This window comes from Megalops cyprinoides, chromosome 2 (genome assembly GCF_013368585.1).
Source record: "Megalops cyprinoides isolate fMegCyp1 chromosome 2, fMegCyp1.pri, whole genome shotgun sequence".
NCBI classification, from domain to species: domain Eukaryota; kingdom Metazoa; phylum Chordata; class Actinopteri; order Elopiformes; family Megalopidae; genus Megalops; species Megalops cyprinoides.
Window position 1 is genome coordinate 42,901,002 of NC_050584.1, and position 143,154 is coordinate 43,044,155.

General features: G+C 41.3%; 7 protein-coding genes across 12 annotated transcripts; 5 read left to right on the forward strand and 2 right to left on the reverse strand.

The window, feature by feature from the left end:
• Positions 1-6,833: 6,833 nt before the first annotated feature.
• Positions 6,834-11,305, forward strand: rx1 (retinal homeobox gene 1). The gene is made up of 3 exons (XM_036522671.1): positions 6,834-7,125; positions 10,230-10,480; positions 10,862-11,305. The coding sequence occupies exons 1-3, from the start codon at positions 6,834-6,836 to the stop codon at positions 11,303-11,305; spliced, it is 987 nt and encodes a 328-aa protein (XP_036378564.1).
• Positions 11,306-21,064: 9,759 nt separating this feature from the next.
• Positions 21,065-31,166, forward strand: LOC118772558 (calcium homeostasis endoplasmic reticulum protein). 2 transcript variants are annotated; one of them, XM_036520999.1, is made up of 19 exons: positions 21,065-21,219; positions 21,875-22,048; positions 22,639-22,677; positions 23,846-24,009; positions 24,300-24,437; positions 24,549-24,700; positions 24,865-24,976; positions 25,172-25,261; positions 25,676-25,886; positions 26,552-26,733; positions 27,066-27,495; positions 28,553-28,794; positions 29,017-29,150; positions 29,279-29,365; positions 29,458-29,604; positions 29,796-29,906; positions 30,054-30,148; positions 30,297-30,482; positions 30,779-31,166. In XM_036520999.1, exons 1-19 carry the CDS (start codon positions 21,195-21,197, stop codon positions 30,814-30,816), a joined length of 2,757 nt encoding a protein of 918 aa, XP_036376892.1. In that variant the 5' UTR covers positions 21,065-21,194; the 3' UTR covers positions 30,817-31,166. The 2 variants fall into 2 exon arrangements, with proteins under 2 accessions (XP_036376892.1, XP_036376893.1); XM_036521000.1 differs by lacking the exon at positions 22,639-22,677.
• Positions 31,167-31,856: 690 nt separating this feature from the next.
• Positions 31,857-35,460, reverse strand: c2h19orf44 (chromosome 2 C19orf44 homolog). Its single transcript, XM_036519224.1, has 8 exons — positions 35,119-35,460; positions 34,219-34,848; positions 33,510-33,864; positions 33,339-33,418; positions 32,763-33,249; positions 32,590-32,679; positions 32,149-32,315; positions 31,857-31,979 (listed from the first exon to the last, which is right to left on the reverse strand). The coding sequence occupies exons 1-8, from the start codon at positions 35,275-35,277 to the stop codon at positions 31,890-31,892; spliced, it is 2,058 nt and encodes a 685-aa protein (XP_036375117.1). The 5' UTR covers positions 35,278-35,460; the 3' UTR covers positions 31,857-31,889.
• Positions 35,461-36,423: 963 nt separating this feature from the next.
• Positions 36,424-41,477, forward strand: calr3a (calreticulin 3a). The gene is made up of 9 exons (XM_036520768.1): positions 36,424-36,604; positions 37,672-37,773; positions 38,089-38,292; positions 38,480-38,574; positions 38,696-38,905; positions 39,388-39,501; positions 39,784-39,927; positions 40,038-40,130; positions 41,119-41,477. Exons 1-9 carry the CDS (start codon positions 36,514-36,516, stop codon positions 41,335-41,337), a joined length of 1,272 nt encoding a protein of 423 aa, XP_036376661.1. The 5' UTR covers positions 36,424-36,513; the 3' UTR covers positions 41,338-41,477.
• Positions 41,478-43,484: 2,007 nt separating this feature from the next.
• rad23ab (RAD23 homolog A, nucleotide excision repair protein b) lies at positions 43,485-49,339 on the forward strand. The gene is made up of 10 exons (XM_036522086.1): positions 43,485-43,698; positions 45,444-45,525; positions 45,619-45,698; positions 45,891-46,294; positions 46,550-46,596; positions 46,696-46,823; positions 47,227-47,338; positions 47,738-47,898; positions 48,347-48,493; positions 48,679-49,339. Exons 1-10 carry the CDS (start codon positions 43,630-43,632, stop codon positions 48,790-48,792), a joined length of 1,344 nt encoding a protein of 447 aa, XP_036377979.1. The 5' UTR covers positions 43,485-43,629; the 3' UTR covers positions 48,793-49,339.
• A 3,251-nt stretch (positions 49,340-52,590) lies between these two features.
• eps15l1a (epidermal growth factor receptor pathway substrate 15-like 1a) lies at positions 52,591-88,618 on the forward strand. 4 transcript variants are annotated; one of them, XM_036517386.1, is made up of 26 exons: positions 52,591-52,636; positions 58,320-58,361; positions 59,247-59,336; positions 59,586-59,633; positions 59,746-59,841; positions 59,968-60,033; positions 60,412-60,537; positions 60,664-60,723; positions 61,878-62,120; positions 63,178-63,335; positions 63,499-63,655; positions 64,789-64,851; positions 66,198-66,283; positions 67,458-67,530; positions 68,465-68,626; positions 68,803-69,000; positions 71,751-71,915; positions 73,298-73,403; positions 74,351-74,401; positions 75,211-75,350; positions 75,482-75,542; positions 77,098-77,180; positions 77,768-77,858; positions 81,718-81,876; positions 84,618-84,634; positions 86,147-88,618. In XM_036517386.1, the coding sequence occupies exons 1-26, from the start codon at positions 52,610-52,612 to the stop codon at positions 86,291-86,293; spliced, it is 2,715 nt and encodes a 904-aa protein (XP_036373279.1). In that variant the 5' UTR covers positions 52,591-52,609; the 3' UTR covers positions 86,294-88,618. The 4 variants fall into 4 exon arrangements, with proteins under 4 accessions (XP_036373279.1, XP_036373286.1, XP_036373271.1 ...); XM_036517393.1 differs by having other exon boundaries at positions 81,718-81,923; positions 86,147-86,260; XM_036517378.1 differs by lacking the exon at positions 84,618-84,634 and having other exon boundaries at positions 81,718-81,923.
• A 5,041-nt stretch (positions 88,619-93,659) lies between these two features.
• Positions 93,660-96,490, reverse strand: klf2a (Kruppel-like factor 2a). Of its 2 annotated transcripts, none has more exons than XM_036521137.1 (3): positions 96,044-96,490; positions 94,847-95,795; positions 93,660-94,635 (listed from the first exon to the last, which is right to left on the reverse strand). In XM_036521137.1, the coding sequence occupies exons 1-3, from the start codon at positions 96,119-96,121 to the stop codon at positions 94,460-94,462; spliced, it is 1,203 nt and encodes a 400-aa protein (XP_036377030.1). In that variant the 5' UTR covers positions 96,122-96,490; the 3' UTR covers positions 93,660-94,459. The 2 variants fall into 2 exon arrangements, with proteins under 2 accessions (XP_036377030.1, XP_036377029.1); XM_036521136.1 differs by having other exon boundaries at positions 94,847-95,798.
• Between the last annotated feature and the right edge of the window lie 46,664 nt (positions 96,491-143,154).

Consider the following 143,154-nt stretch of genomic DNA (forward strand, 5'->3'; position numbering starts at 1 on the left):
CCTGTGCTGGGTGCTAAACTCAGAGACATAAATTCAGTGGCCATAATTCGTCATATTTATTACTCGCATTCTCATAAATAACTCATGCCCCATTATTTCAGAATATGTGGTGTATATTGCATCAGTTGTCAGATGGGTTTAGTTGGGTCTGGGTACATTTCATTTGGAGTGCAAAGCAGTTTAGATTTTACTATGGCAGCATTTACCTTTACTTATAGTTTTGCTTATGACAACTTGAAATGAAACTAAAATGTGCAAGCTATGGCAAAAAGTAACATTTAATTTTAATGCCCAAATGTGTTGTGCTTTGAATACTTGACCACCACTGTGATCACAGTCTCTGTCATGGCAATATTCTGTAAATAATGTTCCTTTTTTCCGTTCCTTCCTATCAAGCCTGCTAAAAAGAATGTCCAGAGCTTCTTAAACTTATCTTTAGATATCTCTGAGGTCAGAGAAAATCTCTGGAGAACTCCTTAGCCTCATTAAAGGTAGGGCTGATCTCTGTGATACTGACCTCTTCCGGTTCAACCAAGACCAAGTGTCCTGCAGGCAGTACAGAACATCTTAAAGCTACCACTCCACCTGAAATACAGACAGTCAGATGAATGCAGAGAAAGGGACAAATCAAATCAAATGTTGGAAATACATATAAAACAAAATATTGTCAGTTTCTACTAACAGATGCTGGTTGACTCGTGTAATGAAGCTTTATGGATTATGTGCAAATGAAACTCTTTTGTCACAAGTGCTAAATGGCACTGCATAAAGCCATCTAGCTCATTTAATCCATCTAGCCATGTGGATTTGAACTGATGCAGGAGAATCCGTAATAGGCAATGTATACTTGCAGGAACTATCAGTTAAAGCCAATTTACAAAAGCAGGGTTAAATCCTTAATGAGCTGTTAAACTGGCCTGAGATCATTCTTCTTGAATTGATTATGTCACTAATTATTTTGTTTTAGATCTTTATTTGAGAGCCTTTGTTATTAATGTCTTCCACGTTTTATTTTTTTGTTTTCATGTAGATGATGCTCACTATTTCACAAAAATTATTCCCTTTGGCAAATCTCCTTGTATTTGAAAATATTACTGATTTCCACGTCATATTTTTGTTACAGAGTTGATACCAGTACTATATTACTTACTTCTTAAATGTATAAATAATAATATCTGCTCTGCCTTCAGCAACTGCAGAACTGATGTGAAAGAATGTTACATCTGCATTCGCCACCGTTTTCAAAGGACTGAAAAACTTTAGTGCATCTATGTCAAGGTCCGTCTATTGTTTTTTATTGTTCGGCTGTCTGTACGTTTATCTGTTATTTTAACATTATTTGCGACATTGTCTTCTTTCTGGCTGTATTTTATCTAAAGAACCTCAACAATTGCGATTGTCTACGTCAACATGTTCGCTTTACGTTCGTCACGGTAACATTAATTTATAATGTGTCAATAACGTTGTTCTATGCGATTTTACCTAACACGTTAATACTGTGTTTGTTGTCCTGATAAAATATAGTAACGTTCCAATATACTCCCAAGTGCACTTAAAATAAAAACAAGATATTCTTACAAGCTTCATTCAAGTTTGCAGCTTACCTGTTCATTAATGTGAAGATGTAATGACTAGCTTGCGATCTTTTCTAGCTGATGCTAGCTGTCTCTACGTAGCTGTTTTGCTACAAATGTAGACTAGGGATACAGACCAGCAATTCACTTTATATTGTACATCTATTTAATCCCTTGTTGAGCAGTTGTATTTAATGTTGTATTTCAGTTCACACCTTGTTCATCAGCTGGACGGTTCTTGACCCAGGAATAAATCAGTAAACTGATGTTAAGGAGTTATCTGTCTGCCAGACTGCAGCACGTCAGCGAACACGCCGCAGGAAAAATATCTTTAAGAAATAAGGTTTAAAGTTTATGTATTATTTGTGATAATTACAACATATAAAATTCAAGGCTTCAAAAGATTTGCATTTAAATTGTAGTTCCTTGAAGGTAAATGTTTTGTGATAACTTTAAACCCCTTCACATTCATTATGTGCGGTGTTCCCCAAGGTCATACCTTGCCAGACTGTTGTTGCATTTTGAACATTAAAATAAAACTTTTTATACATGCATAACTACCCCGGCTTTTGTACCTGTAACACTGTTCTACCTGAACAGTAGTAGTTCAAGTCAAGACAGTTCAGTCAGCTTAATCCATTGAGTTAGGGCCAGGACAAGTTGAAACCCTTTGGCTAACCGAAACTGAAAAACCCAAAGCAAATAGTACTTCACCCCATGATTCAAGAAGATGCATTATGCCACAAGGTACACCATTAATGAAGAATGGCATCAAAACGTGGAAACAGATACAGATTCCAAACTCTTAAAATTTCATTCAAAACTTAGTTAAATTTGTTGACTCAATAAACACTGAAATGTACTGGTAATGTCTGACACTTTCCCCCTCATGGGTCTTGTCTTCACAAAATCCAGGTTCAATATTTTGAGGGTTTTTTTTTTTTTTTTTGCTTATAAAGCACTTGCCACTCCAAGACGATGATTCTGATTCTGTTTGAAGTTAAAATGAAATGATACATCAGATTTTTTACATTATAAATACAGGAGCACAGCCTTGAAATTTTTGTTGAGGGTTCAGGTGAGACTGTCTGAAGGTTTGATGTAGGCCTAGTTTTTTTTTGTGAATCAATGTATATGTTTTCTAGCAGCATTTAGTCCCCAACAGTGCTGCACAACCACATTATCATATCATATCAGTATCAGTCATCCTTGGGCTTTTATTTGGCCAATCACTCACATCTTTTTGAATATTCAGCACAGAACTGTTGGATCTTAATTATTTTGTTCAATTGAAGTTCATACTTTGAGTGCTTCTTTCACTGTTGTGCAAACAAGTTTCAAAACACAGCAGGTTTAAATTAATTTAAAAATAATTTAAATTAAATTAAATTTTAAAAATTCAACTGCCTCACCATAAGGGCACTAGGAGAGGGAAATGAGAAAAATCAGCATTTTTCACTAGCAAGTAGTCAGCTGGAATACAGTGATTCCCTCCCTCTACATACTTGTATTCCTGTATCTTTAAGATTTAAAATAGAATTGTGATCAGTGCCGTATGGAATAATCAGGTCAGGTTAGTTAAACATAAACTCAAATTTCAACAGCTGTTCATATGAATGTGTGTGTGTGTGTGTGTGTGTGTGTGTGTGTGTGTGTGGCTGTGGTGTCAACGTTTATCCTTTACCAGCTGAACTTTATTTTCTTATCTGAGGAGGAAGAAAATGCTACCAAAATATCAAACGGAAGAATATACAGTAGGGCAGGTGAATTCCAATTGATAGAAATATACTCACCAATGCAAATCTAAACATTGGTTTTTACATTCACACGCGCACAAAAACTAGTTATTTCTGCAGTTTTTTTCTTTTTTGAATATACTCTTTCACTGGAATAATGAAGGGATTAGCGAAAACTTTCAGTAGAACGCCTTTGTCTTTAAAACAATAGATTTTTGAAAGAAAGTCTTGTCCCGGCTTCATTAGCTCCGGCCTCCTCCTGTGGGGTGAATGCAAGCTACATTTAGAGCAATTACTTGACCAGAAAACAACTGTCAATCATTCTTAAAGGGGAAGGATTCCAATTAATAAACCTCTTTAATCCTTTCGTTTTATGTCCATTCTTCGGCGTACCTCTGTCGTCTACACGTCTTAGAAAGAGATTCAACAAAAAGGAAAACGTATTCTTTTTATGTAAATTTCATCGGCATTATATATGTTTATTCGTAGTCCACGCCAAACGTCAACAAAAAAATGCAATGACAGATACGGGACCGAGTAGAAGTTTACTTAGCTGAGTACTCGCGTGTGGAAAGCTTCGACAGTTTCGGTCGCGTGTTGTGGGAAAACAGGTGGAATATTGACGCTGCTCCAACTTCACTGGCAGAGCAAGTAGTCTCTTGAAAGGTAATTCTCATTTTAGTTCCTTCCCTTGCTTTTTAAAACAAAATGCGGATTCCGTTTTTACGGTTATATTGCTGTTTTTTAAATATTGATTCATTAATTATTGTTTTATGATTTTGTCTTTGGTTGGCAAGCAGATATTGCAAGCAACTATTAGTATAAAATTCTAATATGGAAGCTATACTTCTGTGATATGGAGGCAGTAACAATATATGTTTACTGCGGCGGCCTTATTCTTATATTAATAGTAATGATAGGTCTGCTAATGTCGAATTATAAATGATAAATAAGGTGTCAAAATTCATGTTAGGATGCTTAGGGATACTCATTAATGTAATATAAAAATACACTGTACGTTATATGTTACACTAATCTTTGAAAAAATGACATTTCAGTGCGTGCCGTGCCTAAATCAAACGCAGTAATAATATATCGCTAAATGAAATTTAGCGGTTAGCAGTTTATCTTTACTCTTTTTGTATAATTCCACAAATAGTGTATTAGTTATGCTTTACATGTAGTTTCCTCTTCACAGCTAGAAGAGTTGGGCATTGGGAGAAAAGTAAGTATAGTAAGTAAGATAGTAAGTAAACGAGAAGTGCCCCACATCACAAATATTTCTAAGTACTTAAATCTGATATGGTTTATTATTAAATAGATCTGAAAATTCAACAGATCAGCTGCATATTTTTCTGCATTAACATTAAACATGGAAATTTCAAATGACTAGTTGACAAATTGATCGTTCTCAGCCTTGAAAATGTTTAATAATGTAGTCATAAATGCATATCATAGCTTAATCTGAGTCACTAGTTGGCCTATTTTCAAAATAATTCATTTTATAATTGCATTTACATCTTGAACTTGAAAGTGGCCTGTCACTTCATGTTAATTGAGTCAAATTTGGATATGTCTTGTCAATTCAAGCAATTTTCGACTCATTCCAGTATGAAGTACAATTATGTATGTGAAAATAAAAAGGGAACCAGTTGATGTGGATGATTGCTACAAAGAAGGTAGTAGCACAAGTGTTGTATAGATGGAATATCAACACTCTGTAATACACTTGGCATTTTCTGAATTTATTTCCCAAAATTGTCAAAACTAATGAGAAAAATTGCTTGTAAAGTCCTCTTCAGCATTTTAGAAGATGTTGTGCAAATTAGACATGTGGGATATGGGATACATTTCCTGCTAACAAACTCATTTTAAAGGGATAAAAATTATTTGCCTATATATCTAAATAGTCCCTTTGAAGTTAGGTTTTTGAGTTATTATTTTGAGTTATTATCCACTCATCATATCACTTTCCAAATTAAAATCAGTATGTTTAAATGTAATTTCTGTTTATCTATTATACCCTTTGTATATTCTATATGTTTTTTGTTTTATCCTTGTCTGTTATACCCTTCCCGAACAGTATTATAATCATTATTACTGTTATAGCACTATTACCATGAATGTCAATGATAGAAAGGTTACTTACTATTATTGCAGTTGATTTAAATTATTTATGTTGTTTTTATTTTAAATACAGCCATTTGTAAGAAATACAACAAAAATTATGTTTCTATTCAAAAACATATATTTCTCTTGGCCAATGAAAATGTGAAGTTAAGAAAATTATGTTCCTCTAAAAATTAAAATTAGCCTCACTTAAAAAAAGGTAATTTATCATATCTATCAGCCAAAATTCATTGACTTAACTATCTTTTCTAAACTTCACTGGTCAGGAATTCAGGGTCAAAATGAAGGGTGTTTCTGAAGTGAGCTATTATTAGTCTGCATGCCCTCATTGTGCACACAGTGAGTGAATGTTAAGGCTGGACTTTAACAGAACCATGGTAAAGACTATTGAGTCATACCTGTGTTCACCATGCTGAAATGCTAAGGCAGAATCAGACAAGCATGTACCCGTGAAGCGGGGCACAGGCAGACAGAGTGAATCCTGGGAAATGGCTCTGTCCCTCACCAAATCCGTGGCAGATACAGGTGTATAACAGAGTAATACAGTTTATTGAAACTACCGTTTCTGTTATTAATGAACTCTGGTGAAAAAGTGATAATTGACATGTACTTACATACATAATTGAGCAATCTGAACTACATTCTGCTCCTCCAGAGGAAAAAGCAAGCCCACCCTACCACAGAGCTTTTTGCAGTAAAAAGCTGGATCACTAAAATTGAACTAAAATAAGAGAGGTTGTACACCAACTCTTTCAGTGGAAGATGACTAGGTGAGAAGTAACATTTTCCTTCAAGTTATAAACAGTAAAATTACCACCGGGCACAGGCCATACCATTGATATTCTCCTAAAAAGTTTTCTACATGGTTTTTGGTGTTTTTAACTCAAGTGACAATTTTTTTTCAAATTTGGTTTTGCATTTCTCTTTTCACCATATCAAAAAGTTTTGGCTCGCTTGTCTGACAAACTAGAGGGTAAGATTTTTGGCTTGTGGTTTGAAATGCTTAGTTCTGGCACTATTTATACTATAATTTGTATGAGACATCAAGTAGGCAGAGGGATGCATATGGAATTGGAGTTTTGGATTCTTTTTTCATTGTTTTGACAAACTGTTTGATTGTTGAAAACAAATGAAGGTGAACCTAAGATTTGATGTAAATTTTTTTTTGCAGGTGAAAAGATTGGAGGTTTACTTGCTGAGAAAGAAGAATCACGGCCAGCAACATCGTTTCAATAAAAGCTGGTTTCTGAGCCCGGGATTTCCATTCTTGCTTTACTTATTGAAACCTTTTCTCACAATATATGTGAAGACTTGCTCCTTGGACCTACTTTTGGTGACCTGTACATTGAGTAATTTTTCTCTGCTGGAGGAGTGGGTGAGCCTGAACGTTCGAATGCATTTGTCACTGGATACCATGAGCATGGTGGACGACAGTTGCCTCTCGCCAAGTAACTTCCATGAAATGGTGAAAGGAGGGGGGGCATCAGTTGGCGGTCGTGTTCACAGCATCGACGTCATCCTGGGCTTCAGTAAGGACCAGGACCCCCTACTCAACCCTGCGGGTGCTGCCGGAACCCAAAAAGCAGATGTGGAGAGCTTGGGTGACCCTGGAAAGCAGGATCCCTTACACCCCTATGGACACCTCCCCACTCTGAGAGACAGCACAGAGCAGCCTGCCTTTCATGGTGAGCAAATTCATCCACAGACACTGTGTCACTGTACTGTGGGGTCTCCCCTGTGGAGCCACAAAAGTGCTGTCAAACTTGTTAGTTGTCAAGAATTCATTTTTTATAGGAACACAATCAAATATTTGATAAAATATACTAAGGAAGAAATATCTATGACTGTGCCTCATAATCAACAGAGATGGGCTGAATATTGGAACTCTGTTGATGTCTGTTAACTGTATGGTAGGTTCCACTGATGAGCTATGACAACTTTTTTGTATTTGTTACAACGCACGGTCAATGTCTATAGCTGATGATGGATTCCACAGGAGAATAATAAGACTGATGAAGCTGTGTCATGTAACAGTGGCCACATGTTATTGTAACTCTTAATTTTTACCCTTTCATCATTCTGTAGCACCCAAGAAGGATAATTTTCATGCTTTAATTTTTCGATAAGCGCTGTATTTGTTCAGAAATTGGACTGAGATCTGGTCAGCTCATTTATAGATTTAAAAAAAATAAAAAATCATAAGTAATGGGGTCATGAGTGGCTAAAGGTGTTTGCTTTGGGTGCAGACCGAGCCCTAGGGTCTGGGTTTGTTGGGTCATTTGCTGACAGTGTGCAGGATCCCACAGCAGTGGAATAAATGGGCTTAATTGCACTGGCGATAGGGGTGAGTAGATGGCATCATGGTGGGCTCGTTTCACTGCTTTCAGGCACCCTGTGTCTTTTAGTCACCTGCAAGTTGCCTGGGTGACATCAGCAGAATAGCATCTATCCTCCAATGAGCCCCCACTTTACTGTGGTGTGCTGTGTGTCTTGTAGTGCAATAAAAATCTTTTGGCAACGTGCAAATGTATCAAAGTATTGCATTTGTCTTGCTTCAGTACTACTGCGTGAGTGCAGACGTTGTCACAATGAGACCACTCCATTATATACAATTGGAAATTCCAAAATGAGAGAATTACTATTACACAAAGTGGAAAAAAGCATTATTAAATTAACAGTTCAAACACCATTCTGACATCACCTATGGCATTCCCCTCATCTTCTTTGGAGACATGAGATTGTACAGACGTGCACTTTTGCACAATGAATTTCTCCTAAAGTACAATTTCTTGTTCTGAATATTAATCCATGTTTTTTAGGACATCCAAAAGAGTTCCATTGAGGTATGGGGCTTATGCAATTAATTTTGAATTAATTCCATGTATCAGGGAGATGGATAGCTATAACCACTTATTTTGGCAATGTTTTGTGGAAGATCAAGGTGAACAAAAACCATGCACATTGGAAATGGCTTATTTGTGTACCTGCTGAGTACTTAGCCTCTGTGATCTTTAGGATGTGAAATGGATGTGTCTGTTTTGATTTCCCTTCCTCTCGTCACTACATCAATGTTCTTTTCAACAAAGAAACATTCTCTGACTGTAAACATTCTGCACTGGTCTGCAGGGGCCAGGGGTATTCTGGTAGGTTGAGAGACAGTGAGGCAGACCGTGACCCTGAACCAACCTCTCCATTGTGCTGGTGTCACACCCTGCTGGAGCACAGTGGCCCCCAGACTTCCAGGGGGCTCTGCCGCTGTCTGTTAATGAGAGGGGGATCAGCAGGTCTTCAGAAGCCTGCTCCCCTTAGTTAATTGAACGTTCCCTTATTCCATTGCCTTTTCTCAGGACCAGTTGAATGAGGGATATTGAGCTTCACTGTTTTTCCTAGATGTTGGAGGCACAGTTGCCCCACAAACATGAATTTGCAAACAGTGTGTAGGGTCTAGCCCCTGGTGATGCTCAACCATCCCTGATGGTGGTTTGCATTCAGAACCCTGTAATCACATTGGAGGATAACCCAAATGGTACTTAGTGCTCAAATGGGTGGCCTTCATGGAGCATGCTAATACATCCTACAAGTATAATTTATCTGGCTAATTTGTCTTATATCTAGACTTAAAAGAATTCAAACTGAGTATTCTATGACTAATCATGGGGTACCCTGAACATCAAGCAACATGTTCCTCAACAGGATAGTGTGGGTATAATTCTCCTGTCAATATGTGACCATTATAGAGATTTTCATATCAGTTTGATTTTATTTCAGAGGGGACCAATGAAAAGCTGCACTAAATTCCCCCTCAGAAGACAGAATATTTGCTCATAAGTCTGTATGTCACCTCTATTGTTGTGGATGCCTATGCAGGTTCATTGACCTGATGGTAATCTTTGTGCGTAAATTAATTGAATTACCTTTGAGCTGCTTCAATTAAGCCTAATGTGTGACGTGTTTACACTGCTAATTTCCCAGAAATATTAACCCGGTTTTGCTGGCCTGCTACAGAATCCTGCAGACACGAATGAAGCCTTTAGGTAGATTAAAGCTGAGACCACATGGAAACTATCAGCAGACTTAACAGGCTGCATCTGTTTCCTGCAGGATTAGTGTGAGGGAAACTTGCAGTGAAAGCCACGCTGACACGTTGTGAACGAGTGTTTTCCTGTGGTCCTCACTGAATCCCACTGTCACGGGTTCAGTTTGTAACTCATCACCACTAAGAGATGCAAGGCTGAATGTAAAAGGTGATAAACTTAAACCTGGCTGAAATAATCAAACTGCTGGTGAAGCACACAAGTTGCTTGATATTGCCACACTGGCAGGTGACTGTTTTGTTACTAAAGGGTGAAGATGTAGCAATACAAAAATGGTCTTGTCTCAATTGATAATGATATTCATTTAAAACAATGTATTAAGTCTTTGCACGATGTGCCACCAGACTATATACCTATATACCTGACTTTATGCACTAGGTGTTCGTATTTATGGTCAGCAGAAGGCCAAATCGTTTGATACTTAATCCTTCAGTACCGAAAATTTTTTGTGATGTAGAGGATTACTAATAGGAATGATGCTAGCACATTAAGCCAATATAAGAATTTTAAGTAATGAGGTCCTCAGGACCTCATTACTAGGTAATGAGGTCCTTGAATGAGGTCCACAGACTGAAGGTATAACTTTAGGATAATAACTCCCAGAGGTTCAGAATATTACAAAAATATGACTACATTTATTTAACCACATCCATTCTGACTCTGAGTTCTCTCCTCTACCCCTGTTCACCTCTCAGACTCTGGTCTATTCTCCAACAAATGCGAGGGAGAACTGAACGAGCTGCGAAAGAGCGTTGAGAGTGACGGGAAATCGCCTGACCCCCTGGACGAGGAGCAGCCCAAGAAAAAGCACCGCCGCAACCGCACCACCTTCACCACCTACCAGCTTCATGAGCTGGAGCGCGCCTTCGAGAAGTCCCACTACCCAGATGTCTACAGCCGCGAGGAGCTGGCCATGAAGGTCAACCTCCCGGAGGTCCGGGTACAGGTAGGAGCGCTGCCCTTTTTCAGTGATTTGACAAGCTTACAATATGTTCAAGTATGGATACCGAAATATGTGGGTTAAGATATGCCCTTCATACCTGTTATGAATGAAAGGCTTTGGTTTGTTAATGAAGACCTGAATGCTCTACATTTGAGTTCCAAGACCTCTATGTGAAAGCTGGAGAGGTGTCTGGGTGCTGTCAGGTCACTCAGTGGGTTTCTGAGACACATTGTGAGCTACTGTGACTTTTCTCTCCACTAGAATGGTTTCAACTATTCTCAACTCACGTGCTACAAAATGGGTGTCAGCTCTTACCAAAAAAATTCACCTAGTCCAATTTGATTAAGGTGTTGTTTCTCATTCCTCCTCTCTTTCGTTCTCCAGGTGTGGTTCCAGAACCGTCGTGCCAAGTGGAGGCGTCAGGAGAAGATGGATGCCAGCTCCATGAAGCTGCATGACTCCCCCATGCTGTCCTTCAACCGGCCGCCCATGCACACCAATGTGGGCCCAATGACTAACTCCCTGCCCCTCGACCCCTGGCTGACCTCCCCCTTATCCAGCGCTACACCAGTCCACAGTATCCCTGGGTTCATGGGTCCGGCACAGGGCCTGCAGCCTGGCTACTCCAGTCACAGCTTCCTCAACACCCCTCCAGCCATGGCACAGAGCATGCAGCCCATGGCACCTCCCCCTTACCAGTGTCCCGCAGCCTTCACTGACAAATACCCGCTGGAGGACGTGGACCAGCGCAGCTCCAGCATCGCCTCCCTGAGAATGAAGGCCAAGGAGCACATTCAGTCCATGGATAAAACCTGGCAGCCCATGTGACAAACAGGACCACAACAGGTCTACTTTGAAACTTCATTCCTGTTCATTCATGGTTTGGTTTCTGTTTTGGTTTGTTGAAATTGTTACTACAAATAGAGGACAGGAAGCACTACATAAGTCATTGTGACATTTTTTTTTCTTCAACAGTGACATTTTGTCCATATTCAGTCCCATAACTTGGTGCAGCTGGCCTAATGACAACCTGGTTGATTTTGGAATGGTGAGGCTTTAGAATTTTTGATGTCCCCCCTGAAGTGTGGCTTTTGAAGTTGGATATTCATGTTGGACTCTCAGATCAGATTATCTCCTGCCCTGTGTAACTAAACAACATCATATCTATGGTCAGGAAGAACGTAAACAATTATCTGCAACAAGGGCTGCTTCATACAGATATCTGGGGTATGACTGGAAAAGCCGAATGATTAAAGAAAATATATTGACATTGTCTTTTTATATATATATGTTGTTCAAAAGAAACTCTTTGAAGAGAAGAAAAGAAATCTGTGAATCCTGTTAACATCAATCTCCATATTGACCTGAAGAAACTGGAATAAGAGGGTACCACTTGATACCTCTAGGTTCTCTAGTCTTGTTCACTGGCCATGTTAGAGCTCCACTTGAGTCAGAATGTCCCAAAGACAGTTGGTGTTGTCAATTTTAATAGGTAGCAGGAATAATACTTCAGAACACTCCAGTTACTGACACAGGTGCACTGACAGATTGCTTTGTTTGTGTGTGGTTGGTTGGGAACCACCGTGCATAGACTTGACAAAAAGAGGTAACTGTATATTTAAGTGTTTCCCCCAGTTCCTTAAAAGAAGCTAACGTGAAAAAACAGTAACAACATTGATTTGCATTACGTCTCAGCATTAGAAAAGTCTTAAACGTGTTTTAATATTCACATTTTAGCACCAACAATTTAATTTTAATGTTTCAATGTGTACAGACATTAAAAGTGACAAGTTATGTTGCAGATGTTGCAGAGTATGTAGTGGGAGGATTTTGGTCTACATGCTGAGGGTCATATTTCCCACTGATTTTTTTCCTTAACATTAATGACATAATTAACATATGCACCTTCTGCATTGTCTCATTTCTGTCTGTTATCTGTGAGACCACAGAGTCTTTTTTTGAGATTCAGGCAGGGAGAGGCAAACATGTTACACTAGATCGTTACACTTGTAATGAAAGGCAATGGACATGTTGACTGCCGCTTTAAAAAAGTACTTAAGTGTAACAATACAGAACCTGAACTTAAATAAATCACTTCTAAGTCCACTTCTCATAACTAGGGGCATTTGGGATTTCCAAGATGATTAGTAATTAAATTAACAGCATTTAACACCTTTGTTTTTCATCTTTAATCTAACATGTGTTGTGTAAAGGCAGTTTAATCCCAGGGGTGACATTTCCTGGACATGTCTGGTGGAGCCTGGTAAAGAGAATGCACGAGACAGTCTGTCCGACCCATTAATGTGGACAGACGTGAACAGCTCTTAACACCCAATTAACTGCTTTAAAAGCGATTAACTCCTGCTCCTAATTGATCTGAGTGACAGCTGCCCCAAGAAAACTTCAGGCTGTGTTCGGACATGGACATTACCACATTACCTGCATTGAGCTATGAGACAGCGAAACCAAGTGGACATGCTCCTGCCTTTCAAAAAAAAAAAAAAAACAGCTCCTAAGGAGTTGGGAAGTGAAGATGGATGTTGACGTCATGATACGAGTTGATATGAGCCATGACCACTTATGTTTGAACTACTGGACAATTCTACTTATCTGTTCACCAACCACCTGCCAATATTTATACAACCCCCATCCAGCATTTCTGGGTGTTTAAAGATAATATGCCAGGGGTTCACATTTGGTCCTCACACCTTGACATCTTTACCTGAATTACTTCAGAAATTGTCCAGTTGTTAAAATGGATCATATGTAAGCAAGCTGTGTAAAGTGCACTGGATAAGCGCACTGGTCACTGCTAAGCAAGCAAGCAAATTATCAAACAAAGACATAATGGTAATAGTAGTAGTAGAAAAATCCCAATGTGGAAATGTTGTGAAGAAACAGTGTGAGGGTGCAAGGGGCTGGCCATCCTCTATCTGTGGGTGCTGTTGATGTTGTCATAGCACTAGCTCACACAAGAGCTGGACTTTAATGAATCCTTCTCACATAAGAATAGGGCTTTACTGAATGCCCCTCAAAACGGAAACAGAACTTTACTGAAACCTCCTCACGCAGGCACGGGGCTTTACTTAAGGAGCCCTCACCCCGAAAGATGGCTCCACTGAAAGCCCCTCACGTGGGCACAGGGATTTAATGAAGGGGTCTCTCACACAGGAACATGACTTCACTGAAGGGAGCTGGGAGACTGACTACAAGAAGCCGCTGAAATAACCTTGTTCTGCCTCAGTGACTGTTGGAGAAAGAAAATCTGTTTGCAGCTTGGCCGCCCGTCACTGCATGTACGTGCAGAGTAGCAGAAGGAGAACTGACTGATGTGTCACCCCACTAAGTTTGTTCATTGTTCTGCACAACTGATCCAGCCCCCTCTACTTTGTCAAAAGTTCTTGAGGAAAAACGGTCACATAGTGGACTAATGGGCAGCAGCACTAAAACACTGACCCTGAACAACATCAGCAACAAAAGATACATTTCATATTTTACATAAAGAATGTTTTGTAAATGTTTATCAGCACAGATACAGTGCTTATTTACCATTGTTGAAGACATCTGGAAAGTTACATCCCAGTTATTGGCATTTTTATGATAGACAATCAAGATATCAGTTAAGATGTCACAAAAAGAGTAAAAAACTAAAAACTGTTTTTGCATATGTGCAAGTCATATGCTAAAGTCTACGTTTTAGGTTTATAATTAAAATCTGATTAAAATGTGGTTTTGTCATCTAAAGTGTTATTGAGACCTTTCTCAGATGAGAATGTTATTAGTCCAGTTAGTGACATTACACTGAATTTCAACAAAAGCCAATTGCTGGAATCTCATAGATCATAGAACTTGGAGAACATTAGAACTTGGAGGAGATAAATTCCTTCACACAGAAGTGCAATTTTCGTAACTAACCTTTGGAAGGAAACTCAGTCTTTGCTGCCCAGGACTAGCAAATGAACTGATTGAGAGTTGTTTGTTGCTTTTATTAAAGATTGGATGTTAGAGCTGGGGAAACGTTTTTGATAAAAGATGAGCTCTCACAGCTCAATGGCACAAACATTGTCAGAGTCAATGGAATGAGCCTTCGGAGCATATTTATACTGTGTTAGTATTCTCAGCAATCATAAGTACATGTATCAAGCAATCATAAGTACAAGTATCAAGGTAATTTAAATAAGCTCTCTTCAGCATATGAGCTTGCTGTGTTTAAGGGGTTCTTCAACAGCCAGCAATTAGATCTATTCAGCTGAGCTGGTTATCAGATTATACCACAATATCATATTTTGGTTTAGAAATTTTGTGAATCTGTTGGGATAAACACAGTGACCCAGTGCTGATCAAGGAGGAAAATGATTTCCTAAGATGTAATGCTGAAATATAATGTGGATTAAATTTTTCTAAATTGAATTTTAAATTTGGAGTCACAGTTTATTCACTATTGTTATTTTGAGGTTTGGGCATTATTTCTGTGTTCTTGTGCTGACACACAATGTTTATAAGAATGCTATAAATCACTGCTGGTGTTCTGTACCCTGACAATCATATATAACACTTATTACTAAACCTTGCCCAGCTTGGTGAAAGTTTATCCTTGTGATTGGTAAACACAGAGTGAATCTGTGAGATAGCCACTCTGGACTGACTGATTTTCCCATTTGAGAGTGGTATATTACAAGGAGAACTCATTTGATACTGGACTAAGAATAAGCCAAAGTATAGGTATTTTTCCAATTGCGAAATGCACTAGAAACCTGGAGAATTCATTTGTGATTCATATCTTAAAATGTACAGGTAAAAGTTTATCCCTGTATAGTCATCATTTTTGTTCCATATTCCTGTTATTTTTAGTTATTTTGCTGTTTCATTTGATTGAATTTGTATGAGATGTTGAATTCCATGTTCTGCAAAAAGTTGGAATATTCTTTAAATAAACGGATATAGTTTGCTAGAGTTTAACTCTGTAGACTCTTCTCTGTGTGCGCGATGCAAATAAATGTCCTCCTTTGAGAGGCATACACAGAGACACACAGACAGGATGGGCTGGCTCCTTTGGCCCCTCCCTTCCCCTCTCCTCTTCCCGGGCTGGTGTGGCACCCTGCCAGCCTGTTAGGAAGATGAGGCTCCAATCAATCAGACCGCCCCAGGGGGAGCCCAGGCCACAGGGCTCCATGCTCCCTAATTGCCCCCAGGCGCTGCCGCTGCAGCACATGTTCCAAACGGGCCGGTCCCGCCGAGTTCGCATTAGTAGCGTGTGAACCACACTCCCGGACAGATGGGACACTGGGAAGACCTCTTATCGAGGGCCATCTGGGTCCAGAGCATGAATTGTGTGGGACACGTTTCAAAATGAGATTTGTGAAGTGTGTTCTAATTTGGTCCACCACGTGCTTTAATTTTAACAGCAGGTATTGTCTATTGATGTCCTGATATAGGCCATCCAAACTTAGTTCACAAAGCTGTTGGCAGTATTTGAAATGTAATGGGGATGGCTTAAAAACCAGAGCTATCAGAGTTTAGAGTAACTGACTTGACCCTTTCAGAACCACAGACTCTTTTCATATACTATACTGCATATTGATTGTTGAATAGTCACTGACTCAGCATCACAGAGATGTTGTGTTTTGTGGGTGAATCAGTGTGAGGTGAGATGACCAGAAATCTCTTCAATGGTGCGCAACTTTAATGTTAAATATTGTCCATTTATTTCTGTTATGTTATGTCTGCACCAGAAAGATCAGGTTGGACAAGTTATGTTTCTCCTTGAAAACAGAAGTACTTTTATAAGGAAGGTCACCAAACAGCTAAACTAAAAAACTGCTCTCTAGGCTCAGGCTCTGAACATGCTCATCCCTGTGATAAAAATCTGAACTGTTTTTTTGTAGGTTATCCCTTCTGTGGGGCAGGCACCACAGATGAATGCAGAGACAAACAAACAAGCCTGAATGAGATGACATTGTGATGAAGCTGCTCAGGAAGTTCAGGGGAAAGTAGGAACCATTGTGAGGGAGAAAGAGGGGTGGGAGCCGGGGCGGGATGGCTGCTCATCAGAGTTAATGATGTGGAAAATCCCCCAATTAGAGCCTTTTCCTGCAGGCCAGGATGAGTTCAGTACGGGGTCCTCTGACAGCTCAGGGATTAGTGCCCGGGCCAGGACTGTGCACTGACTGCTGGACACATTGGCACAGCGTGGCCGGGGCCGGGGTAGGCATGCGTTGAGCTCGAGTGCCACAGAAAAACAGTGAGGGAGGAAAGGCATTGTAAAAGCATGGGAAAAGAGCAGTGAGATCAACACCAAAGCTTTTGTTGGGCTTGCTATGGGAAATCTTACAATCTGCTCACATTTTGTATTTGCATGTTAAATCTGGACCCAATGACTAAGACTGTGGTTCAGACAAATGAAGTTTAGACCAGTGGCATGCATTTATATGGTATTCTGTGCCCTGCTGCAAAGAGGGGCAGTTTACATTCTAACACTCTTTAGAGGTGCTTATCACATGACACAGGACAGTACATTACCAATCAGAACTGTCACCCTTCCCCATTACATATTGCAAGTATCAAATTAATTGATTACTAAGATAAAAATTACATGTTAAAGTGAAACTCCCTGGACTCTTGATGAGTCCAAGTCCTCCACTTAAGCGGCAGCTGTTTGTTCCCTGATGAAATGAAGTTGATGTTTCAGTCATAGTCTTATGTAGAAAATAAGTTTTAAAGTTACTGTTACATTTAGAGTTAATATTGCATTCAGTCAAAACTAAAATGACATGATTTTGGGGACATTTAGCACCCAGTCAAATGGACTCTCCTCCAAAAATATTTCAAAATACTGTACACCCAGTCTCTATCTCTGAATTGTTCCATGTCCCAGTGCATCCTCAACAAAAAAGAATGGTGGGAACCCTGCAAGCCCCAGATCTATACATAAACTGGTAATTAATCCTTGGCCTTGGCTCCTGAGCAGATTAAAGCCTGGCATCACAGTACCTTCTCATTCTGTTTCTGTAGTGAGGTGACTATTCATCCAGGAGGGCCACCGCAGGAATGTGACTGGCTTCTGTACTCACTGGACGTTGCATCTGCTATCTAATGGCCCAGCATTACAGTAACAATACCAAAACAAGCCTTAAGAAAGTCTTAAGAAATGAAAAATGATGAGAGGGTATTCATACTCAGCTTTATGAACAGACAGTCAGTTGTTATCATTGAACAATTAATGAAATGTAGGAGGTGTGGAGGCGGACATTTGCTTTGTGTTGCTGCCACATTCCCCGAAACTGCCTGACTGAGCAGAGAGAATCCTCTACTCCATACTTTTTGTGTTATTACAGTTATGTAAAACAAAGGAGGATCTTGCTGCAGAGTGTGCTAAAAACAGTAAATGGGGGGAAAAGAGGGGGGAAAACAAAGGTGACTGATTAATTAAAAGGTGATTAATTAGTAGCAATCAAAAGGAAAAAAATGGCTTACTCCACAAATCACTCACGAGCACTCACAGACTTGTGGATTCATTAAGAACAATTAAGTCTCTAACGACTAATTAATAGCATAATCTATTATTTTGCTCCCCTCTCTCTGGCCTCTAATGGGGCCCAGGCTGGAGTTAACAGGCTGATTGGGAGGACGCGTTCCCCAGTGGGGATAATAAGGGAAAGGAGCGGAATTAATTGGGTTTGATTAAGAAAGCTTTTCAATGGGACATAGCTTTTTCGCATGACATAATTGGAGGTCAGTGAAGGGGGGGTGGCGGTTTGTTGGCTGGCGCCAGTTTTTTATGTCCATCTTTTTGTGTGTGTGCTGGTGGGGAAAAAAAAAAAAACGACATGATGTCTCTCTGGTGTAATAAACCTGCACTGACTGACACTCTCAGCAAAATAAACAGAACTGTGTGTCAGAACTGTCACTCCTGCCACCCCTCTTTTCTCCGAATGACATTTCAGACCCTTTGCATGTCTGTAGTTAACCCCTGATATCATTGATGAAATATAGAAAGGGTCTATGACAGAGGCAGATTCAGGCTGCAGTGGATGGAACTGATACACCCGATATAATCAGTCTGTGGGTTCAGTTTGTATAATCTGGTTACTCTATAATCTAGAATGGGGGAAGGAATTGCAGTCAACAATTCATTCACCGCTGCCAATATAAAGGTTCTCAAAACAGGATCTTTGTGATGTGACCCGTGAGTTGACCCTACACATAAAGTGATTACCAGACATTCAATCTTACACACAGGGGTTCCTCTGATTTCATTTCTACATGAATAAACAGTGGAAATATGCAGCAGAGATGTTTTATGCAATGTTACTGTCACACATTGAACTGTCAACAACATGTAGTTAAACAGGGTCAAAACGCCCTCTATGTATGGCAGTTTGGAAGTGCAGTTTAGGAAATATGATGGGGTCTTCCCACAGTGGATTAAGTTAAGCGTTTAGATACGGTGTAAAGTTGGTTAAATTTGCTGCTTTTCCATGTTTATCGCATCTTAGAAAACATTTTTCCACTACAGTTTCTTTGGTTAACCTTTTTTTATCATAACATTACAGCACGTCATAAGTACAGTTAACTTTTAATATATATACATGTGCCAAGATATTAAGGTATAAAGCATTGTAATTAAGCACTATTAAAAAACATTTGATACACTGCTACTTATTAATTATGACTCGTTTAAAGCTGTTAGTAAACCATATTGACCAGGTAGGAAATGAGTGTATACTTCTAATTTTAAGGTATGAAAATATTTAAAAACATTTTATAAACTACTCCTTGTGTATTCAGATTTGTTGCAATATTTTAATGTGAAATTGTAAACAATGACATATGAAATTAAATACAATTTACTCACCTCCTGCCTGGCAAGTTGACATTTTACTACAGTTATTGCCCATATACTATCTTCTTATTAACTTTTCATGTCATATTTAAGAAAGAACTAAGAACATAATTATTAATTAATTGAATGAATAATTAATTATTAATTATTCATTCAACATTATGTAACCATTAAGTGTGACCAAGACTTGAATGCTGAGGGAGATCAACTAGGTATTACAATGATTGAAGGTATAAATAACCTGGAAATTATGACATGAATTTTTGGATGCAAAAAACCTCCAGTGTCAGCTAACTGCCTGTTTCAAAGTTTACAGAATCTATAAAAAGGATGCATTGCTTCAAAAATTGAAACAAGTCTGATAACTCTGAGTATTTTTATAAGTGTTTAAAACTCCAAATAATCATGTAACAGCTCTGTGAAAATGAATGGTGGAATTTCCAGAGAATAAGACACAGTTGTCCAATTTCTCAATTATTATTTCTGTTAGAACTTTAGATAATACCTTTATGAATCAATGTAGATGTATTTCAAGGGGTCAGTGCATTTAAAAAATGGTTTCAGATATCTCAGCTGGCTGATAAAATGCCATGCTCATGTACAACAAAAATATTTAATGTAAATCAGCTATTTACTGCATGACACCGTGAAACTGGAAGACGTGAAACTGTGACTCATCAGTCATTTACGGGCTTCCTATAAAAGACGCAACCACTTCTCTGAAGGAAAAAATAAAAAGGAAATTTAATTTGTGGAGTGAATTGATTCATTAATTGTAGAGTTTTCATTATACAGACCAAAAACAGGTTATGAAGAACAGTCATCCTAATCAATCTCATTAGATGTTCTCATAAAGATAGTAAACAAACAGGAGTAAATATTTTTATGACACAGTGAGAATCAAACCTCATTATACAAAGAGATACATTCTATGCAATAAACATCAAAGAGGTTCAGATAACTTTGACTTTAAAATCTCAGATGTTATCTTAATCTTATAGTACTAGAATCATATCAGTAATACTGACGGTAAATAGAATGTTTCGCTCATGTATTTTTAAAAAGGTATCCATCCCTACACATACAGGTGACAACGAAGGTTTAAAGGCACATTTTTTGTATTGTTGTATTATTTTTGGAAATTATGTGAAGACAGTGTATGTTCATTGCTTCAGTTTTTCCCCTGCAGACCAAGAGCTGAGAAATGGCATTGACTAGCCTGTCCCAGTTTGTAGCCAATCTCAAACTTTATCTTAAATAGTACTAGAATCACATCTATAATGAAGACAATAAGTGAAATATTTCACTTGAATGTGTTTTTGGAAAGACAGGTGCCTCCTTATTGAAATGCAGCGTTTACGTAAGTAAAATGCCTATATAACAGGATGTTTTTAGTGTGGTCTTGATTACACAATGCCTCCTCTGGTAGATATTTTTATGAAATAGAAAAACCATTAGGAATCAATACTCCTAGGTCAATACTCATAACAATCATCTTTTTTCATTTCTGAAAACATTTAATATTCAAAATACCTTTAATGACCAATACAGCATTTCGTCGGATAGACCCTTCATCCCTGACATCAGCAGAGACGCGGCCTCGCATTCATACCAATCTAACTGTTGACGGAAGAATTCGTGCTCCGCCACAGTGCTGTCACGTACAGGTGGCGCTGTAAGTTTTGGGACCGATTTCTAGTATTGTTGGACGCAGATGAAATATATACCAAGACAATTCAGTTCCGGTGTATAGCGACGGGAATGTTCTGGGTCTTTTGAACAGATAGAAAACCATTGACCATATATATATGTTTTGTTGAAATTGAGCGAGTTAGCTGGTAGCAGTTCTGTTGAGAATTCGTGGCATATAACGCCATGGATATGCCACCGCCTCCGGAGGGTTAGTACCTGGTTAATAAAAAATACAGACATGTTGGTGTTTGGGGGTGGGCTTGTTTGCATTGCGCGGGCCTGCATATTAGCGACCTACAGAACTAACTAGACTTGCTAGCTGGCAACTAACTAGAGAAGCTGTATGCGTTTGTCTTTACAGTCACGGGTATCAGCTGCTTAGCAAGCATTTAGGGAGCTAATTAGTTAGCTACGTCGTGGGTATCGGTAACCACGTGAAGACCTGCCGATTTATTTGGGAATGCATTTAGTAGATAGTAGCATGTAGCTAGTTAAGTAGTTATCAGTTATCATTTAAACACATACCTAGGTAGCTAAGTTGTGATTTTAACGTGATACAAACTAGACAGGTCAAAATTTTAAGACTCACACTCATCATATACATAGCTACATAGCTGTAGTAGCTCGCAAAGCTGCTTGACTGGTGCACGGGTAAAAATAAGTTGACATGTGCAGTCCTGAGTTTAGCAGTGTTGCTGATGAATTGTAAACATATGCTACTTCATCTTCTGTGTTACATAATACGTCTTATAACCATGTATACACTGGTAATCACTAAACGAGATACTCTTGGAAGAGCTGAATGAAATGGTGCTCGTTAGTCATCATTACCTTGTGTCATTGCTTCTGTGTTTTCTTCGCAGACCAAGAGCTGAGGAATGTCATTGACAAGCTGGCCCAGTTTGTGGCCCGCAATGGGCCTGAATTTGAGAAGATGACAATGGAGAAGCAGAAGGAAAATCCCAAATTTTCCTTCCTATTTGGCGGCGAGTTTTTCAACTACTACAAGTACAAGTTAGCCATTGAACAGCAACAGCGTACGTAGCTATAACTCAACTCCTGTTCACAGTTTTGTTTACTTTCAAAAATATTCTGGTGCTTGAGTGTTACATGACAGATTGTGTCCTCTGAGCTCACCGATGACTTCATAAAAATACTTTTACATTCGAACTACCTGTTTAGAGTTCATAGAGCTGTACAGTAGATTTTTTTGTTGTCTAGGACTTGTTGAGCTGTAGAAAATGGACAACATGGGAATCCATTTATTCAGTATAGCTGTGTTAAAGCCTATTGCAATTTCTCAATACACCATAATTCATTTTAGCGCCTTTTGAGGTTTCCTCTACCATTTTGAGATTAACAAAATCAAAGTGGGTATCTAGTTGACAGACTTTGCCTTTATCTCGAATGTATTGTGATCTGTTGTTTTGTTGTCAGCTGGTCAACTGTTGCTTACTGAGGACTGTTGGCAGTGACAGTTGAAACATAACTGATGAGGGATTTCAGACACCCTTCGCACAGACTGTAAAACTGAGTTATCCTAACTATACTTTTCCGTCGCAGTTTTTCTCTGAATCAAACAACTTGCGGCATATTCTGTTTTAAAGGTGTCCTTCTTTCCTTATAGATTCTACTACACACGAATGTGAGGAGTATAAGTTGGAAGGTATTTACTAGAATGTTACCAAGCTGTTTTGTTTTTACAGAAGGGAATCCAGACATGCTCATTTTCTTCAATATTCATTCAGTGTTTTTTTTAAGTGCCATCAGAGCCTGAAAGCTTGGTTTTTCCTTCTGTTTGATATGAGCTTTATGTTTTGTCTTGATTCTCTCAGAACTTTGATTTTTTTAGGTGAATGAGGAGGGGGGAAAAGAATCCTTCTATGCACAGAACATTTATAGGTCCATAAACATAATAGGCATGTTTAGCTGTCTGAACTGAGCAGTACGGACATGCCAAAGATAAGGGGCAGCTTTATCAAGGGTACCATGCTAGCATTCCCAGGGGAATACGTTGTTTTGAAATCTACCATCATAGTCATCACAATAAATAACTTTACTGTTAACTATCCTGAAATGTTTGCCGAGTGTAATAACAGCAGTATCTCTTACTGGCTGCTGTAGTTCATAAGCTGTTTGAAGATTTTGTAGTACTGTCAGTTAGTTGGCCTGGACCTTCACCATCTGCAGAACATATACAAAGCAATTAAATGTAGTTATTTCTGTTGGACTGTCATTTCTAGATTGTGGATGGGACTGTAAATCCAGTTAGGGAATAATTTGTTTCACTTTGCTTTATTTTGATGATCCATGATTTTTTTTTGTCTTTGCTTGCGATTTGTTTTTTGGAATTAAGATGCTGTGTTTTGCTGTTTTGCTGTTTTTTCCACATGCTCTTCCTGAGGCAGATTTTGCAGCTTTTTATTTCCCTTTTCAGCATACATTAAAGTGTGACTTTTCGACTGTTTGAACATAAAGAGGACGTTAGAACGCCGCATGCATGAATCTGTTTGCATGTGGAAAAACTTTCATTTTCCGTGGCTAGCATTGCTTTCCCTTGTGGACCCCTTATTTAAGTTGCGCTGCCGCTGAAGCAAGTTTCGCTTGACAGCCAGTGCAAGAGTGAATTAGTACTTATTACAACGTTAAAGCGTCGTATGCAAAAGAGGACAACAGCTGCTGTAAAACCCTGGGTAGATTATGAGATGGGGTAGTGAGGTCCTTTGCTTTCACAAGGAAATTTCCCTTGCTCTGGCAGGTAAGGCGTCCCTCAGTGTCTGTATTGTTAGATGGCCGGACTGCTGAGTCATTTTACCTTGCTTATTTTTTTGCAGTAATGTGTAAGCAGCCAGGGCAGGAGCCCCCAGATGGCCCTCTTCCGATGGCCATGATGCCACCGCCCCCCATCCCTCCAGCCACGCCCTCAGTGGATGAGCTCATCCAGCAGAGCCAGTGGAACCTGCAGCAGCAGGAACAGCACCTGCACAATCTCAGACAGGTGTGTGGTGGCATATACATGCCAGTGAGGTTTGACCCAGATCTGGCGCAGTCCTGGCTTCCTTCTTATTAAAGGTTTTCAGTAATGTTTTCAAGGAAGACAGAAATGGCATTATTGTATAAAGAAATGGATGTAGGAGTATTTGGTCAAACATGCAACATCCAGAGATTATAATACTACCTACACATGAAAGCTCATGAGTATTGTAATTTCATCTTAGTGGGCTTGTTGATATGATGCAAGTTCTTCCTGATGTAAAGACAGGTTATGTTGGTTTGTGGTGAGTTTAGGAGCAGGTGACGGCCGCCATTGCCCTGGCCATGGAGCAACAGACACAGAAGCTGCTGGTGGAGACTCAGCTAGACATGGCAGAGTTTGACAGCCTACTTCAACCCATCATTGACACATGCACAAAAGATGCCATCTCGGTAAGTGATTGATGTTAGATGTTATATGGTATGTTATTAATAACGTTATGTGTATTTCTTGTTTTGAGCTCTGGGCTACTAATCATGACGTTTCCATGTTTGTCTGCTCAGGCTGGCAAAAACTGGATGTTCAACAACGCCAAGTCACCCCAGCACTGCGAGCTGATGACCAGGCACCTCCGTAACCGCATCACTGCAGATGGGGCTCACTTTGAGCTCCGCCTGCACCTCATCTATCTCACCAATGACGTCCTCCATCACTGGTATGACCTCAAGGGCTGTCCATCAAAGCCCAGAGTGGTTATTTGCTCGTGGGAAGTGGTTTGCCATAACCCTTCTAATTTGTTCCTGCCCTTCAGCTGAAATGTTTGCATTTTTGAACAGGAGAGAGTCTGCATTCTTGTAACAGTCTGTGATCTTGTTTCAGCCAGAGGAAGCAGCAGAGGGACCTGCTTGCTGCACTGCAGAAGGTGGTCGTGCCCATTTACTGCACAAGCTTCCTGGCTGTAGAGGAGGACAAGCAGCAGAAAATAGCCAGGGTGTGTTTGAGTGCTGGTATTCTCTCTCTCTCTCTCTCCCTCTCCCTCTGGTATATGCCTCTTTCCTCTTTTTGATGAATGAATAGATTCCGTCAGGTGTGGCATGAATTTAATCTCAGTGTAATGACGCAGTCACTGTGAGGATGCTATTAAATCATGACCTGTTCTCTTGTGTCTCGGCACTGCTTACTCCAGTTGCTCCAGCTGTGGGAGAAGAATGGCTACTTTGATGAGGTGACGATCCAGCAGCTGCAGAGTCCAGCCCTGGGCCTAGGCCAGTACCAGGTGAGGCCCAACGATGAGAGCAGACTAAAGATTGTCAGGATCACTTGAAGGGCAGCTTTGTGTAACCCTGTGTTGTGTAGCGAGTCAGTCATGAGCCATTCTCAGCGGTTGGGAATGGCTTACTCTGCAGGCAAAAATAAATTGACGACACTTGATAGGTTTGCATTTCTTCATTTGGGAGATGCTATCATTTTGCGAAGTACAAAGGTGCATTCATTGATAGAGAGCGAGGTAAAAGTTGCCTTTGTTTCAGTGTACACACTTTCTGTGCGTATAGCTTTTTTTTGTAGCTGCTTTGGGGTGAGCAGCTTTAGCTTGCTGTTCTCAAAGCAGCGGTCCGCTGTCACCACGCTGTTCTCGCACTCGTTGGTGCAACTGCGGTCACGCTAAAGCCCCGGGACCTCTCCTCCCCAGGCTTCACTGATCACGGAGTACGCAGCTGTGGTGCAGCCCATACAGCTGGCCTTCCAGCAGCAGATCCAGACCCTCAAGTCCCAGCACGAGGAGTTTGTCGCCAACCTGAAGCAGCAGCACACTGCAGCGGCAGCAGTGGCTGGGCAGCTGCCTCCAGGAGACGGTGAGGTGAAGCCTCCTCCACAGGGGACTGCAGTGACCTCACAGCCTGGTGAGACATGCGCGCGGACAGACAGTCATGTGCACACGTGCATGCTTCAGGCACTGCACATTATTTGTGGTTTGACCTCACACGGCACACCTGGAATGTAGAGTACAGCGGTAGGAAGGATCCTATCTGTCCGTGATGGATTTCTTTCTCGCGTGCAGTTGAGTTTCGAATGAGGATAAAATGGACATTTGTGTTTTTAAACTTCTTGTTCTTGATCGAGAAATTTCCTTTGCTAAATCTTTCAAACATGGAACAAAACGTAGTTGAAGTGCTCAGTAATTTCTGTATAATCCTTTATTTAAAAACATAAAAACTCACGTAAAATATATGATATCACCATTCAGATTGTTGCTGCAGTCAGTTTCCTTAACTTACTAAGTTAAACAAAAAATCTTAATTGTTTTCAAGCTTCTCCATGATAATTAACCCAATGATAACGGATAATTACACAGCTGTCTTTCATTCATCAGCCTTTCATTAGTTTTTTAATCCCTATAGGTGATTGATTGATATTTATATCAGTATTTCCTGTAAGCGGAGTGCACTGTATTTTACTTATGTACTTTTAAATTATTGAATGTTATTGTTGCTATGGCAGCTGAAATTACACAACAACTTTCTGCCAGTTATTCAATGCTAACGCCTGTATTTCCTGGTGTGTGTAGGAGAAGTGAAGCCGCCCATGGCTGTGCCACCCCCAGGAGACTATGATGGGACCCAGGCCAGACCTCCAGATCCCCTTTCTGCTGCTGCCACCCCCAGTGGCCCCAGTGACTCCATCCCAGCCAACAAGCCTGGCTGGTTTGACCCCCAGCATAACATCTCTGCATGGGCCCCTCAGCAGCCGGTAAGCAGCTCTCCTGGGGCACCATCTCCCTCTGCACTGACACAGAGAAGGTGTTACTGAATACACTGCCATTTCAGCCTAAATCTGTCACCACCAAGATCACCTCTTGAATGGTGTAATTTAGGGCAGATCTCTCCTAAAAAGCCAGATGATGTTACATGTTCGGCTCTCCTGTGTAAAAACTCTACCTCAGCGGCTTACTGTGTGTTAGGAAGAGGGTGTGTGGAAACTGCTAATTAATGTGGTAAAACCGATTAAGCATGGTTAGAGGTCATAGGTCGTAGAAGGGGCTGTGACTCGTTGCTTAAATTTCCGCACCTGCCCCCCCCCAGCCCCCTCCTTTCGACCCGACGCAGGCCCCCCCGCCGTGCCCCCCCTGGAACAGCCACGAGGGCATGTGGAACGAGCAGCGCGACCCCAGCTGGAGCGGCCCGCGGGAGAGCGGCCCCTGGAGCGGCCAGCCCGAGCCGCCGCCAGCCTGGAGCGGCCAGTACGAGCAGCCGCCCTGGAGCAGCCAGCCCGAGCAGCCGCCCTGGGGTCAGAGGGAGCCTCCCTTTCGAATGCAGCGCCCCCCGCACTTCCGAGGCCCATTCCCCCCGCACCAGCAGCCCCCTCCGTTTAACCAGCCCCCCCATCCGCCGCATAACTTTGGCCGCTTCCCGCCACGCTTCATGCAGGACGATTTCCCCCCGCGCCATCACTTTGAGCGGCCCCCCTACCCGCCTCATCGCTTTGACTACCCGCAGGGGGACTTCCCAGGAGGTAAGGAGACGCACCCCGCTCACCACCGTCTGTTCGAAGCCGCATTTCCACCGGCCCACCCGAGCTGTCGGCACGGGACACTTTAGGCAAGTGGGAGGGTTATCCATAGTGAGCTGACTTGCGCCAGTAGTATGTTTGTGAACCCCAAACACCCCAAGGGGAGGCAAGCTGTTGAAGCCATGTTTATCCTGGAAAATGTCCTATACCCAAAACTGGAAACATGGTAAAATGTTTCTGTTAACACATCTAGAAGAGTTCACTTTAGGCAATAAACTAACTCTTAATATGCATATAACCGTATTGTTGGCTTTGTTGTTCATGTTGAAGTCTCCCCTAAGCAGGAAGAACAGACACATATTGCATCAAGCTTTCATCCTCTATTATGAGCAGAAGAAAAGCACAAATCTGCTGCGCAGTCTCTCTCATGTACTTATAAAGGTAACATAGACAGGGTAGAGGTGATACAAAAGGCAGCACTTGAGCGGTTTGTGAGGCTGGATCAGTTGAGTTCCAAACCGCCATATTAGACTGTATTCCAGTGACACATGCAGCTCTGGTGGGTCAGAGGAAAATCTGCTTTTGTTGTTCAGCTCATTTGTATTATTTGTCTTGCGATAACTACAGCTACACAGCTGTGATTGTCGTTTTTTTGTATTGTGATTACTGTTGCTTTACAGGTATGCCTGTAAAGTATTTTTGCAGTCTTTACTTTCAGCTTTCTGTGGTGTGACAGCATGACATTGCGGAAGATGATCAGTGTTCCACATGGATGGACTGAGCTGCAGCCAACAATGAAAGTGGCTTCAGCTATAATTTAAGGAGAAGCTGACTTTTCAGTTTCCATTTTTATCCCGTTGTACCTCATTTTACATTTTGCTGTAATTGCTCTACCATTGCTTTATGCATTTTCCATGCAAAATGATACGGCTGTATCCATTTACAGCTCTGAAAGGTGCATGGGTGATGTTTTCATTGTTGCATAAGCATGCAGTACTTCCTGTCTGCAGCTTACAGTATGTGCTTACGTTTGTGTCCTTCTGTACCCTCTCTTGCACAGAGCTCGGGCCTCCTCCACACCACCACCCCAGCCAGAGGATTCCCCCTCCGGGAATGTCAGAACACCCACCCTGGGGGGGCAATCAGCACCCTGACTTTGGCCCCCCGCCCCACGGCTTTAATGGCCAGTCTCCCCACATGAGACGTCAAGCCCCCTCCCACGTCAACCAGGATGACCCCAGCCTGGTGCCCAATGTCCCGTACTTTGACCTGCCCGCTGGACTTATGGCTCCCTTGGTGAAGGTGAGTAAGCCAGTAAACTCAGATCTTCTGAGTACACTCAAGATGCTACTGAGGTTTCTGCTGTCACTGTAGGGGGGCAGTGATGGGAGAAACTTGTTACTTTGAGTGGAGGGGGCAGTAACTGACCTTGCCTTGCGTTTGAACACAAATGGAACAATCACAGTGCTCTTTGAAGCTCATGTGCTCCGTTTCCCTGTCTCCCCGCATCTTCACATGGACCAGCTGGAAGACCATGATTACAAGCCCTTGGATCCTAAAGACATCCGCCTGCCACCCCCTATGCCCCCCAGCGACAGGCTCCTGGCAGCTGTGGAGGCCTTCTACAGCCCCCCGTCCCATGACCGGCCCAGGAACAGGTAGGTCTCACCCACAGGGCTTGGCTGCCGTTGACTTCCCAGCCCTCAGCAATAGGCACCAGTTTTGTGTTCTCGCGTTGGAAGCAGGTTATGTAGTGGACGTCTGATTTTGCCTGTGTTGTTGTCAGTGAGGGCTGGGAGCAGAATGGCCTGTATGAGTTCTTCCGAGCAAAGATGAGAGCCAGGAGGAAAAAGGGGCAGGAGAAGCGCAGCAGGTGAGGCGGCCGAGGCGTCCCCGTGGAGTGGCGTGTTGGTGTATTCTGCATGAGAAGCCCTGAGCGGTGACACCCCTCTGTCCCCCCCGCAGCGCCCGAGGAAGCCGCTCGCGCAGTCGCTCTCGCAGCAGAGGCAGGTCCTCGTCCCGCTCCAGCTCCAGGTCCTCCAAGTCGTCGCGCTCCTCCTCCCGATCCGGTTCCCGCTCCAGGTCTCGCTCCTACTCCAGATCTCGCTCCAGGTACAGCCGCTACAGGATAAATGGAATTCGGGATTGTAAAACGTTTGATTTTTTTTTTTTTTTTTTTTTTTTTTTTTTTTTTTTCCCTCATTCAGTCTCGTTTTTACATTCAGTAAGCTTGTTTTCAGGGCGTTTCAGTGGTGTCCCTGCTTTGATGAAGCTGTGATTACAGAGCACCGTGTTTCTTCCAGAAGCAGGAGCGGCTCCCGCTCGTCCCGCAGTCACTCTCGCTCCCGCTCCCGATCCAGATCCCGATCCCCGGACAAGAGGCGTCGCACCAAGTCCCGCAGCCCCACTCCCCCGTAAGTCTCTCTGGAACCAATGCAGACACCGGTAGCTAAAAAAAAAATTGATTTTCTTTATTTCTTATTACAAGCTGATGACAGACTTGCGTGGTAAATAGTGATGGGTGCTTTTTTTACTGAGTGTATTTTGGAATTGTCCCACAGGTCTACTTCTGGGCTTGGTGCTGCTGCCTCCACCCTGCCCCCGGACCTTAGGCTGGGAGAGGAGAATAAGGGCCATCAGATGCTAATGAAAATGGGTACGTTTCCCACATCTGTTAACTTTTGTGCTCTGGAAAGGTGCAGTGTATATTTCAAATTGATACTGCATTAGTGTTGTCAGTGAAACTAATTGTAGTGTGTAGCTCTCTCTTCCTGCACTGTAAGATTCTGTGTTTGTCTGTAAAGGATGGAGTGGCTCAGGGGGGCTTGGAGCCAAGGAACAGGGCATCCAGGATCCTATTAAAGGGGGGGACATTCGGGACAAGTGGGACCAGTACAAAGGAGTAGGGGTATCACTGGATGACCCTTACGAGAACTACCGTCGGAACAAGAGTTACAATTTTGTTGCCCGTATGAAGGCCAGGGAAGAAGGTATGCGCTTCCACACTTTTTTCTTGAGCTTCAATTCATGTAATGTTTTTGTTGCTGTTTTTAATACCCCACCGTTTGTCAGAGAATAATTTCCTTTTCCCATATTGGCTGAAATGGAATTTGATTCCGTCTGGAGAATGTCTACTGTTAAGCATTCTAAATGTTTATGTGCTATGCTAAGTGAATTAATTAAATGCCATTTTCTACTCATTTAAAACCATCACACTGTGATTGACATTGAAAAGTTAGTCACTTTCACTGAAAAGAGTTTTTTTTCCCCCTCCATAACACTGTAGTGAACCGGGAGCCCCAGGAGCCTTCAACTACAGAGTGATGTGGAAAGCTGCGATTTCAGAATCCCCAGAATCCATCAGCAGGTGGAATCCTGCTCAAACAGTTTTTATAGTCAACACTTGGGCCCCATCAATATTTTTGCCTCTGTTATATCTGATGACAAATGTATCTGTGACAACCAAAATAACAAGGGTCCTACAAACTGAAAGGTGGAATGTTTTGTAGTCTAGATACATTTTTTTCTAAGAAAAAAAGAAAAAGAAAAATCTGTTATTCATATTCAAGACATCTAGTCAGATTGTGTACTGGAAATAATGTAGAGTACAGTGATTTGTTTTTTTTAAACTTACAAACAGTAAGAATCATTTTCCACAGTAATTTGTGTTTCACCACCCAACCAACATATTGATGAATAAAGGATTTTAAAGACATGGAGCCGTGTTTTATTTAGTGTGATAAATAGGAAGGACTGAAGAGGTGAGACTGTGAAACTATCCAATGTCACTTGTAAAGTAAAAGATATTTCATAAGCAGTCAAATTTGTGTAGTCTTACTACATGCTAAACCTAAGAGCTCTAAAAGGACCCCTGGTTTATGAGTTGGCTGTAGTTAAGAATGCTCTCAAGTTCCTCATGCGTTTAATGAATTTATTCTGATTTATTTTGAAAATGCTTAGAAAACAGAACTGAAAATCAGACATGTTGGAAGAAAGTTAGAATTTTATTTTGTAAAACAAGGCGATTCCCTTTGATACAGCACCTGATGCCAAGCTCAAACATTAACACTGCATGGCAGCAAGACTCCTATTCATTTGTTATAAGGGCACCATTGTCTTGTAAGGTATTTCCTTGATTGAGTCTAGGTTATATTTACACTATTTCCACTTACTATTATTTTTTATAAAAAAATAAAGTACATTTATAAATAAGTACAAAACCTAGTTTTTATGTATTTGCATACAAACACATGCACACAGATTAATGCTTATGTACAATATAAAATTGGCTACACACATTTTAAAATAAAATTCAATATGTAGTGTTCATTCACTTCACTGCAAGGAGACATGTCCCTCCTATTTGCCCATCTCTCAAGCGTTTCTGGTGCTCCAGGTCAGAGGTAGTGATACTCTCTCATCTCCTGCAGCACCTCCTCCAGAGCCTCTTCCATTGTCAGCTTGGAAGACTTGTGGCTGCGTATGAACTGGGAAAACAAAATTGACAAAGTTTTCTTCAACAACACATGTAATTCATAAGTCTGTCATCGGAAAGTCTGAAGAATTAAAAAAGGCTCACTTTGCACAAATGAAGTGATTATAACACCTGTCAATGAGCAATTTCATGAGATCAGTGGCAGATCGGGGAAGCATTACCTCCTTGGTGTCCTCCAAGGTTGTGTAATGGTAGTTTGCAGGTCCAAGGGACTCAAGCAGTGAACTGTGAAGGTGCCTGCTGGTTTCCATGATCTGTCTGGTCAGGGCCAGCTGCTGCCTCAACATGTCATTGAGCGCAAACACTGCAGGACTGTAGGCAGTGAGAGCTGAGAGAAAGAAGAATCCTTCAAATCACATGGTCCTTGTACAAAGAATACACAAAAAAGAAGAGTTTCAAAAGAAGACTCTCTACTGCCACCACAGCAAAGCAGGCCACAGAGAGAATGTATGTCTTCCCCACTTGGGGCTGCACTGAAATTCACTCACTCAAGAGGTTAAAATGACATGCTGATTAAATGTTAACAAATCTAAACTGGTGTAAATGCAGCTTTGCAGAACAGACTGAATGATTACGTTGCTCTTTAGAGAGTTCAGTTTTACCTTCCACTGCCTCAGCGCTGACAACATGACTTGCAATTGGAGTGGGATCCACGTGAGACATTCCGATTGGAGGACCAAGGGCAGCCATACCTTCAAAGTGAGCAATGCTGTTAAAAATGAGGGGAATGAGTATCAAAATGAAAGTAGAAAAGCATAAATATCACATAACAAACCTGTGGACCAGGTGTAGGACAGCCCGTCCCTCTGAGTCTGCACAGCGGCCTCTCTTCGAGTCCTGCGCCTCTCCCGGGGCGGAGTGATGGTGTTGGAAGCAGAGGTAGACGACCTTGAGTGTGAACCCCGTCTGCTGCTGCGTGATTCGTTAGAACTGGCGGACTCTGACCGGGTGGAGTAGGATACTGATCTCTCGGTTCCACTTCGCCTCTCTGAAGGGTCAGAGACGTCATCTCTCCCGGAGTCGTAGTCCTGTACCTCACTGGATGTGGATGCATCCTTGTTCCTTTGTCCAAGTCGCTCAGAGATCTCACTGGCACTCTGGTCCGTCTCAGTCTTTATCTCGCTCTCAAAGTCACTCTCATATTCTGCTTTGACTTCTGATGCCACAATCTCTTCCTCACTCAAAATGTCCTCAGCAAGGACCACGTTCAAGCTGTGTGACAAAGACCTTGTCTGCTTGACTGAGTCTACTTTACTTTTTGTCTGTAAAACATGAAACATTGTTATTTGTACAGGTCCTAGGCTGTGCATACAGGACTACAAAAACACAACAGAATATATATTTTTTTTACCTTCTTTTGTACTGATTTCTCAATTGCTCTAGAAGTGTCCGGGACTAAGTCATCCAAACTCAAAATATTAATCTTGAACTCTGTAGAGGAGAAAGAATTTGACTCAAACAACAGCAAAGAAACCCATACGTCCTAGAATGTTCTGCTTACTCCAGGGCCGACATGTCTCACCATCAGATGCCTCGCTCTTCTCACTGATGGTGTTGTCAGAGGGCGGGGCATCTACGAAGAGCTCTGCCAGCGAGCGGACTTCACTATGCGCCGACACCGAAGAGAGGGAGGGCCTCAGGAACTTGGCCCTGGGGGACACTGTCCTTCCGGGAGAGGGGATAGTTGGAGGTGATGGGGTAGGAGAAAAGGCCATGGAAGCACTTTTCACAGAAAAGGAGGGGCTAGACTGGGCCTGGGCTCGGAAGCCACCACGCCTGGGAGGGGAGGGCGATTTAGATTTGGCACTGGAAGGTGTCCTTCTACCAGTGTGGAGTGGAGGTGATGGAAGGAACTTCTGCCTGCTTTTGACAAATGACTACAATAGAAAACATCAACACAGACACAGAATATAGTATGAATTCCACAATGTCAAAATATGAGACACAATATAAATACTGTCAACTACACAATCATTTTTTTTTATTTAGAAGTCTGTAAATAGTTTTTGTTTTGCAAAAATAAGTTGTCAGATTTAACTTAAATGCAACAACAGCCAATCTACACAGAAACCTCATCTTTGCTGCTGTGCAAAAATTCAACTTTCAATGATTTCAACACATATCTTAGTATAAAGTGCATTTACACAGACTGCTTAACACAAAGAAGTATCTACTGTGGAATTCTGAAACTGCAGAACAACTAAGGAGTAGTTAAAACAGCATTTAGATACCTTTCTGACAGGACCAGGGCTGTCCTGAGAATAGACCCCTCTCTCCTTATGCAAGCTCTCATCTGATGATTCAAGGGGGTCCTCCAGGAGCTTCTTCATATCCTCCTCATCACTGTCCAGGCTCACGCCCTTTCCGACAGACTTAAATTGAGAAGCCCTGTAGCCGTCAGCCTTTACGGGCTCTGGGTTCTGCTGCTGCATAAGTGGCGTGCTCTTTTTCTTCAGAAAACGGCTTCCTTTCATGCTGAGCTCACTGCTAGACCGAGTGGACAGGGGCGTCTCATCCGGGGCTGGCAGTTCTGTGCCCTGGCCTTCCTTGGCCTGCTTGCGGCTCCTGAAGCGATCTTCAATCAGCGCCAGTCTGCTCAATGCTGCACTCTGTGAGCTGCGCTGGGAGGAGCTCACAATTCTGGACTCTTCCTTCTGAACATTTACCTTTGATGGTGCTGGTGACTGGCTGCTTGTCACAGGCACTTTCTTAAGAAACCTACTCCCCTCGCCACCCTTCTTCCTTTCTGGGGGACTTTCCAGGATGGGTCTTCCCTCAGCAGTGCCAGCCCCGCCTTTATCATACTCATTCTCTTTGTCGTCTGATGAGAGGTCACTCAGGTCCTGGAAGATTTGTCTGGCCTGTAAAGCATTGTTCTTCTTGGTCAGGGTGTCCATATGGATACATAATTCACATATTTTAAATTGTTCCTTCACAAGCATCGAACCTACCACTGATGACTGCTTTATTAACATGTAAATCACATCGGTTACCATCTACATCATTTTTAGGTGTAATAAATGTGAAATAGTTGACTATCGCATGTTTTTACCCAAAACCAGCGGTTTTAATGTTATCAACAAACTGCCTACTGAAATTCTCTATTTGTGTCGCTTCCCCGTAGGAAATACCTGGAGTTCATCCCTTTTACTGTCCTCCAATATTGAAACTCTCCGCCCTGAGAGCTGTGCCTGCGCCCTCTCCAGCGCCGAACTCCTCGCCTCGCTTCGACTCCACATCGTCAACCCACTTCTTTGGAAAACAATCAAAGAATTCAACACGAAACACATTTCAAACAATTACATTTTCGACTGCAGCTAACTAGCTATCAAGTGCCTACTTGTAACTGTTCAAGTAGCCACAAATCTGCAAGCTACCAGAAAGCTAGCCAGCTGTGCATATAGCAAGTTAGTGTAGCTGACTCTTTACAAAAAGCTGGTCTAAAGAAATCTTGTCTGACGAAGCTAGATTTCATACACACCACCTGGCTTTGCTGGGGAATCAAAACAACAAAGTTTCATCAGAAATATGTCGCTAGTAAGATAGACATATACCTCCCTCAGACACAGCAACAATCAGTAAATGGCGAACGACGCCACAGCGTCCCTGTATCCATGGCGTCGGCGTCATTACATCATTATATCGCGTCGGCATCCAGTGAGTACGTGATGCTGATTTAATATTAATGACATGTTGGTTTGGTATATTGAATGAGGTGAATTATCGAGAATATTTATCATGTGACTGTTGCCATGTTGTGATTGAAAGTAATGCGAGTCATCTTTAGAATACGAATTGCTCAGACAAGAGAAAAAATCAAACCAAAGTCACAACAGGCCTGCACAAGAATACATGCTACTACCTTTTGGTACCAGTAAAAGCCAGGCTGAGAGGACAACATGTACTGTAGTAACAACAGTATAAGACTGTGGCCGTATGATATGTGGCCCTGTTCCTACAACCTTGGCACAGCCTTCATTTCAGCTGTAAAAATTAACCTACCAAACCCCTCCTTTAACATCAATTAAACATTGCAAATAGGAACGTAATACTTTAAATTTGGGGAAGAGGGGGGGTCTGTAAATAATAATTTAATAATCGACCACAGCTATGGCCTTAGCATTTACAAAGTCCATCTATGTGTGCACAAGCTGGCAACCTAGCTATAAAATAACTTTCTTTTACAATAAATACATTATTTGAACTGCAGGACGTGTCCACATATTAAAAACACTGTCACACATCTCTTCTTTTTATATTATGACTATGCTCACAGCACAGACAACTCAACGTAGTACGCTTGTTCTCCAATCTCCACCGTCTCGCTGTAAATGTAATCGGAGCACTTCCTAGGAAGAACTCGTGGTCTCCTTTCATTGGTGAAGTGCTAGTCCAATGAGCTGCAGCCATCTGTTCAGGAATAGAAATAAAAAATTCGCACATTGCCACCTTGCTTCCTCGCTTTGAAAATCGGGGTAGTAGCCGGGGGTTAGAAGAGACAGCCTGAACATCAAAAGAGCGCAAATATGCAAGTAGCTCGAATACTATTTGCGGTATTTTTAGCAGGATTCACTGTCGATGCAGCCATTTACTTTAAAGAACAATTTCTTGACGGGGGTAAGTAGCTTTTTTAGTTTTTTTTTTTTATGATTAACTATATAGCTGTCTGAAATGTTACCTAGCTAGGTTTTGTTAGCGACTAGCGCTAGTAATAATTTCATGTACTGTCCGCCATGCATTCAGCCCCTTCAAATTATTTTCAGTTGCAATCTAAATTCACAGTGCATACTGTAAATGATAATTACATATTAGATAGTTCTGTATTGTTGCAATCCATGAGATAAAGGCCAAACAGTCGCTATAATGTGCTGTGTGCGTATTATCTTAACTAGGAGGTCTGTTGTCAAATCATGTTTTGATAATTATCTAGTAACTACGTTCTTTGCTTGTATTGTGGTTTTAAGCAGCTGTATGCTATATTGTTTCGAAATCTTGAGCAGGAAATTGGAGAGATTTTCGGGGACAGACATGGGGCGTAGGTTTTCGTTTCAGCACTGAAAACGTGAAAAACTTATAATAGTGTTCAATTTGTGAAACCTGTATGTTTACAGCGAGTTAGTTCATCTTCCATTTTATCTGGAAATATATTCTGAACTGTGTACAGGAGAGCTTGGGTCTCATTTACAACGTAAATAAAAGCTAAATTGTTCAAATGTAATCAATGGAGAAAAGTTGAGTACTTTTGGTTGAACGCATGTATTTAATCTGGGGGGGAAAGGCCACTCAAGCCTGTCTCTTGTCACGTTATTAACTAGGTATATTCATTCATCATATTATGAAGGAATACAGACTGTGTACGTCATACCTAATTTTGTTTCTGTTATGTTTATTTCATTCCGTGCATGTTGAAATTCGTCACCAATATGTATCTTAAGCTTTGCAAACCTCTGTCATTGTAGTATATGTTCAAGAGAAATGCTCACTCTGTAATGGTTATAGCCGTTATGTACTTTCGGTTTTGCTTTCAAAACTTGGTACGAATACGGTTCTCCTGCAGGGTTTTTAATTTAAGTAGTGTTGTCTTAATTTGGCCCTTGATTTCCTTACATCTTTCCTACAGCCATGTACTCCTGTGTACCTTTGGACAGAATGACGTTGTGAAATTCATGATCATTTGTTTCCAGATGCATGGAAGAGTCGCTGGGTGGAATCAAAACACAAGTCTGACTATGGACAGTGGAAACTAAGTGCTGGGAAGTTCTATGGGGATGCTGAGAAAGACAAAGGTGAGGAAACCACATTATAAAGGACTCGAACTAAACTATAAGTTATCCAATTTTATATTTTCATTGGCATGGAGATGGACAATAATCCCAGTTACATTATTGTTAAATTATATTTTAGTTCATCATCAGTTCATCAGTCAAATTGCTTGCAAATTACACCACAGATAGTGCAATAAGTCTATGCAAATGAGAACCAGGAAAGAACCCAATGAAAACTCCACCATTCCAAGATAGTAACCACTCTGAAGAAGTCTGATAATGTGCAATGTAACTTTGTGAAGGCAGAGTTTCATTGTTCATTGTTTGTGTCCACAGGTCTCCAAACCAGTCAGGATGCCCGGTTCTATGCTGTCTCCTCCCGCTTTGAGCCTTTCAGTAATGAAGGCAAACCGCTTGTGATCCAGTTCACTGTGAAACATGAGCAGAAGATTGACTGCGGTGGTGGATATGTAAAGGTCTTCCCTGCCGACTTGGATCAGGCCAATATGCATGGAGACTCACAGTACTACATCATGTTTGGTAAGTGTCCCAGCATAGAAAAAAGTGTTCTTGATGGCAGAAAAAGTTATTAGTTGGGGTGCTCCTTTTGGGAATGTAATTAAGAACGACCTTGTAAGCACAAATGAAACAATCATGTCAATTGACTCAGGAGTCCTTTTATTAATAGTAATAAGGTTTGTTATCATATCCCAACTGTTTCGCTCAGGGCCTGATATCTGTGGCTACAGCACAAAGAAGGTTCATGTCATCTTCAACTACAAAGGCAAAAACCATCTCATCAAGAAAGAAATCAAGTGCAAGGCAAGTTTTTAAGTGATGTAATATAGCTATATTTATAATGTATGTAATGTACATTTTTTTGATAACTGGTTTGAACCTTGGATTTGTTCTGATCTTTGGGACTCTGATCTGTTTTCCCTAGGATGATGAGATGACGCACCTTTACACTCTCATCCTGAGGCCTGATCAGACCTATGAGGTAAAAATCAATAATGAGAAGGTAGAGTCTGGCACCCTGGAGGAAGACTGGGACTTCCTTCCTCCAAAACGGATCAAAGACCCAGAGGCAAAAAAGCCAGAGGACTGGGAGGACCGTGCCAAAATTGATGACCCTGAGGACACAAAACCTGAGGTGAGCACTGCCACTGTTTTTCTAAAAACTTTTGTAGCAGGGGAAAACATGCAGCTTGGCATGTGTGCTCCTTACCAGATTAAGAAAAGCAACATTTCTTCAACCTTGGGCTTTAATTACTTTTAATTGCAAGCACGTTTTTGGATTATTGTAGTTTTCTGTTGCAGTCTAAAATGAAATGCCCAGAACTGAAATGCATCTGTGTTTTAAGTAAGAATACAAATTCTGAGAGTTTATACCACAAATCCTGTCTTACAAATAAAATGCAAATAGTGGTGAAACCTGACTCTGTGACGAATATGGGCCTAAACTTTTGATTCTGTAGTAGACTCAATCCATGCCTTGTGAAAGTAGTGTAGGTTTTATATTGTGTGCTGATGTACCCCAAACTTTTTGTAGTGTAGTCTGTAATGCTAATGAAGGGGCCTGTTGTGGTTCCCACCCTGATGGTTTGTCACAAGTGGCCAATCCCATTGTTTCAGGACTGGGACAAGCCTGAGAACATTCCGGATCCTGATGCCAAGAAGCCTGACGATTGGGATGAGGAAATGGATGGTGAATGGGAGCCACCCATGATCCCCAATCCAGAGTACAAGGTAAGGAGTGGAAACTATTTCAGTCTTGGCGCCAATAGGAGGTAAATGTTCATTTCTAGCCCTGAACATATGCTGTTACACTTTAAGTACCTATCCTCTGTATTTTCAATTCATGTGTGAACCCTTAGCTATTGAAGCTTTGTTGTAAGTGCACCATAGTATTACTGTTATTCTGAACAGGGCACATTGAAAGGTTGCATTATAAATGAGCAGTTCTCCCGCATAAAAATTGAATACTATGTTGTGCCTGTGGTTGACAACTGGCATACTTTTTCTTTGCAGGGAGAGTGGAAACCCAAACAGATCGACAACCCTAACTACAAAGGCGCTTGGGTCCATCCTGAAATTGATAACCCCGAGTACACACCTGATGACTCCATTTACAAGTTTGACAACATTGGAGTGATAGGACTGGATCTGTGGCAAGTGAGTTCAGCTTGCACGGAAATGAGAATGTTGCTGGAATGAATGTGTGGCGTGAAGTGACAGTCAGGGGCTAGTGATGCTGGTTGTTAATATTATTTGTATGTCTGTAGGTGAAGACTGGCACCATCTTTGACAACTTCCTTATTACTGATGATGAAAAGGCAGCAGAAGAGTTTGGATCAGAGACCTGGGGAGCTACTAAGGTATGGTCTTTCACAAGCAGAGTTTCTGTATGTTGTTTTAAGTCATGTTGATGCTAGTGTGACATTCAACAAAAACTTAAACCTGGGAAAGCATTGCACTCATGAACATGATAGGGTTAATTATGCCTATCAGTGTCAATCATGAACCCCACGCTAAGGTATTTCAAGGATGTTGTCCTTGCTTTGACTTAACTACCCATTTCTTAAGGTGAAAGGACTGATCCACTTTAGATTTACATACATCCTTTCCTCTGCACTGCTATTGATGTAGCAGGGCTCCACATGAAAAAAAACATACATGGCAGTTTTAGCAACACTTTGAGCTCTTTGTACCTCAATTGTAACATTAAGGTTGCTGTTACAAATAAAATTAAGAGGGTTTTTATTTGTGAGTTTTCCACATTTAACCCACAAATAAAATGATTCCTTTGGTTGTTACCTAGCCAATAAGCTCCTTGCATCATATCACTTCTACAGCCATCTAGCGTACTGCTAAAACTACAAATCCCAGTTGTGCATAAGCATTAACATACAGGTGGGACTGACAAAACATTGACACTACCTGCATCCAGAAGGAACTGTGGTTGTTGCTCCTGCTTTTAACTAGACAGTGTGCGAATTTGGCCACATTAAGAGCAGAAAGGGTGACTGGCAAGTGTATATACGTCCTGTGTCAATGAGACTTAAAGTGCCGAATGATGAGAGGAAAAACTACTTTCTAATAAAATTTTATTCATACTCAGAAGAATTTAGAAAAAAAAAGCAAATATTTGCAAAAGTCTTAGATCAGATAACACTGGTAGGGTGGAAGGTTTGGTGAGAATAAGGGTAAATAGGTTGGATTTGGGAACAAAAAAACATGTGAAGTAGTTATTAAAACATGGGGTAAACAAATGAGGAAAAAGCATATCAAACATACTTCCGAAATGAACAGAAAAAGAGACATTTCTATGTGATCTTCATCTTTTTTTCTGCTCTTGTGTTACAGGAACCGGAGAAGAAAATGAAGGAGAAACAGGAGGAGGAGGAGAGGAAACAGAGAGAGGAGGAGAAGAGTAAGAAGGATGAAGATGCAGAGGATGAGGAGGATGAAGGGGATGATGAGGAAGATGATGAAGAAGAGGAGGACGATACAACAGATGAAGCCAGCCCAACAGAAGACGAAGAAGAAGACATTCCACCAAAAGATGTAAAAGATGAACTATAAAATAGCCCAGACAGATGGTGCTTCTACCCCATTCTCTCTAGCCCAGGGGAACAACTGCTGTGCATCTTGAGTATTGCCATTTGGACTTGGCCTCTTCCTGTGGCAGGTTTTTTTCTTTTGTGTGGGTGGGGGTATAGTGAAGGTGGTCTTTTATTTTTTTACGTTCCTATGTTGGGGGTGGGAGGGTGGGAGAAACTGGGTTGAAGTCATTTGTCCCTTTTTTTTTTTTTAAGTACTGGCCTGCTCCCCTGAGGCCATGTGCAGAGATTTGTCCTACAGTTCGAAGAGCCAGTGCTGCTGTTTCTGCCTCTCTCTACTTCTCCTCACCATAGCCATCATCAATAAACTGCCTTGGTTTAGAGCTGAGGCTGCACTGTGTTCCCCCAGCCCTTCATCGTCATCAGTGTATGTTTTACAAAAAACTGCTGTTGGCACTTTTTCAGAATTATCTTCTGTTAACAGTTGAGTGTAGATTTAAAGTTCATTGACTTGCAAATGTTTATCCTTTTTTTCTCCATGTCACAGTCCTGTTTTATTAAATGAGCTGGTAGGGCTTAAAATGTCCAGTTCACTGCAGCAGTTCCCAAGGAGTGTTTTTACTGACATGAAAAATTCAAGGGTTTTAATAAAGATGTTGAAGAATCACAGCTTTGACTCATGTAACACTGTGTCACTGAGTCTAAGGCACTGGTTCTATATGAATCATTCCTTCCAGTTTTGTATATATTGATTTCCATTGTAATTCAAAAATGATTTTAAATTTAAAATGTTAAAATTGTTTTTCTTTATTTTTTTCCTTGAGATTATGTTCTCCTTTATACATATTACTTTAGACATCTGGAAAGATGCCATGGCTGTGAATGTCTTTTGGGTTATGGGATGGATATGATTTACTTTTGCACATCATGTGGGGTTATTGTTTGCATTGTCTGTAAATTTTTTATAAATTTTCATTCCTTGATCAGGGCTGATTCATTTTTGTGAGCAGTGCATTGTTTTCATCTAATTTAAACCATGCTTTGTCATGGGAGAATCCGAAGTTTGAATATTCAACTGCTAGAAGGAGGTGAACACTGAACAGCATCCCAACTTCGACATTGAATGCCAATTATACCCTCTCTGAATCAGAACACGGTTAGTAAAATACACTATATGGACAAAAGTATTCGGACGCTCAACCATTACATTGTAATGACATTGTATTCATATACTTTAATATGGAGTTGGCCCCCCTTTTGCAGCTATAACAGCTTCCACTCTTCTTGGAAGGCTTTCCACAAGATTTTGGAGTGTTTCTGTGGGAATTTGTGCCCATTCGTTCTGTAGAGCATTTATGAGGTTCGGCACTGATGTTGGACGAGAAGGCCTGGCTCGCAATCTCCGTTCCAGTTCATCCCAAAGGTGGTCGATGGGGTTGAGGTCAGGGCTCTGTGCGGGCCAGTCAAGTTCTTCCACACCGAACTCATCAAACCATGTCTTTATAGTCCTTGCTTTGTGCACTGGGGCACAGTCATGGAATAGTTGGAACACATGTTGGAATAGAAGAGGGCCTTCCCCAAACTGTTGGCACAAAGTTGGAAGCATAGCATTGTCCAAAATGTCTTAGTATGCTGAAGCATTAAGATTGCCCTTCACTGGAGATAAGGGGGCTAGCCCAAACCCTGATAAACAGGTGTGGCCAAATACTTTTGTCCATATAGTGTATATACCCTAGTTATTTTCCCGACTTCCAGAATGTGACTAATTATACCATCGTTTAGTACAAAGAAATGTAAATCACATAATGGACCTTTACCTAGAGCTAGGTGATATTAATGGGATAGTAGTAGGATATCAAATATATAACTCTGCGAAGGGTTAATTTCATAGATCCTCACACGATATTCTAGATTTTTATGAATGAACAAACCAGCACATTACAGCTAAGTTTTGAAATCCCTAGTTGTCGGCTTGTCAAATTGGGCGTGTTTTAATTTATTTAATCACAGGACGAGGTAGATTGTAGAGAAAACAAACAACATATAGATTATTATTCGAATCGTACTACAATACGTTCTAGTAAACGCAGCAATTACAGGGAGATCAGCTGACGCGCGAATGAGACAACACGCCTCCCCCGTATTCGCTTCACTGTCTTGTCTCAGGCAGCAAGTAGATGGCGTCTGACTACAGTCCACTATCTTCTACTTAGAAAGCTGAGTCACACAACGGGGCGCCGTGGTAACGGTAACAGTAAGGGAGCTGTGTGTACGTCTCTTAGAAAGCCTATCAATATTTATCTTTCTTTTGAAGATGTTGACGATCACGCTGAAAACTCTCCAGCAGCAAACATTTAAAATACAGATAGACGAGGAGCTGACGGTAAGTCATTGGAAGTGTAGCCCAAGTAAATACGCTGGAGGCCGGGGTAGAGGGCTGGGAAAAGCCGGGGCCTTGGCGTAGGCAACTTGTTGGGAAGGGGAGGGGGTGATGCTATTTTAAATGATGTTGTATTTTCAAATGTATGAGAGTAACAGTCAGCGACGGGGGTGCATGCGCTATTTGCTCGGCGTATTTGGATTTCCTCGTGTATTTTGTCGATGAATGACAGTGCAATATCCTGCTAGCCCTGTCTAGACAATTTGGAGAAGTGTCTTTCTGTCCCTTTCTATTATAAGCCACCTGCCAAATAAACGGGAAAACGGGGAAGTGCAGTCGCTACACTTTTGCTACATTGTAGCTAGCCAGAGAAATTGCTAGCTAACGGACTATCGATCATGACTGATATAAAACGGATCCAGCTAGCTAGCTGACGTTAGCTAACAAAGTTGTTTTGACTTGTGGTTGACAATAATTTTTTCGTTTTAACTTAAGGATAATAGTGATACATATTTTTGCTTATAGCAGTTAGACCTAATTATGTCTTAAGGTGTCATAGGTAAGGATTTAGTTAAAACAGCTGATAATATTTGAGTTGTCAGTGTTTCGTTTAAATCAAGCGGTAGCTAGCTAATTTGGCTATGTAAACGAAATTCACGTTTCAATGGGGTCGTGTAATTGAAATGTTAATTGTTATACAATTATCGATTGTCCTTTAATCTTGATTTGTATGAAGTTGTGAGCGACAACATTAGGTAACTCTTTTAGCAGCCGCCAAAGTGTGCTATTCTTAATTGTTCATGTTTAATAACTAAATGTGGCACGTGACATTTTAATTGACAAGAACGAGTATTCAAGTGACCATATGTGTCGTATATTATCCGCTATTATAGCAACTGACACAAAGGTATAGACAACTACGAAATGAAGTTGTTCTCTCTATTGTTTTTTGTAATTCCAATCTGTCGTGTCACTATATGAATACGTTTTATTACTGGCGAAATGTGTCATATTTAGATACAGCAGCTGCCAGCTGGCATTCTGACGTTGAAAGTCGAAGAAATTGTGTCGTCTTCTCTCTCCACCTCCTCCTTATTTTAGACTGTAAGGGACAAGTTAACTCAGCAGGTTAAAGAAGTAGTTGAAAAGAGTTTGTGCAAGGCATGTTCTGCTTTGAATGGGGTATCCCAAAACATCGTTGCTGTTGTTCGTGTGTGTGGTTGTTGTAAACGCTAATCCCTTTAAGTGCCTGAGTGCCCCAGATATAGAAGTGTAACACAAGCTGTGACAGCCCTGTGTTACATTTTCAGGCTCTAATAACAGAATAACTATCAGCTAGGCCTCGCTGCCAGTGGTCACACTTTACTGAGACCAGTTACGGCAAGAGGGCAAAAAACATCACTCCTCTCAGGCATGCTGGATAACGGGCCCATCACAACTAAGCTGGTTGGGGCTGGATTGCTGTTAAAAATAGATTGCTAAGATATACTTTCCTATGACAGGAATTCAGTTCCATGACATAAGGCCTTGCATCTTGCTGCACTTTTATTTGCGTGGGTCCAAAAAACATATATCCCGTCATGAATATATGTGTGATTCATTTGTTGTCTCTATCACAAGTCCTTGGATGGTTTTAATTCTTGGCTCAACTGAAATCCATACTGAATATCATTGTGACAGCTAGAGTGGGCCATGTCCTCAGATAACTGCACCTCCAGCTCCTCTGTATTCTGTTATTGCTTCTGCAGGTGAAAGCCCTGAAGGAGAAGATTGAGGCAGAGAAAGGGAGGGACACATATCCAGCCTCAGGACAGAAGCTCATCTATGCAGGTAACAGATTTTCTCATGTCTCTCTTTAATTTCATTCTTTTCACTTCTTTGACAGTTTAGACACGGCTGCTTTTATTGTTTCTTATTTTTCAGGTAAAATCTTAAACGATGACATACCCTTGAAAGAGTACAAAATAGATGAGAAGAATTTCGTTGTGGTGATGGTAACAAAGGTATGTGTTTACAATTTTTTTTACTTATTAATAAAAAAAAAACACCAGTGTTGTTACTGTTTGTGGATCAGGTGCTGGTGTGATTTTCTTTTACGTGTGCATTGCATGGGCTGAAGTCAGTTGTCCCGACTGCATTTTGTAGTCAGAGTAGTTATTTCTGCTTTGTGGTTTCTTTTCTCATTTTCCCTGAAGCCAAAACCAGCAGCGGCACCACAGCCTCCTGCTCAAGCGGCACCTGCTCCTGCTGTAGTCAGTGCTCCACTGCCCGATGTTACTCCCTCCACCCCTGCCCCTGCACCTGCCTCCGCCCCTGCTGCAGCACCTGCCCCGGCTCCAGCTCCGGTTGTGGCTCCGGCACCAGCTCCAGCTCCGGCTCCAGCTCCAGCTCCAGCTCCAGCTCCTACACCCACCTCCTCTGTAGAACATCCGGCTCCTGAGACAGCCCCTGCTGCCTCTGCCACCCAGGCAGCACCAGCAGCTGGGGAAGCTCCAGCTGTGGCGGCCTCCACTGTCCCGGATGCCCCTGCGGAGGAGAAGCCCAGGGAGGAGCCACAGGAACAAGCACTACCCACCCCGCCAGCCCTCTCCTCTTCCAGGTGCACAACAAAGACTATTCCAGGTTTAAATCACTAAGTATGGGTTTTTATACACTTTTTGTTTATGAAATGGAAATGCAGTACATTTCAGATACATTGTGTGTTGTAGGTTGTAGCTGTAAGCTCCCACTTGAGTTCTACCAGTAATCTACCCGTACAGTACTGTGAGAGCTATACGGCTGCCAGCTTCGAGGGTGTTGCACATAGCACATGGTGGAACAGAAGTTATTTATTCTGTTTTCTCTTCTCTTGCAGCATTGCAGATGATCTGAGCCTTTTAGAAGAAGCAGCTTCAATACTAGGTATAACATTTTTTCATTAGGCTCTTTCCTGTCATCCAGTATGTGGTCTTACCTTATTGGTCATTAACACTTTTGCATTGTTGCCACTCCTCTGACCAGTTACAGGACAGGCTTATGAGAATCTGGTGACAGAAATAATGTCCATGGGGTATGAAAGAGAGCAAGTCATTGCAGCACTACGAGCAAGTTACAATAACCCAGACAGAGCAGTGGAATACCTGCTCATGGTAAGAGCCGAGTGACCTCAACTAAATGTAGATTAATATGTGCAGGTGACTGTTCAACCCAGAATTGCATAAATTCCTGTGTACATTATATATAGAGCTAAATGTTTCCAGATAGCTTACTGGGTCTTGAAAGTAGAGGAAAGGTGACCCATTGCTTCTCTGTAGAGGGTATTGACATTCCCATGAAGACATTTCCATTAAGCTATTATTGAGAGAAAAGTTACATGAAACATCTAAGTAACAATTTGCAAATGACATGTGTTACATAACATGTGTTTTTATAATTTGGTTTTTTTTTAAAATAATTTTGTCTCTTTGCATCATTTTCAGCTTTAAGTTTGGTTTGTTATGAGTACGTGGTTAATTTCCAGCGTCAGAACTTACATTTTGCTTTACGTACCAGGGCATTCCTTCTGAGCCTGATATGCCACCCCGAGAGGCAGCTCACCCTCCTCCGGCGTCAAACCCTGCTGCTCCTGCTACAGAAAGACCCCAGCCACCCCCAGCAGCAAGCAGTGAGGATCACACTGTTACTCTCAGATAGCCTTGGGTCACTTAATACTCAGTTGATGCAACTTAAAACCTCTGATATTACATTTCAGGAGCACTTTGCAGTTCTGATACCTTTTAATTTCAGTCTAATTGTGACTCTGGTCTGTGTTTCTGTGTAATGATTTCCTCTGTGGGAATTCCAAGTAATTGCAACTTAACATTGCGTTGTTAGCACATTGTCACGTGTTATTACCCTTTCATCCTTTTGTTATGAAGTAAAACTGACTGTGAAAGTCTGCCTTAGCAATGGCTGAAGTATATGGGACTATTTCTGCTCTCATTGTTAGCGCTGGGAATGGAGGTAAGGGTGTGCGCTATGCACGGCGCTGTTTGTTAACTATCTCTCTCCTTGGTGAAACCAGGCACAGTGTCCTCCACCTCGTCGCCGGCACCCGGCAACCCCCTCGAGTTCCTGAGGAATCAGCCGCAGTTTCAGCAGATGAGACAGATCATCCAGCAGAACCCAGCACTCCTGCCAGCCCTCCTTCAGCAGCTGGGCAGAGACAACCCCCAGCTGCTCCAGGTAAAGGGAAGGTGCTGATGAGAAGATACAGCAGCCTTCTCCTTCTCTAACAGCCATTAGTAAGCCTGCTGTGCCAAAAAAACCTGAGATTCTATTATATGCAGCGTGATGTTTCCAGTAAGAGCTGTCCTTTTTCAGTTTGTGACAGTCATGTGTGTAACATTGAATTTGGTCTGAAAAATTACCTCTTCATGTTGCTTGTCTCCATGTTTAATGATCCTTTCTATTGGAGAAGAAGCCTCATAGCTTTATCATCATACTGGTTATATTACGTATTGGTATATACATATTGGTTGTCTAAAGAACCTAAACTGAGGTTAAAATAAAAAAACTTTCAGGATAAATGGCCGTCATTCACAAGTGGGTTTTAGCACGCTGTGTAGAAGTTCACTGGTGTGTGCTTAGAGGCAGCATGATGGGATCTTTGAAAAATAGGTTTTCTTTGCAGCAAATCACCCAGCACCAGGAGCGATTTGTACAGATGCTGAATGAACCCCATGGAGGAGAGCTGGGAGGAGAAGGAGCAGAGGGTCAGGGGGTGGCACAGACAAACTACATCCAGGTCACCCCACAAGAGAAGGAGGCCATTGAAAGGGTATTACTGCTGATGTTATGATTAAACCAGCCAGCAGTGGGAAGATTCAACTTTGTAAAGCATATTGGACAGAATTTCCACTGGAAACAATTATCAGTATTTATGTTGAGGTTTTTTTTGTCTTTTTTGTTTTCCAGTGATGTGCATTCAAATAAAAATGACATTGTCTTGTTTTTGCATTGCAGTTAAAAGCCTTGGGATTTCCAGAGGGACTGGTCATTCAAGCCTATTTTGCATGTGAGAAAAATGAGAATCTTGCTGCTAACTTCCTGCTTCAGCAAAATTTTGACGACGAGTGATCAGGTGCCAGGAGGAGAAGAGTGGAGGGGAACGAGAGAAAAAGAAAAAAAGAGTGCTGTGTGCATTGCAAGGGCTGGGAAGGGTTTACAAATGTGGCTGGTCCTTCGGAATGCTTTTCACAGGACAAAGCCATGATATGAAGTATTCTTCAGTGTGAGCAGCGCCTGATCCATTCTTCTGAGATGATTCATCATTCACTGCGCGCTATGTTTCACTGCTGCTGTACCTGCTGCTTGTGCTGTGTGTGTCTTTAGATTTACAGTGGCAGTTTATTTTCTCTTATCAGTTTCCTTTTTTATCCCTACACAACCGGTAACATACAGGTTTAATTTGTTTGTTCATGGTTTGTATTTGGGTCTTGCTCAGCCCATATGGGAAAGCTATGCCCACAGTGTGATCACAGAAATGAACATGAAACAACAGCTTACCAGCAGAGAAATGACAATCGTACTCTGGACAAATACACACATATTTTTATGGCCACGAATGTCTGTTTGAAGTGTGTGCCATTCTGGCCAGTTCACACCTTGCTAGTTTGCATTAGGCCAAAATTCCCACAACACCCCCTTGCTGTGTCTTCATATGTAGAAAAGATTCATGAAAGCTATACAGGGTTATTTATTGCCATTTAAGTGAGAAACTTCAGCAGGCATCCAAATAATGATTACACATTTGCTTTTCGAGTTACTTTGCCTTGTTGTTCAGGCTTACCTGCTGTGTGTTTCGACATATGCAAAGTGTTGATATTGTTTGAGTTTATTCTATGCCCCCCCCCCCCTAAAGTAAATGTGGCAAAAGCAAGGGTCTTTGGCAGCCTTGGTATTTCATATTTAAGCTGCTTCTTGACGTTAGGAAGTATTTTTGCAGGAAGAAAGAGTTTATCTGTGCATTCATTTCAATTCTTACTAATGAGTGAAAACCATTAAGGATTCATGGTTGTCTTATTGATACATATATTTATTGGCAGCTAGGAAAATTAAAACTATGACAAGTATTGACAGTGTTTTAAAAAAGCACAGACAACGCATATTTTAGAAATGAAACTACCTGAACAGAGTTCACTAGAACTCAAGACTATATTTGTCCCTGACTCCTGTTTTGTGACCCTTTACAAGTCAACAGCAAATCGAATTTGGGTGCTGTACCAGTGAATGGTTATTTGAATAGCACACTACGGAGTATATCTCCTCTTTTTGTGTATTTAATTGAAATGAATTGCACAGGTATGATTAATTGTATTTTCCTAGGACATACAGTTGAGAATTAACCTATTGAAGACTGGTGTTGAAGTGAAAATTGAATCTCTAACAAACAAGATCTAGATAATAATGAATAATGCTTGTAATACATAAAACTGTTAACCCAAAGAGTCTGCAATTTATTGTGTATTTAGATTAATAGAGTTTTTGGACATAACCCTCATATTTGTGCAAGAGACATTCAGTCCTTAGACTAGAAGTAAAGCAGACCTACATGTTCATGACCTCTTTAAAACATGGTACTGTCTGTGTTTGTTTTATATTTTACAGGATAAAATGCTAATATAAAATGTAAACTGTACTTTGCAACTTGGTCCCTGCATTCAAACTTACAGCATTTTGGGAAACATACTTTTACAACATCTCAATGTTCTGAAACCAGGTCATTATTTAGACTATTTAGCTTGTGTGTAGGATAAAATTTGTATGTAATCTGGCCCTTGTAGATAGCAAAATATTAAGCAAAATAAATATGCATATTGATGAACTTCATATGTGATATTAAATTGGCATAGAAAAAAATAGTGGCAGCATACAAATTTGACCAATATCAAATTTGACCAATATCAGAGTGCGATCATAAACTTGTTAGGATGTCTTGAGGCAAAGGAAACATGGGTAAAATCACTAAAGGAAGATCATGAAATTCTGTGTTTATGTATGTGTACTTGTACCATACATCTAATCCAAAGCATTGTTCTCAGGAAGGCTCTGAGACCCAAATACAAACTCTATCGTACTTAAATTCAAGGATCTGACAATAATCCTCTGATGTGAAACATTGTATTTATCCAGCTATTATTCATACCCAGCACGCCTTACAATGTTTGTTTCCTTCAATTCAATTGTAATTCTTCCTATGACTATAGATTGTTCACAGATCAAACAAGAGGTGATGCACATAGAAGCTTCAAAGTATGCATACTTGGGTGAGACTGCATTAAACTGCAAAATATGTAATGAGAAATATTAGGTCTGGGCAGGCTGATGTAAATGAGGCACTTGTGGAAAAAAAGCACTGTTGCATTACATAATGTGGTTTTTATCTGTAACAGTAATAAATAAGTTAGATTCTTCCCCTGTGATGTTGTTGTAATATAATGTAAATGAGGCTGAACTTTGCTTTTGCAAAGATGGCACTTTAATGTGAAGAATGTTGCTTTGAGAGATGGTAGAGCTGCATGAGTTTGATAGGGCTCTTGTTGAGTCACAGCATGCTGTAGAAACCATTTTAAATATCACATTGGTGATGTCTTCATTTAATTTTGTTTGTGTACGTTACTCAGTTTTATCTTTTTGTTTCCTTTTTGCCTTTTTGAAATAAAAGAAAACAACAAAAATGTTAAGTTTTAGCCTTAAGCGCGTCACTTCCTGAAGGCTCAGTCTGCTGAATGCTTCTGGGATTCATTGTTTCAGCATTATGTAAAATAAATAGCTTTTACAAAGCTTTGAGATGGGATTGCCTGGTACTTTTCTTTTTTGCTCTCGGCTGCTTGATGCTTGGTGAAAAAGGGACAATAGAATGAAACGGATGGATGGATAGGTTAAGATATCGGCAATGTTAAGTTTGATATTTGTCATCAGAGATGAATTTGGGAAACATATCATTCATATTCATGTAAGTATCCTTTGGAAATATTGCTGAAAAAACAAGATGCTTTCAGAACCTACTAGAAGTTATGTCAGTAAAGATTATTGCGCCATTCTGGTGAAAAAATAAAAACGGAATGAATGCCTTGTGGCGGAATATCAACACACGGCCCGTCAACTGGACTCCAATCACCAAAGTCGTCCACACAACGGCGCTGCAGCGAATGAAGAATTGCTCTCCATTGACCACAATGTGAAATATGTTTTTAGAACGTTCTTCTGCTGTTTCCATGTTAAGGTCTGCTAGCTCACAAATTATTGCTGTCTGAAAAAAAATAATAACTGATTAGTTTGTCCGATGATTTACACAGATACCACAAGGAATCAGTATGCAACACGATTTTGAGTTAAGCATTTAGAAGGGCCACCTTTACATTAAAATACAGCGTCTAAGCTAGATAAATACGTTGTTAGGGAAAAATAAATCATTTAAATTTAATTTTAAATGCATTCCATTTTTCTTTGATAATTATAAGTAGCTAATTTATTGACATTCACTGCTGACAACGGCGAAAAAGCTCAATTGTTCATTGTCTCAAAACTACTCAACATTAACTCGTTTTGCTTCCTGACGTCGCCCAAACCAGACCGTGAGAGTAAAGTGGCATTTGATACAAAGAGACTGATTTTTTATTCTGTGTATCTGAATTGAGCTAACTGGCTACATGTTTTATATTTTGTTACTGTTTGCGGTTCATCTTGACAAGTTTTTGATTTCAATGTCAATTCAGCGACCTGTGGTGACTTTGAAAGGTAGCTAAAGCCACCTCTTGTTTTCTGGGTTGACAGCACCGTGTACAACAACCAAACAGCCAGCACACTGCGCCTCTGCATCCTGCGTGCTCCCGTTTGGTTGGAGGCGTGTTTTCACCAAAACGGTGTGCGCGCTCCCGCAGCAACAGGGAAGATGGCAGCGCTCACATCTCTCACTCAGGTACTGTACTTTTGATAAAGGCATTATTTTAAAACATGCGGACAGTTAAGAAAATCATAATGCAGAGAAACGGAAACTGCGATGACTGACTGTGGAACTGTGAGAACAAGAGGAAAGACTACGGTCCTTTGCTATTAAAGGTTGATGTAACATTGCTGTCTAGAAGACGCAAGGCCTATGGTAGCAACCGTTATCTAGCTAACGGTAGCTAATAGTAAGATAAACCAGTTGGCTTGCTATCTGTCTAGCGCGCAAGCTAGCTCTTCACAGATTGTTGCTGCTACAATGTTATTGCTACAATTTAGTTACCTAGCTAACGTCAGCTGAATTGCCTCTTTTTATGAGGCTAGCAAGCAAACAACCTTACAAATATCTATCGAATTGACTACACCATAGCTGCATTAGCAGCAGTATAATTAGCTAGCCAGTGTTGTTGCTAGCTAGATCCATAGCTTCAAATTCCTTGGTTAGCCAGCCTTTACGGACGTTATGGGATGCGCTAGGTAGTTAGCTAATTCTAATGTTGTTTGTAGCTAATTGTAATGTTAATGTTATCTAGGTATCTCACATTAACTGCATCTGCAGTGTAGTGCGAGTTTTTCTGCATAGCTAGAAGATGAGGTTAAGGTATTGGCCGGATACTAGCTAGTTAAACTTCATCCACATGATTACCAGCCTCTTGTTAAGATTTTGTGAATAGGAACAGATTGGATAGTCGTAGCCAGATTGCTGTAGGTTGTGGATTTTTTTTGCCAGTGCCGGCACCATCACCGGCTAACGTTTTGCAGTGGCCAATGGTAACGTTAGCTAGATAGCAAGCTCGGGAGTGAATGTTTTTTAAGTAAGCTAGATAACGTTAGTAGCTAATTACTAAATATTGTCGCTCCTTTTCATAGCAAACTGAAGCTTATAAAGATAGCTGGTTTTTAAGGCTTGTAGCTGCTTAGAATGTTTTTCGGTGATAGCAGATTGAAGGTAACTTTCCGTAATATAATAGCAAGGTTCTGATAGGCAGTCGCTATCTCAAGCGGCAGGAATAATGTTCCTTCGAGTCTAATTACCTACCTGACACTCAGCACGTGACTTAGCTGCCCGCATTGTAAGTGCAGAATAGACAGCTAGCAAATAAGTTGAAATTGCGCAGATAGATGCTTAAATTTAGCAAAATGTCAAAAAGAATGATTGGATTCTGTGCAGGTGCTGCGTAGTGATGACAAAATATATTCACTAGTTGCTTGCTGTGTGTTTGTATAGTGTCGTGGACAGGACTGCACATCACAAGTTTGCACGGCAGGATAAACAGCACGGCACTTGTCACAGTGCTTGCCCCAGTCACTCTAAGGTTGTCACAGCTGTCTATAATATAATAATTTCTTCTTTTTGCCATAGGCAGCCAATGTACAGATTTTCATCCAAATGAATCATTAACGTTTTCAGTTGTCCTGCTTGAAGGCACACAGGCATACAACTAAGGGTGCCCTAGTGGTGGCCAAGGTCAGTGATTTCACTCCTATTTTGGTGAAGAAATATTAAGATGGTCAAATTAAGAAAACCTCAATTTACAGAACTCAAGTGCAGAATATGATTCTACTTATTGCAGTAAGGTGGCTGTGCTCAGGCTCTTTCAGAGAGCGTTTGATGATGGTAAACAGAGGCTGTTATTTACAGGTGTTTTGCTTTTTTGTTGTCCCACTTGATAGAAACAGCACACTGTCCTGATGTGTTCATCAGTTTTAAAGATGTGTTCAAGAGCTGGTTTGCATTTTAGTTTCCAGAGCCTTACAATTCATTTGAAATGCACGTGATCAGAGTTTGCGCACTAAATCATCAGATACAATGGTATGTCACTTCTTATTATGCAGCCTTTAGGAAATTTTTGGGGTATAATCAATCAGCAGTGTTTCCCAAGTGTGAGTGTTTTGACAAGGCCTCTTTGTGTCTAGGAACCATTTCGTCAGGTTTTGCGTTTGCACACTCAGCGTGATCATTTTGAGAGAGGGGAAAAAAAAACTTTTTTATGTTTTTCATATAGAAACCAGTTGTACAATGCAACAGACCTCGTGTTTGAGCTGAGTGCATGTGGGCCAGTGTCTTGAATGTCTAATGACTTAAGCATATTAGCTTAATTGTCCTGATCATGCTGCTAGGTAACACCGGGATAGTTAGCTCTGGCAGTATTGTGTGGCTATTGCAGGCTCACAAGAGCAGGCTAGTCATTGAGGCAGTGCACCATGAGAAAGTGGATGCTATCCAGGTCACAGGTCCACCGGTACCTCATGGCACTCTGGAACACCTGCTGGCTCAGCCTGGTCTTAAGGTGCAGAAAGGAGGGTACCTTTGCCTGTGGCTTTGGGCCTCCAGCTGGCAGGGATAACGAGTGATCATCTCCCTGGCAGGATCAAACAGGGCTCAGTTTTGACATGTTGTTGGAAATGGCAAGTTGTGGACAAGAACTGTGTATGTTGCAAGTGTTCCGAGTAAATGTTGGATTATTGCAGGGTACATTGCCAATGAACCACAATAAAATTTGTGGCCACATGTATTAGTTATATTGAACTGCATGTAAAGGTAATTATTGGTCACACCAAATCTGTCAATAACAAATGTGACAAATGTCAAAACAGAATTATTTTGTAATTTTTTTCTTTAATGGGATGCCAAGCACTTTGAAGCAAAACAATGTTTAGTTTCACTTTTTGGACTTTGCTGTTGTGCTTTATTGAACTGTCTTTAATATTATAATATCCGTGAATGAATGTAACTAAAACATAGGTTGTGTGAGGTACACAAGAGGGATCTTGATATTTCTTTAACAGCCTGCTTGATGTCTTTGAAAACATTTCAGTGGCTTTGAATCTTAGCTGATCTGGGTGGGAAATCCCTTTTGCTGTTGTATTTTAGAGGATCAGCTAAGAAAATTGCAGAAAATAATTGTACTTAATGGCTCTCAGTGAATGGTATTGCACTATAAAAACACATGATGAGCTATGAATAAATGCTGACATGTTTTTTCATAGGTTATGCCAGGATAGTGAGGGTCTCTGGGCCCATGGAATAACTGAGACCCCCTGGTGTAGTCAGCAGCGTTCAGGCCTGCCTGCTGTGGGTAATCCCTTGGGGCTGTATAAAAGCACTTACTTGTTTCAAATTGCCTGAGCATTGTTGTGCAATTGATTAGTACTAATTATACAGTAAACACTTAAATTAGCAAGCATTGGTTTGCTGTACTTCTTGCTGCCTCTTCTAATTTTCTGTCCAGTGCAGAATATAACAGTCTAATATATCTGGTAGCACCAATTGATAGTTGGCATCAATGGATGCTGCACAGCAACTCTCTTTATGCACTGTCTTTACCCACTCCTCTGTGTGAAGTCTTTCAGCTGCTCCATGGACTAGCTGTGGGTGGAGGTTGGTTTCGTTGCGTCTGCTTACAGGAAATCGATATTTTAATTGTAGAATGCCACTGCAGATGTGCAGGAAATACAAGCAAATCAGAAAGGAGTTCATTGCTAACAGGCTTGACTCGGACTCCATAGTAGCTCATTGGTTAAGTTGCTCAGTTTGAGGGCATGCTGAACTCTTACGGCCCGGGTTTGATCCCGTCCGTGTCATCAGCTGACGGTGTGCACTGTGTCCACAGCCACAGATTCAGTTGGCTTCGCTCTGCTCGGGATAGGGGTGGGCTTTGACAGGGGTTGCTTGTCTTGCTGCTCCCAGGCACCCTGTGACTCATCCGGTGCCTGCAGGTTGATTGGATGACATCCGGTGCCATTCCTCCCTCCCATTGGCACGTAACTCACTGTGGTGCACTGGGCTACTTGAAATTTGAAACATAGTTTGGCATGTGGGTCTATTGGATTGCATTTTCTATGCCCTAGCACCCCTGGGGGGGATTAGATAAATAAAAAAACTGTGTAAAATTATGCATTGCATACAAAAATGATGTATACATAATAGAAGTTAAATCACATTTTTGACAAAAAAGAAAAAGATTTTTGTCTCTTTGGACCAGTTTTCTAATGTTTTGGAAGAGGCCTTATGGAGCATATCATTACATCTTTATGGGACAAGGATGTCTAAATGATAACCTAGCCATACAGATTTCATACTATGCCCAAGCTCAAACCAGCCTTTAAGAATTGATTTGTTTAGCCTGCCATTAAAAGATGTCTCTTCTGTGAGTTCAAAACAATATTAGAGTCATCACCATGAAGTAGATGTGCAGGGCACAAAGAATTCCCAGCATCTAAAAGCTCAGACAAGATGTCAGCAACCTGCTTCCAAAAGTCCACAATGACAGGACACTCCAAAACCAGCTACCGTTTCTCATCATCTGTCCAGACAGTTTCTCTTTTTAACCAGATTCGGGGTTAAGGACTTGGTGAAGCTAATTCCTCAGTACTGCTGTGCTGCTGTGTGTTCTGTTTGCTTCCCAAGATTCCTCATCTCTATTAGAACGTCTCTGATAGCCCATGTGTCCCCTGCATCTTCACTTGGCTCAGAGATGCCCCTCAAGTCCTCAGGATTCAAAGTGAAGAATCTGATCAAAACTGGTCTCATTATCTCCCCAGATCTCTCATTCATTCCCATCTATCCACACACATAGGTCGTTGTTGGCTTGGTGTGGATTGGCCTTAATGAATTCTGTCCTTTTACGATGCGCGAAAATTATTGGCTGCATTGCTGTAATCTAGGATTTGATTGGTCAGCTGAACTGAGTGGGGAGAATAAACTCTGTTAGCGCCGCAAAGCAGTTTTACTTACGGTGGACTAAGGATCATTATCTGTATATTGCCTTATAGTTGTCATGCATTTTTTATCAAACCTTGAAAGTTAGTAATGTTTTCTGGGAAAGGTTGATCATTGTTTGAAAAGGAAACGTTGGAAAAGTGTAATTCCAAAATACTAAGCACACAACAAACTGAGTACACTTGGTTTTTTAAAAAGCTTATTGGGTCCACCCAGGTACTTTCCCTGGGTTTATTTACTTATGGAGCCACAGCTTATTTTGTCTCGGTCATCAAGTCCCGTTTTACTTCACTAATTCTGCTCTATCTAGAAATGAGTTTAAGTGGTTGGCTCAAAAAATGTGTTCCAGAAATGTGTTAAGCTGCTAAACTGAATGCTCCACTGATCTCTCCACCAGACACCCCCCCCCCCCCCTCCCTTGCCACAGCTCCTGGGGCTCACTGCTTCTCGTTTCAGCACAGTTTATTGAAACAGCTTTCGCTCCGGGACTGGTTTCAGTGCAAATATGCTGACAGCAGCGTAGAGGTAGAGCAAAGAGCATGATCAAACCGAACAGAGGAAGCCTCTGGAGCAGCAGGGAGCGTTGTTGGTGCCCTATTCCGCTCTCGCCTGCCAAAGCCCTGCTCGTAATTGGCCTGGAATAGAGGCTCCTGTGGTTGTAATCAGCAAAGACACCACTACCCAGTGGCGGTCACAACCTGTGCAGTACTGATCCGTGGCCAGTGAGGTGCTTAGTGCTCTGTTTCCTCTCAGGATCTGAATTATCACCTGTCTTCCTCCCTGCAGCAGTTAAACGAAAGAGAATGGCACAAGCAGCCAGCAGTTACAGATCCAGACCTTTAATCTCTTTGCTACTCTGCAGCACGGCACCTTTGCTGCCCTTCACTTGAAACGATGTTAGATGAAAGTAACTTTCTGTTTCCGCCCCCTGCAGTTATCAAGTGGGAACCCTGTGTATGAGAACTATTACAGACAGGTAAGGTTCTGTTTTTCAGCCGCCTCTGTCTGTTTTATGACTGAGTGGCACACACTCAGACGTGCGTGTGTGTGGGCGTGTGCGTGTGTGTGGGAGGGGCCATACGGTGGGCCTGGTGATTGCACGCTGGTAATCTCTGCATGTGATTAGGGTAGCAGAGGAGCGGCCAGGCTGCTCTCTGTGTGAGGCACTGGGGCTGAATCAGACACCAGCCCTATGAGGGCTGCAGTAAGCTCTGCATGCAGCGCCTCTCTGACTGAGCTGGAGCGTTACTGCTGATAGCGGGAAAAACACGTTACACAAGCCTGAGTCAAATACCGATTGAGTCACTTCGTCAAATTGAATAGCTACAATATTGTTTTTAATATAATTTTCACTGCGATTTTACTGTGTTTCATTTTTATCACCAAGCACATGAAAATGTATACCTTTGGAGTCAAATGTTAAAACACCACCGTATCAAAGCATTGCTCACTTGGTGAATGCGGTAATGTTGTCCTTACAGCTGTCGTGTTCTGTTGATGTCCCAGAACAGCCTTTACAGTTGTTTCTCAACCACCCCCCTCTCTGAGTCGATGCTCTTTGCAGTGTGAATGCTTAGGTGAGGTTATATTACCAAGTTTACATAAAGACCCCTGAGAGCTCTTTTACAGTGGGACACGAGAGAGGTCAGTCATTCACACAGTGCAGTTTTAGTGCAGCTAATCCAGAAAACCCTGCAGTGCTGTAACTGGGACTCCCTGACATCTGAGTGTACTGCTGGCTTGAAAAGTGAGGAGTGGCGTAAATGCGACAGGTCTCCCGTTAATGAGGGCAGAGGGAGAGACTTAATGGCATTCGTGAGCAGAGCGAGTTTGATGATGGTGGTGCTCTGTCACCTGATAGGTGGACCCAGGGAACACGGGGAGAGTGGGCCCCACTGAAGCAGCTCTGTTTCTGAAGAAGTCGGGGCTCCCTGACATCACCCTGGGGAAGGTGAGTGACGCAGGGGCCCGGGGTGGGGGCCCCTAGGGGTGCAGGCGGAGTCGGAGCTTCTGTGTACCCTGGGAGCAGAGTGCAGTCTCCAGAGAACAGCAGGCTTCTGAAAATTTTATCATGACCCACTCACCCTGCATTCTGATTGGTTTACTGACACCCCCCTGATGGGAGATTTGTGTTTAGGCATGTATTCATATTTATTTGTATGTATTATACATGTTACATTTTGTTGGCTTCTTTTCTTAGATCTGGGATTTGGCAGATCCAGATGGAAAGGGCTTCCTGGATAAGCAGGTAGGTAGAATGGACTACAGCCAGATTTCCTCTTGTTCTGTATACTCTCTTTGCCTGGTAGTGTCCCCCACAGCCAGCTGAACTCTGACCTGTATTGCGTATATCCTCTCAGGGTTTCTACGTGGCTCTGAGGCTGGTGGCTTGTGCCCAGAACGGTCAAGATGTCAGTCTGTCCAGTCTGAACCTCACTGTACCGCCTCCCAAATTTGTGAGTGCCAGCCCAACTTCTGCATACGTATACACCCCTGAACCATCTGATTGATGTCACTGCCACTGTTTCTGTCCAGCTGTCTTCATTTGTTACAGTGGATTAATTGACTGTTTGTTCTTACAGAAGGACACTAGTAGCCCGTCACTTAGTACAGCATCATCAACAAGTGACTCCCATTGGGCTGTGAGGGTATGTTCTGTCCTCTGTAACAGTGATTGTACTTCATGTGTTTTTCAGGCTTTGTCTATGTTTTTTTTTTGAGTGCTATAATGGGTTCTGTTAAGCTGGTAAGAGTTAACTGCATTTATGACACTGTACTTTTTTTCAGGGACAGTAAAAGTGTTGTGATGGTGCAGAGAGATGCTGAATGTTCAGGAGCACGTTCATGTTATCATTGGAAATACTCATTGTGTATGCTGGTATAGCGATTCTGGGAAATTCAGAGAGCGTTAGCACATCCTTTTGTGTCATTTGTGTAGACACAGTACAGTCTTTCACAGGTATAGAATGAAAGGCACTGGCCTTCTATTTGAAAGTATCCTCATTGTTTCCTTGTTGCTCCGCCAGCCGGAAGAAAAGGGGAAATTTGACGGGATTTTTGAAAGTCTGGCTCCGGTGAACGGGCTCCTCTCTGGTGAGAAAGTGAAACCGGTACTAATAAACTCCAAACTACCTCTGGATGTGTTAGGAAGGGTAAGTGAATTTCAGTCATTTCCTTCACAGACCGGTGGTCTCATCCCTCTCTGCGCGTCTGAGTACCTTATTATTTATTTTACATACACTAGAGTAATCCTCATTTTTTCTTGTTTAATTACTTAGGTTTGGGACCTCAGTGACATAGATAAAGATGGACACTTGGACAGAGATGAATTTGCAGTGGTAAGTTCATATTTTCAAATAGATAACAGCGTTAATATCAGTTGTCACTTAAGTTTGTTGCTCATACTGTCTCTTGTCTGGTAATTTCAGCTGTATTGAAAAAGATTCACGTACTGTAAGATTTTAGCGTGTAAATCAGTTTAGGGTTTACCAGTTATGCTCAGTTTTGCTGTTGAATATTTTTCTTCATATCCTCCTATCCACAAAGAAAAGTAAAAAAATATGTTTGTATCTAACAATTGAACTGCCATTTGAGACAAATATTTTGACAGAATTGGGAGTGGAAAACTGACTAATGCAGATGAGGGAATAATGAAGGAAATACCAGTGGATCAGTAGCTGCATTCAGTTGCCTAAATATGGCTGATTTGTACATGTTTATGAATGATTCCAAACATGTCCTCTGAGAGTCGGTGCTATTCAGGCAGTCCTGACAAGTCCATATGACTTGGGTTACCCTCAGTGTAGTCTGTGAGTTGAATTAGTCAGTGAGCTTGAGTTTGAAATGTGACATGCTGGTAACTCGTTACAATACATTAAATTACATTACATGCCCTTATCCAAAGCAACTTCAAACACAAGAGAACAGAAGTGTATCTATCCAAGTTACAGTACCAGTCAAAAGTTTGGACAAAGCTTTCTTTCTTTTATTCTAAAATGTGGAAAATAGTAAAAAAAAAAAAAAAAAAAGTAAAGACATCAAAACTATGAAATAACACAAATGCAATCATGCAGTGACCAAAAAAAAGTGTTATAAACAAGTCAACTATCTTTTTTTTCAGATTTTATATTTTAGATTTTTTTAAAATAAAATTTTTTTGGAAAGAAATTCATACATAGGCATCAACTTCACTTTTTATATTTGTCTATGAAACAAATTTCAAGCATGTAAGCATAAGTATTTAGATAAAAATGTCTAGTTTCCCATGATCTTAATCAGGTGCGTCCAAACTTTTGACTGGTACTGTATATACTTAACAGTGACAGACCAGGTTAACAGCACTTGAAGACCAGCAAGTGCATGCACAACACCATTCAAGCATCAGCACATTTTTAGATAGGTGGTCTTGTGGAGCTGTTGTGCTTGTGTAATGGTACACATTGGTTATTTTGCACAGCACATCACCCCGTGTCCTGGCTCTTCCCTCCTCTAGGCCATGCACCTGGTGTACCGTGCCCTGGAAAAGGAGCCGGTGCCCTCTGTCCTGCCCTCTTCCCTCGTCCCGCCCTCCAAGAGGAGGAAGTCTGTGGGCGTCCTCCCCGGGACGGTGCCTGTGCTCCCAGCCAGCCCGCCGCCTCCCAAGGACAGCCTGCGCTCCACCCCGTCCCACGGCAGCATGAATTCCCTGAACAGCGCCGGCAGCTTGTCCCCAAAACACACTCTCAAGTCCTCACAGGTATGCCGTCTCGCTGGGGCGCCGCACATCTGAGCCATTCAGTTTCTCTGTTCGCAGGAATGGATTCATGTGATGTCACACTCACAGTCCTTCGTGTCTTGCCTTCTTCCGTGCTGCTCATGCGAGCATTGCGGTCTCTCTTGAATCCCTGCGCAGAGATTCAGAATTAAGCAAATTACTCAGACATTTGATAGCCAGTGGAATCTGTTTTCCTTCTAACTTGCCCCCTGTTTCACACTGGGCACTGAATCACATAGTGTTATAGTCAGTTAAATTGATGATACCGTTCAGCTCTGTGCATCAGGCATTGGGCTCAGTGAGCTGTTACACAAATAACCGGGGTGATTCCATCTTAGCCTGGTTCAGCTCTCTCCCACCTGCTGACTAAGCCAGCTTCATGCTGGGTTCCCTTTTGTTGCAGTGAGACGCCGCATGCTGCCTTTCTTTTCTGGGATTTCCAGAACAGTCCAGATGATTGACAGCTGGGGCAGTTGGTGTCCAGTTTCTATCTGTGCAGTTCAGCAAATAGAGCGAGCTGCGCAGACTGTGTCAGTGAGATAGGGAGCAGTTTGCTGTCTGTAAGGCTGTACTGTATGGGCTTGTCGCAGGTCCCCTTCGGCCCATTGCCTGTCGCCTCAATGGAACAATTAATATTACTTGAAAAGAAAACGTCACTTTTAGCGGTCTTCATTATTTGCATTTCGCTCACATCTGGATTGTGTTCCTGGGTGGTCCCACTTAATTAATCAGCTCAGGAAGAGAAGAGGAGTGGAATGCTTTCTGTCTTCTGCATACGTCTGCTAATCCTCAGTGCCTTTCTCCTTAGCATAGCTCTGTGAATGTACTGACGATGGAGGAAGAGGATTGATAAGATCTATATAAAGAATGGCAGTGTTCTTTCTTATGCAAATGTATCCTTTCCAATCCGGACACGATTAAACTGGTGGAAAACTGCAGAATTAAACTCATTATAGACGCCCCCGACATTTCTTTGGATAGCAGTTTCTTGTGTTAAACTTGAATAGACTTGGGGTCTGAATTTTCCCCTGTCTCTCAGCATTCTGTGAACTGGGTGGTCCCAGTGGCAGACAGAGGGCGCTATGATGACATCTTTCTGAAAACGGATGCTGACCTGGATGGGTTCGTCAGTGGCCAGGAAGTGAAGGAGATCTTTATGCAGTCTGGACTTCCTCAGAACTTGCTGGCACATATATGGTGAGCGACTGGCCTAAAACCGATGCTGATAACTTTGGGGGAAAAGAAAAGGTTGACTCAGCTGACTGTTAAACCTGACATTAACAGTGAGAGCAGAAAAGCACCCTGAAGCAGTATGTGGAGGAATGCTGACTGACTGGCTGTTTGTTTTTGTCCTACGCAGGGCCCTTGCTGATACCAGGCAGATGGGTAAGCTAACCAGGGAGCAGTTCTCTCTAGCCATGCACTTCATCCAGCAGAAGGTCAGCAAAGGACTAGACCCCCCTCAAGTACTGACCCCTGACATGATCCCGCCATCAGAGAGGGGCACCCCTGTGCCTGTAAGTACCCCCAGCCCTGCTCGCCAGCGCCAGCTTAACAGCTACCGAAACAATATCATGGCCAAATAGAGGTAATACGTCATGTCCAAACAGCATAGGAGTGCAACCATGTTTCACATGTGTTGAAATGTTTTCTAGAAACATCTGTACAATGTTTATTTTTCACTCTGGACAACTGGTAATTTTGGTAATTTTTTTGCTCTGGAAGAATGATAGCTTGTTGAGAGAGCCACATAATAGCAATTATTGAATCAATTATTACGACACATACACAATATGCACATGGCTTAAGTCCACAGTGTGACATGACTGTTGTAATATTGTAGTATGTATTTTAGAAAATCAACTTTGTGAGTTATGTAAAATGTGTGCTGTGAGCAGATTGCTCAGAGTCAAAGATTAAAGATAAGCGGTAATCATGTCAGCCGTGCACGTATTCAAAGCCAGGTTTCATTCATTGGAGTCCACACTAAGCTGTCACAACACTTACTTTCCACATTTGCAGGGGTACTGGATTATAGAACTTTTTAGTCTAATTTGCAGCCTCTCTGTGCTAAAACTCTACTACCCTCAGAGTCCTTTGCCTCCTGTCCATTGGGTCTGCCCACCCTGCTTACACACAGCGGTAGAATAGCGAAGGTGAAATACAAAACACTCTGTGCAAAATATCTTTCAACTCTGAAGAACCAATTTTATGAATGAAAAGGGATCATTTACAAAATTTGTCCCCCAGTGTGGTATAGCTTTGATTGAGGTGGCAAAGGACTTCTCTGTACTATCCTTCACTGTAGCCTTGTTAGAGATACTCCACTGTGCCATCATCACCTGCATTTTAATTATATACTACTGCAAATTCATGTCTGATTGTCTGCAAGGTTTTCAGTTAAATCCTTCTGAAAAGATTGTGTTTGGAGGTGAAGGAGGGTCACCACTCTGAGGTGGAATCAGGTTTCGGAACTGCCTTGTTTGATCTCCATGCACTGTACTCACATGATCATTCAAGCATCACCTGATTTGGATAATGTGATCATCTCTCTCCCTCTGCCTGTCTAATCATTGAGTGGGCTTCTGTATTTCCCTGCCTTGCATTAGTTTCTCAGTCCTTTTTCTTGATTCCCCATCTCTCTCCGTAGAGCCTTTCAGGGTATATGACTCCAGTAGGATCTGAAATGGCTGCACTAACTGAAATGCGCCGTGTGAGTAACTGCATCATTCCATATCATAACTGGGTGAACTTGGTTGTCCAACCACTGTGCTGTTCTTGTTGGCATCTTGTTTTGGGGCCCTTTTTAATGCTGTCATCTCATAGTCTATTTCATCTGAAGAAATGAATTGAAAAAAACATAGCAGAAAAGGTTGTGTTGTAACCAACTCCAGAGCAATGGGAAAAGAAGAGAAAGTGGTTACTTGCACGTACACAATAGTGTTTGTTTTGTATATTTTAACCCAGTTAAAGCACATACATACACCATGTATTGTGCCTAAAAACACCACATCTTATTGAAAAGCAGACATATGTTAATGCAGTCAGCTGATTATCAGCAGCTCCTTGTAGAATTAGTAGTGTGAACTAACATTTTTACACACTGTAAGGAATTTGGCTTTCATTCATGTATATGTACTTTGAAGATCCTTGTGTTGGCACAGTGTTTGGAAAGACCAGTGTCAAAGAATGTTAGGAGAACAGAGGGGAAGACATGATGCAGGAGAGATTACTGTACACTCTTGTGAAATAATCATGAACATTTCAGTGTTAAGGTTCCTCTGATTCCTGACATGAAAGTATTTCCGGCAAGTATGCTGCCACCATATCCGTGACTACAAAATAATTTGTCTTTTGTCTCTGTGAAAGAATTGAAACAATTGAATCTAATAATTCCCATTGACCATTGTTTATTTTATTAAAATGACACTAGCAATGATATCACGCAGTTCTTCTGTGAAAGTTTTAATGTGAACAGTGCCATCCGTTGATTGCCCAGCATTGGGAAGTTATAGTACCAAACAAAAAACCTTCTGATTCATTCCTTTATTGTTAGCGAATATTCTGAAAGGAAAAGGTGAAATTGTCATATTCTTTCCATGTACACTTATAACTCATGATGCAGTGCTTAATACTTACACAGTGTAATGTAGTGCTTAAACCACAACTTACTCAGTATATCTTTTTTCCTTATTTTAATTTTTAATGCTGCTGATGTTGTTAATCCCAATCACTGTATCAGGCAATAATGTTCAAGTCATGGGTATGTAAGTAATGTCTAACAAATGCTTTTAGTGGATCATTAGTAAGAAGTCCCAAGATGAAAAGCATTTGTGGAAATACCCAGTCAGTGCTGTGTACGGTGGTGTGGTTCCTTGATTTCCTGATATATTTAACATGGAGGTGAACTCAGAAACCTTGTTGCTGTGCAGTGGCTTACTCCTTTGTGGTAGTTCTTGCGTCCTCTCTGCAATACCCATGTTGTGGTTGTATGTAACAGGCTCTCTGGAGCCCCCCCAAGGGACATGGTTAATGGCGCCCCCTTCTGTCGATTGACAGGATAGCACCAGCTCAGTGGGGTCAGGGGAGTTCACTGGAATCAAAGAACTGGACGACATCAGCCAGGAGATTGCACAGCTACAGAGGTAACTTTGAACACAGTGGGTGTGGTGGGCCCTGCCTTTTTGTTTTTATTTTGAAGAGGGGTTTTTTCACCAGTTGAGGTTTTTGACAAACCAAAGACAGCACTTGCGGGTGTGACAGGGGCATGAACTTTTGCCCAAGAGCACTGACTGAGTGCTATGTAGTTTCTGATAATGGGAAGCTTTGTGGATTGCTAAATAAAACAAAGTAATTCACTTGTTGACTTACATCTTTTGAATCGATGCAATCAGTTCAGTTCAGTTGAGTCAATTTTGAATAATCGATTCCTGATTCTTATAAGGAAAAATCATGAGGAAGTTTCATTTGAAGCAGTAGCATTGAGCCAGAGTAAAAGCCTTTAAACAACTCCTTTGTAGGAAGACACTTGATTTGAACTGTCTGACAAGTAAAGGTGCAGTATATCTTACTGGCTCCAGCACATGGCTGTACACAGTATAATGTTCACATGCACAGAATAAGTGGTAAAATGTTTCTTAAAATGACTCTGATGTAAGCTAGTAATTAATTGGAGCCATTTTGAATGTTGTTTTATGTTATTACTGAACAGTATTTGAACAATGTTGCAGGTGTCACAGTGACTCTGAAAAAATTTTTTATAAGTACAGTTGAAATGACCCAGTTACTGTTAAATCTGTTCTGATTTGGTTTTGATCATCAAAGGCATACAACCACTTAAAAATCATCTCTGAGATGAGGAAAATCATGTCTCTTGCAATTACACTGAACCTCCACAAGTGGGCACATTCCCCTTTATAATGGTTGCCTTGTAGATATTGGGAGCATAACTGAAAGCTGGTGAAAAAATGCACACTTCAAAGGAACAGAAAGGTAAAGGTGTGTTTTTGGGGTGGTGGGTGAAAGACATGCTCCATTCTCAGGAAGGCCCCCAGTTGTGTTGACCCCAGGGTTTCCTTTACTGTGTGTATTTTATGAATGTCTTGTTTTCGTCACTTGCTCCGCATGCTGCCACAGCACACTTGCTTTCACACACTGGAATGCACTCAGGTAACCCCCTCTCGGACGCCTCCGTATTCATGTTCTTTCTTAAATGAGTGTTGGTATTGTCTTCATGGAGGGGCCAGGGGTTGGGGAAGTTGCTTCTGCTGTGTAATGTTTGACCTATTTCATGTTGTTTTTTTTTTTTTTTGAACACAGGGAGAAATATACGCTGGAGCAAGACATCAGGGACAAAGAGGAGGCGATCAGATACAAGTCCAGTGAGGTTCAGGTGAGGGAGAAGGTTCTCTTCATGAGCGCATGGCTGTCATTCAGCAAAAAAGTACAGAATTGATTCTGCTGTAGGTGCACAAATCAAGGATCTTTAGCTTAGGAAATGTGCACTTTTCAAAATGCCACCATCTCTATCTACATTGTAGGGCTGGGCGATATAGCCGCTGCGATATAGCCGCCGCAATAACAGCTATGTTTCTTCCCGTATTTTTTTTCCTTTTAGTCATACTTGATGCGGGAGCACACCTCCAATTTTCCGAGGCCATGTGAAATGCTTCCGGGGGAAAAAAACGCCACTCGTATCTATTTGATATCACAGCAGCAGTGCTATGCTGCTTTCATGTGGTAGATAGAAACACATCGCTACAAAGATAAAGAGTGAAAACATATGCTATGTGTTTTTCAAAACTAAAAGATAAGGTAACAACATGTAGATACAAGTGATTTTTTTCTGCCTTGGAAGCATTTCACTGAACTTTGGAGGTATGCTCCCGCATCAGGTATGACTAAGGGAAAAAACCTGAGAAGAAACCAAACGCCACACATTGGAGATAGCTGTTACTGCGCTAAAAATAGCTATTCGATGTATCGCGACGGCCATATCGCCCAGCCCTACTACATTGTCATAAATACTGCTTGTGTCAAACCCTGAATGACTTGTAATTAGTATGTAAACATGTGATCATTGATAATACTGCACATGTCCCCACTTTGTAGGCATACAACCTACAGAAAAGAGCAACTTTCTAATCATTACCCCTGGGAGAGTGTTTTCATGCACTTCTCATACTCCCATTTTTGTTCAGGTTCCGTGGTCATTTCAGTCATTCAGTAATCCTCTGCCATTTGAAGGCAGGGTGATAGATGTCAGTGCTCGCAGGTAGCTGTAGTGACCGGGGGGAGGGGTGGCTGTCCCTGGGGTCCTGTGACAGGAGATGCAGAACGACCTGGACAGGGAGACCTGCAGCCTGCAGGAGCTGGAGGCCCAAAAGCAGGATGCCCAGGACCGGCTGGAGGAGATGGATCAGCAGAAGGCCAAGCTGGAGGACATGCTGAATGATGTCAGACAGAAGTGTCAGGAGGAGTCCCAAATGGTAAGGGAATGGTGACTTCAGATTGCACTGCAGTGTGTCTAATCATTTATAAAGCACCATCATGGAGTTAAAGGCTAACGTACTAATGCAGCCATCACTGAAAATACTGTACATTTTGCTGAACATGTAGCTGTGTTGCTACTTTGTAATAAGGATCTCTCTCTCTGTGCTTGCAGATCTCCTCACTGCAGAGCCAGATCCAGTCTCAAGAAACGGACCTGCAGAGCCAGGAGGAGGAGCTGAGCCGGGCCAAGGCGGACCTGAACCGGCTGCAGCAGGAGGAGACCCAGCTGGAGCAGAGCATCCAAGCTGGGAAGGTCCAACTGGAAACCATCATCAAGTCTCTCAAGTCCACCCAGGATGAGATCAACCAGGTGAGAGCTGGCTGTGCAGTGGCACACTATGACTGAATCTTCAAGGGAGCTTGACACTGGTATGCGGCAGCTGGACATTACTGAGGAAACGGCTGACCAGCACTGAGCTGTCAACATCAGAGTAGCAGATCAGTTCACTTCAGGCTGGAGGAAATCTAAGGTGAACCAAAAAAAGAGAATGTCCTTATTTGGGCCACGCTGGCTTGTGACAAGAAAGGAACTGACAGTTAGCTCCTCTCCAGCATGATTTAAAACACGAAGACAGTTATCCCAGCTGAAATAGCAACATATAGGTGTGTCTCTCAAGAAAGGAACCACCGTCTCTCTCTGTATGATAGGGGTAGGAAGAAGGACGTTAAACGGTCCTCACGTGCTTTCGCTGTTACGACTGCAGATTGGCAGGCGTGCACGCAGACCCGGAGTTTGTTTTTCACGTCTGCAGCCTTATTTGTGCGACGGGGCTTTCAATCCCTGGAACAATAAGCAGAAGACAACAAGCAGAGCGGTTTCAGAATGATGCTGACGGAAGGGGTGGGGTCGGTTGTGGTTCGAGGCAGAGCCACACCTGGCGCTGTAGCAGAGGTGTGAGCTGTGTGGTTTACGGTAACAACTCTCACCTGGCCAGCTGCCTCTGTCAGCACAGGATGCCCCAATCAAGATAAGAGGAAGAAAACACTACAGGTGTGAAGGATCAGAGACTGAAGTCGCTGCAGTCCTATCAGATTTAAGCCTTGCTTGAGGCATGAAGTGTTTGAACTCATCTGATTTTTTTTTTTCACCGCTGCCTTAATTGAAGTTGTTTTTTACCCCCTCTCTAACCTTTATTGGAAGGCATGAAACGGTTGTTGTGTTGCCTTTTGGTTTTGTTGTAAACAAACATCACATCTTTGTAACTCCACCAGTTGCTTGCATTGAGAGGCAGTTTAAAAAGCCAATATAGTTTCACACTTGCAACCCACCAAGGTTTCAATACGCCTGTTATCCATGCTTCAACATTGTGTGCTTTATCACCTGCGGTGTAACAGCTGATAGGATTAAGATTGGACTGTACATTTAAATGGTAGTATCATATTAGCTGAAATTGACCTGATTTAGAAATGTGAAATATTAGGCATATTATGTAGATGCCTTATTGGAGGGCTGTATTATTTTTCTTTTATGATCCACTAGAGGGAGCTGTATGTTAAAGCAACAAGCAAGTCAAGGCACTTTGTGTCAAAAAATTGAAATGTTGTTTTGGACCTTTTGGTATAACTTACCCTCGAAGGAGATGAAACACAAAAAAGAGAAGTTGAGGTAGTGTCACATTTGCATTTTACTGAGCCGTTTGCAAACCTGAGTGACATAATAACCTTTTAAATACTGCCAAAAAATGACTCCAAAATGCAAATGCGCAAACATCTGCGCAGCTCCTTGTGCTGCGATGTGAGTGGAGACGGTGATAATCGGTGTAGGTATTCTGCGCCGGCCTCCTCTGTGGAAACCGCAGCATCCCCTCCACACCGCGCTGCACGAGTGCGCTGGTGTCGCCGTGTCATCCCCCGCGTACAGCTCTCTCTCTCTCTCTCTCTCTCACACACACACACAGGACAGGGTGTGTCAGTTTCTGTATGAACGCTCACGCTTCTCTACCTCCGCTTTTCTCACCACCTGAATAGCTTCAGCCGTTTTCGGTCCCGTCCACGTCACAAAGCGCTTCTGTGAGAATCGCGCGGCGCACTGTTGAAAGGGGACACTGAGCCAACACTTGTAGTGAGGTCTGAGGGGCGGCTGGAAGGCCAACATAAATAACCATGGCTTACAGGACCCGTGGCTCAATCACAAATGCTCCCTGAACAAAACCAAGCTTTCAGCATTAATGAACGGGGCGGTTTGTCACCAGTGTGGACAGAGGATTTTTTATTTAGCGCGTATTATAACGAAAACGGGGGTCACCGGGGCTTTACTTGGAAAGTGTAATTTCCCTGGAGTATTCTGTATTTTCGGCTTGAATTTTCCAATGATTGTAATATTTCACACTTTGTTGTAGGCGTAGGTGGATGTGGGATGTGTTTGAGGTTGACATCTATGTGTGTGCTCCCGCTAAACCAACAATGAAAGTACACAGGCGTGAGAATGTCAGGGAGATCATCTGTATCAAATTCAGCACAGTGATCAAGAGCTGTGCCGTTGAAGGTGGGTGCTGTACGTGGTGAGCTATCTGCTCTGATGTTCCTGATCCTTGTTTCTGGTTTTGATGTATTAAGAGCTTGATGAAGCTACAGTTTCTGCCAAGGTAGGGTCAGTCTGCATTGAGCACTCTACAGAAGTGATTTTGAAACGGCATTTTTGTCAATTCCTTGACCTCACAGAACAGCTGCATTTTGCACTTTGTTGTGGACCACCACCGTTAGAGAGCAGAGCCCACCATTTTCAGTTTTTAACGGACACTCATGAAAGTGTGGTCGTAGATGGAGAGGGATTTGAATTCACCATTACAGCAACACAAGCCTCAAAAAGCCACTGCTCTGGTGAAGGGTGCTGTCTGCCATCACAGTGCCAATACATATATTTCCAAATATGGCCATTTTAGTCTCATGGATTAGGGATGTTTCTGTTTGCGTTGTCTTACTGAAGGTTCGACTTTTGCAACTGTACGGTTTGTTTGTGCTTCTTCGTTAACGGCTGCCATGTGAAGGATCCGAGCTGAGACCACGATGATGTTAAAGCTTGTGCTCTCTCAGAACGGCATTGCTGTCTTCTGGTTGCAGGCTCGCAGCAAGCTGTCCCAGATCCAAGACAGTCAGCAGGAGATGACCAAGAGCATCGAGCAGTACAACAGCACTCTGAACGGCACCCACGGGGGCAGCATGACCAACCTGGCTGACATGAGCGAGGGCTTCTCAGAGAAGGAGAATGGAGGCTTTGGCTCGATGGTGAGGGGCTCCGAAGCTGCTGTGGTAGCGGTGTGAAATACCACACTTTTTTTTTTTTGTTGTTGTTTTAGTTTTGGCATGGAAAATATGTGTTAGCATGAGGAAGTCTTACACGATTAGCTTCCTGTTATCAGAAAAATGCACAAAGCGTACATTCGATTGCTGCTCATTGTGCAGTCCTATCCCCCAAAGCGCTTTTTCAACTCTTAGCTGAAGGCTTTCCTAACCGTGAAAAAGGACAAAAAACATTGCCAAAACACCTTAGTTGTTTTACATCACATCTGCTAGGTTTTTACTGTTTTTTTTTTTATTATGCGGTTATGGGAAGCATTGAATTAATTGCTGAGTCTGACCTATGTCAAGATATTGCATGGAAGGAAAACCAGTGAAACTTAAGGGTTTATGGTGTGCACCTCAGTAGCAAAATTGCTCTCAAGAAATGCAGATTAAGCAACAAGTAAATGAAGATTTTACTGTTGCTGATAAGATTAGAACTGTAGGAAAAAAAAAAAACTCGACTTCAAAAAATAGAAGGTTTTATTTCCTGCACCTGATGTGTGAACTGTGGAACTGCAGTGTGTGCATCTTTTCCCATGAAGTATTTTCATCTTTGACTGTGGCTACACCCTACATGGTTTGTCCCTAATTAAATTCTTCGGGGTTTAAATGCTTTAGCTGTGTTGTTTTAGCAGGGTATGCTGTATTATTCCATGTGCTGCTGTACCTGTGCAGGGAGCGAGGAATGAGCTCACAGGGTCTTTTTGTGCTACAGAAATTTTTCACAGAATTTTATGTCATGGCAAAATAGGGTCACGCGACAGACCCGACCTGCACCGAGGCGTTCCTTAATAAAACACAACATGGAGCGTTTTCTTAGAAAGCGACATGCCGGCCGTTTGGCACGTGAGGGGGGGGAGCTTTGGAAATCCAACACCTCGCGGGTCGTGAGACGGGGTTTCCTATGGAGCGGCCGTTCATTAGGAACAGCTGAGTGTGACGGGGCTCTCGGCTGAAGGATCGCAGATCGAGGGAGAACGAAAACTGCCTGTGAATTATTAAAGTGAAATTTAAGCTACGGGAACTGCTAGCCTCGCAGACTGTTAGAGTAGGTCTTTTCTAAATGGAGACATTCCTTGTGGAGATTTGTTGGTCTGGTTGAACTTACATTCCTCCGCTTCACTCGAGTTGACAGGTAGTAAAAATCAGGAGTATTTTGCAAATGGAAAACATATTTGGTAAATGTACAGATTCATTGGCAGACTGAAGAGCTGAATGACCGTGCAGGTCAGGTGCTTTCCTGAAGAGTAAATGGAGGCTGTTGAATGTAATTAAGATGGGATTTTTTTGGCCCAGGTAAGACTGACCGCTAAAACTCTCTCTAGGAGGACCCTTTCAAGACAAAGACATCAGTGTTTAACAGCACTCCTCAGGACCTACATACGGACCCCTTCCACTCAGAGGACCCCTTCAAAACGGACCCCTTCAAAGGTGCCCGGTCCTCTCACTGTCTGCACAGAAGCATTTACCTTTCCATTTTACCCAAAGCGACTTACAAGTGAGGCAGAGTACAACACAAGCAAATAGCCATATAAGGAGAGAACAATATTAGAAGCGCTGCATGAAGGTTCAGTTGTTGGTCAGGTAAGGTACAAGCTAGCTAGTAGAAACACAGTGAAGGCCATCCTAGGCGCAGCCTGGCCCCCATGTTCCATGTCCCTCTCCCCTCTGGCAGATTTCATCTAGTGATATCTGAGCTGTAGAGCCTGGGGACTATGCTGTATATACCTATGAAACAGGTCAAAATCTTCAGGTCAAACGTTTTTAATATGGCTGACAATAAGCATACCCCTCACATGTCAGTGCACATGTTACCATAGTAATGAGTCTCATTAGTCCTACTTTGCGAAACACCTCAGTAAATGCTTTTTTTCTAACAGTTTTATTATAGCTTCATAGCTAAACTACAAAAGAAGAGTGACAGGGAATTTGCAGCATATTTATAGTAAATGGACAGAATGAAAGAACTATGAAAGAGAGAACTTACCAACTAGCAAGTGTTAACTAGCTATCAAATTATCATATTTATTAGTAAGCATTCTTCTTTCATAGTTACTTACAGCTAGCTAACTTACCCTTGGCATTGATGCACACTACAGGGTTCGTATGGTGTTCCGCACTATTCACTTTTCTGCAGATAAACACATACTATCTAATTTGTCAGAGCTACATTCATGTGCCTACTGTGTGCACATACGCAAGGTGCGTGTCCAGTGTTTGTAAACTTTGAAGTTGTTGTTATGTGTAAGGGGGAGAAAAAATGAAAGCCATAAGTGCAGAGTTCACACAGCTCTGAAATGTCACCAAAAGTCAAAGGTTTCCGTTCTAAGCCTGATGTCTTCACCTCCTCTCTCCTCCATTCGGCCTCACCTCCTTAGGGGACCCTTTCCAGAACGACCCCTTCGCAAAGCAGCCACCTGCCGCCACAGGTACTCACACGCATAGCAGATTGTCTCTTTCATCATTGTTTACTCTAATAACAACACTAATGAGTTTAATAAAGTGATGGCAAGGTTAGCTCAGTAGCATAAGATTTGTATCTATTATGATAGTGTGAAAAAACAAGCATTATTAGACAGGGTTATCTCTGATGAAGCTAGTCTCTTTGTGATTGCTGCACCATTGCAGAGTCCCAGGGTGGTGATAACAATGACTTACAGTGTACTTGTACTATACTACAGCAAACCAGTACCTTAGTGGTTAGAGCTCTTTCCTGTTTCTTGTAGTGCTGCTCTCACTGCATTTTCTTGTCTGACTTTATGTTTGCTGGTATGTAAGCTCAAACCTTCAGCTCTTTGGTGAGTGAGGATATGCAGGTGTTTGAGAAGCAACAGGCCATGTAGTGAGAGGGATTAGAAGTCTAAAGGAAAATAAAAAGGTGCCAAGTCTTTGTGGTCCCTTGAGAGAACATGCACAGCCTTATGGCCAAAGCAAACATTGGCAGTACTGTAAATGTCTGGAGTGACTGTGGTGACAGACAGCAGGTATTAAAAGAGGGTTTGCATGCATGATTGGTAAGCATATAGAAACTGACTAAGCACGTGTTATACAGTGAGTTTCTGAGAAACATATTCACACTGAAATGCATTGTGATGGTGGTTGGTATCAAAAGTCTGCAACAGCAGACTGAAAGTGTATAGAAGCCCTCAGCTCAAAGTAGTTGGAGTAGAAATGGAGTGTGAAGGAGGAGGTCACCCCTCTGCTGCATCCATCACACCAAACTGCACTCTCCTCTCAGATCCTTTTGGGGGGGACCCTTTCAAAGAAAATGACCCGTTCAAGACTTCATCCACCGAGGACTTCTTCAAAAAGACGGCCAAAGCCGATCCATTCACCTCCACTGACCCCTTCAGTAAAAGTGCTACACTCCCTGCCAAGGTAACAGCGGGAAGGTTCATGAACATCTCGGACATTTTAGGATTTTTAATTTGTGCATCAGTTTGTGTTTTTTTTTTTTAGGGAGATGGAATTGTGACTCTATCTCTCTTCTCTCTTTGTCTGTCTTTCAGACCAGCCACTTTAGCGACAGTGACCCCTTTACTTCCACCAGCCCAAAACCAAAAGGCCCAGGTTAGAAAACGCCCGCCTTGCCCTCAGCTAGAGCTTTGCTGGCTGCTTGGTGCCTTGTCCATTGGCGTGATCCCAGTGCTGATATTGATTGGTCTTCCTTTCACCACATGCCTGGTTTCCTGTCTCTCTGTGGGAGCACTCCCTCTCTCCTGTAGAGGGAGATTGGCTGATGGGTGCACCTTCAGAGACCGGCTCAGGGCCTCTCTTCTGGAAGCGCCATCTGTGTTGTAATGTGGTCTGATAACATTTTCACACATTGTGCTCAGAGTGATTTAGCCTGTGTTGTGGGCTGCTGTGCTAGTGCTGTGCTGATGTGGAGGTGGTGTGAGAACCGGAGAAGCGCGGCGAGCTGTGAGAGTAGTTCTCATGCTTGTAATATCTGGTTTCTGCCCTTTCACAGAAACCTTAAAATGTCATAGCGTGAGCATAAAAAAAAATCCCAGTTCCATTGTTCGAGTTGAAAAATGAGTATCTTGCAAATTTGATATTTTTATCGTACCAGTATGCTGTAGGTAACACAGGAGAGATCAGTTTGAATGAAAAATGCACAGCAAAAAATTTTATGACTCAAAGCTGCTTAACTTCACAGGATTTCACAGGGTGCACGATCTACATGCATTCATGTATTTTAGGGCTGCGTAAAAAAAGGCTTTTATGATGCCTGCTTGGGTATTTGCATCTATGAAAATTTCTCATTTTATTTTTAGGAAAGAAGTCATAATGATATTCTAAGAAAGTGGCACAACACTTTTTCTGTTTCGCCAGATATTTTCCTAAGGTTCATGAATTCTATATATAGGTGAGTTCCTACGTATGAAAGTACGTGTTGCCTAAAAATAGGCATGGCGAAAACAAGTGATGCATTGTGTCCACATGCAGGAGAAGATGGCCGGCTCTGGACATGGTACCTGAAATATATCTTGAACAGTGGAATCTTTTACTAGATGGAGCTATTCTCAACCAAGTGTTTATCCTCTGGTACTGAGCTGGGATACTTCTATTTTTTCCAGGAAATTGCTTTAGTCTGTAAGAAACACACTGCTCTTTGCAACACTGAAATCTCATACTCTAGCTGGAACACTAGGTTTGCTGTGAGGGTTAGCTGCTGGAGCCAAGCCTTAATGGTTGAACTTTTCTGTTTCTTAAATAACATCTTAGTTAGCAAGTGCAAAACACAGGAGAGATGGGTACATAAATAGACTCCTTGATGTGACAATGTTACATTAGTTGGTTTTCTCGCCATTGCTCTTGTCACACAAGGTCAGGTGTATAAATACATTCCAGAAAAGTAGTACTCCAGCACAGGCATTCTAATGTCTTTCTTTCACACCTTTAATTGGCTAATCAGACAAACACATCACAAAAACAAAGCCCATGTGCTTTCCAGCCCTTGGTTAAGTCATGGAAAACAAAATGGTCAGGCCACACACTGCTCAGTTGAAATAGTATCTCCATTATTTGGAATGCATTAAAACCTGTATATGGGGTTGACGTGTAGTTTAAACAAGGCGTTAGGCTGGTCCCCATAAATGTTTCATGCTGGGCTCTCTTTCAGATCTCTTTGGAACACTGGATCCTTTTGGAAGTGGTTCTTTTGGCAGCAACAGTGGATTTGCAGATTTCAGCCAAATGTCAAAGGTAGGATTCCCTCGTGAGCCCAGTGAGAGGCATATCTCTTGAAGAAAACTTACTTCACAAGCACTCTGAGCTTTTAAAGAGGCGTTGTGGCAGCTGGATTACGCAGCACTTCAAGGTAGAGCAGTGTAGCATAGTAGTTAAGGAACTGGACTTGCAATCAGGAGATTGCAGGTTCAGATCGTGGGTGGGGTAATGCTGTCGTACCTTCAAGCAAAGAAGTTTAACCACACATAACTGAATGAATGGATAATATACAAAAATCTATCAAATCCCCTATCAGTGTATGTGGTTACACAGTGAAACAGACAGGGCCTGCTATGCAGTTTGGTGTTCCTCCATTTGAGTGGTGTTGGGATTAAAAAACTTCTCACACTGGTTGTCTTGTTGCTTAGTCATATGGAGTTTTGCTTCTTAGTATGTAGGATTTCTCAGCTTTCATCTCCTGCGTTGTGGTGATGCTGTCTAGACTCGGAGCGGTGCCCCACCCCGAGCTTGCGCTCGCATGCCGCTTGCGACATTTCTGTCAGTGACGCTGTGGCAGTGTCGTCCCTCTCATGTGGTCTGTTGATGCTTCTTCTGGTGAGCAGGGCTTCCCTGAGGATCCCTTCAGCAGAAAGCAGGACACACCGGCGCTGCCGCCCAAGAAGAACGTGCCGCCCAGACCCAAAGCTCCCAGCGGTAAGCTGTGGCAAGGCGTGATGGGGGGAAAAGGCCATCTCTGCATGCGTCACCTACAGGCCACCCAGTTTACTCAGACCTCATTCTCCCCTGTGGGAAATCCCATTTTACTTCAGTAGTAGTCCGTGCATTCAGTCTGTAGCACTTTCTGCCAAAATCCCCTCTTACAGACTTTCTGGATGCCAAAATTCTCATCATTTAGTCATCATTAAGTCATAAATGGTTGTTCACATAAGCCTTATTGATTACCTCTTTCCTGTGTTTGTAACCAAACAGGTCAGTAAATAATCATTTTCAGTGTCGCTGCTTTTGATTATCGAAGTGTATGTGACTGTCTTCCCTTCTGCCGGTCCGCCTTTGACATGTGACAGCAATTGAGAATGTGGTTGTTCATTTTTGAATTTACGATGAATTGAATTGAATGTCAGATGCAGTGGACAACAGCGTAAGTATGGCGTGTTTCAACAGCCTTTGTGAATGAGGTTTGAGAAGTTGGTTCAGTGCATGGCTCAGTGATGTGTAATGTGGTCTTAACATAGCCCTTGTGTCAACACTGATATGAACTGAGATCTGCCAGAGAAGTAATACCTTCCTTGTAGTGTTTGTGTGTGGGGTGCACAGGCACATCACATACCAGTGATGCTCAGAAAACGCTACTGCAGCTGATAGAGCTGAAACTTTTTGCCCGACTGTCCATGAAATGGGTGTGAAAGCACCTTTTTTGCTGCAGTGAGGTTTCTTTTAAAGTTGTAAACAGGAAAGACACATGGGTATAGATAAGACATCATCTTTGCTAGAGAATAGTGTGATTTCACTTTGTGTCTACAAGATCAAGTGAACAGGGTCATTGTGCAAAGTGAAGAGTTTAGCTTGCTCAGTGCACTCTTTATTGCTTTCTATAATTTGTTTGAAATTATGTATGAAAACGAAGGGTCTTTTCAACTAAATTGCCATTGTCCTGAAGCACTCTCTGTGGAAAAGGACCTTTATACGAGATGAGTCCAAGTATCCCTGCCATACCAACACCACATTATGCACGTGCTGAGCTTTTAGCTTACTGGTTGACTTGAGAATGGGATTTTTTTCATGAGCTCATATTATTCTCCCTCAAGTGCAGCAGACCGGAAGGCTGCCACCTTAAGAAATTATGGTTTTGCAACAAAGTGGCATTTTTGGGTCTTAAAAGGACATAAGAGTGTAGCAGGCTGTAGCATGTGTAGCAGGCTGATGCGGGTGAAATGAGATCACGGTCCAAGGGAAGCCTTTTTTCCGAGAGTGAGAGTTTTGTTTCGCCACCCAAGTTCCTCTTTCCAGCGAGAAATCGCATCCCACGCTCAGGCTTAGGAGACTAAAGGCACATGCTAGCCAAAAGGTATGGGAAGGCTCGGCGGTGAGTCAGAGCAGAAAGCAGCACGTTACAGAGAAAACAAAGGCAACGGTTTACCGAAGATGGGCAGTGCTGAGGACTGAGGGCAGGAAGCCGTGTGGGTGTTGACTTGGGGCAGTAGGAGCAGAGAGATGCTCTGCGGTTCTCTAATACAGGGATGTGACTGCCTCTCCTCCACCCTACCCCACTTCCTCTGTGTGCACTGTTTGCTCTGGTGTGCAGTGTGGCTTTCTCTGCACCTCTGACCTAGCTCACTTCACCCAGTGCGCCCTGACCAGCTTTTTAAACACCGGGTTTGCCTGATGCCACATTCACATTGTGGTGCGCTTGAACTCTTAACCCTAATACCAGAGCAGTTTGAGCTGAAAAAAACAGGAAGGCAGGGCACTCACGTACGCCACTTTTGTCGGTTGCTCAATGAAGAAGTAAAGATAGTGGTGCTGGGGATTTTAAAGCGGCGCAGATATTTGGAAAAAAAATGCAGTTTTGCTCACCTTACAGGAAATCTATTTTGTACATGCCTTGTGTGATGCATTGTGTAGTGGAAGTGCATGGCGTCAACCAGCATGAAGCATACACGTCATCGGAGCACAGGTGTAATTAATAATACTCGATCTTGAGAAGACTAATCGATTCAACTTGTTCTCCTTGATGCAGGCAGTTACCGGTCTGTCTGATTTTCCCTGCTGTGTGCAGTTTCCTATCAAGACTGTCCATTGTAAACTGCAAGATCAAGTGAAGAGTGCTTTTGAATCACATGATACACAGCAGTTAGAGCAGTGGCATTGTGTGCCACTTAATCGTAGATCATAGAGGAGATTATTCAGCCAGTAAAATGGCTGACTGATGCGGGTTATTATGTGTTAAAAAAGTTTGGCAGATTCATGTTCAAGCAGTTGATTTGTTTTCTTCTTACGACAGAGGTCATTTAAACTGGCAGACCTATGTGGCAGATCCTCTTTGCAGTTTGTCATGTTTTGCATATGCTTGTGCATGCGAGATGGAGGATGTGCTTTGTGTTGGTATTTTGGGCTAGGGTGGAGCTCATCGTTGTGGTGTACAGCTCCATTTACCCGAAAGAGAGAAACAGATTGCTTGACTGCCTTGCAGTGCTGTGAAATGCTAATCTGGTCTGGATGTGTATAAATAACAGCTCTGTTAACAGTGTGGTTAACACCTTATCGAATATGAACTACCCATGTAACGTTCCCACGATTGCCTACATATGCCAGGCTGTTCTGTCTTTTCTTTTAATACACATTTGATATACATTTGATAAGTCCAGTTTGTTTTGAAATATTTTGAAAGCTTCCCTCTGATGTCTAATTCAGTTGGCTGTATGAAGGCACTGAGTCGTCTTTGTGCCATGCACAGGAAGCTTATTGGCCCTCTGCAGTCTCCACATGTGCTGAAAACACTCCACTGTGGAAAAGATTTTGCAGATAAACTTTTGACCTGAATTCATAGCTAGTTCTGTGGAAAGAAAATTCTAAACCATACTTGCTGAAAATAAACCTCAATGCAAACCAAGGTTTAACCATACTTTTTGAAACTAACTTGTTAAAGCTGAGTGATGTGATCTTTGTGAAGGCCAAAATTAGTTTGTGATGTCCTCTGGCAATGTGGTGACATGATGTGACCATGCACAGTAATTGGAAATGTTTGATTCTTGGCCACTTCAGTCTTGCCTATAAGCCATAGTATAGCCTAATATAGGCTATTTCTGATTTTGATATTTCGGGGGTGTTTTCAGCATGGTTCATTGAAGGTAAATCTTTGGCCTTTCAAAAGAAAGATTTGATTATTGTGATTGGGGCAGGGCGTGCAGGCAGCTTCAGTTAGTTAATGTTTTTTCCCTTGAAATCGAACTTCTCTATCTGGTTTTGGTGCACCACGAGTGAAGCTTGAGCTGCTGTGGTTTTGAGGCAGAGCAAGTCTTTCATGACACTATCTCTCTTGAGGCCACAACTGGGGGAAATAAGAAAAAACAAGCTGACAAAGTGAGGCTTAAAAATACACAGAGAGAATATCACAAACAGTGAAAACAACCAGTTATGCCATGTTGGGGCAAGGGACGAAAAGAACATAGAGTTGCCTTTTAGGATGTATTTCATGAATGGAATTAAACAGGTTTATATGTGGGTCAAAGAGACAAGCATCAGTATTTTCTTTACAGAAAGCCAGTATAATTTCAGCCCAGATTCGAAGACTAATTAAGGTCTGGTGACTTGTGTGTTAAGCTTCTGGATATATATTTTAAATATAAATTTTTTATCACCCTAGTTTTTGAGAACTCACGGTTACCAGTGCTGTGCTCGAGGAGACTGTGGGCTGACATGTAGGTGACAGCAAATCTCAACCTCTAATTTAAGACTCATTTTTCCCCCTTATTTTTCCATTGTGCTGTTACCTGGGAGCATGTTTTTTATTTCTTTAGAAGGAAATAATCTTTCTTTTCTCTGAACTCTTTAGGTAAAAGTACTCCAGTTAACCTGCCTGGGTCGGCGGAAATGGCCAAGTCGAGCGATCCTTTCCAGCCCTTTGGCTCTGACGCCAGCGATCCATTTCAAAGTAAAAAGGGGTTCGGAGACCCGTTTAGCGGCAAAGATCCTTTTGCTCCTTCCTCCTCAAGTAAAGCCTCTAAAGACTCTTCCTTGGGTTTTGCAGACTTCAGCTCTGTAAGTTGAGTTCAGTGATACTCTGTCCAGTCCACCCTTTTTTGCTTTCTGCTTACAGTAATCATGACTTTTACTGAGAGATCTACAGCAGAATGCACCACCAGCTTCTGTACCTCTTTGCTGCGCCTCATTCTGGCCACTTTCATGCAACAGACATCATTGTTAATAAATAACCCATTGTTCTCAATAGTTTGAACACAGCAAAAAAATTGGACCAACCAAGACCAAACATTAGCCTGGAAGGACTAGTGGGGAAGGTATTGACATTTGTTGAGGTCATGTATTTTAGTCATACCTCATTTCGTACAGTATGTTTCCTCGTGACCTCAGGAGTGGCATCGTCTGTTCAGTAGAATAGATGCTCCAAAATGTTCTGAGTCCCAGGTCTGCTTTTAGACTGATTCCCTCAGTGTGTGGTTGTCAAGTCATCATCTGATGATGCAGTTACTTGTGGAGGGAATTATTCAGACAATTAACATGGGGAATTATAATATGACTTTGATAGAGCCTGCCTGGGAATTTAACCAGGACTAAATATGTTAAATATATGTAAAATATGTATTATGCAATGGAAGGATGTAGCATGTCACCACGTAGTCTGCTCCAGGCTATGTTTAATTGGCTGTCAAAGCAAGCACAATTTGATGATTTATTTAATGGAAGATAAAAAGCTATTTGCTTAATAGTGCAAGATGGGGATTCTGTGAATCCCTGAAGCATTTTTTTCAGCAGTTAGTGGGTGATTAAAGGACAGTGTTAAACAACTCGGGTGTTCCCATGGGCTGTATCTCCAAACCAAACAGTTAGCGTCCTTACGCTGGTTTATGTCTGAGGAACCTGGTTAGATTCTTCTGAGCTTGACATCCACTGCCCCTGTTCTCTCCTGTTATCAAAAGTTAGTGCTGTTTAATGTCTTCAGCCAGCTCAGGGGTGCATCTCCACCCTCTGTCCCTCGATTGCCCAGACTTGCTCATAAATTCGTCTCGCTCTATTTGTGTGCTGGAATTCAGATGTTGCAGTACTCTGTAGGTCCAGTAAACAGCAGGGCTCTTCTCATGGTTGCTGCTGAAACGATAATGTTGCAGCTGGCAGAGCACAGGGACAAGCGCTGCGTCTTTGTTGTGCCAAATAGTGATTTAATTATCATCCTTGAATCCAAAAGTAATGGGGTGCCTGTCTTCAGAGGCACCAAAGCTGATTGCAAATCCTAATCAATATTACAAAGCAGAAACTCCCCTCTTTTCTGGACCTAGTCCTCTCAGCAGCCATCCCCCTGACGGTTCTGATGCGAGCTGTACCTGCAAAAGACTTGACTTAAAGTACACCAAGGTTATGGAGAGAAATGACACTCCGATGAAGGACGGGGAGGACAACACTTTCTGTGTGGTTTTGGAGATCAAAGCCGACGGCCTTGCGAATTGTTTACATTGGTAGCAGCAGTATCACTACTCAGCTCTCAGTCCTGAGTTTACAGAGCATGTAATTGGTGTGCATTCCAGTATCATTAAAAAGTAGACCCATTTTTTCCTTTCCTGTTCTGTACCATTGGCCCCATTGTTTCTTGTCTCCTTTCCCAGTGGTGTTCAGCATGGTTTTGAGGGTATGGTTCTTGCTTTACCATTTCTGACTTGTGGCTTTAATGTTGGTCAGGAAGGACAGAACGTTCAGGTAGTTGTCGATCTGCCAAGAAAGGAATAAAAATGACTAAAGCAGTTTAGTATCATTTATATTAAATAACTATGATGTAATGTATTGAATGAAACAGTTAAAAAATCTGTGTTGATTTTAGCTTCACTCTTGATTGGAAATACATTTAGGCTAAAGGAGGGCTAATGTGGGCTGTTTTGTGATATGTGTGAGGTTACACAGTCATTACACTTAAATACACATTGAACATTCTAAACCATGTCATGTAAGCCTAGAGCCCACCCAGCCTCAAACAGATGATGCAGGCCAGCCTTGCTATCAGCTGGAGGGGGGTGGATTTCAGGCATATAGGACATGGTTCAGAGTACCCAGTACTGCTGGTAGGTACTTCATATATATTAACAAGCCAAATCCAAATTGTAATTTTGAAACAGTCTTTTTATATTATCCCCTTATTTTATATGCATCTTACAAAATATGGTGAGACATTGACTTGAAATCAAATGGGACATAAAAGACAAACTATGGCCTGTGGAGGGAACAGGGAACTCCCCAGAAATGTTCCTTTTCCCCAAACGTGATTGTCTGCAGACATCTTGTGCTCACAGAAATAAAGAAACTCTCACGGAGCATCCTGGGTGCCCGGAAGATTGCACCAGCCATGTATTACAGAATGGTTAAGCAAATCCCCCCAGAGTTAGTGTCAGTGGATGCGGTCTGCATGCACAATAGATGTGTCCTATTATCTCTGTGTGTGGTGTGCTCTAGAGACGTGTTGACACCACGTCTTAACTTCTCTTGACTGCTAGGTTTTTTTGTCATTTCCATTTCTGTCCTGCTGCATGTCACCATGGCCTGTTGTCACTGTGTTTTTGCCTATTCATTTCTCCATCCCATTTGCGACAATCAAACACAAAAACGTAGACCCACTTTGGTTTTGTGTTCATGCTTTGTGTAGTGAAATGTCTTCCTTGTCAGTGTTAAGCAGATGGTTTGTGGGACTTGTAGTATTTTTTTGTTTTGGATTACAATTTGTTTTTCTCACAGGAACTGAAAACATTAAGGTAAGACTGTTTAACGCTTAGGTCAAACCTCTCTTGATTATGTGCAATCATGGATTTCCTATGTACTGCCATGACCACACAGTGTGTGCCAAAATGAACAGTTCCCCAAATGAAAAATATGTCATACCAAAGCAGTCATTTACAAATCAGACTTGTCCCCTGCTTATAGAACAGGTGTGATAAAAGGCTTTTTCCATATTCTAAAATATCTGAAGTGGCGTAGGATTCTACTGAATAAAAGGTACATATTACTGCAGATTGCAATCTCTTACAACACTGAGCACATTGGTACATAGTTGTAACATGATTGCGCATGAACGCAAAATGTACACGTTCTTCATAAAATAAATGAGATTAATATCCAATGTCCTCTGGATTATTTTGTCATTGTTTGGGAAATTGTGTTAAGGAGAATGAGAGGCTAATTACGCATGCAATTTTGTTCTCTTAATAGAAGTGCATGAAGCTCTTTGCACAGTGATTCCTAATCTCTCATATGTGTGCCCATTACCCTTGTGTTCAAACTATGCTGAATGAAATTCTAAACTTTAAATAGATGCCACAATTCAGAACGTACAATTGGGGTCCTTGGCTTCTTTCACACATAGATCGGTCTCTCTTCATTTAAATTATCTCTCAAATTCTGTCTGTCAACAGGTTTTGGTTTGCTTGTGTGTTTAAAGGCATTCAGAGACCTCCTCTTTCCTATAATGTGTTTTAATTTTGCATCACAAATGCTTTAATCAGAAGCCGAAAAAAAGATGAAAATGCCTTTGTCCAAAGCTATTTTTAGTGGTGACATTTATTTCTCCTTTTTTGTTGGTGGTGATTGGTGTTGTGAAAAATGTGTTTTAGAAAAAGAATTGCGCCATTTTCATTTAAACGTTTACGTGCTTTTGCAAGTCCACATAACAAAGTAAAGGATCTTATCAATGCAAATTATATCTGCATCACTAAATGCATGTACATTGTCTGATGTAATCAGACGTTAGGAAGAAAGTGGAGCATTTCTCTACTCGGGCTGTTTTGAAGTATCACTCCAGGCAGGATATGAGTGAAGACAGATGCTACCCAGGTGGTGTATTGTAGCTCGATTTCTAAATGCATGTCAGATTTAAAACAAAAGCATAGCAATATGAGAGAATGTACTCCATTTTGTCTGACCAGACAGAAATATTTTTTACAGTAAACAGTGTGGTTTTCACAGTAGACAGTAGTGCTATTATTTGAATCGGCCGAGGCACCACCACTGTTGACGCCACCGTCAGCTCGTTGTGGGTTTAACTCAAGCCAGTGGTGTAAGTGGTGTTCTGGGCAGTGACACGGGATTCAGCATTAGCTGAGTGAGCTTTCAGCGGGCGCTGTTCCCCCAGTGCCGTCAGTAGGTGCTGGTGGCGCCCCAAAAGCAGGGCTTAAGCGTGTGCGAGTGTGTGCATGTGAAGGAGCAGTGCCTGTGCCCCCCCCCCCCCTCCTTCCCCAGCATGTGTAAAACGTCGCTGTCTCTCCTCCCAGTTTGGAAATGAGGCGCAGCAGCTAGAGTGGGCCAAGCGGGAGAGCGAGCGGGCGGAGCGGGACCGGCTGAAGCGGCTCCGCCAGCAGGAGCAGGAGGACCTGGAGCTGGCCATCGCCCTCAGCAAGGCCGAGATGTCCAACGCGTGACCGCGCTCAGCGCGCCGCTCCCCAAACCACCACCACCACCACCACACTCCACCATGAGGGGCAACGTAGTGAATAAACTCTGGGGCGGGGCTGTCCATATGTATCCATTTTCAAGAGAAATAGCACTAGTCTGTGCCCTTAATTTTATTTGATGTATAGGAGGGAGGGGAAACTCTGTGGTTTATGAAAGTTATGCACTGTATATGCACTGTATAAACTGTACTATAGTGGCAGACTGATGTTTTTATTTAAAGAACAAAAACTGAATTTGTGTGTGAGAATCAACTAGAGGAAACTTCTAGAGGTAGAAGTTGAGGTAGCGAATGCTTTTGTGTCATGCTGCGGTGCAAAATGAAGCATGATGGTTAATTGTCTACTGGTTTGTGTGTTCAGAGCCATGGTTACATTGAAGAACAGAAAAAAAAACATTTATTCAGCAGGGTTCAGGAAAGTGGTGCATGAAAGGGCAGTCAGTCTGAACCAGGCTTGGTACTTTGGTATGTTGTTTAAGGAGCAAAAAGACATGGATGTGGGCAAACAAATAGAATGGGAATGTTGGAGCATTTTGTTACATTTTAAAGCAAAACACTGACTCTTTTATTTTATAGCTTGGAGAATCAGATATTCTCTTTGAGACGTCGTAGCATTTTTTGTGTTGTCTTTTTTTTTTTTTAATAAAAGGAAAACGTTTACATTTTTTTTATATGTTTCCAAGTAGAGGCAGTGGTCCCATTCTGGCAGGCATAGAAGTGTACGACTATGAGATTCTACAAGCACAAGCTGCTCATAGGCTCTTCAGTTCTGAATGTTTTCCTCAGATGTTAATACCACGCACAGTATCACTGTTACTAATCACAAAGAATAATTGACATTTCAGCAGATAAAACTGCGCTGTGCTATAGATTTGTTTGCAAACTGTCTTTGAAATTGTTTGCTGATTAAATGATAGGCAAGGTGGTTTTGGTTCCATAACCATTTGCTCCTGGAGACTGATTTTGCTGGCCATCTTGATCTGTGTGTGACTTGAATTTATAGCTGATGGTACTGCTGATGGAGTTGTGGTTTCCCTTTAGCTTTTGTATTTCAGCTTTGGCTTTTTTGAGTTTGATAGTTGGGAGAAACAGGGAAGATGTCATACTTTTAAACAGTGAAGAAAAAAAAAATAGTTGTTTGCCCCAATGTATGTGTGTCTTAGTGTTCCAGTTATACCCTTAATAGAAGTGGCCAGGTACTATCAACCCTAAAAAATATAATTTATTCTGGTGTCCCCATGCAGGTTAAATGCTGTACAAAAAAAAAAAATCTTACAGCTTTCCTGAGCCATGTGTAATCTAGTGAAATTTTAGATTTTTAAAAATATTTTAACACCTGATTTTGGGGAATGTTTTTTTTTTTTTGAACAAGTGAATAGCATAGCATTATGGATATGCTGCTTGACATAATGGTAGCCCACAATTTCTTACCGCTATCTTTGGTTACCTATCTGGGTTTTTGGTTGCTGTCACCACTGAAAGCAGTAAAAATGACACGTGCAGGTACTTTCTTCCTCTTGACTTGTGTACATATTTGAGTTCGTCTGTGGTCTGCTCCTCTCCTGTGGCCTGTTGTGTTTCTGCTTGTGGTGTTTTAATCACAAGGAGATACTTACCTGATGCCAATACACCCGCTCCCATGTTGTCACTACTGGTGACTGCCTTCTGCCTCTGCCCTAGTCTCAATCCACATAAAAACCCTAAGGCCCCTAAGTTGTGGAACTCTGTGCGCCTGGTTTACTCACCCTGCATTCTCCCTCACGCAGACACAAAACCCTTAAAAACAGTTTGGGTTTCAGTTGTTGCAACACCCCTCTGCACCCTCTTCAAACTGTTACGAGTTTCCTGTAGATATGACTGTGACTCCTCTCTTATTTTGCTACTTCCATTGTGCAATAGTCCTCACTTAACAGTGTTTGTGTTGAAGGAGACCTGCAGCATTTTACAACCTAATTTAATTTTTAGAGTTTCAATTTAACCTCCGTTTTTTATTTAGTTTGATTGTGTACATTGGCTGATGCTTCTCGCTGCCAAACAAATTATATTGAACCTTTTTGCTTTCTTCTGAGCTTTCTTTCAGGGTCTTGACAGCAGATCTGAAGCTTAATGCATTCCTTTCCTTTCTGACCTGCCTTAGACCTCCTCTGTAGATGAGAATAAACAGCAAATAAGTGTGTCATACTGCGATGCATAAGGTGTATACAAATTGTGTATATTTTACGTGTTATATTTGTCCTTTGAAAAGTGGGGAAAAACAAATGTGTAACTTTTCAGAAAATTATAATAATAAAAAGCCTGGATTTCTTTAGAATTTTAATCCTCTGTACATGGTTATTGTTTAATATAATAAAAGCAAGGTGACATTTTGGGTTTCCTTATCTGGGTCCAATTTCTTAATTGGGGTCTATCCCAGGTTGAGGACTGGATTGCCCTGAACTTGAAGTGTTTTGACATATCCATGAAAGCATGCGTCTGCATGTGGCTCATTCTCCTCATGGGTATTGTGGAGAGTTAGGAATACAAGAGGATATGTGATAATACACAGTCATCATAAATCAGTGTGTTTCTCTGGCTTTTTCAGTTCAGTATTTCTTTGCTTTGGAAAGTCATTACACGGTTTCTACTGAAGAGTGGGTGGACCGTTACTGCTGAGCTAATTTAACCGGTTTCCTCTCGCAGATTGCACAATGTACGTCCGGGGAAATCGACCATTGTCAAGAGCATTCAGATTATGAATTGCATACATTATTTTGGTTTGATCAGCAAAAATAAATGCAGGCCACAACAAAAATCAAGTGAAAACAATATGAAACATTCAAACATTGTACACTAAATCACTGAGGTGAGAAGTTGTTCACATTGATCCTTACATTGTACTAAAACTGCCCCTTGTAACTATTGAAGAGCACTTTTAAAGAAAACCTTCACTGATCTTCAGCCATGAACAAAGCCAGCCAAAAAGGCATGAGTGGAAAATGTGATTTGGATTGGAGCAATCTATACTTCTAGGGTGCAGCTGCAAGGGGGGAAAAATCATACCACAGATACAGAGTCTACAGACTCATCTCTGAACATGATGCATGAACCCGAAGCAATACTGTGTTCAGAATGTTAATTATCCCCATCTGAAATAACAGGAAATTCCTAGGTAACTTTTTATTTACCTTATGGTAATGGAAGTACGGAAATGAAATGGGTATCGCTGTGGAGGATGAATATGGGTCAGGGAGACGTGCAGCTATGTTGATCTCACAAACTGGGCCTTCAGTGTTCATTTCTTCCTTACACGTTTTTTCTTACAGGTTTTTTTCAAGTGAACACAAGGGGCCAAATGAGACATTTGCCACTATCAACAGTCCAATGGACAGATGCTCTTACACAGAGATGATATATTTGTCAGACTGGTCATCCTGCCATGCGGTGCTGTCGAGAACATGTACCAACTTCACAGCCTTTTTGTCGAGCCACTCACACTGTTTTCATGCCTTTGCATTAAAGCAGCTAGTTCTTGGAAATTATGAAATATCCTATCACAAATATGAGGCTTTGCAGGAGGTTAGATGGTTCACATTGTATAACGTGTCTGGTGGCGTGGCAGGATTTTCTCAGTACACATGTGACCCAGGAGGAGAGGTCAGATCTGTCGCTGTCAAAGGTAATGGGATCGCTTGCGTTCGTTCGCCCTGCCGAGATAATACGAGCAACCCCTTGCTGAAGAAAAATAATCTTGGCAGCTGTCCTGGGGATACATGTTTTTTGTTCCAGCTTTAACAATCAACCCCGGTCACAAAAACAATTATGGAAAACATAATTTGTAGCCAATATGCCACTTGCAATATGCAGGCAATCTGGTCCTGAAGAATGGCCAACATGGCAAGCTGGGCTTACTGTATTTAATCAGTTGTGTGAGGGAGTGGAACTATGCTGAATGATGCTGCCCCTGGGATATTGTGGTACTGAGGATAAATGTTCATGTTTTCCAAAAGGACTTTCGGGAGAAGAATACAAGTTAAAATCATCCAGATGGATCCTCTCTTCATCCCTGTTACACAGCATGGTTTTCCCCTCATTGGATTAACTTTGACAAACCCTTCTGCACTGGTACATTGAACAATATGTCCAAGATAAGTGTGTGTGCCACGTTTGCAAACCAAACATTATTATACAGAGACTGAATTCCAGGATAAAATGCCCTCATCAACAGTGCTGTGGATGCCTATTTCCAAACACAAAATCATGCTCATCGATTTGCATTATGCATACTGTTGGTAAGTTCCGGGGAGAAATATCAAAATCTTCCATTTGTAACAGCAATGACCACAGACAGGCATTGTGCCTATTAAAGTGAAGGTTGTCTTCCACTAAAACAACAGGTTCATGAATCATTCCAGTAGATGGCAGGCTCATTCCACAGCAATCCCTCTTTTTCAGACAAAGGAATTCACAGACTGTTTAGCGTCAGTGTTGGTAAATATAACTGACATTGTACATCAGGCCTTTTGGTCTGATCATGAACTTGCACACTTGTAGAAATATGTCACTGAATGACTTCTGCATGCATTGGGGTAGAACGGTGGAGCTAAAAAACATGGAAAAAAGTATGGATGATTCCATCTGAGATGCTATTATCTGTATGGTTTACAATAACAGCTGGGATAGACATCTACACTCAACCCCTTTGGTCACTTCCCTTTATGACTCTGTGTGTTGTCTTCTTCTTTGAGGTATGTCATATATGTGCTATAACACTTCTTCCAAACTCATATTTTACACTAATTAAATGAAAGGAGGAAAAACATTGTCTTGAGCGCTATGTGTGTAACTGCTCCAGATTCATTTAGGATTTTTTTTTAGTCTGTTATGAAAATATTGCCTGTTCTTGCTTTTAGGTCTCAAGAGAGGTGAGTTCCTCCCTGATGGACTGGAGCGCTGATAATTTGACTGGGGGAGTGGAAGAATTCCTGTCTAAAGGAATGCATGAGTTTTGATTATGATGTTACAAAACTGACCCTGAAGTTTTGTGATTTGATTGGGGGGCCAAATATTAGGTGTTTACTTTGGACAGCAGTGCATTTACATGTGTTGCAAAAAACACATCGCAGTGCAATATGTCAAACTGTCTTCACAGACTTTGAAAGTTTAAATGAAATAAGGAGGTTGGGAAAGGCACAGATAAGTGTGTGGGAATGGGGAGAAACTGAGTAGAGGGCTTGAAAGTAACCTTAGCACTGGCTGCAGTGTCATTTTAGGAGGCATTTGACCTAAAACTTACCTAAACATCTGCAGTCTTTGCTAATGGAATCAAAATTCTCACCTAACTGACAATAGAAGTAATTATTCTTGTGGATTTAACACCTCTTTGCACCTCTCATGTCACCCTTGACTCCTGATTGTTAGTCATTTCTATAAAGTGAAACAGCTTTCATGGGTTTTTGCTCTAAAAACAATTGTAACTTTCATCTTAATATATGCTGTTTCAGATGTCCCATGGCACAGAGCCAACAGATGAACTTCCTCATGATTTCATATGCAGAGGTAATATGAAAATAATCTTTGTGTGAATTTATATAAGGTTTGTAGCACACAATTTCCTTTAAACAGTGCAAAGAAAGCTGTCTGAAGATTCACAGTGAGAGATTGCTCAAAACTGAGCTTTAGTACATAATATATCTTAGGTTGAAAACGAAGAGAATTAACACTTGAGAACACCGTTTAAAAAGCATGATGAAAGCTGACTATGAAAAAAGCCAGAACTGTTTCACACCTCTCAGTCCCAGTGAAACAAAACAACATCAAACGGGAAGCAGAACGCATCTATATTGATAACTCTGCACAGTTGAGACAGGTTGTTAAGCAAGATTACTTTACATGCAGGACAATAGCACTGCTTTTTGTGGAGCTAAAAATACTATGCACGCACACACATCTTGACCTTCAAGTCATGGTTCAGGCCCTCAACACTCACTAGTAAAAGTTATTATTATAGTAAGACAGAAAAGTGAAATGAAAAAGTTTGATTTTCACATGGCTGACTATGCTATTAATAGCTGTCTTTTTATTTCCTTATTTTGCTCAGAGACAGTGAACTACATCAAGATGAGAAAAATAGTACTTTGTGTTCCAAGTGATTAAGATAGCCCTTGTGTCCTGACTGCCTGTTTTCACACACAAAGTTAAATGGAATAATTAGACGCGTAACATGGTGAAGAGGAGTTTATTCTGAAGGCAATGGCACCTTATTGTGGAGGAATGCTTTCATGTGACCCAAATATACGGACGAGATGCCCCTTATTAAGAGATGGATGGGGCAAAATGTTTTGCATGCTCTTAGATTTCTGGTGTGATTTGAATGCTTGAATGCTTATTAAGTTGGTATGGTTGGAAGACAGCATCACATCTAACCCAAGCCCAGCAGTTGTCATGGAGAAACTGCCAACTGCACTATTTTAAAGTCTCACTGCAAGGTGTTATTTTAGATTTTGTGGCTTAATTTTCTCACAGGTACTAAATGCATATCAACAGTTTTCTTGATATTTAATATATGACTGTTACTAATATAATCTTTACTGGTGTTTTAAACTGCCTCATTGAAAGTTTCATGGTGCAGCAGAGGGCTGTAAAGTTAAAAAGGAAAAGTCTTATCATTGGAGCCACCAGCCCCACCCAGAAAGCATTATTTCCTGCTCTTGTAAATGATAGCTCTATAGAATAGGAATTCAGTTGATGTGTTTAGAACTAAGTTTAGAGATTTGCCTTTGCCTTCACAAGTGCAAGGGGAAGTAAATGTATCTAATTCTAAATCCTGTTATCTGGTGTCCCCCTCTGCTAACTCCCTGCTTAACCGGACTTCACTTTATCTTCTCTCTCAATGTCTTAAAGTGGAGGCAGGGTTCTTTACTGAAGAGTGATATACCCCCATGCCATATCTATATTCAGTCTCTATAATTATGTAAATGTAATGTTTATATTTAAAGGTTGGAGCCACAGACTACTGGCAGTTTCCCTCCTGCAGCTGGAAAACATTATAGTCTAAATCATAATGCACAATCCACAAGCTTGATCTGGACTTTGAAACGACAGCTTTTAGCCTGGTCTTATCAAAAAGGCAACTGATGGCCAATTTTTTGAAAGCTTTGTGTGTAAGTGTGTGTGTGGTTAAACTACAGAGCACAGTCTTGCAATATGCATCAAAGCAACCCCTAATAAACAGCTGAATACAAGTTAATGTATGACACAGATGTGTAAAGGTAACTTTCCATTTTGGGTGCTTTGATTATAAACACTGCCCACCTAACAAAATCAATCATGTAAAAAAGTGAAGCTGGAGTCAAACATACATCTTTCAATTTAGTTTAATATGTACATTAAAATACACTATTTACATTATACAACTTATGTACAGTTCTTAATATAGATTTGTTTTGGTTTGAAAACAACAAAATGCATAAGACATCTAGCCCTGCATCAATAGTGTAGCTCGGAGCTGAAACAGATCGATAAATTCACCTTTAAAGACACAATTTTTTAATGGAAAACCTATTTCAATAGATTTAAAGACCCTGACTTCATATAGTATTCAATACATAAAAAAGACATATACTGAACATTCAATCTATGCCTCTATGGGCTGAAAGGCAGTTTTAAGAACAAAACATTGTCTGCAAAGCTTAACTCATGTGCTGTTGACAGTTTTATCAAATATAAACTTGTCGATTTTTAGCCCATGGACAGTATGGCATTGGTAACATACATACATTATAGAAAGGCACTATTGTAACTAATAAAATAAACCGCTTTAACAATGCTCATTGTACGTTTTAATGTCTTGTTCCAGTTGCGTCAGAGGTGTGCATAAGGGCCAGCCTGGCAAGTTGATGTGTTTGCCACAAAACAAACACTCCGTAATGCTCTTCAGAAGCCTTTTACAAAATACCTTTGTCAAAAACCAAAGTAGTACCAGCTACATTATTTTAAAATATTCATATATATATATATAAATGTAACAAGTCAAATTGTTTTGTCCTTGCTGACTTTTTAAAGCAAATTTTAAATAGAAGCAATAATAATATACTTGGGAAATATTTTTTTTCCCGATGTTTTCTCGTTTGCATAGTCCATAACCGTATGTGTATCCTCACATGTGTCGCTTCATATGCAGAGCCAGGTGATCAGATCTCGAGAAGGCACGTTCGCACAGGTGGCACTGGAAAGGACGGTGACCAGTGTGCTTGCGGAAATGGCGGGTCAGCTCGTCGGATCGGGCGAACTTCCAGCCACAGCCCTCCCAACTGCAGTGATAGGGCTTCTCGCCTACATTCACAAAAGACAAATAACCGATTAGTTCCTCTGTTACTTGTTACCATGCGTACTTATTTCTATGGCTAATCGTCGTGCATTACATGTATTAACCCCAGAAATGTAAGTAATAATAATAATAATAATAATAATAATAATATATGATGGAGATGCATTACGTTCTTATGGAAAAATCAACAGATAAAAAATGCAACGGAATTCTTACCCGTGTGCGTCCGGTGGTGCGCTTTTAAATGCGAACTCTTCGTGTAGGTTTTGCCGCAGCCAGCAAAAGTGCAGGTGTGAGTAGCCGTCCGCTTCCTTGGCCAGGAGCGACGACCTCTCTTGGGCTTCGCGTCGAGCATCTCGAGGGGAGAAGACGGTGGTGTCAGCAGTACTCTCTGAGTGGTAGGCTGCATACCAAGTCCATCTTCATACATGCTAAACTGGTGCCCGCTTTGGTAAGAGAGCTGCATCTGGGAGGGTGGAGGTGGGTGAGGATGGGGGAAGCCCGGAGCAGAGTGATAATTCTGCGCGAAGGTCATGGAGTGTAACATCTGAGACTGGCAGTCGGAACTCATGAGATCGTCTGGGCTCAGCGGCGGAGTCATGTTGCCTGCTGCCTGTGGGGAATTCGCCAGCCTGGGCTGCTCGAAGGACATCATGCAGGAAACGTTACCCTCCTGTTTGATTTTGGGGCAGCTCTGAGGAACCATGCCCACGGGTGGTCCATAACCGTCCATTGGTGACTCGACTTTGATACTGTCTACAAAGTCCTGACTTGGGAAAGCCGAAGAGCTGACATGAAATCTCCCCTGAATGCTGTTACTGGACATGCAGTAACTGTTGTCAACTTCAGGTCTCAGAAGCTCCGCCATAAGACTGCTGTTATACGACGGCGGCGGACTGTTCTGTTCCTGCACCGTGTATGCCGCTGGGGGGATACCCGTCTGGTACAGGTTGCCTGGCTCTGTTAACCTGTACTCCCCTCCTGCTCCCGTCCCGAGCACTGTAAGGCTTTCCGTGCCGGTGGTGTTAGAAAGAATAAAATCCAGATCCAGAAAATTGCTGAGATCCTCGTCGTCCTTTCTGCCAGAGCAATTGTCCATGTTCATAACAACATCATGCACAGAGCAACTGGAATGCACGGACTTGTCCATTTCGCTTTTCCATCTCTGCTGCATAAAGAGAGGCGGCATGTTAGAGAAAAATGTAAAAGAAAACACAAGTCAAGGTACCTAAAATGTCGGAATAAAGAAACACAGTAACAGTTCGTGCGCATTTGAAAAAGAGTAAACCTGATGTCTTAAAAACAAACGTTTCAGCTGACAACAGAACTGAAGCAAATAAATGACAATATAAACATTAGTCCCATTCACAAAAACTACTGGAAAAAGAAGAATATGTGAAAAATCATACTTACGTTTTCCCAACCTTTCTCCTTCTGGTTCGCAAATGTAGAAATCGATGGTAAAATGGACCCGCTTAAGGCCATTTCCATTCGTTGTCAGGGATTGTTTCGTAACGTAAAATTCTGTCTTTGTGTTTACAAATATACTTGCAAATTCGGCGTACGTTCAGCCTTCTTCACTCCACTCGAGCAACCCTCACAAGTAGTAAAGCTACAAGTTTCCCTCTCTTATGAAGTAGTGTTTCAAAGTCATGTAGCCTACAAGTTTGATTGGTAGGAGATCCTACCTTATAAATATTGCAGCTGAAAAGCTGGACCAATTGTATGAAGCGGAGGAAACACGTAAACGGTGGAGACTCGTTCAGGATTGAGGTAGCGCACTACTCCCTAAATTTAGCCCTGGTATATAAACGGCTCTTTTTCGAGAGTGTTGTAGTCCGTGCTCTCCCTTACACACTCCTGCGAGCTCCTTAAATCGTTGGAACCTCATTCCAGAAGCCCAACCCCTTTGGCCAGCATTAGCACCAGAAAAAAATAAATAAATAAAAGAAAGAAGTGTACGTGCGCGCGCGCGTGTGTGAGAGATACAAAAGAAAGAGTGCCTTCACAGAATCCGTGAATAATATAGAGTACATAGGACAAAACCGAACAAAATCAAGAACATCTGCATCCATCAGGAGATTTGATTTCAGGGAAACAAAAACCCACCTTATAATGAAGACCATATTTGATATATAGCCAGTATTTCATTTTACTGAAAACTATGTTATGCATTTTACTTGTAACTGAACTCTAGTGTTCATTCCGACGACCAATAACTCGTTTAGTTAATAATTTGCCCTCTCAGCATGCAGGCACATTTCATGATCATAATGATTTATCCATAGCATGAGAAACTTAAGATAGCAAAGAACACGCGTTTGAAATATTTACGAAGACTGCTGCATAGGCTACTGCCACTACTACTACTATTACTACTACTACTCTGCTACTACTGTTATTAATAATAACAATAACAATGTGTGTCATTCTCTACAAACTGCACTTTCAAGACAGTTACAAGTTTGGCTGTCTTCCAAGTACATTTCCTTTACGTCACTGAGTTTTGGAACATAATGGGGAAGAGCGATGTTTAGGCTGAAAGACATTGGTAACTATGCACGATGATAAATACATTGCACAGGCATGTCTGCTCGCTTTGTTACAGCTGGCAACGATTTTACAATATCTAAAAATATCTCTATATTGCAATATTGTGCCGCAACGACAACTTGGAAAACAAACACTATTACTACTGATTCTGATTAGAGTATGTTCCAGGGGTCACGGTAAGTCCTTAAGCTATCCATAGACGAGGTGAGGACATGAAAAAAAAACGTCTTATAGCGGTAAATTTTTATTTAATTTCACTCATTGTAGTTAAAGGGCAGATCCATGTCAATGGCGTCCTCATGTATTATGTAAGGTAAATGCGAAAGAGTAGCTATTTATGACCTACCCTGCTTAGCCGCCACCACCACTTTTCCTTGATTCATTTGCGTATCATTGAGTCCTCACAGCAGGCTTTTCAAAACGTTGCAGCGACCAGGCGCCAGACCTGTATCGTAACCTTCTCAGAGCTTCAAACGCCCCTCAAAGCACGTGCTATTAAACTATTTGGCGTCTATTTTGAGGCCTCATTCAGGTGTAAATAGGGTTGCTCTCATTGTCCGAGTTAGCATTCATATTGGTATCGAGGCGATAAGTATTAGAAAGTTTCGGTGGAGAAGATCGAAGGAAGACGGGAATTTCAGCTGTAGGCCTGTTGCTCTCCAAAAGTGTTCATAATCGCCGATTTATATAGTTTGGAATAAACGCTGGTAGCGTTGTAGTTATTCTCTTTTCTCGCATTAACTCTCCCGAAAATAAGTCATTGTGTAACTATGTGAAATTAAGGTGTCATATTTTGTGAGTTTAAAGACACTAAAGCCAGTAACTGATTGGCACAGTTACACAATAATACATTCCAATGAACAAAGCCATTAGTTGACCGAGGCCTGTATAATGATTAATTTTGGCCTCACCAGTCTTTTTAACGAAAACGGTAGTTTCCTTACCGTAAGAAGTTGATCTATGGTAAAGATTAAATACGCTCTTCACACCGCTACTGTTTTTCATCTTCCGCCATCAGTTTCAGTTAAATTAAAAGCCCTAAGCACACGTCCTTTAATGTGTTTCGTATTACTTATGCTTGTACTTATATTGATGGATTGAAGTGCGATACTATAAAGGTGGCTATAGTAGTTATCTGGCCAGATAACTCCCAGGCTTCATGTGTACAGCCTTTTGGAGTATATTCAGGAAACAAGTAAGGAAACAGATTAGTTTTATTTGCATCTAACCAGGCTCCTCAGGATAACTATGCTGAAATCATTTGTAGGATGAGATCTTCCCCATCATATCCCAAATAAGAGAAAGGTTCAGGTTACTTTAGTTGTACCCGTTGGCAGATTTGGTTTGCAGGGGACGAGTCATACATCTTGACACACTTTTTACCAACAACACAGACAGTAGACAGCATAATAAATATGATAAAAGTGCTCAAAACCATTTGCATCTAATCCATGTATTTTATTATATAAATAATAAACTGTAAACTGTGTAAAAGGTAAACTGTGAGTAATGACTTTGCCTGAAGGAGTGGAGTAGCCCAGAAGCTAATCACATTGTGAACCTGTGGAAGAATAAAAAGTGAAGATAGAATGTAATGTACTGTTCTTTACGGCTTGCATTGCTCCGGGGACAACGTAAGCGGCGCTTATTAATTATGCATCTGGATAATGGATCTGCGTGTTTGTGGTTTGAAAAGTGTCTCTGCACCTGTGGCATGTTATTAGTAGGCAAGTCTGAGTTTGTACTTTACTGAGTACTACTGTACTGTACTGAATGTACTGCATAACTATTCTTTTCGGTTTGAACAAAATGTGCTCCAGGAGCTGTGCATACGTCTTCCTGGTGCTAATTTGATCATGTATGTAGAGGTTTTTTGCCATCTTTGTTGTGTCTCATTGTTGATTGTAAATGCATAGCTGAGACTACTGCTGCTTCCAAGGCAATCCTTCTCAAAGAGGTGAAACACCCTCCTGGTATATACTGTTTGATGTACCTTTAGAGACAGAAAAAATGTAAAGGCAGAATGTCAAATTATTATGATGGTGAATATTGGCAGTCAGTCTTCAGTGTAGGAGATTTCTCAAATGAGTGTAAGTTTCATGGGGCAAGGGACTCAGTTAGCAGAGTCCATTAACAAAAGCCTGAAAAGGCCCCTGGGATTAAACATGTAAATGTTAATGAGTGTCATTTACCTTAAGATCAGTGTCTCCTTTAGAATGCGATCAGAGAGGTTTTCTGTATTTTAAGCCATTCACATGCAGGTTGGAACTTAATAGCAAATGTTCATTTGTGGTGGAAAACAGCCGGCCAGTTTAAAGAAATGGTTAAAATTATTTAAAAAATGTAGGTCCCGTTACAGTTGAAATCGACAGTATTTTTAGCCTTTGAAACAATCACTTTCTAGTCTTCATTAATATCATTTGATAAAAGCTCGAGCACTTTTGGTGTCTGTTCTGCACTGTCTTGGATTGACCTTTCTTGCTGGACACACTTAAAAATGCCTCCACTAATGCACCATGCAATCAATTCAATATTTGAATATAAATGTTGATAAATATATTCAGACACTAAGCAGTTCAACTTTTTAACCACTTTACCCTGTAGTGGGTAGTTGGTTGTAAAATGAACATCATGCACTTGAACAATATTTGTTTGAAATGTTACAGTCTCATGGAAATATTTATCTTCAGTATGTATCAGCACTATAGATGAACTTGCATGATATATTTTGTAATCCCCAAGCAGGCTTCAGAACAGCATGAGTAGAGGTTCTAATGATCTGATGGTGATTGGGTGGTGTACATTTTCTCTACTGGGACTTTTATTTTGAAGACCCATCACTCAGTGAGGTTTCAAGACAATTCCTGTCGACCTGTCAGAAGTCTGCCTGGACAGATGTGTAATTCTTGGCATATCTGGACCTCTGACCCAAGGACTTCTTTCTCTGCCCTCAGTGAATGTATGTGTTCAGGAATGAACCAACTTCCCTTTATTTGATGAATCAGCATTACAGAGCATCAGTACAGTTTCCACTTGCCAGCTTTTGTCTGCAGCTTGTGGCATACAGCAAACTCTTGATCAAGACATGTCTAAAACACTGATACACTATTCTAATGCTAACCTTTACTATGAAAGGCCTCACTGAAAGAACCTCACAGAAAGGTCATGTGTCTTTGTCTTTATACTTGAAAAATAACACATATCAGACAATTTTTGTTCCCTCTTAAATAAATAGAACTCTATATTCATACATAGTTTTAGAAAACAACTTTTTCACTCAACCAGAAACAATGTATTATTGTCTTAGGCCTACTCAGCTTGTCATAGGTTTCATTTCATTTGATTCTTTTAAAGCATATTTGACACTGAGGACAATATTGAAAAATTGCACTCATGTTTAGATATTACATTTTAGGGTTTGTGAATCAAAAGCCACATATTTTCTGATGTAGTTTAACAGTCTTACCAAACAAATCTTGCAGGATTTAAATAGTGTATTTTCACTTGTTGGTGTAAAATGGCTGCATAGAATGTTTTTCTCGTCTTGAAGGGTACCAACATATGAGTTGGTAAAGCTGATTTATAAATGCTTGGAACATCTAGCCAGACCTTTCTCTGTATTTTATTTATTCAATGACCTAACCTTCCTTTCATAATTCCATTCAAACGTATGTCTCAAACCAAGGGTGTAGGTTTGCATATGGATGGTAGGGACATGTCCCTACCAATATTTTGGGAGGACAGAATTGTCCCTACCAATATGTGAGTGAACTTGTTCCCATTATCTTTGCAGTGAAGTCATATTAGATAATTCTGATGAGCCCTCGGTTGTTGTGTCCCTACCAATGTTAAGACCAAACCTACGCCCTTATCTCAAACCCATTCCATCGCAGTGCAAACCTTTCCACTTTGTCCCTCAGATGTTCCGTATGAGGTGGAATGAACTCCCTGCCCCGCTACGGACAGCTCCTTCACCCCATTCCTTCAGACGGGGCCTGAAGACGCACCTCTTCAGACTCTACCTGGACTGACCCAGCACACAATTGCTGCCCCCCCCCCCCCCCCAATCAGTGCTGTCGTAAATTGCTGTGCTTTTTAAATTGTTTCTTGTTGCCGCCTTTACCCTGACGCTCATTGCGCCATTTGAAACTGTTGAAGTTTGCTGTTTGAAGGTGTATCATATTAGTTGCCCTATAGGCTGTAATTGTACAAATCTGAGTACTGTGTCCTCAAACAGACCTTGCTCTCAGCTGAGAACTGTCTCATTGTGGGACTGTACACATCCTGTCCCCGTACTGTCGCTATACTTACTGTATGCACTTTTTTAAGTCACTTTTGATAAAAGCGTCTGCTAAATAAATAAATGTAAATGTATGATTGGTGTGCAGTTAGTTAGTGTGAAATACACTCACTGCAAGGTAATTTCCAGGTGTAGACCAATGTAGATGTTGCAGGATATTGATGTTTATTACATGTCTTGACACTTGTTGATTGATGGAATTCCCTGTTCTCATCTGAAGTCTTGCTGCATTTTGTCCCTTTTTAACTAGGTTTAGACTGATTAATGGGGTTTCTGTGCAGTCAGGCTGCTTTCTTGCACAAATTTTATGTAAAAACAGATTTGATGTTGTGTTTTAAAGGTGCTATGATCAAAGCCAACACAGACAAGCAGGACCACAACATTTATGAAAAGATAGTTAAAGATAAAATTGTAGATTTAATTCATATGCAAATAAATGAGCATTTAATTGATTGGCTTATCCTAGCAAGACATGAGATAAAGAAAGAGTGGATGGATTTTCAATGGATTTTAAATGTAAAATATAATCTCATACTCAATCATTTACTTCCCAGTTCTGTGTTCCGTATTAGTTAATAGCACGTCATACTGTTTCCCAGTTGGCTTCCATGTGAATTGAGGTTCAGATATGTACTTTACAACTTGGAATGAGGAGACATGGGAAGGGTTACATTTAAATATCCTAGAGCACTATATTACCATTGTTCAGTTTCCTGATAAAATGTGGAAGAAATATATCTTTCAGTGGAATGAGTCCCATTTCATCTCCCTCCAGAATCGTGTTTTGAAATGATGTGTCTCATTAAAGTGAAAGAGCATATCCTATATCATAACCACCTGCATGTGTCCTCACAGCCCATTCCAGTAATTGTCTCCACATTTCTGGGCATGTCTTCAGACCCAAGGCGGCAGCCTCCTCACAGGCCATACCCTGTATAAGTGACGTCTGAGGGTGGGTGGTTCTCTGCATGAGGTCACAGCCATGTCGGTTCCAGAGTGAACTTCCACTTGCATGACGTCGTAGGCTCCGACGAGAGTTGTGCCAGGTGGGAGCTTGCTTTTGTGTCTTTGCTGGAGTGAGGCAGATGATCATTTCAGACCCTTCAAAATTTTGTATTGCAATCTACAGGCACTTATGAGGCAAATATCAGATTTATATTTTTCCCTTTTTATGACCTTATTTATCCTTGTTTATTGATTCCATTGCATGTTTATTTGTTTACGTCAGTGATCTGTATTCAAATGATGAAAGAAATGCTGATTTTTCTGGTGCTCAAAAGCACAGGCTATGCAGTCAATCATCAGCAGTAAGGCCTTTACTGCGTGAAAACTGCATTATGGAAAGTAACCAGCACAGCTGGACATACATGTCATCTATGTAGCAGTTGTTTTGTTCTGTGTTTTTTCTGCCCTCTTTGTGAGCAGTCATTTCAGAGAACTGAAGACAGGGTATCAAAACATAGATTCCATGTATCAAGATGTTACACAACAGCTGCTCAGTTATTTAGCAACAGTGTGAGAAAGAAGAAAAAGAAACAAAATTCTCGAAATACTGTTTCTAAGAATGAAGAAAATGGGTTTTGCTGGTGGTCCATGACACACCCTTCAAAATGGTGGTATTTTTTCAACCATTTGTTTTGTTTCACACTGGTTAAAATCACCCAAAGGATTGGCTCCCTAACGATACATGATGTAATTTCTCTGTTGAGGTACACTTCCCACCATGCAAACATGCTCTGAATCACATCATTCCAATGTGATTTCATTTTACTTTCTAATTTCTGAATTAGATCCTTGAAGGCATATCATCTTGATAGAAAATGGGATTGCCAAAACCTGAAAACACATCTAAAGTTATGCTTGGTTCATTGTCAGCTCCAAGGTTCAGGGTAAATGTGACACTGCCATGCCATGCGGCACCCCCACACAGATGGTGGTAAATGCAGTAAACTGTAGTTCACTACATTTTTAGTCTTCTTTTTATGAATTCATAAAAACCACAAAACAAATTCACAATATACTATCAAAAATCCAGTAATCCAGTAGTATCCAGTATCCAGTTTTCTAATGGAAGACCTTTTTCCTTCAGGAATAATAACAGTGACATATTAGTACTGAGGTTATGAATAGAGAAAGCAAGAGGTAGTGGAACTGTAGGAGTATGGTCAAACAGCTGTGTCTTCATTGTAATAGAAAGCTGCAAATGCAACTGGTCGATTATTATAGTACAGGACACCTCTTTCCCCAACTCGGCAGAATCTGTTTTCTTTTGTCTCAGGAGAGGGCCACCAATACCTCTGATTCTCTCAGGTTTCACTTTAGTCCCAGTATTGTCATGCTGAGCACAAGTGGTGGAGCAATTGATTACTCTTGGTATAGAAAGCCCATGGCACCAAAAAACTGCTTACTGTCTTTCAAGAGTGAAATCTGTCCCGTTGTTCAACAATGGAGCCCAACAATGGAGCTCCAACAGTGGAACCCAGGAAAAAAAATCTAATAACAAAAATCAACCCTAAGGCAAAACTTCAGCTCTGACTACATTTTGCTTGAACAGAAACCCTGCCTGAATTTCCTTGTATGACACATGTCAATGGCAAATGTGGAAAGGCAATGATCTGAGTTGTAGGGCATTATTCCTCATTTTTATCTCAGAATTTTTTATTGATTTTTTTTTCCATAAATCTTTTTCAAAAAGCAGTGTAAAATTAAAAAAATAACCTTGGCATAATGAAACTATTTCTGCTAAGATTCATTACTTTGATTTACACTCTTAAATTCTGAGAATTCTTTAATAAAGTTGAAAAAAATGACTATATAATCCAACTTGGCCAGCAAACCTGTGTGACTTGTTATCATGAAATACTCTGTGCAGGTTTTCCCTTAGCTATCTACAAGACTGTTAAATTTCATGTACTTTTTGCAAAGTTTGGGGAATTTATGACATCTCAACCAGATCTGCATACTGATGGTATACACTCAAACTGCATAAAATCATCCCTACAAGTCAGTAAACTTGATAAAAGGATCATGCATGAGAAAAATCCACACATGTCAGTGCAGCAGTTCATAAGTAAACATTTTTCTGAATGACTTTTGAATGTTGAGAACTGAAATCTGCAGCACTGAGAAGTCATTGCCCTGACATTTGTAAACTGATTATATTTTATATTTCTTTTTCAAAAGTGCTGGGAAAAAAGTTTGAGCACGAACAATAGAGTCCCTTGGACAACAGAAGCCTGTCCCCCAAAGAAATGTTTTCAAATTTTAATTTGTAAATAAACATAGTTTGGTTCAGAGTGCCAGAAAAACAAAAAGCATCCTAAGATACTGTTCAGTATAGACTGTGAAAAGGTACCCTTGTCTTCTTTATCTGTGTTCTTGTTTCTAAATCTCAAGACACTTATTATATTAAGTGCAAATGAATAGCATTAGTCCAAACTGAAGATACTCTTCATATAACCTTTAAAGCACAGATCAAAATGCCGCCTGTGTTGTCTGTTCTGTTAATTATTACATGTGCGCTGATGGTGATGGGAAACAGGTGTCCCTGAAATGTTATTTGTTATCGTTATATTATCTGAAACACAATGATACATTCTTTCATATTACAGTTCAATCAGTGTAAAGTCAGATGGTGTAAAGACATTTGTAATGTTTGTTTTCCCACTGTTAGACCAGTTCATGTCCAGAATGAATTTTTAATTTGTGACATGCAAGCAGCATAGTGAAAATAATGGGATAGCATTCAGTGGCCCAGAAGTTAGACAAGAAAATAACAGCTTGCTGAAACAGGTCACAATTGAACATACTTGGTATGGTGAATATATGCGAAAGGTTAAGAGATCTAGGAGACAGAAATAATGTATGAGCCTCAATATTTTTCGTCAAAACAGCTTTGTCACAACATGATTACAATCAGTGCTCCGATGCCTCGTTTATTTCGCATCTGTAAAGCAGACTTTTTTTGGTCTCAGAGAGTTTGAGCCTGTTTTGAATGAGTTAGTACACTGAGATTCCCATTATGTGCTTGAGTTAAGCTGGCTGGAAACACCTGCTCTTTCTGGAAGGCAGGAAGGCAGCGCTGCTCCCCCTGCATCTGCCTGCAAGAGGGGGAGACGGAGAGCAGCGGAGCGAGGTCCTGCCAGAGCCTGCGTGTGCGAGAGTATGAGAGCGAGTGGGATCCTGCTTGGGGCTTTTATACCCCGGTTATTTTTAACCACACACTCTGTGCTTATTACAACGCTTCCTTTCTGGGCCGCTCAGGAAGCAAGCTTGGCTCCTTTTCCTGCTCACACGCGGGCCGATTCAAAGGGAGTCAAGGAACGATAGCGCTGAGACGGCCAGGCTCCTAGGGAAAAAAAAAAAAAGTCGGGGGTAACAAAAAACAGTAAGGCTGGCACATGTACAGGCCCTGACAAAATGGGTTTCAAAGGCCTGGGCCTCTTCCAGGCTGTATCGAAGCGCACCCGGAATATTGCTGAGGCGTCAGAATAAGTGGTGCAGACTGATCACAGACTAGCTGCCTGTTGTTCACATTTTCGTGCTTTGGAAATGAATAGCTCATGGTTGTTCCAAACTGTGCAGTACCTTTACATCAAAAAGCTCTGTTGGGTGAGACAGAGGAGAGATACTCAGAAAATAAAAACATAATCACTCCTATGCAGTTGAGAGGATCTGTCAGTCATGATGGCTCTTTGTACTGGATATACAGCTTTTATTGTATTACATTATATGGTATTGTCTGATTACCCACCTTTAAAGAATATTTAATGTGTCCAATGTGGTACCATTATATTTGTGCAATTCACATTACTTGTCTGAGGAATAATAGAAAAAGCTATTGATTATTAGTTGACATGGATGGATGCCAGATATCTTTGGTAGGCTCAACATTATTTCACGTACTATGGTCAATTATCAGAACAATCTTGGATGGGAAAACGCCATAACGTTACACAAAAAGTAATTGAACATCATGCTGTAATTTTACATTTTCTTATCCAAAATAAGAAACTTCATATATAGTGTCTTCCAAATCAGGGCTAGTGTTGCCTCCTTTATCAGCTGGCCCATTTGGAGTTTTCTCCCTGTATGACACTATTTATCTGAGCAGGTGTTTAAGATTTAATCAAAATATCTTTAGCTTTATGGGATAATTAATACATTAGTCTAGGTAAAATGTTTTTTTTTTCCAGTATATCCAATATGAAAATATGTATTTTTTGCTTTAACAAGTACCCTGAAGAACCTATCTATAGGGTTGACTCACAACCACTGCATTTGTTCAGGAGCACTGAGGCGAAACAAATTCAGCCCTCTGAAACATTTGCACGCAACCAACAGCTTTTTTTTTTCGCTACAAGTCACACAGTACACCACAGACGAATGGGTGCTCACTGGAAGACATGTGCTACTCCACTGATGTCATCCATTGCAGGGTGCCTGAAAGTGGTGATACAAGGAAACCCTGGCTGACCTACCCACCCCTGTCCCGTGTCGGCCATGGGCTCCTGGTCATTGTCGGTAACTGACACGGCTGGGATTGAACCTGAGCCGTACTGCTTGCCCTGTGTTCAAATCAAATGGCAAATCCACTGAGCTACTCAAGAGCCCACCGCTCACATATTCAAACTATACACCCCTGTACTCTGACAAATTCAGTGAAAGATTTGAGAGCCTGTCTGTTTTGAATTACACCTAAACATGACTGAGACGTTTTTAAACAGTACCCTGTTTGTCTCTTTGCTGTGGACCCTCTTTGAAAAAAAAAAAAGGAGAAACGACATGCCAGAGCAACACAAAAGTGCTTATTCCATGATTGGCATGCTGTAGGCAGTGCATGTGGATCTAATTGGCAGGCCTATTCACCGGGGAGAATAGAGCAATTTATTAGCTGTTAACACTCCAAATCAGGTCTTGTTGCACCATGGACACATACCCTAATGTTGGCTGTTAGAACGCTTTCATTCTCTTGAACGGAAAGGTGCTTTGCAGTTAATGAAAACGGACAAGGTCTCTGTGCTTGAATGTTTGCTCTGATTTGCCTGTCAGTGATGTAAAACTCTGAGCGAACTCTTTAAGGCTTGTTTCCTTTCATTTTACTTTACCATCTCCATCCATTTGGAATTATAAATGATCACGCAGTGCCATTGCGACCATTCATTTAATCTGGCCTTTTACATAGAGACTGAAAAGGCTGACAAGAGTTTATCTTCAGTACAAATAAGACACCTCATGCTGAATTACCATTAACCCATGCCATGATGCACACACCAAAGTTATGCTGATGACAGCAGACAGTTATTTTAAATGAGTTGTGATCACTTGTGCTGTTATAGCATAGACCTGGGCAAAATTATTCAAAAAGCAACAAGGAATTTAAAAACCCAAGGTTCAAGCCATCAGAGCTGGAAATTATAAGCCTGGGTAGAGATGTTTTGGAGTTGAACCTGGCAGCATTTGTGTAATTTTAACATTCTAAATTTTCTTCGTTATAAGTCTCGAAACCACAGGATTGCCAGATCGTCTGCCAAAAAACAGTTCTTTCTTTTTATTTTAGAGCGGGAATTACAGAGCGAGTCGTTACAATGCAGAGTTGAGTTTCTAAAGCAAAGGCAGGCCGCAGGATTTTTATACACAGCTTTGACCACAGACTTGCACACACTTGAACATGTCGCCTTAAACTGTGCCAGCTGTATAAATATTGTAGCCTGGGCTCAAACACAGGTTCTTTTTTATTCCCACTTTGAACTTTATCGTACGATTCCTGCATGTAACGTACTATGTCGTTTAAACACCTCAAAATTGATGTTTCTTCACCACAAATTAAAAAGCATTCCTCAGCCCATAGGTGAAGGAATATTCTGATGTTTTTGCAAATACCTCATTCCAGCCTAAAATAACATGATAATTCAGAATAAATTCCCACTCAAACTGACCAAATCAGTCATCTTCAAGGTGTCAAATCTACATTTAGGTGATCCATAGCTAGGTTACTGTGGCAGCTGTGTATAACAGGCTTTTAGGGATACTGGATGAGTAAAGAGGCTCCTGGAGCCTTGACATTGGATGTGGGCTTGGATTAAATGAAAACTTTGTTGCATCATTTTCTATTTGTCAACAGAAACCTTTGTTTCTTAAGGAAACAATTCTAAAACGAAAGAAACAACCATCTGCACTTGATAATGAACTTAAGTACTTAATAATGAACTCCATATTTCTTGTAATACAAACCATAGTAATTTATTTTTTATGTATGTTTATGTAATTGTTATTTGCCAATAGATAGAACACATGCAGAATGAATTACAGTCTCTCACTCATGTCTTTTCATAACCTGAAACTGCATTTTCTGAGAAATGATGCTTTTTGCATAAACATGTTATGCAGATATTCTTTCCTTGTCCTTCTTTTCATGTAATCGGCTACTGCTTTGAGTGTCTGAGAAATTGTAGAACAACATGGCTGACACAGAGCACAAGGTGTAAAAACCAATAACTTCACATTGGTGCTTCCTGTGAGATCCAGATCCAGGGAGATCATCCCATTCTATGTAAGTCACGGAGAGACTCTCAGAGGAGCAGTGCAAATGTAGTGTGCCTAGAAGTAGGAACGAGGGAATAACACAAGCTCGTAGTTTCCTCGGACTAATTCAGTGCAAATAAAAATAATAATAACAACTGGGAACTTTGCCAGGACACTGGGGAAATCCCTACTCTTTGTGACAAGCACAAGGCGATTTATAACAATTACAGTGACTCAGGAACCTATTTTAACATTGTGTCTCCTACAGCACAGTGTCCCTGTCACTGGGACATTGGTCTTCTGTTTGGACCTGAATGATGACTTCCCTTTGCTGACCCAATGACACGAGTTCCAGCAACAACCTGGTTTTCCAAGGTCTCTTATCCAAAAGCTAACCAAGCCTGACCCTGCTTAACTTCAGCCATCAGCTAGGACATTGTTGCACGGTTGTCTAGCTGCTGGATGCATGTCTCAGATACATGTGTTCTATTCCCAGTATAAATGCTGGACATGCTAGACACATGTAAGACAGATGAGTTCATCGTCTGTGGCATCTCTCAGAGATGCCACATCCCTCTCGCAAGTGCATAAAGCAGTGGAAACAGGTCTGTTGTAAACACCAGTATCACTGGTCAGTGGCTGAGTCTTTCACACCTGTCTGAGAGCAGTGTGTCATGGTCTGATGAGTCTAACCCAGATGACTGTCTTTCCTTTTCCTCTAGCAGCAATTCTGTTCTGTCAGTTTAGTTATTTGGCAGCTCACTATTTGTTTACTGTCAGTGCACTTCTACAAACTTTACAGTTACTTTGTGTCATGAAATTGAATAAATCAATTCCAAAAACAAATAAAAAACACCACATCAACCTGCCTCATGAAACCCATATGACTGTGATATATTCAGATTCATACCACAATTCTGAAGCTGACAAAGAGACAAACGTTATTTGCAGTTGTTTTCCTTAATTGACACATTTGATTAGAACATAACTGGGTATAATAATTTACACAGCTAGTGCTCTGGTATAGCCCTGCTCATCAGACTGTACACAGTCGTGTGGCCTGAATATTTTGATGTAGCCTCCTGTTAGTCGGTCACCTAGGTCCTGTTCTGTGAAACCTATGGCTGTGCCTGTGTATCACAAGGCTTTCCTGTGAACATTTATGATCTGTATGTGGTCATGGAAAATGTGACTGTTATTGTGAACCACATTCTGTTATGGATACCATAATCCACACAGAGAAAAGGGAGGTGCCACTGAATCCTTTCTACTGAACACTCCACCTTCAGGTCGCAGTCATCATCATCCCCTGAACTCTGTATGCCGTGCCTCTGGTGTTGGGACCTTGCCTACTGCAAGATGGGCTGATTGGCTACTTATTTCTGTAACTTAGTATCTCCCAAATGGGAGCTGTTAACAGTAATTGACACAATGTTGCTGTACTACACAGGTTCTAATATTCTGTGTTGGGAGGACGATTTTGTCATGTAGATCTAGCTGTTAGTCAGGAACGCCAAGACATTTAGCGGTGTATTTTTGCATTGGGTAGGTGGATGAAGAAATGAGAGTGGATGAGAAATCACCACTGACAGCTGTTGATTCACCTCACTTCTTGGAAAACAGAAGCTCAGGTCATGGAGAGGATGAGGAAACTTCCCTCTGGGCCCTCTCAGCTCCAGCTCACTCTGTCGCGGTCGCAGCTCACAGTTCCATGCGAGCGTGACACATGGAGCACAGCAAAGTGCAATAGCAGCCGTGACTCAGGGCCAGCGCTGCAGACTCATACTTTCAGAGCTGCATGCTGGAATCCTTATTGCAATTTAGGGAGACTGAAAGGGCCTTAAACAACAAAGCTAAACATTGCACTAAGGTTTTGCTCAGTGGACCGCATTCTGGCTGTACTTATGACTGTAGTTTACTTTAGTCAAAGTACTCTCCAGCTGTGATTATTATGTTCTTGTGACTGTGATCTTGTATAAATGTGTATAGCGCTCAGTTTCACAGTGTAATTCCAAAATTTGATTCTACAATTTTCTACAAGTACTATGTTGCAGTTGGTACATTTAGTATGATGTTCCACTTTACTTTGAATTTCTGTTTCATAATAACAGATGAATAAAAAAATATTTTATACGGTGATGTCAGCATGTAGAACCCACTACGATGTAAGACTCATCTATTGTGACTACTGCTTTCAAATTGCCTGGTATGGTCCCAGTATATTTTGGATAATGTAAAGGCATGGCAAAGCTAAGTCAGCAAAATCACCTTAGAAGGGAAAAGTCTGTAGTCGAGAGAACTGCTCTGTCATCCTGAACAGATACAGTTATAAAATATGTAACTGACATAGGAGAGGCACACATGTAACAGTTTTATAACTTGACTAATTCTGGGGCTCAGTTTTGGTCAGACAGAAATAGAGTGGCCACAGAGCAGTATAAAACACAACCATTTCAAACTGGATCCGGTGTGACAGTTGGGAGGTGATTTCAGCCTTGGCACTATTGACAAATCCTTTTGCTAAACCTGTGTTTTTCATTTTGAGTCTGAACCTGAGATATGTTTTTGCGGTTTCTCCTCGCCTGATCAGATAAAGCAACCTCCAGTTTCATTGGTTCACACTTTCAGTATTAGTGTTCATACATAGTTTCAATGCAACGTATGCTCAGGTTTGGTGATCAGCAGTGACAGGATGTGTGGTTTGCTGAACCACAAGAGGGTTTCAGCAGGTTTGATGCTGTTTTCAGTGGCCTGGCTTTCCTCTGATTTGACACACGCCCAGTGCATCGCGCATCGGGTCAATGTTGTACTGGTAAATTACAAAAAAAGGAAGGCTTTGAGATGAAAAAACAGGAAAATGTTTTGAGATAAAACCTTCATATCAGAGTAAAGCTTATGCATTGATTGATGAAATATACACAGTTACGCATACAAATATTACACCAATGATCTGCCAGCTGAACCTGCAGAAACATATGCAAGTGTACAGTCTTCTCTAATTGCATATGAAGGACATTGGGGTACCATATTACATTTTGCACTGCCAAAAAATAATGCATGAAGAACAGGTGTGAAAGACTACATCTTTCCGCACCTTCAGACATGATTGACTGTGTGTTGGTGATTGATTGACCCACACTGTGTGAGGGCTGGACCCTAGCTTATCTGTATTGTCAACAGACGTGCCCTGACTCCACTCCAGCTGTTTACTACAGATGTGAAGATAACCAATAAAAAGGTCTGGAAAAGTATACTGGCAGATTTTTTTGGGGTGGACTTTTACAGTAAAAACACAAGTACTGAATAGGGGGGAAACAGACAGATAGGGCGGCAGGTGGATGGCTGTTGAGAAAAATATGCTCAGGGCCCTTTAACACATGTAATGACATGTTTTTGTTTTTGGACTGTGGAACATTTGTGACGTGGAAAAAAAATGACTGAGACTTCTTCAAACACAACAAAACATTTGGTGGACATTCACTACAATGACCAGTCTTCTCAAAAACACCTTTCAGTTAGGGAATGGAAAAGTTTAGTTGTGCAGTAGAGACTGAAGTCAAACATTCTTCAACAGATTAATCTACTCCTACAGTATCAGCACAGGTTCAACCACCATTATAAATAAGGACAAGCACATGTGTCATGAATGGTGGGCTTTTGTAGGAATGTATATTGAAAAATTGGAAACCTTGGGGTCAAAGTGAGTGTTCCGAGGGACTGTGGCAGATTACCAAATGACCAGCAGTTAACAAGTGAAGCAAAATATGCACAAATTATAAAACATCTTTTCCTTACAGTGGTTGGATATTGCTCCTCTCGAGAATGTTGATCATTAAATGCTTTAGCACAAAAACCAGATCATTATCAACAGCACACTGTTGCAAAGAGTGAGTCATCTGTGCACTCAAAGGCACCCAAGGGCTAAAGTAAACATTTAACATGAACATCATTTTTGCCCAAGCTGCTCCGTTATTTTACTCAGAGTTATCTAAATTGCAAAAGGCACAAACACATACAGAGGTTCCAGCCAAAATAAAACATTGGGATGGCCAGATTACATGGTTGATGGCAGTGGACATGGGAATTAGGAATCTAAATTATTGTTCAGGTCTTCCATGTTGAGACTCATTGAGGCGCACGCTGGTGGCACAACAGTAACAGAGTTGTTTAAAGCTGTGGGTGTTCTGCAGAGCAATCAATTAAGCAGCCCTGCAGCTTTCAAGTCACTGGTAGACAGGCTGTTTTATTAGTACAGTAATTACATTGCAACGAGATGGGGGGCCAGTAGGCAGCATAACAACTGAGGGACCTCAGCCTCCTTCAGCCACACATTACAGCTCTGATCAACGTCTTAATTGAAGAACTTCAAACACCCAACATCCTCTTTGCTCCCTTTTCTGCCTTAATAATCGGGGTCTTCTCTTTTATCTGTGGCACATCAGGCCCTTCCTGTGCGGAGCCGTCTGTGCCGGAGAGCTGATTAGGGTGTAATTTAGTGTCTGGATGAGGGGAGCGCGCAGCAGTAGAAAATCATATTCTGTTAATGCCGTTCCACTAAGAGCTGCTCAACCCTGACATTTGGTGAGGTGGTAATTTCATCGCCACCGCTGAGCGCCTGTGTACATCATTAAGTTAAAAGTCACAACATCTGAGATTAAAGCTTGTCCGCTTCTTTAGGATTTTTTTTTCCTATGCATCTTTTAGGAGTCAAAGTGATTTTTTTTTTCAGAACTTTACCTTTTCATTCATGAGACTGTTAATTGGTGTGACTGACTTTGTTATGACTGGAAGCTACCAAACTGTCTCAGAATGTCAGGGTCTTATTTGGAGAATTGAATTAAATCATAACAAAGTGTGACACAAGTTAAACAATTTATTTTTTGGTTGCTTACCTGTTTCATGTCAAAGAAAGTTCTACCAAGAGTGTTTTTCCCATATATTTAAGTAACTAGAAGCAAATAGCTGAGAATTCAAGAACTGTCTCTCTATGCAAAGAGCCAGAACAAGTTCATATAGCTACTGCCCTGCATTCAGGATCTCAGGATGAAGCTATGGGTTCCAGTGAGCAAGAGCATAATATACACTATATGGACAAAATTATTCGGATGCCTGACCATTACATTGTGATGACATTGTATTCAAATACATATACTTTAATATGGAGTTGGTCCCCCTTTTGCAGCTATAACAGCTTCCACTCTTCTTGGAAGGCTTTCCACAAGATTTTGGAGTGTTTCTGTGGGAATTTGTGCCCATTCGTTCTGTAGAGCATTTATGAGGTCAGGCGCTGATGTTGGACGAGAAGGCCTGGCTCACAATCTCCGTTCCAGTTCATCCCAAAGGTGCTCAATAGGGTTGAGGTCAGGGCTCTGCGTGGCCAGTCAAGTTCTTCTACATTGAACTCATCAAACCATGTCTTTATAGTCCTTGCTTTGTGCACTGGGGCACAGTCATGTTGGAATAGAAAAGGGCCTTCCCCAAACTGTTGCCACAAAAGTGGAAGCATAGCATTGTCCAAAATGTCTTGGTATGCTGAAGCATTAAGATTGCCCTTCACTGGAGATAAGGGGCCTAGCCCAAACCCTGAAAAACAGGTGTGGCCAAATACTTTTGTCCATATAGTGTATCTCATATAATTATCATCTGCTTTTTGGGTGGTTAATCCCCATATATTGAAGCCTGTTGGAATAGATGGACTCACTTGTCCCTCTGTAACTATTTCATCCAGCTGCTTGAATACAAAGTGTGGAATGCTTGCAGTCTTCACTTATGCATGGATGCGCTAAACCTACTTCAGGCGAGTAACAGTTATAAATATGATCCTGGATGTGAAGGTATTTAAAACTATGATGTGTAGATTTTAAAGACTGTTTTTTAAAGGCTGAACGTTTAATCAATGAGCACGAGGGCATTTTTTGTCAGTCTGGAAAGACATCATTGTTTTCACTGTAGTAAATCCCCTCAGCCTTGATAAACAAACCAAAGCTGAATTCATCTGAGGTGGTTATGAAATGTCACAGGGTTTCTGTGTTTAGGAGTCCCTTATGTTAGCAAATTTTTTTGGCTTATGTGTTAAGCTGGTGTCTGGATCTTTGTTATCTTGGATCAATCTTCTGCAGCTGGTCCTACATGTTCCAGTATTGATCTAATGTGATTAAACTGTTTGGCCCTAGCTCAAGCTGTTTATATGGGATTGTGTTTCATGCACGGGAAACCTCTGACATCATGAAACCATGGCGGGGCCGTATGTCTTTTATTTATAATGCCGTGATGTCAGCGTCCAATTGCTCTGATGCTATAATCGTGGTATGTTGTCCCAGTGAACAGAGTGTGTTTTATACACCAAGACGTCTGGTGCTTAGTAACAGCACGCATTGAGAAAGGACACATTTTACAGCTCACATTACCCCAAATGTGTGTTGTCCTTTTGTGTCTTGTTCTCATTATTTATTATCCTTAGCTGTGAGATTGAGAAGGCTGACAAAAGCTCTAGGCCAGAGGGTTCTCAACTGGCTCAGTATGTGGCCGGCGAAGCCGCCATGGCCTGCGCTGTCTTCTTTTACACAGTGCGAACAATGGTATAGCCTCTGTCACATCCACCATTCACAAAAAAAAAAATCCATCAACACGACAACTCTCAGGCTGGTTTGTCATGTGAGTGCTCTGTGTGACATTGTGGTCATACTTTACCTGCCCAACCTAAGGCAAGTGCACATGGAGGGCTGGACACCCAGTTCCAGTAAGGATCAGCGCATGCCTGGACACGTGCAGTGAAAGGTGTGGTCTTAGCTGGACAGGCCATGCACTTTAACCTTCTCTGGGGCATAAACACCCTTGACTTAGTTTTACTAGACTCAAGTAGCATACCGTTTTCAACATCAGCTGCACTATTTTGTCAGTGTGTGCAGAAAACACTCACAGTATCATCCAACTCCCTAGCAAATGTAAAGGTTCATAAGCAACACAAATGATGAAAAACAGTAACTGACAAAATGTTACCAAGGATAGCATTACTACAGCTGTTGTTCTGATTTAGCATAATTCAGCAGTGTCCAATGAGTTCAGTGCACAATGGATTGTCCATTTAAACTGTTTTAAAATGCATATGGAAGTTGGTGTTATGGAACATACTGTGTCGTTTTTGTGTTGAGGTGTGATTTTTTTTTTGTAAATCTTGGAAATCCAGATTAAATCTTTATGATACACTAGGGGCTCATTGGGATATCAACAGAGGCATATACCATACTGTAGTAATACCTTAAACACTGTAATACACTGATGTTGTGCAAACCACGTTTTCTATAAAAGATTAAAAATGAAAACCTAGCGGTGTTTCCTCTTGTACAATAACCACTTCCTTCTCTCTACGTTTCTGCAAATGAATCTACTTTGGCTGCCGTTTTTTTTCTTCTGAGAGCGTGCACCTGTTTTTTTTCGTTCAACAAACCTTCACTAACACCTAGAAATCATCGCCTCTTACTCAGCTATGACTAAGTGTGGTGCCCTTGTGAGATAAGCATTTTTTGCTGTGCAAACATGTGCTGTACGCTCTAGCAGTAACTGAATATTTTTTTCTAAAATTGTTACAAAATGCCGTTTCACCTGTGGTTTTGTTCTGTGGTAGTTTCTGTTTTTACGGAGTATTTTTTTCATCTGCTTTATGTGGCATAAATAAAACCAGTCACCACGTTCACATGTTTTTTGTTTTTTTGCAGCTGATTTTTTCAAGAATTTGTAGAGCTAGATTAACATACATTTGAAGGAACTTGAGTCCAGGTTTTGAAGTATGGTGCTGCTGCATACCTAACTTTGGTAAAGCTACAGCCCACAACCATGCAGACAAACACGAACACATTTGATGGAGGATTGATGATAATTTTTTAGTGCCAACCCATCAGAAAAACTATGTGTTAATCATTCCTACTGCTATTACTGCAGTTTGCTTTCTTGTGCTGTTCACTTTGACACTTGATTTCCTTGGCTGTCTGAAACACTTTGTAGCTCATAAAGGTATGAAATATGTCAGAGGTCATCTGTTGCCTCCAAGTGAAGAACGATCAAAACCCCAGAAAGAAAAAGGAAAAAACAAGTGGTTGGTATTGAGGTTGCATAAACCCTCCTCTTTTTTCCTGCTTTGAGTAAACAAGCCACTGTCAAAGCTGCCTCATTACAGCAATGAATAGCCATTCAAAATATTTGACAAAGGATATAATTGTAATATTAGCATAAAAAGTAAAGCATTATAACAAATACATTGTGATTATGACAACAGTAGTAAAGTTATATGGCTTTTTGGTTTAGAAGAACTGAAACTTTTTAATGCATCATTCGGATTTGTGGTCATTAACCAGAAGTCATATGCTCCTGCTGTCTTGATTGTTGGTCTCTTTGTCTCTCAGCAGGAAATCCAAGCAATCTAAACCCCCCTCTGAAACCCTCAGTACTTATGAACTGCTATGATGTTTTATTCTTGACCACAGACAAGCTGACTCAAATTGTACATAGAACAGAGGTGCTGGGATCATGCCACTTTTTGCCCATTTATTTGAAATACATGCTTTGTGGGAATAAGGGCTTCTGTTGTGTGGCTATAAAATGAAACTTTTGGGTGCTTGCAGGACTGATGATCAAACTTCCGCTGTACAGCACTAAGAGCTGCCCATGCTCCATTCATTCTGAGCCATATGTTAATGGTAATTTTCTTAAATTCATTTACAGTTTGAATAAATTTAAGTATCTTTGTTTTAAAAATGAGTTTTGGCACATTTATAAGCAACCTGATTTTAAATCAACTGCCGCAGGAAGTTTATAAAAAGTCACAAACCAAACCAGATCTCTGATAAAGGTGGAAGACATTCCTCCAATGGCAGAGGTAATATCAGGTATGAGATTTTTTGAGAATGTGTCATGGATAACTGTGGGTCACCACTGTTGGTAGGTGAAAACACAGTCTGGTTTTAATTGCTGTGTTTTCAGATAAGGTGAAGGAGGGCTGCCAATCGAAGGCATCAGGATAGAAATCATGAAGACAGAGCAATTCACTGGTTAGAAGAATGACTATTGTAATGGCCCTTGTTAGAGTGCCATCCTCTCATGCCTGCTCCTCACCATCCTCCACAAGCAGAGGGTTCCTTCATGGGTGGATCAAGAACCCTGGAACTCAGCTGTAATCAAGGTGTAGATGTAAGATACGTGCCAGTGTTTCTCCTTAGCAGATGTCTTGTACTGCAAGCTCCCCTATTGTGTATGAAACTAGAGAGGTTGTGCAATTGCTCGTACAGAGGATGTGGCCAGGGGCTTGCACAGACTGGTACTGGTGGGTGTACAGTGGTATGACCTCCACCTGCAAAAGCCATGGTTGAGGGCTGATGCTACTCTCTCTCTGGAGCTGACTGCAACTTCAGCTCATATTCTGTAAAAAAAGGTCACAAACAGTATCACTGATACCATTGCACTGTAGTTTGCCATCTTTTTATTTATCAGAGTTCTTTTCAACTTGGCGGAACTTCATAATGCATTCTGTGTAGTGTGGGGAGTAGACTGAATGCAGTTGTTTTTCTCACTAATGTAAGTGTAAGTGTCAAGGGTGCCACATAGATAGGAATTGGGTTGGAGTGTGTTGAAGTGTTGCTACGTTAGGCTTCAGGAGCCAGCATAATTGACACATATCTGGGCCCCTGGAAGCCTAGATCCTGATTCTAGCCATGGGCCCTACTGGGAGACCAGGCCCACTGTGCGGACATAGTTTTGCGATTTGTCATGCTGTTTCACAGGCTTCAGCCTCTATAAAATCAAAGCCCTCTGCGCTACACTTGCTTGTTGCTCTGCATGACCACATGCTGACAATATACCTGAAAAAGGTCTTTTGCCTCTTTTTGGATTGTCCACTGCCTCTTGGATTCATTTTTATTCAGTGCCATGACTCCACTTCAGTTATCCCAAGTGTTTGGGCAGCACAGAATGCTGCTTTGACTCCAGACATGGGTGTGAGTGCATGCGGAGCGCATGATGGTAGAAAATGGAAGAGGGGTCAATGGCAGGGATCAGGGTAGAGCTCGCGAGGAGGATCCCTCCATCCTGACTGTCAGAGAGCTGCCAACTGCTATCGGCCACACATCTGCAGTGCATTAGTCCCCAGGAGCAGCTCGCATGATGAAACCCTGCCCAGCTCCCAGCATGCAGCTCTGATTAGGCTCCTTCTCTCCAGATCCACTCCATAGCCAAGAGGCCAGAGAGATGCCGCGCTTCAACAGCTGTGTGGGTTTCCCCTCTGTTGCCATAGTTCTACATTTCCTTATAAACAAAACCTTCAGCCCTTATTCATCTGTCCCTCACTTTTCCTTTTTCTTTCTCCATATGTGTTACATCACATCTCTCTGGCAGCTCTGTGGTTTAAGTGCATTCACACTCCCCACTTACTGGAATGAAGACAGTGTTCAAATGCTCTTACATTTTCAATACAACTTTTTTCTTGAATTTTTTGATGGGTTACATTTTGACACTGAAACAGTTTGAAACTGTTTTCTATCTTCTTTGTTGTCCAAGTATGCTTTGGAAAATGCTGACAATTTTCTTTAAAGTTGTCTTTAAAGAATCTTTAAGTTTTCTTGCAGGAAGTGTTGCATATGCAATTAAAGGGCACCATATGTCTTCCTAATCTGTATTGTCAGTTTATCCTAGTTGTATGAAGTTTCTTTTGTGTCACTCACCCCATCCCCAGCACTATCATTGTTAACTTGCAGATTGCAAAACATAACAACATGCATTGGAAGTGTGATGTTTTCTTTTCAGCTGACAACAGTATTAAGATTCTTGGAAGTCTGGTGCACTTCACAAAAGCTGAAGGTCTCTGCAGGGAGTGGCAATGGGGACAGATGCGCACACCACATTGGTTGCCCACACCTGCCACAACTTTGAAAACAGGTCACCCTCAGATGAAAGCTCCGCTTTGGTTTCATGTAGAAGCACCAACATCAACCTGTGCACCAGTGCTGATACAAACATGTGCTAAGTGACAAACTGGCACAAGCTCTGCTGTGCATGGGGCGTGTTTGTAACCGCAGTGCAGAATGTTATCTTCTGCGAGGTATTGAGACGTTAGATGAGTGACATCAGGGCCTCTTCAAAATCTATGGTTTAAGGATTTTGAGGAACTCTGGCAGTTTTCAGCAGGCACGGCCCAAAGATTGAACTTTCTTTAGACTGTGGGTGTGATGACTGCCGTCATGAACAATAATTAATCATCTCCCTCAGTTCCCTTCCACCAGTAGCCATCAGGGAATGAAGGCATGTGGCTGTTTGGCTATCAGTCAAACTCTTGGACTGGTAATTCTGCTGCATGCATGTCTCTGAGGTCAGGTATGGAGTGAAAGGACTGGTTGAACACTTTGAACAAGTAGTGAAGGTCCATGCCATGGAGAATGCATCTACTTCCAGGGTGATGGCAGCATACTATTTGTTGTATAGAAGTTTCATATGACTCGTAATTTCACTATAACTTGCATAAAGGTAATGTAAAGATTAACGGTGAACTCAATACAGAATAAATTCAAGATGACATTTATTTTTTTTCATCCTTTATTTCAACGGGACTTATAGCTGATCTTTTCAGCCTTGTAACCTTCTCCAGAATTTCAACAAATCAGGTGTGATCTTTACAAAAATGGGCCTTACTGGTCTGATGTTGGCATTTTCAGGGCATCATGTTTACTTGACCGAGCTTTGCACTTTCAGATGTGCTCTGTGGCAGCTGTTTGCAAGAACTTGCAAGGGGAATCACATGGCAGAAGAACTGGGCCTTCTCTAGATCTCATGTGTGAGCTAAATTCAAAGACACTGGAAACCTGTGTAATGTAGTAAAAAGCCAAGGGAGAGAGACAGTGGATACATGTATAAAGTCCATTGTATTGTGGGTCACCTTAGTCATGGTTGCCATGGTAAATATTCCTGCAGTCCAGGCATAGGAATATGAACCCTTTCTCCCTTAGTGAGGAATTCAACTTGGCCTGATCAACCCAGCAGCTTCTGTGAAACTCTCTGAAGAAGGTAGATCCCTGAGTACAAACTTAGAGGTGCAGTGGAGAGGGATTCACACACAACTATTGCATATATAATGAGGAGGGCTTTCACGAAAAGCCCCTTTGAGGCCCAGGTGGTTCTCTCTCAGAGAATGAGGAAGTCTAGATGCAAATTCAGGCAACGGGGGATGACTTAAGTATGCAGAGGAAATCAGCCCACATACACTCTGTGCTGTGCCTGGGCATAGGTGATCCTGCAAAATGCCAGAGGGTATCTTCACTTTACAAGTCATAGTTGTATGACAATTATGCAGAGAAGGTTCCCCTGCTGATATATATTTGGAGGGCACTCCAAAAGTTCATTTGTTACTACCCACTGAACCATTCATATACATAAATATGGTAGTGATGAGGTAAATATAAGCTCCACTCTGGCAGCATTAAATAGAATCCAGGAACATATGTCTGGAACTAGCTCTACTCTCTGTGTATTTTTTGCATTCATTTGTAATTTGCTGGGTTTTGTGAAAGGCTTGCCTCAAATCCCCTGGGAGGTTAGTCATGGATGGCACACGGAGTGAGTGAAAGTTATTGCTCGGCATGGCTTTCACATGATGTCCTGAGCAGCTGTTCTCCTGGGCAGTGATCCCCAGTAATTCAGGTGGGCTGGCTTCACAAGAGGAGCAAAGAAACTCGACAGAGGGACATGCATTTTATATTGCTTGGTGGAAACTCTAATGTGGAACATGGTGATACTTGTTACTGATTTTGTTCCTTTCCTTAATGATGCAATTCAACAACTGATATAATAATCTACAGAGTGCCTAATTATTTCTACCATGGCACATAAAACAAAACAAAACAAAAAACCTCACAAACACAAAAATATCTAAATAGTTTGTTAGTATATTTAGAGGAAATGGACAGGGGATGGGGACTAGGGCTGGACTCCATACCATCTTCAGGTTGATGACACACTCACTGTTAAGGAACTGCGTTTGTGTAAAAATTTAATCCATTTAAAGGAGGACCTCCCTTAAGTGACATAATATAAAACTGGTAATACATTAACAGTTGGTGGCTCGAAGACAGCTAAAGATATTAAGTTCATTTTTCCCCACACAACACCATAATCATTACTGTTTTATAATAACAAGGTACAAGGAAAGGTACAAGTAGAGGGAATGACTGTCAGCCAAGGCAGGGAGAAACACTAGCAATAAACCAGTGCTGTGGCTTACAATAATAAACAGTATACAGTAAAAGTAATTTGTTTCTGTTAGTCAATGTGTGTATTCATCCATCAAACCAGGGAACATCACAATCATTCTATTGAAGGCATGATGAATGCTGAAATCTTGACTTTCCGGGAAGTAAATTAAAAAGGCATTAGATTAATACCATACATATTATTGGATTAATACCATTCATTTAAGATTCCTTAAACATACTGGCAGACAGTCAACTTCCTATTGCCTATTACCTCCTATTACTTCAACATAGGTAACACAGAAGTTATCAAACAGATCTCAAAATAGCATTTTGTTGTTTGTGGCATTTTTCTGCATTAAATATATTTTTCCACAACAGCATGACAGCAGTTGGGCCTATAATGTATCTGACTGCTGCTTGAAATGAATTTGTCCATGGTACATTTAAACCGGAATGGAATTAACTCAGTATTGGAAGCATTGATCAGAGGGAAGCTCTGAGGTACCCAGAATCACAGCATGGGCATATGAGGTCACTTTTTCAGCCTTACGGTGAGTTTGGCTTATTTTAATGCGAAAAGCCAGGCCTCTTACACAGGGAACAGAGCCATTTCTTGATTGCGGAAGACTATGTGATTATTAGTTTCAGTGCTTTTCTTGGAATGTGCGCAGGCTGTGTGATTGTGTCTATCCGGCGTTTTTAGTGCTCTTTTGTCTGAAGGCTACTGCTGGCTGCTAATTGGGGGAATTCCGTCAGAGCTCCTGTTGGACTCCTGCACTTTCGCAATCTGTCACCAGCATTTTTGGCAGTGCTTTTCTATAAGGAATTTAAGAGGCATGGTAGGCACAAAATACTAAAACAAGGTCTGGATTTCACCAACCCTGATAAAGTGTATTTCCCTCTGTTTTTTAATCTGATAGCAGGAGAACAACATGATTTCCAACTTGTTTAGTGGTTCTTTAATCACAATTACCCTTATGTTGAAAGCGTAATGTACAGATATAATACAATGATACTTGAATTTAACGACTTGGACTGAATTCAAAACTGGGATGTATTCACTCCATCCTTCTTCTTCATTACTAAAGCACTAATAGTCTGCAGGTTGGCACTATGTCTCGCTGTAAATGACATGGCACTTATAAGACTCCATAACTGGCAGAGCTTAGTCAGTCCTTACAAATGTTTTATGGCTCCTCCAATAGTAAGTTGGACATATCCTACCAACTACAGTAAAATAGCTTAGACTGGTGGATAAACTATTCCAACACATCATGTACTGACAATGAAACAGAAAAGTGAGGTATGGAAATTATGATGTGTATAGAAGCAAAACTCCTCCACTCTGGTCTTCCACCAGTCACAGTTGAGGCTGATTCACTTGTTGGTGACAATATAACCCTCAGACAAAGAGGCTTCTCAAAGTCAAAGTCAAAGTCAACTTTATTGTCAAGTCTCCAATATGCACAGGACATACGGAGGATTGAAATTGCGTTTCTCTCAGGCCCACGGTGACAATACAACAGTTCGACATAACACAATGACGACACTGAGAGACAAGAACAAGAATTTTCACAGAAAACAAGCTACAAATTACACATATTTACAGCAAGGGCATCCAGGCACATTGTAGGTTTATAAATATGAAGAATAAATATATTTTAAAAAAAATGACGGGTCCTGGTAATGCATGTCCATTTAATCCAAATGCACAATGGGAGCATATCATGCCTTGTGACATGTAAAACTTCAACACAAATCAGAGGGTGTCACAACATAAAGGTCAAGAAGTTGACTTTTCTTGAAATTGAAACAAATTGAACAAAAGAATTTTGGCTAATCTTTCTCATTAATTGACAGTTTAACCTATGGTACATCCAAATCCTTTACTATGATGGCTAAAATAATAATAGTGTTCAAAGTTTGAATATCAGATGACAATATTGTGTAATGTGTAATCACAATAATACTAATGTGGAGAAAATGAACAATGATCTAATGGAGTTCTTGCATCAGTTACTATTCCCTTGCAAAATACTCAGTGATGAAAACATAATTCCTGCAGGGAGAGTTTCAGAGGGAGAATCATGCTTACACTGAATCACTTAACGCTGTGCATGAGTGTCCACAGCATGCGTCTTTTGGAATGGTTTGAGAGTGAGTCTCTCCCTTTTATACCTGCGCTTAAAATAACTGCCCTCTGATAGGCTGAGAAAAGGTTCTCACTGAATCACACCGGGCCAATTAGAGAGTAGCACTTCCTGTGCTGCGAAAGATGTTTCCTGTTGATAGTGAAGTGCTGAGGGACAACACATTGCAGAGCTGGCAGTGTTTTCTTGACCTTTGTGGGCCCCACGGAAACGTTGACGGCGATAGCGGTGAGGGGTGCGTAGGGCCACATGGCCACTGTAGGCGCGTGAGAACCAGCGTTCGGGTCAGAGAGTAAACACGCGTGCGGAGCGCGCCTCGGCTGGACGCATGTGTCAGCTCTGCCCTCTCGCAGACCAGACAGACCCCATTCTTCACTCTGTTATTGTTATTGTCCTGACCGCCTCTTTCATTTGGGGGATATCTTAAACTGGCCACTCTCTTATTGCGAGACCCAGAGATCAGGCTACACAGAAAAAAAGCAGCAGAGAGCGTTATAAGACGGCTTTGATAAACATGAATCCTGCTTGCAAAGGCTAACCTGTCCCCCCTTCAGCACCTGTCAGCGCCAGCAGCCTCAGTTCCAAAAGGTGCATAAATACACGCAGAAGCTTCTGTTTGTAATAAAGCACATTTAGGAGTGGCCATATTTTCTCTATGAGAAAATGCATTTAAACATGTGGTAGGTATCATTTTACACTGATTGTCAAAACCCTGATGAATAAAAATAAATGTCTTTGTTTAAAATGACATCTAGTCCTGATATTCAGGCCATATCACAACAAGTGTTTGCCACAAGAAAAGGTCTAATGCAATCACATATACACACTGTGAACTATAGTGTGGGCACCTTCAGCGTATCCGCTTCCACTGCGGGTCCTTTAAGGAAAACATTGTATAAACCTATACTCAACATACAACTGAAAACAACTAAATTCAAATGTGGGTGCTTTTTCTGTGGCACTGTGTAGAGTGCTTACATGAATGCATCCAAGTCAAAACATAGACACTGTATTTTATGGTTTTGCTGAAGACAGGGTTTACACAGTCAAATCCATGTTATTCCCAGGTAATGAGGTATCAACATTTCCTGATGCATATGCTAGATTCTCAATTGTATACAGGAAAATAACAGTATGTTGTTCAAGGGAATAAGATCATCTATATCCTGAAACTCTCAGTGACATAATAGGTGTTTCTTTCTGAAAACTTTCTATGTTCATTCAGCCTAATTTTTATGTTATGATTCAGCTTTAGCCCTCTCATATCACAGGCTAATAAATGCCTGTGTGGAGCTGACATAGAGAGAGTTTTTTTGTTCATTTTGTTCATTTTTGAATTTCATTTGAATTGAGGGTCAAGCTGATCTTACGCTCAATAATGTACCTGTGTCTGAAAATGAGGCTGAGGCACTTGGAGAGTCCACAGACAGTGTGAAGGAACACCTTCCACTCATCTGAAATCAGTATGTTACGAGGGTGTTCATCTCCAGCAGATTAACTTAACTTCTTGGGACACACAGTGCTAAGAGGAGAAACAAAACCCTCTTCCATGTGTACCTCAACTAACTTTCATCAGAAGTGATGAAACATCAAAACACGTGAGGAAGGAAGCACATACTCCTTGTTGTCTTGATTGAAGCCTTGCTCAGCTGGCAAAGTGTCAGTTTGTCATACGCAGGTCCCTTATATTAAAGTGTGTTAGATCTTACAGGAGATTGATCATTAATGACAATGTCTTTAGCTGTCCCTTGAGCTTGAAAGCTGTGGTTCAGTCATCCTCTGTGGGCCACATACTCAGAGCAGTCAACCTTTACTGGAACTGAACAGTGGATGAATGGTGGGATTGATGTGGTTTTTCAAGATTACTATCTTACAGGAACAAAGACCACAGGACAAAGCATCTGTTACATTATCAGAAGTATGGGGATAGCCTTGCTGTCTGCTGTTAATGACTGTCAGGGAATGTGTCTCCCACACCTATTCATTAATATTTTTAGACCTTTGTAAATAGTGTGGAAGCCTTAAAGTTGTTGAAAGCATACAAGCAGTAAATATGTATTCAAAGAGCAAAGCCGATCAAGGAGTTGTACCTTCCTGTTTTCCATTTTTCTCCAGCTGATTATGGGGGTCAATTACTGTGAAAGGAATTTGTTTAAGGGCAAGGATACAAACGCACGGAGACGGCAAAGAATTCTCCTGAAATCTGAACCCTGCAGGAAGCCTTGGAATCAGGAAATGGAATTCTGTTTCCTGTCTGCACCCTAAACCACTCAAACAAACTCCCGCAACAGGGTTTACAACACAAGACCTAGTGTGTTCCAGAACCCCAATCACACAAACACCACATTCCCACTATTGGAGGTAAAAGGAAAGTACTGTCGTGTAAAGGCAGGCTGTGTGTTAGAGGAAACTTTTTTATGACCACAAACTGTAACACCTTCAAAACACAATAATTAGACTTAGTACATGAACCAGTCTGTTTCCTTTCCATTCATTCAAAATCTTGTTTTTTTAAAAAAGTCTTTCAGTTTACCTCAGTTACAATAGTCTATTTACCATGAGAGTCTGGCTGATGTTTCATGTCTCATTGTTAAAACACTCTCATGACCACAGCTTTCAGGAGTTGTTCAGTATTAACATCTGAATAATATGAAAGTGGTAAAAGAAATGCACGTCTTTCTTTGTACATCTGGATACACTTCCGAGACAGACTATCTTACAATAAGTGTGACAAACCTAGTTTCAGATGAGCCTATGTGACCTATGCTTACCTCTCCACAGGGATTCACTGGAAAGTCATCTCAATCAGCAGAGACACGTGCAATTTACCATTGAGACGTCTGTATGCTGTAACCTTGACCTAAATGACCCTATTGTTACGACAAAACACTTCAGAACTCCAGGAAGTGTGAGCGAATCAGTGAATCAGAAATTGCATCCCATATAATGAACCATATGCAGAGTCGGTTGTGAGAATTTTCCATACATTCAAAACCACTTGAGTATATTTAAATGTGTATACATTTAATAGGTTAAGCTTATTATGCAAATGTTATTTTGCAGTCTATAAATTTGTATAGGCTTCAGGAGACTGGTGAGAAAAACTGTGAGAAGTGTTAATACATAGAAGAATCCCACTCAAATGTTTATGTCCTTTATATCCTTATCTTTCTTTCTGTGCTCTACATTTGATGGTGAATACAATTTGAATTAGTGAGTTTGTGTTAATTGGTCATTCAGCATGATTAAGGTCTAGCATCATAGTGTTCATGTTGCATCATCCAGTGATAATCTGTAGGTGTCTCTGGCTTGGTAGCTGGTGATGATGGCTGTTGACATGTATGATTTGGCATTTCAGTCTTCTCCAGGGAGAAACAGCAGCAAAGATTGTCTGACATGTCAACAGTCATTCAACATGCCAAAGTCTTTGATTGTATTATACCTCTACAGCTACTGTGTGTATCTGGTTCAAGACTGGGGCTACACGATACAATAAATAATATATAACTGTTCAAAGACAGACAGTTTTTGTCATTTCAATTCAGAGTGACAAGGTTTCTATTTTACTCCAGATTGAATAAGGCTACTGCTGTGGGTGTGCAGGTCATTTGACTGGATTTTCAGCCTCGACTGCATTGCACTTGGTTGTTGTAACTTTAAAAAGCTTTAAAAAACTGCTCCTACTCAATGGCCATCACCGAAGACTCCCCATTCCAAGGGAATGAATACATGTCCTTGTTCCAAATTTAGTTCTGGTCACCACCATGGGCTGACATTTCCCTTGGCTCTGGGCTTTTTAACGAGCACTTTGATCTGTGATGGGCCTGCAGCTTGTATTTTTGCAGCCCTTGAAGAGAAACCGTATGGCATTGCCCATTTTCACAGAGACCACTGCATTCTGGTCACAAATGATGATGTCTGAAAAGCCACAGTTTATGATCGACCAGAGAATCTTATGACCAAATGGTGAATTTTTTCGATAAAGAATTCCAGAAGTGAACCATTGACTGCTCAGGCTTCTTTACTGTCTCTCCTATTGTAAACACATTTAATTTTTTTTCCTTACATTTCTCAAACATGTTAGTAATATCATTAAAATGTTCTGTAGATCTACAGTGTGTAAACACCCACTAGTCCATAAAGTCTTGGGCGATATGGATATTAAGTTAAAACTTTCATATCTCTTTTGCTGTAAAATACCTCAGCATAGTTTGCATAAATCTTTCAGAAGACTGTGTCCTTGTATACTGTATACTCTTTCCCCCCTTTCTCACCCAGTCTTTGGAATCACCACCTGAGCATTAAGTGTGCATCACCATGCACACCCTCAAGCAAAGTGTGTATGATCTTCCAACATACTCACCTCACACACCGTAATTCCCAGAGTGCACTACAGCAGAACCAACACCAGCTGGAGACTTGGTATATCTCCTACTGATGACAATGTAGGAATGTAAAGATGCTTGTTAAATCACTAGGAGGTGCATAATTTTTATTGTTATTACATACTTGGTCTAGAGTCCAACAGTACTGCTATGGACTCCTGAAAGTCAGTTGAAGACACAGCTCATCTTCAAACTAGTGAATGTCTGGGCTCTGGGGCTTCTTCTCTTCTTGGGGGAATGCCTTTACTGGCAGAGCTTTTCAGGAGCCCAAGAGGTATAAATTTCTTTTCCACTGAGCTCCCCCTGAGGGTTACTGTTTGATACATTTTTAACCAGGCCATGTTTGTTGGGAGAGCTGCCACAGCAAGTAGAGGTTTATTGATTGATTTGCTGATTGATTGTCTCAGTTCAGTCATTGAATATGACAGGTGTTTGATTGATCGATGAACACTGCCTTCTGTGCAGCCTTTGTACATTGAGCATCCAGACATCGAACATGTTACCTAATGTAAATAATATCTGTCTGACAGCATCTCCCTTAAGGGGTTGTGACACATGTTGTTTACTGATCTCACACTTTCAGAGATGCGGGCCAAAGAAGAATGAAACACACTCGTTCAGAGTGCAGTTCACACAGGCTTGTCATTGTGTGTAGGTGTGACGTCTTCCCTTTCAATAGCCAGAGCAGAAGTGACCTCAAGCCAAAATAATGCTTTACAGTTTCTGGAGGAGCAAATTTATTAAAACACGTTGCTTGTTACAATGGGGCTTCCTTCTCTGTGTGTTCTCAGGAATGTATAGAAGCACTATTTTTCCTAGACAATGCCTGATTGCTACGCCACAGTCTTGGCACTGCTCCTCCTTGTGGATTTCTTTTCAATGAGTATAGAACAAAGGCTGGTGAGGTAATATCCTCTTTAACACTGCACAACATTATGTGTACAGTGTGTTACCAAAAAGTGTGCATGAAGAAAACATTTGATGGAATGACTGACTTTTGTTTCACTGTTGTAGTATTGCGCAGAAATATGTGGTAGTAGAAGAGGTCGCTTTGTGTAAATGGGCTGCATGATACCTTCATGTTGAACCATGATCACACCTGCATTCAAGATCAGCTTTGACATGAAACACTAACCCCTCCTTTTGTTGGCAGCTATTCAAAACCTGAGCCTCTCTCAAAGCCTTTCAAGTTTTTGTTCCCCTCAGTTTAAAATGCATTGCTACTCTACAGAATGAATGGTCATAGCTGCAGTGTTGTGCAAATCTATACAATTCCTGTTAGAAGAAAAAAAAACTGTAGTTCACTGAACATATCACTTAAATATTGACTTGCACCAGCTGGGGGGAGTGGTTTTTAGATTAGAATGTTAATCTTGGCAAAGTTCAAAGTAAATGGCACTCAGAATAAACAGAGATGCAGAGCTGGTTCAAACACCCTTATCAGTACCGACGTACTTCTTCCTCAGGTTTTGATTATGAATGATATGGTCCAATGCGAGTTCTGAATAGTGTAGCAAGAATTAGTGAGAGTGCACCAGTTAATAAAGACTTCAGTGTGAACTGGAGTCACAGGTGGAGGTATGAACTGCCTTCATTGCTTATGCTGCAGGGTCAACAGCTTCTCTTGCATTTCAATGAGGAACATGTTGGAAGTGGTCATCTCAGTAAACCAATGATGATTGTCAATGTCAATGTCAATGTTGATAACATTTCAGAATAGCATACTAGCATCATTTCTCCTCTCTATTCATCCAAACTAGGTATTTTTTAAACATATCTTTATGTTTCAAAGCTGAATGGGGAATGGTTGTAAAATGGTAACAGGTAACTTGTTTCACAAAAGCATCAGGAGGTCATGTTGGGGAACCAGGCTGTGACTCTTCGGTGAGACTTGCCTGTGACAGTAAAATTCTCTCTGAGCATTGCTGACAGGAGTCGTTCAGCCTCTCTGTTGAACACAGACGACTGCTGTATAGAAAAGAGCAACAGTGTAACACAGATGGGTTGAAGGGTCATACCCTCAAGAGCATACTCTTCATGTGTGCCATTGGCTGTGGTCAGGCTTTGGGGCAGACTCCATTGAGGTGAATGGAAGGACTGAGATCCAGGACAGAGGCAGTACCGGTTGACCCATTCTTCTGCCAGTAATTCAATGATGAGTTCAGACTGGTCTACTGAGGAGTGCAGTTTATTTGTTCTCATTCTCCTTATCTTTGATGAAATGTTTTTTGGCACTGGCTAACAGCCAATGGAACAGTAGGAATCCTGTGGCTTGAACTGTATGTTCCAGACCTGAATTACAGCTGACAGGAATATCTCAGTGTGCCTTGGGATATTTACAGTATGTAAGATTTTCTTGCCTCAGTGCACACAGTCTATGTAATGATACCTGCGCTGTGCTGTACAATTGCCATCAGAATTTTAGAATCCTCATATTTGTCATTGTATGTGGTCAGTGCCTCTGGTCATTTGACAAGGGACACTAATGTCTACTTACAAAAGGCATAACTTATTACTGATCTGAACTTTCTCAGTTTCCTCCAATACCCCTTCTCAGATCCCCGCCTTAATAGCCACATGTACAATTAGCAACATGTCAACCCCCCAGGTAGAGCATTGCTGTATGACAACTCTTGGGTTCTGTTTAGAACTGGCTGTTCCACGGGGGGGGGCAAATGAGAAATCCCTCAGAGCAATAGCCTCTGATTGGCTGTGGAGCATGGGCCAGCTGGCAGGGACTCTTTATTGATTTCACATGGTTAAAGGAGATGAATGCAGCAGGTGTGCAGTACTTTGTAGGGAAGCATGTTTCTTCCATCCTGATGCCTCTGTAGATTGATCAAACTGGAAGGCCGAACTAAAATCACGTGTGACGCTGACTGTCAACCAAGCAATATGATATATGTCATCAAAATGGAGTGTGTGTGTTTAGACATTTCTGGGTCATCTCTGATTTCACAAAGACTGCAGAGAACAATATCGCCTGGGTTTATGAGCGAGTTTCCACACTCAGCTGACCACAATGAGGAAGACTAAGGCCATCTGTATGACATAATGAAGGGCTGGCAATGAACTGGCCTGGAGGGAGAGGTTATTCCATTGGCCACAGTGGGGAATATGCAAATCCACCCCAGGAACATTGTGCCAGGAGTTTATCCCTTGGAATGTGTATGGTTTTATCTGTGGACGGGAGGCTGGAGAAGAGATTGATTTACAGCAGAGTATTATTGTGTCTTATCTAAATGAGTTACGTGACAGACTACAGTACTTATCCAGAAAACTGTTTTTCTGTCTGACGATTTCAACATCAACGGCAGCGTCCCTATCTGATGGCAGTCTTGAAATTGGCTTGGAGGAGTCTGTGTGGCTACACAAGGAAGGTCATACCAGAGTCATCCATCACATGAAACCAAAGGATTGTATAAATGTATCATATGATATAAGCTGGAGCTGATAATGACTAAAAGCCGTGACTGTGACAGACTCTGATGAACATAGTTATAATGAAAATTTTAGGTAATTTTATATTGCCTGATTTTAATTTAATAATATTCCAGCATGCAAAAAAAAATCAATAGAAAATGTATTTACTATACATTTTCTACAAAACTAAAATGGTAGTCAGAGATCTAGGCAGGCCTCATAGAAATGTGCTCTACATGGAGAGTGCATGGAGGGGTCAGGGATTGATAATGTACCCTTTAAAGGCAGTACTGCTATGTGTAAATTTGGCATAAAGGGAGTGACCTACTTTGGTAGTTTGATTTAAAGTGTGATGTGTTTTGTGATATAATGGCAGTTATACCTGCAGAACTGCATGCTCTCTGGGAGGGAGTGCTCATGGGCTTTGTAGTTTGCTACCATGTCCTGAGTGGCTTCATAGAATTTGGAGCCGTGTAGATTGCAGAACTGAGACTGAAAGTTACAAACAAATCTTGTTGCTTGTTTGTCAGTCATCTTGTAAGTGTCAGCTTCTTGTAGAGAAGTTCAGTTGGCTGAACCAATTTCAGATAGTTGCGCACGTGTGTGTGTACTTGGGGGCAGGGAGCAGAGCACTTGATACGTACTCAAAAGGGTAGTATTGGTGCAGCTAAGTACCCTTCTTCACTTTTTTATATATAACATTATATATTTTCATGAAAATAGTATTGTTACAGCGTGTAACAGCATGCTTTAGGTGCAAATACAGTTCCAAAAATGCCATATTGTAAGACATACAATCATACAATCATTTTATCCTTTTATTGTTTTATTACTTTCTTGAGTTTTTGCCTGAAGTTCAGATCTAGATATGACTGTGGATATCCTGCATAGAAGCCTAGGGGCCCTCTTTAGACATTTGGCTGTCACTACCCAGTACTGGAAATGTTTTAGTCTTTTAGTCTTTTCCAAACATACACAAAGCTGAAGCATGAATACATGGGAGCAAGGCAACCTTACATTTCATTTTAAGTTCTTAGACAACTTAAGAAAGTAGATACAAATATTTCAGGCCATGAAATCCCTTCCATTAACACCAGTGTTGTTGACATTATTTAGAGAATATTCCTGCTACTCATGCTAATTTAACCTATTCAAACTCAATATAGCTAGATACCTGAACCAGGGTGATTCATTTATACAGGAAAACAAACAGAGACAGATATAAATGAGTAACAATAGCTGTAAAATGAGTATATTAGGTAAACTAGTGCTACACAGTTGAGATATAATAAAACAATGTATTCAGTTGGCTTGCCAGGTTTATAATGTTCAAGCTGCTACAGAGTTCCAAGGAGACTGCTTTGGAACCAGTGTGAAACAATCAGTATTGGTAAAGAGAGATCTGGAGTAAAGCTTGCAGGAAAAAAAAACACAAGCTGTGGTTCTGTATTCACAAACACATTCCCACAGAGAATTTGACTAGGAGCTATTCAAAGGATAAAAACATCTCTCTCGTGTTTCCACAATGAGTCACTTGCATGGTGGGTACATATTTGCAGAGGACTCATAATCACTGCCGCACTGAGCACGTTTCTGCGCAGGAGGCTGAGAGGAGCACCCTTCGAGGAGGAGGGGTAGAGTATTGGTGTCAGTATGGTGCTTTGCAAGGTGCAGAAGCAAAAGCTATCAGAATGGGGTCTGCTCTCCCCTTTCAGCTCACAGAGATGGAGGAGGGAAGAACATGTGTTAGAACAGTGAAAGACTGGAGAGCAGGACCTCAAGGCCATAAAACACAGGCTGTTCCAGCCGCTTCAACCTGCTCGTTATGTAAACACTGCACATGTGGTGGGCTGAGTGCAGCGAGGACGTGGGAAGGTATAAACAAGATCAAAAGTGCTTTGTGTCCGGGTGCAGTATTTAACATTCGAAGAAATGAGGGGAAATCCACAAGATTGCTATATAAATAGCAGGGAGAGCTTTCTGCTCTGTGCTGTCCCAGAGGGGCACGACATCACAGCAGGTGCCAACTCTCTGCACTCAGGTCAGATCATCAGCATGATTCATACCTGATGTCCCCCTTGTAACGGCAGCGGCAGCCACTTCAGTGCCTGTCCCCAGTGCTGACTTCATGAAACGTTTTTGCATTTTGGGAAGTGAGGTTTGGGGCAGCGGTTGATTGTTTGTTCCACTACACTGCAGGTGTGACCTGTCTTTGGGGATATTTTTGTCACACACTCTGTCAACTTGAAACACTTTTTTAGAAATCTGCTTCCAGCATAGATGGTAGTTTTATTTTAGTTTGTACCTCAGGACATTACTGCTTAAGGGAGCTGCGTCAATGTGATTTAATTGGTAGGTCTGTTTCTGCACTCTAATTCCTAAAACTCAAGTATTCCTTGTCTTAATTCCAGTACTCAGTTTGTGCAGTACTGACTGCACATTAACTACTGAAAGGCCCCTAGGACTGTATGTGTGGAACACTGTACTGCTACAACTGAGCTTGCAGACTGCAGAACCTACGTGTGTGTGCACACAAGCCCTTACGTATGCTCCCAGCCAAGGCTGGGCAACCTGGGAGGACAGCAGTGCTATCAGCCTCGAGTCTTATCACCAACCCCTCCAATGTTCAATTTAGCTGTATTATTGATGGCAGTCCAGAGTTAGGCAAGTAACAGAGAAAGAAAGTCGTAAACATGAAAATGTCTGCTAATGGGAATCGGTGTAGAGGTATTCCACATTATCAGTGCAGGTTGTTTTATTGCCCTGTGATGAAATGTTCCTGGGGAATTGCACCTTGCGAGAGGCCCTGAGTAAGGGCAGGGTGTGCAGTGTGTGGAGGGACGGGCACTCATCACTGGAATGAACTCAAATGGCTTCAGGGAAGTCAAAATTCACTCTGCATTCTCAACAGTTCACTGAGTCTGTTGGATACCTGTGATGCATTTCCTAAGTGCGATAACTAGAAGGAGGTATTGGGGTAAACAATTTAAAAAAAATTAATGTTTCTCTGATTCACTTGATCTCAGCTGGAGCCAGGGACGAGGAGGTTTTCTGGAATGTGTGAGTCAAGCATCTTCAAGTGAATCTGCACATTATTATTATTATTTTATTTTATAGACTTACAGTAACAGCAATAATAAGTCCTCTTTATCGAGTGTGGTAAAATACAGTATCACTACTACTGCACAGTAATTAAACTATTTGAATATTTTACGGCCAGTGCAAATGTTTGTGAATATATCATAAGAGTTAATAAATGAATGATTATATAATGCAATTATTAGGGACATGATAGATGTAAGCATGAAATCAGATTTTTAAGTACCCAAGCAACTAAAAATGAAAAATAAAAGCCAAATACTTCATAATTTACCAATCATGAATAATTGACATGTTTAATCATTTCCTCAACAAACAAGAATTTGAAAGTTGAAAACTAAGGGAATCAAAACCCACAACAGTGTGGCCAACAGTAGGCCCTGGTTGAGGACACCACCAACTCACTTATCATGAGGGAGCACAGGTGATAAAGAAACAAAGGCAGCTACATTAGCTAGCTCTTCTCATGTGGTTATATCACATTCCCTAAATGTTTCTAAGAACATTTTAATACCTTTGAACACACAGACATTTGCAGACATCTTCACACACAGGAGACGCATACATGCATGGGTTCATGCACCCTGACAGACACGCAGGCCTACACACACACACACACACACACACACACACACACATAAAATGGGGTGCGGACTAACACTGTGGGGTGGACAGTTCTGAAGGGTGAGGCTACTCTATGTGAGGCCTAATGATATATCATCTCCTGTCACAAATAAAACAGGGATTGGCCCTTATTCTCAGAGTTGTGGGAGGGGTGCACAGCAGCCCCACCACAGAATGTACAAGGTAGCAACTTCTCATCTACATCCACAGTCACTTGACTGAATGAGTGAAGGCACAGGAATACATCTGTCATTTTGAGTTGATATGATAATTGCCTGTATGGTTTTATTCTTGTCTTGGGTGTTAGTCATTCCCTTGGGTGTTAGTCACCATCATCATCTCAGCTCTACACAGACCTTTTCGTAAAAAAGATGCATGAAAGCCATTTTTGGGTTACAATGGCGTGCCACTGGTGACTTTCTGCTTGCTATGAGATGTAGTATAGTGTCTAACCACCCGTACTCTGAAACCCATTTTAATGATGTGTAAAAGGCTGCACTTTAGTGAAACAGCAAACATCATCAAGCGTAAACAGTGTTTCTGGTCAAATTATAGTTTATGCCGAGACAACAGTCTTCACGGCTGTCTTGTGTGCGGTCTATGTGGGGCACGGACCAAAAGGACAAGTTTTAAGGAGTTCTTGGTTTCCCATGGTATGACAAAATGCTGTGAGAATCTTCCTCACCTCTGCTTATGAATTGACTTTAGAGAATGTTTTTGCAGCCCAGCTTACTGTGTGGGTGTGTTTAAAGCATAGTTGAATGGGGTTACAAAACTATTTCTAAAATCCACACTCTGTTTGCTTGTCAGTCAAGAACATATTGTTTGTCATTCACATCAGTGGTGTTTCTCTAGACGGAATACTGATGTGTGGTTTGAGTGCTCATAAATGGAAGTGCTTTTTACCTTTTTAAAGGTGCACAGGAATGCGGACATTCGCTTTACATGCGCAGTTTGCTTGTGTACTCTCAGATACTGATGTTGAAGCAGGCTTAGAGTGCTCTTGTATTCTCTCATGTCTTCTGAGGTCAAGTCCATTCTCAAGGGAGTCTATGTGAAAACATGAAGGTGAGACAGAGCCTCAAGACCTGACTTGAGTCACCATAAGGATGTTTACAGCCTTTGCAATGCTGTAGATTCCAGGGTGAACTCGACACTAGTGATGAAAATCAGGAACCTAGAATGCCTTTCTCCTTTTAGTTTTCTGTGGATAATATTGTTGAAATTGTTGCTATATTGCTGGAAATTCCCCAAAAAAGGAAATGTTTGTAATAGTTTCTCTTTGATCAGCCTGTCTGAAACATCTGTTTTGTTGAAGTTATGTAGCATGTGTTTCTTGTCATTTGGGTACTTGTTATGTTCATATAGTGTGCTACACCAGGCTTTTGAGGGTGAAATAAGCCTAAATTTCAGTGCTGAACTCTCAGCTGTGTTTGTTGAATGGCCTCAGCTACAAAACATCCTTTCACTAGAAAACATTGTGAGGTTTTGAACTTATTTCCAATTAAGTCTGAGCATAGTTCTTTAGAATGGTATCAAATTGGAGAGACAATTATTCTTTCACTCTTAAGTCTTAGGTTCAGTTTTGTCAAACTGAGGCTGACCTGTTTACGAACACAACTCGCTGACAGGATCACTTCACAGGCTTGTTAAAGACAGCAATAAAATGATGGAGCCCTTTTCTTACGTGCCTTTGTAGTTTATAAGAACAGGAGTGCACTTTATTGTGAGTGTTTTAATCTTGTTAAGTTTATACAACAAGCAAAGGTAGAAGAGTACAGAGAGAACCAACTCATGTAGAGGGTTTATGAGCAATAGGGAGTATTATTTGTAACTGTCAACGAATTCTTCGCTGATCCATGGCAGAGTCGAATTAGGAGAGCACTATGAGAATTGTTAATAAAGCATAGCAATCACTTATTTGTGCAGCTACAGATATCGGCAAATACCGAACTGGATGCATAGAAAACAACTTAATGTACTCTGAGTCATAATGTAGACTCAGATCTCAGATAGGGTACAGCAGTGCCTGCTGTCTGCTGCTTACTGAGGTGAGACGGCTGGTAAAGTGTGTAAAGAAATGGAACGTTTCAATGTCAAGTCTTTTAAAGCGCCCAGCGCCTTCTTTGTCAAGGTGAATAATGTGCGAACTTCTCACAATGACAAGGACATTTCATGTAGCGTGTATGCGTGTGCGTACTACTACAACTGCTGCTGACACTACATGACACTACAACAACAGATACTACTATCTTACTATCACTGGTGTCAGAGTGTGAGTGGAATAAAAAGTGCATTTGATATTAAATGACACATTGCGCTGTGTCTGTATTTCTCATATGACCAGTTGTCTGTCTGCTGGCTGAGTGCTCAGGAGCAGCCCTCTATGGCACCAAGAGTGTCAATATACTGGAGGCTTCTGGGGCAGGGTTCTTCTGGCCAAGAATGTTGGCTTCATTTTCACAGCAGAGTAGAGCTGACTGGGGGAGAGAAAGAGCTCAGTGTTTGTTTTCTGTATCGTCTCTAACACCTGAGCCTTTGTACGGAGAGCGGGACTTATCAGAGACTTCAGGAAAGCCTTCCACTGTGTATATTTACCATCATCCTCTTGCTTTATCAAACACTCCTGAAACCGCAATCACATTACGGCCCATTAGTGTTACCTTTTCACACTCCCTCTGTCATTTTTTTCAGAAGCAAGTAAACAAAGCAGTGCTGTGTGCTCTCACAGTGGAGTGTTACCATGGCGAAAGGGGATTATATGTGAACGATTCCTTTTAGAAATGGATGATCAATTGTCACACCTGATCAAAAGCTCATGGATAAAGGTTGATGATTAAGTGCAAGGGGAATCAATATGAAACATTTGGCATGTCTAACACATTTCCTAAGAGCAGCCTCTGAGGCCCGGATCTGGGGCGCTAGTACCGCCATTAGCAGGCACAGTCTTGTATTATGTGTCAGTGGAACAATAGAGATTTCCTCAGGCCGATATGGCAGTGAAATGAGGAGTTCACATACATTTAATAAAAGTGCTGTTTTGACAGCAGGATGGCTTTATCTTACTGAAATGAAGTATTTCTCTTTATCATTATCAGTGTGAAGGTGCTGTAGGATTTGTCTCCTCTTTTGTTATGGTCAAAACCTGTCATTTAGGCATTGAGTTACAATTAAAGGCATGCCCAACTTCAAAAATAGATGATATTTCATTTCATACAAATAAAGCAGGCAATATCTCTTCTCAACTGCATCATGAACATGTGGATCCAGGTCAGACACTTTGCTTTTCAGAACTTTTGTTCAGCTCTTTGCAGTGGTGTTTAGATTGAGAACATGTGAGAAAGCAGACCAATTATTTTAGAATGAAAAACAATTGTCATAGCACCTCTCCATCCACTGGGTGATTCACACTACTGAAGGGGTTGGTCTGATGAGTGGGATATCTGATTTAGGTCGCAACAACAGACTAACTACAACCACATTCCCGCAAATGAATGAAGTACCATTTCACCAGTTTTTTGGACTAAATAAGTGAGTGTTTCAGAGGTAAAAAGCCACGGATAATTTTGATCGTGATTTTGGGCGCCCTCAGGTAGGTGAGACAGACTCCCATAAAGAGCCTGTCCTCAGCTTTTTGCTTGATATGAAGCCCATTATGCTGCAGTGAATTGTGTTTACATGCAGTGGCTTGCTGGGAGCCCCAGGAGGCCCCAGGCTGGCACAATGGAGCCCCTCCTCCCCCGAGAATTATGGCTCAGGCTCTATGGCTCACGAGGAATGTGACTCCTTAAAAGACGCTTTGCTCTTATGGCACTTGTGGCAGTCAAATTCTAACTTGTCCCAATTCTTCACACACTGATACATAATATATGGGAGATAGTTCAATCACCATCTGCATCCACATGCGTGAGGGTCAGTATGATGCTGATAGGTCATGTTACAACCTCATACAGTCAAAAGGATGGCAGGAACTTCAAGATAGTTCAGTTGTAAGCCTTCAAAAATGTACTTTTTTCCTTAATCGCTGAACAGTAAAAATAATCTATGGTGTATTAATGAAGTTTATAACAAACACCTATTTTGTGCAAACACAAATGTTTTTGTGACTGTAATATGCCAGTATTGGGGAAAACAGAACCATGACAATGTGTTATTCAGGAACATCTTTTTTTTTCAACGGATCTAATGGAGGGTTTCAAGTGAAAATTGCCACCACTGTGGACTACAGTGACCTTCCTTGTGCAGAATGTGTTTGCAACAAAATTCACTTGCCACTCTGACTTGCCATTCTGACTATTGGAGGAGGTTTCACATTCGCCCTAGTATTGACACTCCAAGTACAAACAAATTCTTGAATTCTTATGATATACTAAGTGAAGGGCCTCTAAGTCTTAATTACCAGCCCTTCAGTTCCATACCACTCCTGTTCTCACTATGTGTTTGGTGGGAGAATTCACTCTCTGCCTGTCACATGGTGGTCATTTCAGTTAAGAGTTGATGAAACATATATTATAGCATTTTTAAAATGAAACCCTGCCTCAGAGCATTCCAATTTTTGCTAAAAGGACATTAAATAGTTATGTACATTTAGTCATATTAAGAGAATGTTAATAACAAAAATAAAATCCTCCTCAGAAGGTTAAGTCAACTTAATTCCTTAAGTCAGCTTGATGGTTTTTGAATGCATCCAGGATCATGTCTGTGACAATGAAGATGAATTATAAGTTTGTTTAAGGAAAAAGCTGCTCAAGCAGATTAAAGTTAAGTCTAAGCAACCTGTGAAATGAGATGCATTATGTCATTGGAAAGATATATTTTTCTCAGGTTGCCCACGAGACTGCAATACCATGATGCACTGAATCACTATTGCAGCAGTCTAGCCAGTCTCAGGTGCTGTTTAAGTTGCTGATTGTGATGGCTACATTAAGCAGAATTGCTCAAATGGGATAATTACAATAATGTCTAACATGGAGACGGTGTGTTATGACTCGACAGCAGAGCAAATATTTCTTAACGACTGGGCTGTTTCAGCGAAGACACTGTCATTTTAGTTTGATTAAGTCCCCCTTTCTGCTTTTTTCTTCCTCAACTTTGGTGGGCTCTGGAAACAAATCTTTTTTCCCGAGCCCCCTCCTACACCCCCCCCGACTCTGTCTTTTTTCAAGTCAGGTGTAGACACGTAATTATGTGCTTAATTCAGTTTCAAGTTACGCTCCTGGTGAAGTGCCTTTAAAGTGTGTCCAATTTTGGAGGGAAATTGAATTCCAGTGGCCATTTGTTTTTTTCTTTTGCATCCAAATAATAATAAAAAAGAAGGATTAAAGACACAGCAACGCAGACACAGAGACAAGATGTGTTTTGACTGAAATGAAAGGCATTCTTCTGGAACAAAGAAGTGACACGTACATGAAAATCTGAGTGTGACTGGAAGATTTGTCATGCTTTGTGGGTCCAATGGAGTTTTTGTGTTTTGACTGCAAGTCATCATCAAAGGGTTTCTTTTATCCAGTAATGTATCAACATTATGAAATGCTAAAGAAAACTGCCCCATGACCAGAACCCACAGCAAAAATCATAAGATCTGCAATAATGTTTTGACTCAGTAGGGTTTAACACAAGCCATACATCTTAAATATTTCCTGTGGCCTTTTAAATAATAAATCATAAAAAATGTTAGATTGGTGTAATGGGTGGAATGTATATTTTAGAACAGGTGATTCCTCTGCACATAAAACAACTCTGTGCCTGTGTTGTTTTGTTATGGGACTAGATGCCATAGTGAGGCCTTTTAGAATGAATATTTCCCTCTCTGCCCCCCCATCTCTGCCTAACTAAAGCAGCATGGCAAAGCCCATTGTTTTAATTAATCAAAGTGCTTGGCGGGCATTACAGAGATCATAAACACTAATTCTTGGGCTTTCAGCAGTTTGGCGTATCAGCTAGACCAGCCTGTTTTAGAACTCCCCATTTCCCAGCAGAGTGGCAAAGATCAGATAAAAGCAGTTATCAAACAAAAACATAAATGCCATCAGCTTTCCTAGAGCCATGTCTGTTATTTGTGCTCACCGATGTCTGTTTCCCTACCCAGCTACACTACTGCAGTTAAGTTGGGATGATGTTATTTTAAAGTCTAATACTATTGTGCTTTAACCAAAGCATTATACTCTGGCTATGGAACTAAGGGAAATAACGTGGCTCCCAACATGACGATGTGAATCAAAACATTCAAAATCATTGTGGACGGGTATGTTATGGCCTCTTGGGGTGGTCATTTGACAAAACACTAGGACTAAAGACCAAGGGCAGGGAACTGGGAATGTTCCTAGAGGGCGGCAGGATATTCTGGTTTTTGTTGTCACTTAACAGATTACCTTAAATAGCTCATTGGATGAAAAGTAAGCTCAACTGGTTTCCTGCAGCTACTGGTTTCCTGGTTTCCTTGCTACACAGGCAGCATCTTATTTACACCTGGAATCACAGGTGTAGTGTCTCTCCTCACATAATGATGTAAACATGTGCTGCAGCACAACACAACCTGTAAATCCTGTGTTCCCCTAGAAACAAAGATGGAGAGAGAATACCAAGTGACAGTTCTCACCTGAAGCACTTTGACAACTGGGCTACTGCGTAAGCCAACAGGTTCCTTACACAAAAGAGGGAAACTGCATCGAGTAGTGACAGTCAACTTCACCTGCCAAAAGCAGATATTAGTCATTCTGTATCAATATGTAATCAAGCAGACCAATTCTCTTCATACAGTTGCAGAGCTGAATGACTAAATGCACTATAAATTGTGGAGGATGGACATCATTCATGGCTAAGCTACATTGCAGCTTATATCTGAACAGTGATTAATGATTCACGGAAAAAATAGGCTGAGAGTATTAATGAGAATCTGACAGCCTTGTGGCAACACTTTGTGTCCATCTGCTCTCAAGTGCTTGTAACATGACCTATTGCAATCAGGAAACATGTGCCCTGGAGCTGAGGAGGTGGGACCTCTGCACTAGGGAAGCTCAGGATGACATAAGCCACAGCAGAGCCCTCTCATTGAGAGTAACAGAGGATGACATATATTTACAGAAAGGGTTTTTTAAAATTTTATTACACACATATTATATTATATTATATTATATTATATTATATTATATTATATTATATTACATATCGTATTAGGACAGGGAAGGATGAGGAGGAGTATCAGCATCAGTGAAGGCTTCCCTAAATAACGGAAGGT

Excerpts from the sequence above, each read along its gene's own strand:
- LOC118772558 (XM_036520999.1), top strand. The coding sequence starts at position 21,195 with ATGGATATGCCACCGCCTCCGGAGG. Across the intron at positions 24,438-24,548 it reads GCACAAAAGATGCCATCTCG|GCTGGCAAAAACTGGATGTT; the intron begins GTAAGTGATTGA and ends TTGTCTGCTCAG. Across the intron at positions 29,907-30,053 it reads TCCCGCAGCCCCACTCCCCC|GTCTACTTCTGGGCTTGGTG; the intron begins GTAAGTCTCTCT and ends ATTGTCCCACAG.
- calr3a (XM_036520768.1), top strand. The coding sequence starts at position 36,514 with ATGCAAGTAGCTCGAATACTATTTGCGGTATTTTTAGCAGGATTCACT. Across the intron at positions 36,605-37,671 it reads AGAACAATTTCTTGACGGGG|ATGCATGGAAGAGTCGCTGG; the intron begins GTAAGTAGCTTT and ends ATTTGTTTCCAG. Across the intron at positions 38,575-38,695 it reads AGAAAGAAATCAAGTGCAAG|GATGATGAGATGACGCACCT; the intron begins GCAAGTTTTTAA and ends TGTTTTCCCTAG.
- c2h19orf44 (XM_036519224.1), bottom strand. The coding sequence starts at position 35,277 with ATGTGTTTCGTGTTGAATTCTTTGATTGTTTTCCAAAGAAGTGGGTTG. Across the intron at positions 34,849-35,118 it reads GTAAAAGGGATGAACTCCAG|GCCAGACAAATCTTCCAGGA; the intron begins GTATTTCCTACG and ends AATGCTTTACAG. Across the intron at positions 33,250-33,338 it reads AGAAATCAGTACAAAAGAAG|ACAAAAAGTAAAGTAGACTC; the intron begins GTAAAAAAAATA and ends CATGTTTTACAG.
- klf2a (XM_036521136.1), bottom strand. The coding sequence starts at position 96,121 with ATGGAAATGGCCTTAAGCGGGTCCATTTTACCATCGATTTCTACATTT. Across the intron at positions 95,799-96,043 it reads AGGAGAAAGGTTGGGAAAAC|CAGAGATGGAAAAGCGAAAT; the intron begins GTAAGTATGATT and ends CTCTTTATGCAG. Across the intron at positions 94,636-94,846 it reads GCACCACCGGACGCACACGG|GCGAGAAGCCCTATCACTGC; the intron begins GTAAGAATTCCG and ends TTGTGAATGTAG.
- rx1 (XM_036522671.1), top strand. The coding sequence starts at position 6,834 with ATGCATTTGTCACTGGATACCATGAGCATGGTGGACGACAGTTGCCTC. Across the intron at positions 7,126-10,229 it reads AGAGCAGCCTGCCTTTCATG|ACTCTGGTCTATTCTCCAAC; the intron begins GTGAGCAAATTC and ends TTCACCTCTCAG. Across the intron at positions 10,481-10,861 it reads TCCCGGAGGTCCGGGTACAG|GTGTGGTTCCAGAACCGTCG; the intron begins GTAGGAGCGCTG and ends TTCGTTCTCCAG.
- rad23ab (XM_036522086.1), top strand. The coding sequence starts at position 43,630 with ATGTTGACGATCACGCTGAAAACTCTCCAGCAGCAAACATTTAAAATA. Across the intron at positions 45,699-45,890 it reads TTGTGGTGATGGTAACAAAG|CCAAAACCAGCAGCGGCACC; the intron begins GTATGTGTTTAC and ends TTTTCCCTGAAG. Across the intron at positions 46,597-46,695 it reads AGAAGCAGCTTCAATACTAG|TTACAGGACAGGCTTATGAG; the intron begins GTATAACATTTT and ends TCCTCTGACCAG.
- eps15l1a (XM_036517378.1), top strand. The coding sequence starts at position 52,610 with ATGGCAGCGCTCACATCTCTCACTCAG. Across the intron at positions 64,852-66,197 it reads CACTAACTGAAATGCGCCGT|GATAGCACCAGCTCAGTGGG; the intron begins GTGAGTAACTGC and ends GTCGATTGACAG. Across the intron at positions 81,924-86,146 it reads GTTTTGCAGACTTCAGCTCT|TTTGGAAATGAGGCGCAGCA; the intron begins GTAAGTTGAGTT and ends CTCTCCTCCCAG.